The 144,179-nt window shown below is 45.7% G+C and overlaps 2 protein-coding genes across 3 annotated transcripts in view; both read right to left on the reverse strand.

Moving 5' to 3' along the window:
* LOC144599115 (leucine-rich repeat-containing protein 31-like) overlaps nucleotides 1–10,014 on the reverse strand; it is a 37,027-nt gene extending 27,013 nt beyond the window's left edge. The window contains exons 1-3 of one of the 2 annotated variants that reach the window (XM_078409834.1): nucleotides 9,967–10,014; nucleotides 5,998–6,059; nucleotides 2,522–2,752 (exon numbers count right to left, since the gene is read on the reverse strand). In XM_078409834.1, coding sequence (XP_078265960.1) covers nucleotides 2,522–2,752; nucleotides 5,998–6,010 — 244 coding nt within the window. In that variant the 5' untranslated portion in view covers nucleotides 6,011–6,059; nucleotides 9,967–10,014. Of the gene's footprint in view, nucleotides 1–2,521; nucleotides 2,753–5,997; nucleotides 6,060–8,765; nucleotides 8,814–9,966 lie in introns of those variants that run through there. The other variant, XM_078409833.1, reaches the window with a different exon arrangement.
* A 17,624-nt stretch (nucleotides 10,015–27,638) lies between these two features.
* Nucleotides 27,639–84,904, reverse strand: LOC144599345 (erythropoietin-like). Its single transcript, XM_078410137.1, has 5 exons — nucleotides 84,865–84,904; nucleotides 84,276–84,403; nucleotides 50,311–50,391; nucleotides 44,118–44,282; nucleotides 27,639–27,791 (listed from the first exon to the last, which is right to left on the reverse strand). Exons 1-5 carry the CDS (start codon nucleotides 84,902–84,904, stop codon nucleotides 27,639–27,641), a joined length of 567 nt encoding a protein of 188 aa, XP_078266263.1.
* Nucleotides 84,905–144,179: the final 59,275 nt, after the last annotated feature.

A 144,179-nucleotide genomic window follows, 5' to 3' on the forward strand; every position in this document is an offset into this window, starting at 1 on the left:
GATCAATGTACACGATAAATTAACAATCATTGAACAGGTACCTGTACAAACCAATCCAGGTGAATTTGCATCAACTTTTGCCCAGCCACCACCCCACCTCAGAGGCCATTAAACTTTAAAGAGAAACACCTGGGAGAAATCTGTGGTTATTGGGGCCTGGGAAAGTAGAGAGGGTGAGCATAGGATTAATATGAATGGGTGCCCACTAGTCAGTTGGGATATGGTGGGCCGAATGGCATGTTTCCATGCTGTATGAATCAGACTCAAAGGGGTTTCTGTACAAAAGTAGAGAAATCTTCCAACTTTCTTGGTGAGGAATCATTTTGAGTTGAGTTTTATTCCCTTACAATCACTGAACATAAACAGGCCCTTTGGCTCACAGAGTGTGACGTGCCCAGGGAATAGGGCATACATGAAACGTTGACAAATGAAGTGGTGAGGTGGGTACGATTATGATATTTAGAAGACACTTGGATAGGAAAGGCTCGGAGGGACAAGGGCCATGCGTCTACAAGCAGGGCTTAGTTAACATGGACAAGTTGGGCTAAAGGACCGGTTGTTATGTTGTATTAGCTCTATGCCTCTCCAAGTCCACATGAACTATTTACACCAATCCTACACTAGTTGCATTTTATTCATCCAAGATTCCCATCATCTTCCTGAAGATTCAATCGTATTTAATATTGGAGTGGGATTGTCTGCTCTTGTTATGGTCTCACCTGCCTTTGGTACTACCAGTTCTGGAACATATTGTCAGGGCTCATATTGTCAGGGTATGGGGAGAAGGCAGGAACGGGGTAATGATTGTGAATGATCAGCCATGATCACAGTGAATGGCGGTGCTGGCTCGAAGGGCCGAAAGGCCTCCTCCTGCACCTATTGTCTATTCCCTGTTGCACTGAAGACATTCCATTTGTTGAAAAGAACTGACCAAAGCCAGGCTTCTATGATGGCATGTATGCAGGGGAAGACTATCTAGAACAGCATTTTCCTGTTGTATTTATACTAAGGATTAGTGTCACTTCCTCATATCCATAATGGCCACCTCTGCTCACAACCAAATGTGACAACATTTGTAAACCCTTAATGTGACTTTGCTGTTTGTACATTATGTGATGCTGAACATACTTGAAGCACTTTATTGCAGCCTCATTAGATTGCACATCTTAACAATTTACGTTCACCCCCAAAATCTTCAAGTCAAATATGATTGTAAGACGAGGAAACTAACGTAGCAGGTCAGATAACAGAAATCCCATCTTAACAGAGTAATTGGTCTCTGAAGATTAAACTGTAGGGCCTAAATAAACAGAGTTAATAATGATGGTTTAAAAGTACCATTAGCAAATTTGCAGATGATACTAAGCTGGGGGGTAGTGTGAATTGTGAGGAAGATGCAATAAGGCTGCAGGGTGACTTGGACAGGTTGTGTGAGTGGGCGGATACATGGCAGATGCAGTTTAATGTAGATAAGTGTGAGGTTATTCACTTTGGAAGTAAGAATAGAAAGGCAGATTATTAACTGAATGGTGTCAAGTTAGGAGGAGGGGGAGTTCAACGAGATCTGGGTGTCCTAGTGCATCAGTCAATGAAAGGAAGCATGCAGGTACAGCAGGCAGTGAAGAAAGCCAATGGAATGTTGGCCTTCATAACAAGAGGAGTTGAGTATAGGAGCAAAGAGGTCCTTCTACAGTTGTACCGGGCCCTGGTGAGACCGCACCTGGAGTACTGTGTGCAGTTTTGGTCTCCAAATCTGAGGAAGGATATTCTTGCTATGGAGGGCGTGCAGCGTAGGTTCACTAGGTTAATTCCCGGAATGGCGGGACTGTCGTATGTTGAAAGGCTGGAGCGATTGGGCTTGTATACACTGGAATTTAGAAGGATGAGGGGGGATCTTATTGAAACATATAAGATAATTAGGGGATTGGACACATTAGAGGCAGGAAACATGTTCCCAATGTTGGGGGAGTCCAGAACAAGGGGCCACAGTTTAAGAATAAGGGGTAGGCCATTTAGAACGGAGATGAGGAAGAACTTTTTCAGTCAGAGTGGTGAAGGTGTGGAATTCTCTGCCTCAGAAGGCAGTGGAGGCCAGTTCGTTGGATGCTTTCAAGAGAGAGCTGGATAGAGCTCTTAAGGATAGCGGAGTGAGGGGGTATGGGGAGAAGGCAGGAACGGGGTACTGATTGAGAGTGATCAGCCATGATCGCATTGAATGGCGGTGCTGGCTCGAAGGGCTGAATGGCCTACTCCTGCACCTATTGTCTATTGTCTAAAACGCTGGAGTAACTCAGCGGGTCAGGCAGCATCTCTGGAGAGAAGGAATGGGTGACGTTTTGGGTCGAGACCCTTGTTCAGACTGATGTGAAATCTGAAGAAGGGTCTTGACCCGAAATGTCACCCATTCCTTCTCTCCAGAGATGATGCCTGACCCGCTGAGTTACTCCAGCATTTTGTGATACCTTCGATTTGTACCCGCATCTGCAGTTATTTTCCTACACGAGTTAATAATGATGCTTACCTGATGTTTGTTTATTCTTATCAGTTTCAGAATTGGGCGACATTTCTTCCAGTTCCTTCTTATTTGTAGAGTAGCCACTTTTAAGAGAATTCTCAGACTGTTTGAAGAATCGAGACACTGAGGATTGAGGCCATCTCTCTGTAAACGACTTACTGCTCCAGATCTGGTTGACAATCAGGTCAAAGGGGGACTTGGACTGCTTGGCATTTTCTTTCTTGTGATGTTTGGAATCTAAAATAAAATTCCCAAAAGCACAACATTGCAGATGCTGAAAAGAATGCAGAAATGGTTGAAGTGCAGAGCGAGATACAGAGAACAATGAAATATTAAATCTGTTTCATTCTCCAGACACTGCCAGACTTGAGCATTATTTTGCATGACATTGTGATACAATTGTTACAGCACAGGAGGTCACCACTTGATCCACTGAGTCTCTGCAAACTGCTCCGAGCAATCTATTTGCTTCAGTCATTCAACCTGCTCCACCCCAAACACAGCCTCAATAATTCACTCAGCGCAGTATTTAATTCTTTCTTGAAGATTCGATTATATTTCTACTATCCTTACAGGACATCCTCAGCCTCAGGTTTTTAATCTGTGGCTTCTGGTTCGTATAACAGGAACAGCTTTGCTCTATTTACCCTCTCTAAACCAGCCAAGTATATACACTTATCATCACCTCCCAACTTTGTTTAATCCAAGGAATGCAATCTCAGCTTCTCCCTTCCAATAGTGCAGTGGAAGTCTGATCAAAGAGTACAAAGAGTGAGGTTGCTGGCCCTACTCGTCTACACTGACCAAAGATGTCTATCTGAGCAAGTCCCATTTGCCTGTATTGGGCCCATATCCTTCTAAACCTTGTCCACCAATGTACCTGTTGAAATGTCTTTTAAACATTGTAACGTTGCCTGCCTCAACATCTGGCAGCTCGTTTCATATCCCTAATCACTCTTTGCGTAAATAAAGCTGCCCTTCAGGTCTCTTTTAAACCTTTTCCATTTCATCTTAAATCCGTGTGCTCTAATTGTAAACTTCACTACCTGGGAAAGATTATGACCTTGCACCTTATCCCTCTTTTCTTGTGTACCTGTACTTCGTCACACCTCAGGCACTTACACTCCTGGGTAAAAAAGTCCAATCTCTCCAACCTCTCCTTTTAACTCAAGCACTATCCTTGAGAATCTTTTCTGCACCTTTTCCAACTGAGGTACATGATTCCTATAGCTGGTTGACCAGAACTGCACCCAATACTCCAAGTATGGTCTCTCCTTGTGACCAGAAACTAACACATGAGATATTGGATGTTAGGCTTCAATTCTCTAGAATTTAGAAGATTATGGATATCATAGAAACATAAAATTATAAAAAGGACGTTGGGAGATTAGATACAGGAGGGATGCCCTGATGGCTGGAGAGTCCAAGGGCCAGAGGATGGGATAATGATAAGGGGTGAACCATTCCAGAGTCAGATAAGTGAGATTTCTTCTTCCAGAGAGTGGTGAACCCATGTAATTCTCGATCACGAAGGAAATCAGAAGGGCAAAAAGGGGCCAGGAGATAGCTCTGGCAGAAAGCTTTGAGGACAATCCCAAGAGATTTTATATACATAAGGGAGGAAAGGGCAACTAGAAAAGATATGGGATCCCACAGGAATCAAAGCGGTCAACTCCGTGTGGAGCCACAGGAGATGGGTAAGGTCCTCATGAGTATTACTCCTCTGTCTTGGGAAAGTGTCCTGAGAGCAGCCGGTGTTACGGTCTAAGATCTGTTGAAAGTACCATCGTGTATGAAGGTAGATAAATCTCCAGGGCCTGATCAGATATATCCGAGGACAATGCGGGAAACTAGAGAGGAAATTGCGGGAGCCCTGGTTAAAAGTTACGAGCCGTCCTTAAATACAGGAGAGGTGCCGGAAGACTGGAGCGTGGCAAATGTTGTGCCTCTTTTCAAGAAGGGCTGCAGGGAAAATGTTGGGAACTATAGGCCGGTGAGCTTAACATCTGTAGTTGGTAAGTTACTGGAGAGTATTGTAAGGGGTTGGATATACAGGCATTTGGATGGGCAAAGGCTGAATAGGGACAGTCAGCATGGTTTTGTACGTGGGAGGTCATGTCTCACAAATCTAAGTTTTTGAAGACGTGACCAAAAAGGTTGATGAGGGTAGAGCTGTAGATGTATATATGGACTTCAGCAAAGCATTCGACAAGGTTCCACATGGTTGGCTGCTCTGGAAGTTTAGATCGCATGGGATCCAAGAAGATAGCTGAATGGATGGAAAATTGGCTTCATGGAAGGAAGCAGAGGGTGATGGTGGAAGGTTGTTTCTTAGACTGGAGGCCTGTGACTAGTGGTGTGCCTCAGGGTTCGGTGCTGGGCCCGTTACTGTTTGTCATCTTATTTGAATGATTTGGATGAGAACACACATGGAAAAGATTAGCAAATTTGCAGATGATACAAAAGTGGGTGGTTTTCCAGATTGTGAAGATGGTGGTGATAAATTGCAGCAGGATCTTGATCGATTGGTCTGGTGGGCAGAGGAATGGTTGATGGAATTTAATACAGAGAAATGTGAGGTGTTGCTTTTTGTGAAGTCTATCATGGGTAGGACCAACACAGTAGGCCTCTGGGGAGTGTTGTAGAGCAGAGGGATCTAGGAATGCAAGGTTCCTTGAAGGTGGAGTCACAGGTAGATAGGGTGGTCAAAAAGGCTTTTGGCAAATTGGCCTTCATCAGTCAGTGTATTGAGTATAGAAGTTTGGAGATCATGTTGCAGTTGTACAAGACGTTGGTGAGGCGCATTTAATGTATTGTGTTCAGTTCTGGGCACCATGTTATAGGAAAGATGTTCTCAAGCTGAAATGGGTACAGAGTAGATTTACAAGGATGTTGTCACCACTAGATGGTCTGTAGACTCTTGCCCAGAGTAGGCAAATTGAGGTCCAGAGGACAGAAGTCAATGGTGAAGGGGAAAAGATTTAATAGGAATCTGAGGGATAATGTTTTCACACAAAGGGTGGTGGATTTATGGAACGAGCTGCCAGAGGTGGTTGTTTTGACTGGGACTATCCCAACATTTAAGATACTATTAAGATAGGTACATGGATAGGACAGGTTTGGAGGGATATGGGCCAAACGCGGGAAGGTGGGACTAGTGTAGCTAGGACACGTTGGCCGGTGTGGGCAAATTGGGCCGAAGGGCCTGTTTCCACACTGTATGACTAAACATATTCATGGAGGAGCTGAATATTTTTCTAAGAGCTAAAGGGATCAAAAGATATAGGGAGTAAACTAGAGTGCCCCTTTACCCATGATCATATAGAATGGTGGAACACTCAAAGGGCTGAATGGCCTTGACCTCTCCTATCTCTCCATGTTTTATTCTTGCATGACCTGCCTTGGAGATAGCGCTGCACAACAGGACGCAGGTTATTTCGTAAACGGTTGTTCACCTCATCCAACCCAATTAATAACCATACCTGTAGTCTCCATTTCTAGAACAAAACCAAAGATCTCAGGTTGACCTCTTTTTCAATGGCACCTTAAAAAAAATTTAAAAGAAATCAGTAAGTTTTATGGAGAAGTCCCAAAAAATTGCAGTATTTTATACAACAAACAGCCCAAAAGCTTTGCACAAATCAATCAAGTTCAGACCCCTTTGGCTGGGATAAACAGTGTCAGACAATTCAATTAATGCAAGGGAGTGACAGAAACAGCTGCACACGTTCATTTGGTTATTTATTCAGATTAGTCTAGTTTATTGTCACGTGTTCCGCAGTAATGAAAATCTTTTTTTGCATGCTAACCATTCAGCAGAAAGACAAAGCATGATTGCAATCGACCCATTTACAGCGTATAGATACATGATAAGGGAATAACGTTTAGTGCAAGGTAAAGCCAGCAAATTCCAATCAAGGATAGTCTGAGGGTCACCAATGAGGTAGATAGCAGTTCAGGATTGCTCTCAGGACTTCACAGGATGATTCAGCTGTGAAGAAACTATCCCTGAATCTGGAGGTGTGTGTTTTCACACTTCTGTAACTTTTGCCTGATGGGAGAGGGGAGACGAGGGAGTGGCCAAGGTGCGACTCGTCCTTGATTATGCTGCTGGCCTTGCCAAGGCAGCGTGAGGTGTAGATGGAGTCAATGGAAGGGAGGTTGGTTTGTGTGATGGTCTGGGCTGCTGGCCTTGCCAAGGCAGCATGAGGTGTAGATGGAGTCAATGGAAGGGAGGTTGGTTTATGTGATGGTCTGGGCTTGCTGGCCTTGCCAAGGCAGCGTGAGGTGTAGATGGAGTCAATGGAAGGGAGGTTGGTTTGTGTGATGGTCTGGGCTGCGTACACAATTCGCTGCAATTTTGTGCGGTCTTGGATGGAGACGTTCCCAAACCAAGCTGTGATGCATCCTGATAAAATGCTTTCTAGGGGACTTGCCAAACTTCCTAAACCTTCTAAGGAAGTGGAGGCATTAGTGGGCTCTCTTGGTCGTTGCTTCACTATGGGTGATCCAGGAGAGGTTGTAGGTGATATTGACTACTAGGAATTTGAAGTTTTCAACCTTCTCCACTTCGGCACCATCAGTGCAAACTGGGGTGTGTGTACTGCTTGCTTCCTGAAGTTGATCACTATCTCCTTTGTCTTGTTGACATTGAAAGGTTGTTGTCTCAACACCAGGACACGAGGTTCTCCATCTCCTCCCTGTACTCTGTCTCATCATTAATTGATATCCGGCCCACAATGGTGGTGTCGTCTGTGAATCTGTAAATTGAATGAGATTTGTACATGTCTGCACAACCGTGGGTGAACAAGGAGTAAAGAAGGGGGCTGAGAACGCATCCTTGTGGAGCACCAGTGTTGAGGACTATCATAGAGAATGATATGTCCCCTCTCCTCACTGATTGGGGTCTGTTGGTCAGGAAGTTGAGGATCCAGTTGCAGAGATGAGTGCTGACACCAAATCCCGTGAGTTTGGTGATGAGCTTGGATGGTATAATGGTGTTAAAGAGCTGTAGTCTATGAATGGGAGTCTGACAGACTCTAGGTGTCTCTGATCCAGGTGTTCCAGGGATGAGAGTGGGGCTAAGGTGGTGGCATCATCTGTAGACCTGTTGTGGCGGTAGGTGAACTGCAGTGGGTCAAGGCCACTGAGTAGACTGGATTTAATGCGTTCCATAACTAGCCTCTCAGAACATTTCATGATGGTGGATGTCAAGGCCACTGGATGATAGTCATTTAGGCACAAGGTCTTGCTTTCATCGGCGTTGGGATGATGCCAGTTGCTTTTCATGGGTTTACCCTCAGGAAGGGCGATCTAACCTCTGTTACAGTCACCCTGGGGAGAGGCACACTGGGGTCTGAAGGGCCAGGTGTCACCACCCTGTTGGCCTGCTCGAAGCAAACATAGAAAGCATTCAGTTCATCAGGTAGGGTCGCTCTATCAACAATGATGTTGCATGACCTCGCTTTGTAGCCAGTTATTTTATTCAGACCGTGCCACATTCCCCGTGTGTCCGTGTGATTGTACTAGGACTCAAGTTTGTCCCGGTATTGTCTCTTGCATCCTCGATGGATTTGCGGAGATCATAGCTGCACCGATCAGGATAGTTTGACTTGTATGCAGCAGACCTGGCTTTAACCTACTCCCCAATAACGTTCCGACCACAGAGGTTAGGCTCACTGGCCAGTTGTTCCCTGGCTTTTCCCTGCAGCCCTTCTTGAATAGAGGCACAACATTTGCCCCCTTCCGGCACCTCAACACCTCATCTGTATTTAAGTTGATACAGTTTGAGGGGGGACGACGACATTTATCTGACTATTATCAAGTGAGGCACCTTCACAATCCCAGCAAATTCTCCTTTCCCTCAAATCATAAAAACAGACAAACACATCCGGGAACAGACGTGTGTGTACACAGACAGCTGATCATCACAAGACCAGGTGATTAAAGGTTTAAAGTGATCATCAAAACCAGGAGGAATTTGAAGAAATCTAAGAAATAAAGTGGTTTTCAGGAAAGCACTGAACTTATAGCTGTTAACTCAATCATACCATATGAAATGAAATGTATAACAAATGCTTCACAGGACGATTGGGAGCAACAAAGACCAACATTCCTGTTACACGCCCACTACAGCAGACTGCTGGACAGGTTACAAGATGACACACGCAGTTCCCATATTACACACAATACGCTTGAACAGTGTTGACATTGTAATATTTGTTCAATCTTATAATCCCTTTTACCCCACCTGATCTGACAGGGCGACGGCATCTTCACACTTCCTACTAACTCCATCGTCCCAGAAGAAGTCTGCACCGTGAGTTTGACCCGACCACAGACACCCCGACGAGCCGAGCCGAGCCAGCCAGGCATCCGGGTGCGGCCACGATCGGTGCCGGCTCATTAACCCTTGCACCACCCCGGCCCGACACACGGCCTTCACATCCAAGTAGTTAGTGTTTCAGACATTGCCACACACTGACAGTGACAACACGGTCTGGCCCCACACGGGCAACAACAGGGTCCCACACAGCCTGGCCCCACACTGACACTGACAACAGGGTCTCACACAGCCTGGCCCCACACTGACACTGACAGTGACAACAACATGACCAGGTGCTGCCCCACTGCCCCATACATGACCAGGTGCCACACTGCCCCATACATGACCAGGTGCTGCCCCACTGCCCCATACATGACCAGGTGCTGCCACACTGCCCCATACATGACCAGGTGCCACACTGCCCCATACATGACCAGGTGCTGCCCCACTGCCCCATACATGACCAGCTCCCACACTGCCCCATACATGATCAGCTCCCACACTACCCCATACATGACCAGGTCCCACACTGCCCCATACATGACCAGGTGCTGCCACACTGCCCCATACATGACCAGCTCCCCCACTGCCCCATACATGACCAGGTGCTGCCCCACTGCCCCATACATGACCAGCTCCCCCACTGCCCCATACATGACCAGGTGCTGCCCCACTGCCCCATACATGACCAGCTCCCACACTGCCCCATACATGACCAGCTCCCACACTACCCCATACATGACCAGGTCCCACACTGCCCCATACATGACCAGGTGCTGCCACACTGCCCCATACATGACCAGCTCCCCCACTGCCCCATACATGACCAGGTGCTGCCCCACTGCCCCATACATGACCAGCTCCCACACTGCCCCATACATGACCAGCTCCCACACTACCCCATACATGACCAGGTCCCACACTGCCCCATACATGACCAGGTCCCACACTGCCCCATACATGACCAGGTGCTGCCCCACACATGACCAGGTGCTGCCCCACACATGACCAGGTGCTGCCCCACTGCCCCATACATGGCCGGCGCTGTGTTTCAGCCACACACCTGCACGTAACTCATTGGCCGACACAAAGCAACAAGGCGCCGTTGCGATTTGACAAACATTACCTGGAGAGTTGGCGCCGCAGAAACATTGGCGACTCTGGCCTCCCCCCCCCCCGGCCCCAAACTAAAGGGGAGTGAAGGAGAAAGTGCGACAGGTGAGCGCTGTCCCTCCCCTCCCCTCCCCTCCCCACGATGCTGCTCGGCCCAGACTCAGGATCCCTGAGAGGTTGATCACACCAGCGAGGCTGACACAGCGATCACACTAGCGAGGCGTTGCCACTTGTCAAGTCTCACATGGGCAGGGCCTGCACAGTGAATGGCAGGGCCTGCACAGTGAAGGGCAGGGCCTGCACAGTGAATGGCAGGGCCTGCACAGTGAAGGGCAGGGCCTGCACAGTGAATGGCAGGGCCTGCACAGTGAAGGGCAGGGCCTGCACAGTGAAGGGCAGGGCCTGCACAGTGAATGGCAGGGCTCTGGGGAGTGTTACACAGTAGTGCAGGTGCAAGGTGGCGTCACAGGTAGGTGGGGTGGTCAAAAAGGCGTTTGGCACATTGGCCTTCATCAGTCAGAGTATGGAGTAAAGAAGCTGGGAGATCATGTTGCAGTTGAAAAATACGTTGGTCAGACTGCATTTAGAGTGCAGACACAAAATGCTGGAGTAACTCAGCTGGTCAGGCAGCATCTCAGGAGAGAAGGAATGGGTCCAGTCACAAAACATCACCCATTCCTTCTCTTCCGAGATGCTGCCTGACCCGCTGTTACTCCAGCATTTTGTGTCTATCTTCCATTTTAATCAGCATCTGCGGTTATTTTTCCTATGCATTTAGAGTGTGTTCAGTCCTGGGCACCATGTTATAGGAAAAATGTCAAGCTGGAAAGGGTGCAGAGATTTATGAGGATGTTGCCAGGACTAAAGGGTCTGAGCTCTAGGGAGAGGTTGAGTAGGCTGGGACTCTATTCCCTGGAGTGCAGGAGGATGAGGGGTGATCTTAAAGAGGTGTATAAGATTATGAGTGAAATAAATTAGGTAGATGCACAGAAATCTCTTGCTCAGAGTAGGTGAATCGAGGACCAGAGGACACAGTTTCAAGGTGAAAGGGAAAAGATTTAATAGGAATCATAGGGGTAGCTTTTTCACACAAAGGGTGGTGGGTGTATGGAACAAGCTGCCAGAGGAGGTAGTTGAGACAGGGATTATCCCAACATTTAAGAAACAGTTGGACAGGTACATGGATAGGACAGGTTTGGAGGGATATGGACCAAATGCAGGCAGGTGGGACTAGTGTAGCTGGGACATGTTGGCCGGGATGGGCAAGTTGGGCTGAAGGACCTATTTCCACACTGTATCACTCACTCGATGACTCTATGAAGGGCCTGTTTCCACACTGTATGACTCTATGAAGGGCCTGTTTCCACACTGTATCACTCTATGAAGGGCCTGTTTCCACACTGTATCACTCTATGACTCTATGAAGGGCCTGTTTCCACACTGTATCACTCAATGACTCTATGAAGGGCCTGTTTCCACACTGTATCACTCAAAGGACTATGTTTTGGACAGGGTGGTCTGCAGCACTGGGGTTCCGCAGGGAACAGTGCTAGCTCCATTCTTGTTCACCCTGTACACTGCGGACTTCAGGCACAGCTCTGCAGACTCCTATCTACAGAGGTTCTCTGACGACTCTGCCATCGTCGGCCTCATCACGGGCGACGAGGACAGGGCGTACAGAGAACTGATCAAGGAGTTTGTGGACTGGTGCCAGCGGAACCACCTCCGGATCAAGGCGGGGAAAACCAGGGAGATGGTGGTAGATTTCCACAGGCGCAGCCAGGTCCCCCCGACACCGGTGAACATCCAGGGAATGGACATCGAGAGGGTGGATAAGTACCTGGGTGTCTACCTCAACAATAAACTGGACTGGACTGAAAACACCGATGCGCTATACAGAAAGGGCCAGAGCAGACTTTATCTGCTAAGGAGACCCAGGTCCTTTGGAGTGCAGAGGCCACTCCTAAGGACCTTCTGTGGTTGCATCAGCCATTTTCTACGGAGTGGTCTGCTGGAGCAGCAGCATCTCAGCGGCAGAGGGGAAGAGACTCGACAGGCTGGTCAGGAAGGCCAGCTCTGTCCTGGGTTGCCCTCTCGATTCAGTGCAGGTGGTGGGAGAGAGGAGGATGATGGCAAAGCTAACATCGCTGATGGACAATGACTCCCACCCCATGCAGGACACTGTCATTGCACTGAGTAGCTCCTTCAGTGACAGACTCCTTCACCCCAAGTGCGTGAAGGGGAGATATAGGAGGTCCTTCATTCCCGCTGCTGTGAGACTGCACAACCACTCTGAGAACAAGCTTCTGACTATCTACCCTCTCTATGCCTCTCAGTGGAAATGTCATGAACTGGATGGGCATAGGTCTAAGGTGAGAGGGGCAAAGTTGAAAGGAAATGTATGGGGAAAGTTTTTTTCCATAGAGGGTGTTGAGTGTTTGGAACACGCTACCAAGTTGGGTGATGGAGGCAGATACGATAGTGGTGTTTAAGGGGCTTTTGGATAAGCACATGAATAGAACATAGAAAACTACAGCGCAGAAACAGGCCCACAATATCTGTGCCAAACATGATGCATGAGACCACGTAAACTCAACTGCCTGCACATGATCCATATCCTTCCGTTTACTGAATATCTAGGTGCCTCACTGAACTGTTTCTCTCTTTGCAGATGCTGTCTGAACTGCTGACCATTCCAACCATTTTCTATTTATCTTCATTGGTGGCAGAATTTGAATCACAGGCACACACTCAACCTAGAGTCAAACAGTCATGCAGTGCAGAATCAGGCCCTTCAGCCCACCCGTTGTACCTGTCAAGATTAAACCAACCCAACAAACTGCTATCTGCCAAATCATTTCACCCACAGTGGCCAGATTTTTAAGCAATTATAAAATGAGCTGCAGCTGCCAGAGAGCTTGTAACCACAAATTAAATTAATAAAAGTTATTCTGATATTTATCTTGGTATTAATTATTACCGTGTGTCATAAGATCATATGATAGGAGCAGGACTGGGCCATTAGGAGCAGGACTGGGCCATTAGGAGCAGGACTGGGCGGCACGGTAGCGCAGCGGTAGAGTTGCTGCTTTACAGCGAATGCAGCGCCGGAGACTCGGGTTCGATCCTGACTACGGGTGCTGCACTGTAAGGAGTTTGTACGTTCTCCCCGTGACCTGCGTGGGTTTTCTCCGAGATCTTCGGTTTCCTCCCACACTCCAAAGACGTACAGGTATGTAGGTTAATTGGCTGGGTAAATGTAAAAATTGTCCCTAGTGGGTGTAGGATGGTGTTAATGTACGGGGATCGCTGGGCGGCACGGACTTGGTGGGCCGAAAAGGCCTGTTTCCGGCTGTATATATATGATATGATATGATGATTCGGCCCATCAAGTCTACTCTGCCATTCAATCACGGCTGATCTATCTCTCCCTCCTAACCCCGTTTTCCTGCCTTCTCCCCATAACCCCTGACACCTGTACAAATCAACAATCTATCTATCTCTGCATTAAAAATATCCATTGACTTGGCCTCCACAGCCTTCTGTGGCAATGAATTCCACAGATTCACCATCCTCTGACTAAAGAAATTCCTTCTCATCTCCTTCCTAAAGGAACGTCCTTTAATTCTCAGTCTATGACCTGGCTCTCCCACTAGTGGAAACATCCTCTCCACATCTACTCTATCCGAGCCTTTCACTTTCAGTATGTTTCAATGATGTCCCCCTCATTTTTCTAAACTCCAGTGAGTACAGGCCCAGTGCTGTCAAATGCTCATCACATGTTAACCCACTCGTTCCTGGGATCATTCTTGTAAACCTCAAATCTTCATATGCATGATTTGTAGATAAGGAACAAAGCAATTCAATGTCTGGCCTTTCTTGCTAAGGACAATGGTTGTACAATACTGTCATCTGGTGGACATCTACAATATATCTTTATTGTCATTGTACAGGGATACAACGAGATTGGGAATGCGCCTCCCACATAGGAGATTAGTGGGCAAAATTAGGGCACATGGTATTGGGAGTAGCGACATGGATAGAAAATTGGTTGACAGACAGAAAGCAAAGAGTGGGGATAAATGGGTCCCTTTCGGAATGGCAGGCAGTGACCAGTGGGGTACCGCAAGGTTCGGTGCTGGGACCCCAGCTATTTACGATATACATTAATGACTTAGACGAAGGGATTAAAAGTACCATTAGCAAATTTGCAGATGATACTAAGCTGGGGGGTAGTGTGAATTGTGAGGAAGATGCAATAAGGCTGCAGGGTGACTTGGACAGGTTGTGTGAGTGGGCGGATACATGGCAGATGCAGTTTAATGTAGATAAGTGTGAGGTTATTCACTTTGGAAGTAAGAATAGAAAGGCAGATTATTATCTGAATGGTGTCAAGTTAGGAGGAGGGGGAGTTCAACGAGATCTGGGTGTCCTAGTGCATCAGTCAATGAAAGGAAGCATGCAGGTACAGCAGGCAGTGAAGAAAGCCAATGGAATGTTGGCCTTCGTAACAAGAGGAGTTGAGTATAGGAGCAAAGAGGTCCTTCTACAGTTGTACCGGGCCCTGGTGAGACCACACCTGGAGTACTGTGTGCAGTTTTGGTCTCCAAATTTAAGGAAGGATATTCTTGCTATGGAGGGCGTGCAGCGTAGGTTCACTAGGTTAATTCCCGGAATGGCGGGACTGTCGTATGTTGAAAGGCTGGAGCGATTGGGCTTGTATACACTGGAATTTAGAAGGATGAGGGGGGATCTTATTGAAACATATAAGATAATTAGGGGATTGGACACATTAGAGGCAGGAAACATGTTCCCAATGTTGGGGGAGTCCAGAACAAGGGGCCACAGTTTAAGAATAAGGGGTAGGCCATTTAGAACGGAGATGAGGAAGAACTTTTTCAGTCAGAGAGTGGTGAAGGTGTGGAATTCTCTGCCTCAGAAGGCAGTGGAGGCCAGTTCGTTGGATGCTTTCAAGAGAGAGCTGGATAGAGCTCTTAAGGATAGCGGAGTGAGGGGGTATGGGGAGAAGGCAGGAACGGGGTACTGATTGAGAGTGATCAGCCATGATCGCATTGAATGGCGGTGCTGGCTCGAAGGGCTGAATGGCCTACTCCTGCACCTATTGTCTATTGTCTATTGTCATACGATGCAATAATTAGATAACCTCCAAATTTATTGAGTTCGAGTCATAGTTATACCTTGTGGAAACAGGGCCTTTACCCAAAATGGCCCACACCGACCAACATGTCCCATCTACATTAGTCCCACCTGCATGTGTTTGGCCAATATCCCTCTAAACCTGTCCTGTCCATATACCTGTTTTAATGTTTCTTAAACTTTGCGATAGTACTTGCCACAACTACCTGATCGCCAGAGAACCAAACACTTCAATTCCAAAATATCCAAATGACATTTTCCCCTTCAATCTGCACTGTTTGTCCTATTGTTCATGTAGTTCCCTTGGTCAAGGGGTTGTATTCCAAGCATAATTTACACAAGCATCCAGTTCACTGTTTTATTCCTCATTCCAAATAGTTCATTTGATATTAAATGTCATCTTATTGGAGTGCTCATGTTTTCCAGCCGGGTGCATACATATTACAATTCTGCAAAGGAACCAAAACAAACCCAGCCAATTGCTGGTAGTGTTAGTTATGTTTCTTCTGTATCGTGCTTCAACTGAGTCCAATGTTTCCATCAAGCAGTCCCTTCCATGCCCACTGGGGGGCCACATGTTTCTCCTGGCAATACATCAGCCCACCCACCAGGAATAGAGACCAGCCAATTCTGGGAGGATTTTAACCATTACCCGATCTCCGTCTTTCAGCATCTTAGCTTTGATACTCATAGAGTGATGCAGTGTGGAAACAGACCCTTCGGCCCAACCTGCCCACACCAGCCAACATGTCCCAGCTGCACGTCCCACTTGCCTGCGTTTGGTCCATATCCCTCCAAACCGGTCCTATCCATGTACCTGTCTAACTGTTTCTTAAAAGTTGGGATAGTCCCAGCCTCAACTACCTCCTCTGGCAGCTTATTCCCTACACCCACCACCCTTTGTGTGAAAATGTTACCCATCAGCTTCCTATTAAATCTTTTCCCCTTCACCTTAAACCTATGTCATCTGGTCCTCGATTCCCCTACTCTGGGCAAGAGACTCTGTGCAACTACCTGATCTATTCCTCTCATGATCTTATACACCTCAATATGATCACCCGTTACCCTCTTGCGCTCCATGGAATAGAGACCCAGTCTACTCAACCTCTCCCTGTAGCTCACATCCTCTAGTCCTGGCAACATCCTTGTAAATCTTATCTGCACCCTTTCCAGCTTGACAACATATTTCCTGTAACATGGTGCCCAGAACTGAACACAATGCTCTAAATGTGGCCTCACCAACATCTTATACAACTGCAACATTACCTCTCAACTTTACTTAATACTCTGGCTGATGAAGGCCAATGTGCCAAACATCTTTTTAACCACCTGTGACTCCACCTTCAACCATGCACCTGCACTCCTAGATCCCTCTGCTCTACCACTCCCCAGAGCCCTACCATTCACTGTGTAGGTCCTGCCCATGTTAGACTTCCCAAAATGCAAAACCTCACATTTCTCAGCCATTCCTCAGTCCACCAGGCCAATCGATCCAGATCCTGCTGCAATTTCTCATAACCATCTTCACTATCTGCAAACCACCCACTTTTCTATCATCAGCAAACTTGCTAATCTTATAGAGTGATACAATGACAGTATATTGTCATCCAAATCATAAATATAGATAACAAACAGTAACGGGCTCAGCACCCAACCCTGAGGCACACCAACAACCAGTCAAATTTAAACAGCCTCTTACACTGCCTTGAGGACATAAAATGTTGGATGGCACAGAACTTCCTCCAATTAAATGAGAGCAAGTCTGAGGTCATCCTATTCGGCCCCCCCGACTCCATCAAATTGATAACAGGCAGTCTTGGAAGTCTATCCTGCCTAGTCAAACCGCATGTCAAAAACCTTGGCATGATATTTAACTCTGCATTAAAATTTGATAAGCAAGTCAACGCTGTGGTAAAAGCCAGCTTCTTCCAACTTCGAACCATAGCTAAAATCAAACCTTTCCTCCAATTCGACGACACAGAAAAAATCATTCACGCTTTCATTTCCTCCCGCCTAGACTACTGCAACTCCCTATACACTGGGATCAGCCAATCTTCCCTGTCCTGCCTGCAACTGGTCCAAAACGCCGCAGCGAGACTCCTGACGGGTACCCGTAAAAGGGACCACATCACCCCGATTCTGGCCTCTCTCCACTGGCTCCCTGTACGGTACAGAATCAACTTCCAGCTATTCACGTATAAAGCCCTAAATGGACACTCCCCCCCCCTACATCAACAATCTTCTAACCCCCCTCTCTAACTCCAGGTCCCTCAGGTCGGCCGACTTGGGGCTACTCACTATCCCGCGGTCTAGGCTTAAGCTCAGGGGTGACCGCGCTTTTGCGGTTGCAGCTCCTAGACTGTGGAACAGCATCCCTCTCCCCATCAGAACTGCCCCCTCCATCGACTCCTTTAAGTCCAGGCTCAAAACCTATTTCTACTCCCTAGCGTTTGAGGCTCATTGAGGAGGCGCTGTGAACTGTTTGCGTGCTACTGTATGTTTCATTTTTTTTCCATTGGAACCTAATCAGATGTACAGCACTTTGGTCAACGTGGGTTGTTTTTAAATGTGCTATACAAATAAAATTGACTTGACTTGACTTGACTAGTCACAGGCCTCCAGTCCAAGAAGCAACCTTCCACCATCACCCTCTGCTTCTTTCCATTAAGCCAATTTTCCATCCATTTAGCGATCTCTCCTTGGATCCCATGCGATCCAGAGCTGCCTACCATGCGGAACCTTGTCGAATATTTGCTGAAATCCATGGATACAGCATCTACAGCTCTGCCCTCATCGACCTTTTTGGTCAAGTCTTCAAAAGACTCAATTAGATTTAGAAACATAGAGACATTGAAAATAGGTGCAGGAGGAGGCCATTTGGCCCTTCGAGCCAGCACCGCCATTCATTGTGATCATGGCTGATCATCCACAATAAGTAACCCGTGCCCAACTTCTCCCCATATCCCTTGATTCCACTAGCCCCGAGAGCTCTATCTAATTCTCTTTTAAATTCATCCAGTGAATTGGCCTCAACTGCCTTCTGTGGCAGAGAATTCCAAAAATTCACAACTCTCTGGGTGAAAAAGTTTATTCTCACCTCAGTTTTAAATGGCCTCCCCTTTATTCTTAGACTGTGACCCCTGGTTCTGGACTCCCCCAACATTGGGAACATTTTTTCTGCATCTAGCTTGACCAGTCCTTTTATAATTTTATATATCTCTATAAGATCCCCTCTCATCCTTCTAAACCAATGAATACAACCCCAGTCTTTCCAATCTTTCCTCATATGACAGTCCCACCATCCCAGGGATTAACCTCGTGAACCTACGCTGCACTGCCTCAATAGCAAGGATGTCCTTCCTCAAATTAGGAGATCAAAACTGCACACAATATTCCAGATGTGGTCTCACCAGGGCCCTGTACAACTGCAGAAGGTCCTCTTTATTCCTATACTCAAATCCTCTCGTTATGAAGGGCAACATGCCATTAGCTTTCTTCACTGCCTGCTGTTCCTGCTTGCTTTCAATGACTGGTGCACAAGGACACCAAGGTCTCATTGCACTTCCCTGGTGCTGTGAGGCAATGGCTCTACCTGCTGCACTATTAGGAGACGTGGGTTGCATCCTGCGTTGGGTGCTGCCTGTGTGGAGTTTGCATATTCTCCTTGGGACCATGTGGGTTTCCTCCCATATCCCAAAGACAGGAGGGTTTGTCAGTTAGTTGGGCTGTATGAATTACCCCCTAAGGTCTTCTTCTTTCGTACGTCAACTACAACAATCAGAAGTGGCAATTGGTGCTTCAGAGTACCATAGTTGAGGCTTTGCTGCAAATGTTGCCAGTTCCGTAGAACTATCCAGGGTGGATGACGAAGACGTAAAGCAGTGTCTGCTTAACGAGGGGAGACTTTTTTAAATACCGTTCTTGTTTGATTTAGCTAATATTTATAGGAGCTCGTCAAGATGTACGGTTGTCCATAAATTGGACATTCTTAACCTAGGAAGGACCTGCAGGTGCCTTTCCACAAGTCCAGGAAGCTAATCGAGCAGCACAAAATAGATATGTGCTTTGTAATTGAATTTCTGGGTCATTATGTGGAACTGAAATAGCAATACTGACGATTTAAGTTTAGAAAATGATCTGATGCTTTCAAGCCTCAATCCTCATATCTATACGGTACTAAAAAGTTGAGGAGTTGTGAATATTAGGCAGTTATCATTTTGGCTAAATATATTAAGATGACATTTTTTTGTAGTTCTGAAACGTGGAAGGTTGTAGATTTGATTCACCTTAAATTACAATTAAAACACACAGTACTGGTGCTGTAACGCCAGGATAAGCTCTCAACTAAGAAAACCAAGCCCAAATCCATAGTATTATCTAACTCAGTACACCAACTTGCAATAAATGACTCCATATGCAAAATAAAAACAGCTACCTACATATTAAAAAAAACCTGATCCTGCAGATGCCAGTATATCATTGGGGTTATAAAAGTGGACACCTCCCTTCATTGTTGTTTCGTTGATTTAGGCCCATGGCACCTCAGGAAGGGTCAACAGTGGCTTCTGGCAAACAACAACAACAACAACCCTCCCCCCCCTCCCCCGCTCCCTCCCCCCCTCCCCCCCTCTGCCTTTCCTCTCTTCTAATTAATACACTTTTTTTTAAATGATTCATTAATGAACAAGTCATGGATATTCTGATGTGCCTAGAGATGGAACAGGAGGAAATTGTTGGTGGGGATGGATGTTTTTAAGTGAGCAATAAGGTAGTCTGATAAGGTAGTCAACAGGCATCAGGCATCTGAGATATTGGTATATATTTTTAAATGGTGGAATAGTACAGAGGTACACACTACTCTGTCTGCTGCTTTATATAGATTCATCATTGCATCTTGACTTTTATATCCCATGGAATGATATACAGTAAGGTGCAACTTGAAAGGGATCTTTCCTACAATAAATGATATTTTAACATCCCAGGTATTTATTATTTTTCCTCTGCTTAATTCTCCATACCTACAAGTTTGAGTCTTGTTCAGAACTTAAACTGAAAGAAGAACGAGATATAATAGAATTGTTGGTGGCGTGGGTGAGATGGCAAGTGATAGGAAAAATAAAGAGGAAATTAGACCGGAAGAATTAGTGGAATGATTCGAGGAGATCATTTGGCTCATGGCTGAGATATTATTTGATTGAGATCATTTCCTGCAGAGAAATGTTTTATTAATGAAAGATATAACTCAAAACAATGTCTTAACTAATATCCCCAGGTATGTTGACTGAGGCATTGTGTGTTTGCAGCATTTTCTGCTGCATTTCACATGTTCAGCTTGAAAAATTTCTTTGTATTATTTGCTATATTATATTGTTCAGTATTATTGTTGGTTAACTTAATCTTAAAGACATATCTCTGTAACAAATGTGTTATAAGCTCTAATGATAGTGCTGATTTGTTGGATAAAATCTTGGAAGTATTGCTATATTATTCACAAAATTCAAGAAGTTAATAAAACCTCACAAACTAGTGTCTCTTCCAGAAGCTTTCCGGGTATTAGACAGGCGGCACGGTGGCGCAGCGGTAGAGTTGCTGCCTTACAGCAAATGCAGCGCCGGAGACCCGGGTTCCATCCTGACTACGGGTGCTGTCTGTACAGAGTTTGTACGTTCTCCCCGTGACCTGCGTGGGATTTCATATTTTATTTTCATATTTCAGATACAGCGTGGAAACAGGCCTTTTTGGCCCACCAAGTCCGCGCCGCCCAGCGATTAACACTATCCGCACATTAACACTATCCTACACACACTAGGGACAATTTTTACATTTACCCAGTCAATTAACCTACATACCTGTACCTGTACGTACCTGTACGTCTTTCTCAGAGATCTTCGGTTTCCTCCCACACTCCAAAGACGTACAGGTTTGTAGGTTAATTGGTTTGGTAAATGTAAAAATTGTCCCTAGTGGGTGTAGGATAGTGTTAGTGTGCGGGGATCGCTGGTCGGCGCGGACCCAGTGGGCCGAAGAGCCTGTTTCCGCGCTGTATCTCTAAACTAAACTAAACTAAACTAAAGGAACTTGCAACGTTCTGCAGGTAAAGAGACATGCGGCAAGTGGGACACTTTAAGTATGGGATATGGAGAGTTCTGAGCCAGCATATACCCGTTGGAGTGAATGACAAAGCTGTTACGATAGTGGAATCCTGGGAGATGAGGCATTCTTAAGGCATATTAAAGTAGATAAGTCCCTGAGGCCTGAGCAAGTGTATGGTAGAATATTGTGGGAAGCTGGGAGCTCTGACAGATATTTGTCTATTTTCTATGTTTCTATATTTCTATGTAAAGTCTTTGAAAAATTCTGAAAAGAACACAAAAGCAGATCTAATTAGCAAAACAAATTTACTCGTCTGCATTTCCAGCTTAATGCTGCTTCACGGCAGCAGATGCAATGTACTCGTCTGCATTTCCAGCTTAATGCTGCTTCACGGCAGCAGATGCAATTTACAGACTGTTCCGATAAAAACGTACGGCAGAAAAGTGGAAGTATTACACATGAAAATATAAATTCCATGGACACTTTCAAGACTGACCTATTGTGGTTCAGTTATGTGACACAGCAGTGGTAGCTTGAAACACAGGGGATGGCTCAATATTGATTTTCCAGAAAATAACTATGAACACATTTTCTTTGAATTTTTATTACACAAACTTTAAAAAGGAATATGTAATACCAGAAAGAACATTTCACATACTGAATTGCTTATTTTCCACTGTTCTGTATTTAAAATAATTTCCATTATTTTCAAAGGCATTGAAATTGAAGATTTTAGCTCGTAATTATATGAAGTTGTATGCAATGGAATCATGATTTGCAGTATGTAAATTAAACGCTCGATTAGCACCAATGGGTCTGAGTTTCAACACCACCTCTCTTTTCTGGGTGGGTTTTACTCCATGGATAAAAGCACTTTGGTGGAAGATTATTTCTTAACCAGAGCATAGCAAGTGGGCCACAAGACCACAGAAATGTTGGATCTCACTGCTTTGGCTCCCGGATTGTGCAAGACATGAGGAAGCCTGGGGGCGAGAGGGGTATTGTTATTCACATAAGCACTTTGATTGCCAGAATACTGGGTGAACAGTAGGAATCAGTTTATCCGTCCTTCCCGAGTACGTATAATCACAGTCATACAGCTGTACAGCACAGGAGTCAGCCCTGTGGCTCACCTTGTCCATACCAACCCAGTTGGCATCTTTGGCTAGTACCATTTGCCTGCATTTGGCCCATTGTCCTTTAAACACTTCCGATCTTTATATCTGTCCAAATGATTTTAAAAAAATCATAATTGTATCCACTTCTACAAGCTACCTCTGGCAACTCATTTCAGATACGGACTACTCTCTGAGTGAAACCGTGGCCCCTGAGGCCACAGAAACATAGAAAATAGGTGCAGGAGGAGGCCATTTGTCCCTTCGAGCCAGCACCGCCATTCACTGTGATCATGGCTGATCATCCACAATCAGTAACACATGCCTGCCTTCTCCCCATATCCCTTGATTCCACTAGTCCCTAGAGCTCTATCTAACTCTCTCTTAAATTCATCCAGTGATTTGGCCTCCACTGCCCTCTATCATCATATCATATCATATCATATATATACAGCCGGAAACAGGCCTTTTCGGCCCACCAAGTCCGTGCCGCCCAGCGATCCCCGTACATTAACACTATCCTACACCCACTAGGGACAATTTTTACATTTACCCAGCCAATTAACCTACATACCTGTACGTCTTTGGAGTGTGGGAGGAAACCGAAGAACTCGGAGAAAACCCACGCAGGTCACGGGGAGAACGTACAAACTCCTTACAGTGCAGCACCCGTAGTCAGGATCGAACCTGAGTCTCCGGCGCTGCATTCGCTGTAAAGCAGCAACTCTACCGCTGCGCTACCGTGCCGCGTGAGGCAGAGAATTCCACAAATTCACAACTCTCTGGGTGAAAAAGTTTATTCTCACCTCAGTTTTAAATGGCCTCCCCTTTATTCTTAGACTGTAGTTCTGGACTCCCCCAACATTGGGAACATTTTTCCTGCATCTAGTTTATCCAGTCCTTTCATAATTTTATACATCTCTATAACATCCCCTTTCATCCTTCTAAACTCCAGTGAATACAAGCCCAGTCTTTCCAATCTTTCCTCATATGACAGTCCCGCCATCCTGGGGATTAACCTCATGAACCTACGCTGCACTGCCTCAATAGCCTACTTCCTCCAAGTCACAAGCCCTTTCTAAATCTCTCCCCTCTCACCGTAGGCCTATTATCTCTCGATGCAGACTCAACCACCATGGGAAAAAGACTGTGAGCATTCACTTTGTCCATGCCACCTCACGATCTTGTACAGCTCAATCAGGGCACCTCTCTGGCTCTTACGTTCCAAAGAAAAAAGGCCCAGCCTAACATATAACTCAAAACTTCAACCCCACGTAACTTCTTTTGAACCCCCTCCAACTTAATGACATCCTTCCTACAGCTGGGTGATCAGAGTTGTACATGGATATCCAAGTGTGGTCTCACCAACAACTTGTACAGCTGCCAACGTTTGTATTCAATACCTTTCCATTGAAGGCAAGCATGCAAATGGCTTTTCCACTACACAGTCCACCTGACTCGCCACTCTTAGGGAATCATGCACCTGTACCCTAGATCACACTGTTCTGCAACACTCTCCTGGGCTCTCCCACTTATCCTATATGTCCTCTCCTGTTTTGACAAACCAGTGCAACACATCACACTGCTCAGAGTTAAATGACATTTGGCATTCCTAGGCCCACCTTCCCATCTGATCTCTATCTTGTTGTAAACTTAGATATCCTTCCTCTTTTATCCAAATCGCTAATGTAAACACTGTACAGCAGCAGACCCAGCATGTTTCCCCAGCACACTGCTGGTCACAGGCTTCCAATCAGAAAAACATTCCTCCACAACTACCCTTTGGTTCCTTCCTCCAAGTCAATTTTGAATCCAATTGGCTCACTCACCTTGGATTTCATGTGATCTCACCTTCAGACAGGCTACCCTGCTGGCCCTTGCCAAAGGTCTTGCGAAAGTCAATCTAGACAGTGTCCATTGTCCCGCCCTCATCAATCTTCTTGCCGATCTCTTCAAAAAACTCCCACAAATCAAATTTGTGCCCAAAGTGGTGTTGACCATCCCTAATGAAGTAGTGCCCATCTGAAGAACAAGTCAGTCTGAACAAGGGGCTCGACCCGAAACGTCACCCATTCCTTCCCTCCAGAGATGCTGCCTGACCCTCCAGCATTTTGTGTCTATCTTTGTGCACATCTGAATGCTGGCATATCCTGTCTCTAACAATCACCTTGGATGATATAACCTCCACTGATGGCAGGCTCACTGGGCTGATGTTCCCTGGCACGCCCAATTCACAACAAATATCATTTATTTCAAAATACAGTATACAATACAATTTCAATATTTAAAATCAATTTTATCCTTAACTTGAACATTTTTATTCACATTATTGGTTAAGGTCACATTCAAATAAAAAACTGATGTGAATGCATGCTGAATTTCAGCACATGTTTCTGATTGGAAGTTATATTACCTCTTCGCATTAAGAGACTGAGAAGAAGCACTTTTCTTTGGATTTCAATCTGGGATAGGAATCAGGTAGGTGGGGTTTGAGATGTGCAGTTAACCATCCTGAGCTTATTTGTGCTTGCCTGATTTTAACAGTGGCGCAGCGGTAGAGTTGCTGCCTTACAATGCCAGAGACCTGGGTTTGACCCCGACTATGGGTGCTGTCTGTACAGAGTTTGTAGAGCGCAAGCAAGCTGTACCACGTAAGTTTTCTCCGATATCTTCGGTTTCCTTCCACAATCCAAAGCAGTACAGGTTTGTAGGTATTTGGCTTGGTATAAATGTAACGTGTCCCTAGTGTGTGTAGGATAGTGTTAGTGTGCGGGGATCACTGGTCGGTGCAGACTTGGTGGGCCAAAGGGCCTGTTTCCACTCTGTATCTCTAAACTAAAAAACGAAACTCCTAAGTCAATTGACTAAAATCAATGGGCAAGGGATGGCCAAGACTGGACTGTAATAGCAGGCAACAGATTACTGTTCTTTGGATGTGAAGGAATGGTCTTTGACACAACAAAATGAGAGCGAGGAAGGAACTGGAAAGGGGGACACTACATTTTGCAATCCTATCTTTCTGGACCCACAAGGAAATTAAATAAATCTTTAAAATATTGACTACTTTGAGCCTCTTCTTGCTGCATTTACATTTCACGCATTCTTTACTTGGTGGAAAAGCCTCAGTTCTACCACAAATCAGTATACAAGTTGGACTCCCAATACTGTCACATAGGCTTTTATGAGTTTGCCCTGCCACCTATTTTGTTATTTAATTTCTTCTGCTTTCTCCCTTATCGTGAACTTTGCCTTTTGTTCTCTCCTCCCCAGTGTAATGCATCTAAAAATCTGTTTATTTCAAGCTATTATCAGTTCTGATGAAAGGCCATTAACCTGAAATGTTAATTCTATTTTTCTCTCCATAAATTCTGCCTGACACTAACTATCTAAGTCTGAAGATGGGTCTCGACCCAAAACGTCACCCATTCCTTCTCCCCAGAGATGCTGCCTGTCCCGCTGAGTTACTCCAGCATTTTGTGTCTATCTTCGGTTTAAACCAGCATCTGCAGTTCCTTCCTGCACTATTTCAAGATTTTTCTGTTTATAATCCAAATATAGTAGCTATAAAAATATACATGAAGATAGAACATCAGATAAGTGGTGCATTCCCCTGCCAATGTCTCGTTAATTTGAGGTGCTGCAAATGAGTTCGTAAAAAGACGCAAGTCGTAAATAGGCTTGTACTCGCTGGAATTTAGAAGACTGAGGGGGGATCTTATAGAAACATATAAAATTTTTAAGGGGTTGGAGAGGCTAGATGCGGGAAGATTGTTCCCGATGTTGGGGGAGTCCAGAACCAGAGGTCACAGCTTAAGGATAAGGGGGAAGTCTTTTAGGACCGAGATGAGAAAACATTTCTTCACACAGAGAGTGGTGAGTCTGTGGAATTCTCTGTCACAGAAGGTAGTTGAGGCCAGTTCATTGGCTATATTTAAGAGGGAGTTAGATGTGGCCCTTGTGGCTAAAGGGATCAGTGGGTATGGAGAGAAGGCAGGTACAGGTTACTGAGCTGGATGATCAGCCATGATCATATTGAATGGCGGTGCAGGCTTGAAGGGCCGACTGGCCTACTCCTGCACCTATTTTTTTTTTCTATGTCTAAGACGATAACTGCAGTCTTCTCTGGTGCAATCTGATGTTTCTAGATCTCGAACTGCTTTTCACTTACATTCACCAAAACATTTGCAATGACAAACTAAATATTGTGGATGTACTGAAATAATTATGTTCCTTCATAAATAGTGCAGGACCTCTTTACCATGCTTAATTTAAAAAAAAGTAATATTCTCAAAATACTAACAGAAATCTTCTTTAAATATACTTTAACGAGCACACCGTTGAAGTCAGAAGCAGATGTCACGAATGCTGGAAATAGAGACATCATAGAGTCATTGAGTCATACAGCACAGAAACAGATCCTTCTGTCAAACTTTGTCCATGTCAACCAGCATGCCCCATCTAAGCTGGCCCCATTTACAGACATTAGGGCCTTATCCTTCTGAACCTTTCCTATCCATGTATCTGTCCAGATGTCTTTAAAATCAGAAACAAAAACTGAAAATGCTGGGAATACTCAGGCAATTGGGCAATATCTACATAAAGAGAAACAGGGTTAGCATTTCAGGTTGATAGCTCCCATCAATTGTCCCTGTCAATCAGATGAAATATATTGACCTGAGATTATAATTTGACTACAAATTTAGAGGGGTGCTCAAAGTACAGAAGTCAGCTGTGATGGCTTCCAACCATTTTCTAACCAGTTAGGACACTTTATAATATTTTAATTAAATATGACCAATTTGAAAGCCGATATCTTAGTATACTTTGTTTATAAAATGTGCAGGCAATTCCATTGCAGCACCTCTGAATAATTCATTGTTGTCATAAAGTGTAGATATATCATTAATAACCCAACAGTTCTTTTTACCAATCAGTAATATTATTTTATGTAAAACATAATCGTTGATTGGACTCAACAAAGATTACTCTGATTGATAAATTGCAATTGTTACTTTGGTTGAGGTTAAAGCAAGTTCACTTATTTTGTAACAAAATACAATAACAAGCCTATTAAGGTTACGGATTATAAAAAATGAATAGAAAACTGCCAAAGTAAGTTGGGTGAGATATTCTCCATGTTGCAACCACATCCTTGTGCATCCACGTGACGTCTTGGAATTCGTTGGAATTGCAACAAGCATTTGGTAACTTTTCCTAAACTAAAAACTTGCATTTCCCTTCTCTTCCAATGCACACTATACTCCAAACATTCAGTGCTGAACTCCACAAAGTGCACCCACATGCAGGAAGCTGGTTGGTGTCACCTTTTTCTCATTTTGCAATATTCTTCTGCCATTTCCCGGTAAAATATATTGATCTTTCCACACATCAGGCGAGTGTATGTGTATAATACATTCTGTACAGTTCTTCCCATTAATGGCCTTGCAAGTTTATAAGTCCGATTTGATGTGTCCTGTAAAATACAACAGAAGTTCAGTAACTGGTTTGTTGAAATATCATCAGTATTCTCCAGCAGGTCCCTTGAAACTTAGCAAAATGTTTCAGGACTTGTAATGGTTTATGGACCTTTATTATGGACCATCATGGACCATTATTGTAATGGTTTATGGACAATGTCTCTCCAGAATTAAGTCTCCAGACTGAAAGTGAATTGATTCAATTGAAAATAAAAGAGTACAATTTCAACTAAAACAGTAAAAGTACTAACATTTTAGCCTCTTTATTTGGATAAAGAAAATTACCAATCAGGATGAGGCAGCTTATAGCTCAATATGGTTTTAATGGAAACCATCTGTTTCTGATCGTTTTCCTCCATAAATCTAAACCAAAAATGTATGAGAAAAAATCTAGATCTTTTCATGATGCTCTATCATGAACTGACCTTCATGGTAAAAAATCATTTACTATGGCAATAAATTACAAACAGTTGAAATGTCAACAACTTTTGCCTTGATATTCATTGCTGGCTCATTTTGCTAAGTGACCAATATAGTAACAGCTACTTTTGACCTCCTGAAATTGCTCCCAGTATGTTGGATGGGAAAGAAATAGAGTGAACAGGTGGTCGATGATCGGCCGGGGCTCAGTGGGCAGAAGGGCCTTTTTCCACACCGTACCTCTAAACTAAACTCCAATCTCACCCCCTCTGAACACCAAGCTCATTCTGCAACAATCCTAACATAGTTATTAAGGCCACCCACAAGGGAGGGGCTGTTGTTGTCTGGCCGGCCGACGTCTGAGGCCAGGTGCCAGCTCTTGGATGCCTCCTCAGACCTACCCATTGACCGTGACCCATAGACACGGTGAGCATTTCACCGAATGCTTGCACTTGGCCTGCCAAGGCCTACTGGATCTCCCGGTTTTTTCTCCCCTTCCCATTCCCATAGTGACCATTCTGTCCTGAGCCTTCCCCTCCCTTTTCCCTGTGCCCCACCTGCACTCACGCCCAATTCTACCCGCCCCCTCCCTCTCCACCCACATTCGTTCCTTTGGTTTTACAATTCGCAACTCTTCAATCCTTTTGTCTCATGGCTTTTGTCTTTCAACTCTGGCCTTTGTCCAACCTCTCCTCATCTGTGTCCACCCATTATCTGCCACACTTTGTCCTGTCCCTCCACTCTTCCAGCTTCCCATCCCCCTCCTGAAGAAGGGCCCTGACCTGAAACGTCACCTATCCATGTCCTTCAGTGATGTTGCCTGACCCGTTAAATTATTCCAGCACTTAGTGTTTTTTTTAGATTTCAGTGATAAATGAACCCCTGGGATGGTATTGCTGAAGCCCTATTCCCATGGTGCCTTGCCTGCCTTTGATAAGAGTTCTTGTAGACGGGCCTTCTGTATGTTACCTCTGACAACACTGTGTAGGTTTTGTCACAACTCTTACATTTCACAAATGGGCAGAAACATTTGAAGATGATTATGATTGCTCTGAATAATTAGGAAAAAATGAAAAGGTTATCGGCATGGTGGCAAGGCGGTAGAGCCTTACAGCGCTAGAGACCTGGGTTTGATCCTGACTATGGGTACTTGGCTGTCCGGAGTTTGTACGTTCTCCCCGTGACCAGCGTGGGTTTTCTCCGAGATCTTCGGTTTCCTCCCACACTCCAAAACGTTAATTGGCTGGGTATAAAATGTGAAATTGTCCCTAGTGTGTGTAGGGTAGTGTTAGTGTGCTGGGATCACTGGTCGTTGCTGACTCAGTGGGCCTGTTTCCGCGCTGAATCTCTAAACTGAACTAAACTAAAATTAAAATTAGAATTAAACGAAATACATTAAATTACTATGAAATAATGAAAAACAGTTAGCATAAAATTAAGCAGCCAATCAGGATGGGCGACCCCGTTCAAATGAGTGGAGATTCAATGCTATAATAATAATAATAATATAATAATAATATTCATTTATTGTCATTGCAACGAGTACAACGAAATTAAAAAATAGCCAATCCTGACGGTGCGTAAAAACATATATGCAATAAATGCACAAACAAAATAAATACAATTATATTAAGTACAAAAGTTTTAACAGTGTTGCCTAGTGCAGAAAGTAGTGTTCAGTTCTCGTATGGCCCTGGGGTAAAAACTGTTCTTAAGTCTGTTTGTTCGGGATTTGATCGACCTGAAACGTCGACCAGAGGGCAGATGAACAAACAGACGGTGGCCGGGGTGGGATGGATCTTTTATTATTTTGCCTGCTCTACTGAGGCAGCGTAGGCTGAACAGGTGCTCCAGGGAGGGCAGTGAGCAGCCGATGATCTTCTGGGCCGTCGTGATGACCCTCTGAAGGGTCTTCCTGTCCTTTTCTGAGCAGCTGGCATACCTATCAGAGCTGGCTAGTTTAGAGTAGGGCAGGTGGACTCCTCAGAATCCCCACATGATGTGTGTGCATTGTTGGACTTCACATGGGCTGCATTGGCAGAGCAAAATCATACTTGTACTGTTCTATTCAGCATGTTGCCCTGTTATGTGGCAGAAGGAACTGCAGATGCTGGACCTTCTGAAGGCCTGGAGAAGGGTCTCGACCAGAAACGTCACCCATTCCTTCTCTCCAGAGATGCTGCCTTTCCCGCTGAGTTACTACAGCATTTCATGTCTATCTTCGGTGTCTTACTGTTACGATGGGTCCATGTAAGTCTGGGATTTATCTGAGAACAGTTGACTAGATCCAATGCAGATCAACCCGTTTAATTGCATTAGGAATAACACAAGTTTGCAATCAATCTGGCACTCGGAAGGTCGCTCAAAAAATGAAAAATAATTTTAAATTATGAAATCATCTAAAAGCAAGAATTATTCTTGATGCTACTGATGGTATGATAGCATCAGTCAGTTATTCAAGCCTGTTCTGTGAGGGGTCATACATCCTGTAAACAACATTGAAGTAAACTTCAATGGAGAATCTCAGCACATACAGACTGAATGAATCAAATGACACATTTCAGTGCTTTAATAATTGTGAGGGTGGTGTAATGAAACACAGCCATCTGCACACAGAACGTTTCTCACCATTTCTCCAAGGATAGGCTGAAGTTACTGTTAACCTCCCACACAAAAGCAATGTAAGAGCCCCAGAATTGGGCCTCTTGTACAATCCCACCTCGTGGTGTTAACTGCATCAAATTTCACATCCTAGCCAAAGTGCTGCATGATTATTAACTTCCTCGTTGCCTGAGAGTGCAACCAACATTTTATCACTCAACTCTGTGGTAACCGTAAATATAGTGGTAAAAGTATCAGGAGAACATGGAACCATGCAAGCTAGTTTGTGTTCTTTTAGTTTATAATTATAAAACTCACTAAAGTTCAGCATTGTGATGAGCAATGCAGAATGCCATATTCCAATGCGGAAAAAAAAAATCACTTCTGGCATCTCAACTTTGACATTTCGCTTCTACACCTTGTTCTTACACAATTTCAAAATGTCCGATGAATACTTTGTCATGAGAATATGGAACCATGCAAGCTAGATTGTGTTAGAAACATACAAACAGAAAATAGGTGCAGGAAGAGGCCATTTGGCCCTTCGAGCCAGCACTGCCATTCATTGTGATCATGGCTGATCATCCACAATCAGTAACCCGTGCCTGCCTTCTCCCCATATCCCTTGATTCCGCTAGCTTCTAGGGCTCTACCTAACTCTCTTTTAAATTCATCAGTGAATTGGCCTCCACTGCCTTCTGTGGCAGAGAATTCCACAAATTCACAACTGTTCTTTTATTTTATAATTATAAAATTAACTAAAGTTCAACATTAGTTTCAAAGTCTACTTGGGCCTTTTGGAAGGGTGGGCTGAAAGATGGCAGATGGAGTTTAATGCTGATAAGTGTGAGGTGCTGCATTTTGGTAGGACAAATCAAAATAGGACGTACAGGGTAAATGGTAGGGAATTGAGGAATGCAGTGGAACAGAGGGATCTGGGAATAACTGTGCATTGTTCCCTGAAGGTGGAATCTCATGTGGATAGGGTGGTGAAGAAGGCGTTTGGTATGCTTGCCTTTATAAATCAGAGCATCGAGTATAGAAGTTGGGATGTAATGTTGAAATTGTACAGGGCATTGGTGAGGCCGAATCTGGAGTATGGTGTGCAGTTCTGGTCGCCAAATTATAGGAAGGATGTCGACAAAATGGAGAGGGTACAGAGGAGATTTACTAGAATGTTGCCTGGGTTTCAGCACTTAGGCTACAGAGAGAGGTTGAACAGGTTGGGTCTTTATTCTTTGGAGCGTAGAAGGTTGAGGGGGGACTTGATAGAGGTTTTTAAAATTTTGAGAGGGACGGACAGAGTTGACGTGGGTAGGCTTTTCCCTTTGAGAGTGGGGATGATTCCAACAAGGGGACATAGCTTCAGAATTGAGGGACAAAGGTTTAGGGGTAACATGAGGGGGAACTTCTTTACTCAGAGGGTTGTGGCTGTATGGAATGGGCTTCCGGTGGAAGTGGTGGAGGCTGGCTCGATTTTATTATTTAAGAGTAAATTGGATAGGTATATGGATAGGAGGGGATTGGAGGGTTATGGTCTGAGTGCAGGTAGATGAGACTAGGTCAGGGAGAATGGTCGGCGTGGACTGGTAGGGCCGGACAGGCCTGTTTCCATGCTGTAGTTGTTATATATGTTATATGTTATATGTTATTATGATAAGCAATGCAGAATGTGATATTCCAATGCGAAAAGAAAATTAATTCACTTCTGACATTTCTACTTTGACATTTCACTTCTATACCTTGCTCCATTCTTAAACATTTTCAAAATGTCCCATGAATACTTTGTCATGTTCATAAGACATAGGAGCAGAATTGGACCATTTGGCCCATTGAGTCTACTCTGTCATTCAATCATGGCTGATCTATAAAGATTGTTTTTTGGATTGGAGGCCTGTGACCAGTGGCCTGTGGCATCGCTGCTGGCCCCATTGTTTAGTTCAGTTTAGTTTAGTTTAGTTTAGTTTAGTTTAGTTTAGTTTAGTTTAGTTTAGTTTAGTTTAGTTTAGTTTAGTTTAGTTTAGTTTAGTTTTGTTTAGTTTTGTTTACTTTAGTTGAGTTTTGTTTAGAAATACAGTGCGGAAACAGGCCCTTTGGAGATTAAGAATGAGTTTCTACTCAGGACAATTGGAAAATATGTTAAGGATTTTATACATTGAACCCAGTACTGGACTAACGTAGAAAATAAGTGCAGGAGTAGGCCATTCAGCCCTTCGTGCCAGCACTGCCATTCAATATGATAATGGCTGATCATCCAAAATCAGTGCCCCGTTCCTGCTTTCTCCTCAGATCCCTTGATTCCGTTAGCCATTATCGAACTCTCTCTTAAATGCAAGAGTCTCTCTTGAAGACTGTTCTATTACTGTGAATTCACTTAAGGGACCAATTCACTTAAAGGACAAAAGTTTAGGGGTAACATGAGGGGTAACTTCTTTACTCAGAGGGTGGTGGCTGTGTGGAATGAGCTTCCGGTGGAAGTGGTGGAGGCAGGCTCGATTTTATTATTTAAGAGTAAATTGGATAAGTATATGGATGGGAGGGGATTGGATGGTTATGGCCTGAGAGCAGGTAGATGAGACTAGGTCAGAGAAAGTGTTCGGCATGGACTGGTAGGGCCGAACGGGCCTGTTTCCATGCTGTAATTGTTATATGGTTATATGGTTATATGGTGAACATTTAGTAGGATGTAGAAGGATTTAAATGTAGAAAATAGGCAAATCACAACTCTTGGTCATCCGTATTTTCACCCCTTTAAGCTTGATTTACTTTAATCATTTTCAAAAAAACGTGTTAATCACTGGAGAATATGGAGAATATGCTACAGATTAGAAGTTAAGAAGTATTTTGCAAAAGTATTTAACTTTGCTTTACATCCTGTGGAGGGTTATGGGTCCTCTTGGTTTTGAAGAAAGTCAGACAGATTGTTTGACTCTACACAGGAGACACAAGATGCTGGAATCTTGGAATCTTGGAAAAAACAAAGTGCTGGAGGAACTCAGCGGATCAGGCAACATCTGTGGAGGGTATGGAGAGGCAATATTTCTGGTCGGAACCCTTCTTCAGACAAAGATTGTTCAGCTACTCTTTGATCCTAAATTAGACTTTTGGTAATAAAGAAAATGTTTATATCTGATAACATTTAAATGTATTTATAACAGCTTGCAATCCTATAAGGCATTCTATACATAAACAATATGTGCAGGCTGGAGGCAATTGCAGTCATGAATCTTTGAACCCTTCAATGTGCAGTTGTATTGCTAACTGTGCTTTAATGCATTTGTCACTACTCTCTGATCAGTACACTGTACAAATTACATTCACCTCTTTAATCAATGAGTGCTCTATTTTCAACAAGAATAGATAAGCACAGATCAGGAACAGAATGAGAAGCTCGCCACGGGGACAAATGTCCTTCTTTGCACATTTTGCCTGTCGTTTACTAATTCTTTCTCTGTGGGTATAATTTTAGTTTTAGTTTGAGGTTATAGGTCTTGTGATGCCAATGTGCAGTATCCATGATGTTTATTTGAACCCTAGATAGAATCACAGTCATAGAGCTGTACAGTAGGAAACAGGCCCCTTGGCCCACCCTGCCCATGCTGACCGTTGGTACATTGGGCTAATCCCATTTACCAGCATTTGTCTCTCTAAAGCTTTCCCTTCTATGTGTCACTTAAAAGTTGTCATTATATCTATGGCTTCTTTTGGAAGCTCATTCCAGATACAGAATGAATGGAAAAGTTGCTGCTGAGGACCGTATTAAAGCTCTCTCCTCTCACCTTAAACCTTTGCCCTTTACTTTTTAGAATTCTCTACCGTGGGGAAAAGATTGTTGGCATTTATCGTTTCCATGCCACTCACGATTGTGCAGAACTCAATAAGGTCACCCTCAGCCCCCTAGGCTCCAATTAAAGAGATCCCAACCTACCCAACCTCCCCCTGTAACTCAAGCCTGAAAGCCCAGGTAACATCCTGAGTTGCTGCATCATAAAGACCTCACTCTGGCAACTTCAAATACTCCCCTTCCTGTCACACATTCATTGCTCCTAAGGCCCCATTAATGTCCTTCTTTTCTCTCAAAATTATAAAAGGACTGGACAAGCTAGATGCAGGAAAAATGTTCCCAATGTTGGGGGAGTCCAGAACCAGGGTCGCAGTCTAAGAATAAAGGGGAGGCCATTTAAAACTGAGGTGAGAAAAAAATTCTTCACCCAGAGAGTTGTGAATTTGTGGAATTCTCTGCCACAGAGGGCAGTGGAGGCCAAATCACTGGATGAATTTAAAAGAGGGTTAGATAGAGTTCTAGGGGCTGGTGGAATCAAGGGATATAGGGAGAAGGCAGGCACGGGTTACTGATTGTGGATGATTAGCCATGATCACAATGAATGGCGGTGCTGTCTCGAAGGGCCAAATGGCCTCATCCTGCACCTATTTTTTATGTTTTCTATGTTTTCAACTGGTCTAATGTACAGAGAACAGCGGATGCCCCTGCATATTGCTTCCATTGACCTCACCAAGGCATTTGACTTCGTCAGCAGAGATGGTCTATTCAAGGCTCTCCCGAAGATCGGCTGCCCACCAAAACTGCAGAGCATGATAGAATCCTTCCACATCAACACGAAGGGGACAGTGCAGTTCAATGACAGTTTCTCGGAGCCCTTCGACATCCGCAGTGGCGTCAAACAAAGCTGCGTCCTCGCTCCCACACTCTTTGGGATTTTCTTCGCTCTGCTCCTGAAACATCCCTTCAGCACCGGAACAGAGGGGATCTACCTGCGTACTAGATCAGACGGCAAGCTCTTCAACCTCACCCGCCTCCGAGCCAAAACAAAAGTACGTGAAGCTCTCATCAGAGACATGTTGTTCGCCGATGATGCAGCAGTTGTGTCCCACACCCAGCAGGAACTACAGTCATTGATGGACCGCTTCTATCGGGCTTGCAAGGACTTTGGGCTGACCATCAGCCTGAAGAAGACGAATGTCCTGGGACAGGATACAGAGGCACCGCCTGCAAGCACCATCAACGACTACGAACTCGATGCCGTCCATCAGTTCATGTACCTCGGCTCCACCATCACCGACAACCTCTCCTTGGACACAGAGATTGACAAGAGGATCGGGAAGGCAGCTACAACTCTCGCTCGCCTCACAACTCGAGTGTGGACCAATCCAAAGCTGACAGTGAAGACAAAGATAGCAGTCTACAACACCTGTGTCAACAGCATGCTGTTGTACTGCAGTGAGACATGGACTACATATGCCAGACTGGAGAGAAGACTCAACACCTTCCACCTTAGTAGCATCTGCCGTATCCTGGGTATATCCTGGCAAGACACAGTGTCCAACGCTGAGATTCTGTCTCACGCTGGCCTTCCCAGTATGTACACTCTACTCAGGCAGCGCATGGACGATGGCCGTATGCCAAAAGACATCCTCTATGGAGAGCTGACATCTGGGAGGAGAACCATCGGCCGCCCCCAGCTACGTTACAAGGATGTCTGCAAGAGAGATTTGAAGGCGCTCGACATCGATGTGGAGTCCTGGGAGAGCCTTGCAGCTGACTGTACGAGGTGGAGAAGAACCCTGAACCAACATCTCAAAACGGGGGAAGAGAAAGTGATGAACGCAGCGGCAGACAAGCGGGCACGCAGAAAGGAGCGCATCAACTTCAACAGACCAGAGACTACACACAAATGGGACCTTTGTGACAGAGACTGTCACTCCCACATTGGTCTCTTCAGCCACAAGCGACACTGCTCTAGCCGGTGTGGAGCAAGCAGCCAACTAGGATGCAGCACCCATGGTCAGCCATGACCGAGGGGGGCCTACAATGTAGCCTCAGCTGACCATCTTGTTCTAAAATTGGCTAATTTAAGATTATACTGCTGCCATCTCCAAATCCTATTTACTCCCAGTTTTGCAGTGTATCAACTTGATTATTTTTACTCTGGTTTTCAAATCCCTGGATGGCCCTGTTCCTCTCCATCTCTGTATCTCTTTCAAGTTTACAACCCTCTGAGATCTGACCTCTTCATCGTAGCTTCATTATTTTTGGCTAGCTTCAGCTTCCAAACCATTAAAGTTGGAAATTCCCACCCTGAAAGTCTGGTAAAAACTGAAAATGCTACAAACAGCAGCAGGTCAGGATGCCTACGTGGATAGTGAAACAAATAACATTTCAATGTGTAGGAAGGAACTGCAAATGCAGGTTTACACCAAAGATCGACACATAATGCTGGAGTAACTCAGCGGGACAGGCAACATCTTTCAATAGAAGGAATGGGTGACGTTTCACAGAGTGCTGGAGAAACTCAGCGGGACAGGCAATATCTTTCAATAGAAGGAATGGGTGAGACAGTTCATGTCGAGACCCTTCTTCAGACTGGGAGTCAGGGGAAAGGGAGACACAGAGATAAGGAAGGGTAAGGTGTGAAAATGAGACATCAAAGTGGGTGGGGGTCAAGGAAAATATCGAATAGATCATTGTTAGCTACGGGAAGATGACAATGAAGCATAGAGAGAAAGAAATCAGGTGGACAGTTAGACTGGTCGGAGAAGTAGGAAGGGAGGGATGGAGAGAGAGGGAGAGCAAGGGTTACTTGAAGTTAGAGAAGTCAATATTCATACCACTGGGGTGTAAGCTGCCCAAGCAAAATATGAGGTGTTGTTCCTCCAATTTGCACTTGGCCTCACTCTGACAATGGAGGAGGCCCAGGACAGAAGGGACAGTGTGGGAATGGGAGGGGGAGTTAAAGTGTTTAGCAGCTGGGAGATCAGGTAGGTTTAGGTGGACTGAGCGGAGGTTCATTTTAAGTCAGTTAGTTCAATCAGAAACCACTTTGCTATCTCTCCCAGCTGCGAGAAAAAGAAATGACAGATCTTTTGGCCACATGTCCTTGTAGCTTTGGTGAAATTCTGTTTTTCCTGTCCTGAGAAGCATTTCAACTCTGCAGAAAGAGCTTTCAAACATCAGCTTCGAACATTCGATTGAAATGAAAATGAAGCAACGTTGAAAAAATAGGCAAAAACTATCGTCGTAGAGTCATAGAGCCTTCCAGCAAGGAAACAGGCCCTTCGACCCAACTTGCACATACTGGCCAACATGTCCCATCTACACTAGTCTCACCTGCCCAGATTTAGCCCATATTCCTCCAAACCAGTCCTATCCATGTACCTTTCTAAATGTTTCTTAAACATTGCAATAGTACCTGCTGCAACTACCTCCTCTGGCAACTCATTCCAACTTTGTTTCACGCTCGATGTGTGAAAAACATTACCCCTCATGTTCCTATTAAATCTTTCCCCCCCTTATGGCGAGTCCGAAAACTTGTTGGTTGTAGAAGAAGTTTATTGCAGCCGCAATATTCGAATACAGAGTTAAACAACAAGGTAAAGGACAACCATCAAAAACTTACTGTCTTCTTCGAAGACTTCGCCGAACTGAACATTTCGGGCGCCAAAAGCGCACATGACCACGCTGGCCAATCAGCGATGTCGCTCCCTGGACCAATCCCCATGGTCGCGTTCACACGTGACCTCGCTGGCCAATCCGAGGGTTCGACGACCTGGACCATTCTCTATGGTCGCTACATGACCCCCCCAGAACCCGAGGTGCGGAACCTAGCAGGGAGCCGGATTTCGCGACCATAACGAGTACGGAGAGGGACAGCCTGAACCACAGGAGCCGGGGGTTCCGGACTTGGCGGGAGGTCCTGGAGGAACTGCCGGAACGAGGGGTCCTGGAGGAACTGCCGGAACGGGGGGTCCTGGACTGAGCGGAACTAACGGAGGTCGGCCTCTCCTAGGGGTTTGACCGACCAGGACTGGTTGATCCGGATCCAAATGTGCAGGTTTGAGCCGGGACACCGAGACGAGCTCACTCTTGCCGCACATGTCTAAGGTGAAGGTAGCCGTTCCCTTACGCAAAACCCGGAACGGCCCTTGATAGACCCTCTGCAACGGGGCGCGATGGGAATCTTTTCGCAGAAAAACAAACTCACAGTCCTTCAGGGAAGGCGGTTCATGTACCATGGGACACCCATGACGTGAAGTCGGAACTGGAGCCAGGGAGCCCACCCGTTCCCGGAGAGATGCTAACACTGATGGGACTGTAGGCAGCTGGTCTGAAGGGTCCGGAAACAAATCTCCGGGTACTCGAAGTGTCGAGCCATATACTAGCTCCGCGGACGACGCACCGAGATCTAGCTTAGGAGCAGTCCGGATGCCCAAAAGAACCCAGGGGAGCTGGTCTACCCAGTCCGGGCCTTCAAGCCTTGCACTGAGGGATGCCTTAAGTTGACGGTGGAACCTTTCTACGAGTCCATTTGCCTGGGGGTGATATGCAGTAGTGGGTTGTAACTTGGAACCGTACAGTTCTGCGAGCGCGGCCCAGAGGGACGAAGTGAACTGTGGCCCTCTGTCAGTGGTAATAACTGCCGGGACCCCGAAACGAGCTACCCAATGAAGGGCCAAAGTCCTAGCACAAGACGCTGACGAAATATCAGACAATGGGAAAGCCTCTGGCCACCGGGTGAACCGATCCACCACCGTGAGGAGGTGGGTGTAGCCCCGGGAGGAAGGCAAAGGCCCGACCAAATCCACGTGGATGTGGAAAAAACGAACTGCTGGGACCTCGAAATCCTGTACGGGGGGCTGGACATGGCGCTGGACTATAGCGGTCTGACAGGGAACGCAGGAACGCGCCCAACCCGCTACCTGTTTCCGTAGGCCATGCCAGACAAACCGAGCTGCTACCAAAGCAGAGGTGGAGCGGATGGACGGGTGTGCCAGCCCATGAATGGCATCGAAAACCCGGCGCTGAAGGGAGGGCGGTACTACCGGCCTGGGACGGGGAAGAGAAACATCGCACCAGACTTTTGTGCCTTCCTACCCACAAGCTACCTGGGCCAACTTCAATCCCGAAGTGGTGGACTGGTATGCCGAAGCGGTATCCGCTAGAAGCTGTGCCTCCGCAAGCTCCTGGGGATCCACTTCGCAGTCCACCGCCGAAATAAGGGAAAAAGCAGGTCTAGACAGGGCGTCAGCAACGGCATTGAGCTTACCCGCGACATGACGGACATCGGTGGTGAATTCGGAGATAGCAGTCAGGTGCCGCTGCTGGCGGGCCGACCATGGGTCAGACAATTTAAAAAATGCAAATGTTAATGGTTTGTGGTCCGTAAAGGCCACAAATGGGCGGCCCTCAAGGAAGTACCTGAAATGACGAACAGCTAAATAGAGGGCCAGAAGCTCTCGGTCAAATGCGCTATACTTCAGCTCAGCCGAATTTAGTTGCCGGCTGAAAAACGCTAAAGGCTGCCAACGGCCACCGACCTGCTGCTCCAGAACCCCGCCCACCGCCACGTCAGAGGCGTCAACCGTCAGGGCCGTGGGGGCGGAGGGGCTCGGGTGGACCAACATGGTGGCGTCTGCCAAGGCTGCCTTAGCTGCTGTAAAAGCCGACTCTGCGGCCGGGGACCATGTCAACTCTACCGGTTTTCCTGCAAGGCATTGGAAAAGCGGGCGCATGACCCGCACAGCTGCCGGAACGAACCTATGGTAGAAGTTAACCATGCCTACGAACTCCTGTAGTCCTTTTACTGTGGTGGGCCTGGGAAATGCCCGGATAGCCTCCACCTTCTCGGGCAAAGGGGAGGCGCCGGCAGGGGTAATTCTGTGCCCTAGAAAATCAAGAGAAGGGAGGCCGAATTGACACTTGGAGGGTTGGATAATGAGCCCGTGGTCTTGGAGCCGCTGGAACACAGTCCGCAAGTGGACCTGGTGTTCCTGTACTGAGGGGCTGGCGACCAGGATGTCGTCTAAATAAATAAACAAAAAGGGTAAACCCCGGCCCACACGGTCCATCAGTCGTTGGAAAGCCTGTGCCGCGTTCTTTAAACCGAAAGGCATACGCAACCATTCAAACAACCCGAACGGAGTAATCGTTGCAGTTTTCTGTATGTCCTCCGGTCGCACCGGAATCTGGTGGTATCCTCGCACCAAATCGATTTTGGAGAACACCACCGCTCCTTCCAGCCCAGACGAAAAGTCCTGTAGGTGCGGTATGGGGTAGCGATCAGCCGTGGTGACAGCATTGAGACGCCGATAATCGCCACATGGTCTCCACCCCCCAGATGCCTTGGAGACCATATGTAACGGCGAGGCCCACGGGCTGTCAGACTGACGGACAATTCCCATTTCCTCCATCTTCCTGAACTCCGCCCGTGCCACCACCAGTTTGTCTGGCGGTAGTCTCCTGGCCCGAGCGAAAACGGGAGGGCCTTCGGTGCGGATGTGATGGGCCACGCCGTGCTTGGCCGAAGACGTGTCAAAACGTTGAATGAGCAGCTCTGGAAACTCCGCCAGGATCTCAGCATACGAGTCAGGGGCCGCGACGACGGCCTGGACAGTAGGGCTGGGCGGGGAGGCGATTGTCGGAGCGACGGGCTCATCTCCGGCGGAGGGTCGGAGGTCGTTACCGCGGACATCAGGGACCAGTGAAAAAGCCCAGAGAAAATCTGCGCCCAGGATCGCTTGTCTGACGTCGGCTATGATGAATGGCCATTCGTACGTGCGGAGGCCTAACACAAGGGACATCTTCCGTATACCGAAAGTGCGAATGGGGCTGCCATTAACTGCGATGAGGGTGGGACCTGTCTTACCCGATCTGGTTTCGAGGTCGGTCGGCGGCACTATACTGACGATGGCTCCCGTGTCCACCAAAAATTCTGTGTCCGTGAATCGATCATGGACGTAGAGGCGTCGGTTCTGGCCAATTGTAACTGCCCCTATGTACGATCGGCCGAGGCATTTCCCGCGAAGGTACAAGGCGAGCGGCAGTTGCGGGATTCGCTACCCCATCGTAGGTGATAATAGCACCAGCCGCGCTTGTGCGGATCTTTTTGGCGGGCTTTCGGAGAATTGGCGGGAGACGCGGCGCCATCTTGATGTCGCTGTGGCGTGGTCACTGATGTCGAGACCTTGTTGATCGAACCGCTTGCCTTGTTTTTAGCCGCTATGAGCGCGTCCACTTTCGCTGCATATGCTTCGGGGTCCTTAAAAGAACAATCCGTGAGCAGCAGTCGGACATCCTCAGGAAGCTTCTCTCGGAATGCCTGTTCGAACATAGGGCAATCCGTATGCTCACCGGCTAGCATCATCATTTCGGACATGAGAACGGAAGGCTGTCGGTCTCCAAGATCCGGTAGGTGCAGAAGTCTTGCAGCGCAATCATGCTTATTAAACCCGAAGGTTCGCAGTAACACTTTCTTCATGGCCTCGTACTTGCTTTCCGCAGGTGGATTAACGATGAACCGCATCACGCGCGTGGTCGTCTCCGACGATAGAGCGCTGACGAGGTAGTAATACATCGTGGAGTCGTCCGATATCTTCTTTATATGAAATTGAGCTTCGGTGTGGATAAACCAAGATTGCGGTGCATGCGTCCAAAACAACGGAAGGTGAACGCTTACCGCGCTTAACTCCGGTGTGCCCGGCGCGGCCATCAACAACGAGGCGTCGTGTTCCTGCATAGTCGGTGATCGTCCAGATCACGTCGGGGTCACCAATATGGCGAGTCCGAAAACTTGTTGGTTGTAGAAGAAGTTTATTGCAGCCGCAATATTCGAATACAGAGTTAAACAACAAGGTAAAGGACAACCATCAAAAACTTACTGTCTTCTTCGAAGACTTCGCCGAACTGAACATTTCGGGCGCCAAAAGCGCACATGACCACGCTGGCCAATCAGCGATGTCGCTCCCTGGACCAATCCCCATGGTCGCGTTCACACGTGACCTCGCTGGCCAATCCGAGGGTTCGACGACCTGGACCATTCTCTATGGTCGCTACACCCTCACCTTAAACATATGTCCACTGGTTCTCGATTCCCCTACACTGGGCAAGAGACTCTGTGCATCTAACCGATCTATTCCTCTCATGATTTTATACACCTCTATAAGATCCCCCCTCATCATCCTGCCTAGCCTGCTCAACCTCTCCCTATAGCTCAGCTGCTCAAATCTTGGCAAGATCCTCGTAAGTCTTCTCTGTACCCCATTCCAGCTTGACAACTATATTTCCTATAACATGGTGCCCAAAACTAAAAACAATATTCTAAATGTGTCTCATCACATCTTGTAACTGCAACGTAACCTTGCAAACTCTATACTCAATACTCTGACCGATGAAGGCCAAGATACCAAAAGCCTTTTTGACCACCCTGTTCTACCTGTAAAGACACTGTCAACAAACTCTGTACCTGCACTCCTCGATCCCTCTGCTCCCCAGAGCAATACAACACTCCCCAGAGCCCTACTGCTCACTGTGTAGGTCCTGCCCATGTTAGACCTCACCTGAAAGCACTGTCGGGGTCCTTGGACAGAGCCGAGGGAGGAGATACAGGTGTTGCATCTCCTGCGGTTGCAGAGGAAAGGGGAAATAAAGGGATTTGGGTTAAAGGCAGGTAAATAGGATTAGCATAAATAGTTATCTCGTTTGGTCGGAATGGGTCAGCCTTTTTCCATGCTGTGTGACTCTTTGACTCTAAATCTATTTATTTATTTCCTGAATCACCTCGTGGTTCATTGCTCTCCAGCACCTCATTAAGATTCATGAACTTAAACGGCACAGTGACACCACTAGTCGAGCTGCTGCCTCACCAAGCCACACACCGTGGTTCAGTCCTGATCTCAGGTGCAGTCTGTGCGCAGTCAGAACATTCTCTCTGTGACTGCGTGCTTTTCCTCCTGATGCATGACTTTCCTCCCACATCCCAAAGGCGTGCGTGTCTGCGGGTTAATTGGCCTCTATAAACGTTTCCTTTAATGTTAGCACGTGGTGCAAAAATGGGAAAACATAGAACGAGTGGGAATGGGTATCGATGGTCGGCATGGACTTGATGAGCGAAAAGGGCCTGTTTCTACGCAGTATCGCCAAACTACAAACTAAACCAGTCTTCAGAGAAAATATTTAATGACGCACTCTTGCACTGTTCTCAGACAACTGAGAATGGTTCTGTGCTGACCCAATACCTTCAAATGTATTATCTAGCAAATGCAACAGAGCAGTGGTCTGGAATAGGAAACCGGGCTCACTTTTCTTCTTCCTAACCCAAGTTTCAAAGGTTCCAGTATCACTCTGGCTAAACTGCCTGTATAAAGTTAAACTTCTGGTTTGTCAGTTAGGCAGGCTTTTCCATGAGAGGCTGAATTTTAATCCAATAACATAAGCAAGAGAAAATAGTTTAACATTTTGCCAATGATTTGAACAAAGAGAACTATTAATTGCTCACTTAATATCTTACCGGCACATCCATCAGTTGTAATATGTGGATGAAAGTTCTAGTATTCCTGTAAATCTTATCTAAGAGAGGTTTTATTGAATCATTAGCAATAAAGTGTTTGGCGGTCTGTGTTGCATTAGATAGCATAATTAGGCCAGCCTTGATTTCTTCGTTTTTCATATGTTTCTGTAAGACAAAATAATATTAAAACAGTTTTAAAGTAACTTCTAGTCTCAAGTTAAAGATGCAGTTTATAGGTGCACAGTGTGATTATCTGCGCTCATTAAACACAATGCTGTTCCATTTACGAGTTGCTTTTGAGCTGGTTTTGGCAGTAATCAGGCTTTCACCAACGCACTGATGGGAATATATAACTATGAGTTTATTGCCCTGTTGATGCTAGATCGGTGTTCCCATGAACTGGTGTGTGTTTTAATATAGAATTATAGAATGATATCCTGAACCATAAATACAATACTATTTACAACTGTGACCTCCGCAAGACTGGGAGCTACTGGTGAAGTGCTATTTAGATTTCAACCACCTGAAATAAACTAACTAGGAAAAATAACATTTGCTAATAAGATCATGAGGATTCTACAATAACTTAGGGGTGAAAATGGGAAACAAGTCAGAGAATGCTGCAAGCACTCAGCAGAAATGTGACTTTGGTGGGGAACAGAGTCAACGTTTTGGGTCAAGGAACTGGAACGAATGAGAAAATAAGCTTGTTAAGTTGCAGAGAGAGGGGGGTGTAAAGTTACAGAGGAATTACTGCGATAGAGTGCACAACAAAGTTTAGTTTAGTGTAGTTTAGAGATACACCGTGAATACAGGCCCTTTGGCCCACAAAGTCTACACTGACTATCGATGACACAATCACACTAGTTCTATCCACTACATTAGGGGCAATATGCAGAGACCAATTAACCAACAAACCCGCAGGTCTTTAGAATGTGGGAGGAAACCATAGCACCCAGAGGAAACCTATTTGGCTACAGGAAGAACATGCAAACTTCACACAAACAGGATTAAACCTGAGTCTCTGGTGCTGAGTTCATAAAGGACCTGTCCCACTGCCGGCGACTGTCAAAGTCGTAGCAGATCGCCAACATTTTCTTTTACCCGACGACAATGACCACGACAATGCCGAGTCAGGTCGAGATTACACCGTCTTCGGAAACATCGCGAAATTCCCTCGCTGTCAATGCTTCTCCAGCGTCCTAATTTTCGCTGAAATCACTGACAAGTCGGTAAGTACTTGAGAGTTTGGAACTATAACATCTTGTACGGGTTACTTAAAAACCAAGCTTCACTGTAACAAGGCATAAACTGAATTTACTTCCAGTTTACTAATAGCTGTATTAAAAAACAAAAATTAAAAAGTGGTTCAGTGGATTTTTGTGAAAAGTGTGTGGGCATTCTTTGAAAATGTACGGGAGATGCATATCTGGTTTCTGGGTTGCATATCTGGGTTGGGAGCCCAATTTAAATGTAATGGCTGATGGCCATAAACATCGTGAAAATCCCCACGCTTACCTGACCGTCAAACTGTCGCCTCCAATCTACCTGTCAAATGTCCTGACGGTAAATAAATTGGTTAAACACAAGCATTTTATGGTATTTTGAAATGACTTTACTTATTTTAATATAATGTGCTTCTAAATGGATCTGCGACAACCTATTAAACCTGGGGACAGCATGCAACAGCGCCCACAATAAGAAACGATACCTGCCGACAAGCCAGCTGTCACCCAGAGATTTCACTCCGGATGATTTTTCAGCGACACGCTGAGATCAACTATGATTCTTGGAAGACTCCTCACGATCATGCCCGCGACACCACTGTGCCACCCACAAAGTTGTTGAAGTAACAATTATTTTAAAGATTAGCAATTGGAGACAGAAAGAAAAATTAAACAGATTGAAACAGAGACATATAGGGAAAGAAAACAAAGATGGTTACCTGAAATTGTTAAATTCAATGTTAAGTCCCGAGGGCTGCAATTGAAAGATGAGCCCAGCTTAAGTCCAAAGATAGACACAAAGTGCTGAATAACTCAGGGGGTAAGGCAGCATATCTGGAGAAAAAGATGGGTGATGTTTTGGGTTGGAACCCTTCTTCAGACTCAAATTGGAGGCAGTCTGGCTTTCAGTCCGAAGAGGGTCCCGATCTGAAAAGTCACCCATCCAGAGATGCTGCTTGACCTGCTAGGTTACTCCAGCACTTTGTGTCTAACTTCGGTATAAACCAGCATCTGAGGTTCCTTTCTACACCAGCTTATGCCCAATTGTGTGTTTCATTTCTGCAGTGTGGAGAATTTCATGGTCATTAAATACTAAACAATAAATTGCTAGAAGTTAAAGTTTCACCTGACAAGATTATGTGAACCCTTTGGTGGTAGAAAGGAATGAGGTAAAGGAGGAACTGGTCCATCTCCATCCAGTACCCTGTGAAATAGTCCCTTCGGAAAGCTGAAAGTGGAGGGAAGTTGGAGGTGAAAGATATGATGGACAATGGCTCATTGAATGCGGAGGTTGGTGGGATGAAAGGTGAGGTTAAAGGGAAGCCTAAAAATATCACTGCTGGAAGGTCAGGGGACGAGAGCAGAAGTGCAGAAAAAGACAAAAGCAGTTTGGTAAAAGGAAAGCCACTGGTTGCAGATTAATGCTACAATAGAATGTGTTATTTTGTTCCGTTCATAGTTAATGTGACATATTTCTTTTTTTATCAGGAAAAAGTAATTGAACAACTTTGGGGTGGCACAGTGGCAAGTGGTAGAGCTGCTGCCTTGCAGCACCAGAGACCCAGGTTCCATCCTGACCCTGGGTGCTGTCAAGATTCAAGATTCAAGATAGCTTTATTGTCATCCAAATTGGACGAAATTCAGTCACCCACAGTCCAACAACAAAAGCATCAAAATAGGCATTAAAATTACACAACCCCCAAAACACACAAAAGAAACATCCATCAAGAAAACATCCATCACAGTGAGTCTCCTCCAGTCCTCTCCTCACTGTGATGGAAGGCCACAATGTCTTTTCCCTTCTCCTGCTGTCCTCTCCCGCAGTCAGGTTGTTGTGGTTGCAGGCCGCGCCGGACGGTCCGCAGCGGGCCGAGCCTAAGGCGAGTCGCAGCCGCTCCCGCAGCCTCCGAAGACGGCCGGCTCTGCCGATGATAAGTCCGATCCAGGGCGGGCGAACACACTGCCGCTGTTGTTGCACGTCGGGGCGGTCTTGGCTCCCGACATTGAAGCCCCCGCCCAGCAGAGAAATATCCCGCGGCCTATCTTAGGCCGCGCCGGACGGTGAAATGTCCGCGACCCAAGCCCCGCGATCCGGGGCGGGCGAACACGCTGCCGCTGCCGGAGCTCCCGATGTCGGCATCCACGCGGCCCGAGCCTAAGGCGAGTCGCAGCTGCTCCCGCAGCCTCCGAAGACGGCCGGCTCCGGTGATGGTAAGTCCGATCCGCGGGTTCTGCGAACCGGAGCCCTGGAGGCCGCCAGCTCCAGGAGTTGGGCCGATGGTAGGCCGCAGCAGGAACGGAGACAACACCCAGAAAACAAAGGTCGGGTCTCCGTTCGGAAGGGACACCTATTTACAATTTTACAGTTCCCCCCCTCCCCCCCACATACACACATAGTACACAAACACAAAAACACCACATCACAACTAAAATTAAGACAAAAAAACAACAAAAACACAATGACAGATGGACCGCAGGTAAGCCGCAGCTGCTATGGCTGTACATAGTTTGTACCTTCTCCCTGTGACCACGTGGGTTTTGCCAAGGTGCTCTTTTTTTCTCCCACACTCCAAAGATGTACAGGTTTGTAGCCTAGAGTCATAGAGTCATACAGTGTGGAAACTGGTCTTTCGACCCAATTTGCCATATCGACCAACATGTCCCACCTACACTAAACCTCCCCTGCCTGTTTATGGCCCATATCCCACTAAACCTCCAAACCTGTCTTATCCACGTCTAAAAATGATGACAGTGCCTGCCTCAACTACCTCCTCCTGCTGGAAGCTGCAAAATGCTGCAGATGCTGGTTTAAATCGAAGGTAGACACAAGATGCTGGAGTACTCCAGTACTCCTGAGTTACTCCAGAGTTACTCCAGCATCTTCTGCCTACTTCCTCCTGCAGTTTGTTCCATACATCCACCACCCTTTGAGTAAAAAGTTATCCCTCAGGTTCTTATTAAATCTTTCCCTCCTCACCTTAAACATTTATGTTCTGGATCTCGATTCCCCTACCCTGGACAAGGGACTCTGTGCATCGACCCGATCTGTTCCTCTCACGATTTTCTACACCTCTATAAGATCACCCCTCATTCTCCAGCGCTCCAAAGAATAGTGTCCCAAGGAACATGGCACCCAAAACTAAACACAATAATGTAAATGTGGTTCACCAACGTCTTATATAACTGCAACATGGTCTCCCAACTCCTATACTCAATACTGACTGATGACGGTTAATGTGCCAAAATCCTTTTTGACCACCCTATCTAATTATGACGCCACTTTCAAGGAACTATGTACCTGCTCTCTCTTGATCTCTCTGCTCTACAATACTCCCCAGAGCCCAACCTTTAGTTGTGTAGGTCCTGACCAACTCAGCCCAACTACCCAACCGATCAAGATCCTGCCTCAATTTTTCACAACCATCTTCACTATCTATAATAACAACCAATTTAGTGTCATCTGCAAACTTGCTAATCATGCCATGTAGGTTCACATTGATATAGATGACAAACAGTAATGGGCCCAGCACCGAACCATGAGGCACACCACACCACCAGTCAAAGACCTACAGTCCTAAAAGCAACCTTCCACCATCACCCTCTGCTTTCTTCCATGAAATCAATTTTCTATCCATTCAGTTATCTCTCCTTGGATCCCATGCAAACTAACCTTCCAGAGCTACCTACCATGCGGAACCTTGCTGAAGGCCTTACTGAAATCCTTGTATACAATGTCTATAGCTGTGGCCTCATGAACCTTTTTGGTCACATCTTCAAAAAACTCGATCAGATTCGTAAGACATGACCTCCCATATACAAAACCGTGCTGACTATCCTTAAACAGCCTTTGTCCATTTAAATACATGTACACCTTATCTCTCAAAATGCTCCCTAGTAACTTTCTGACACATATGTCAGGCTCACTGGCCTATAGTTCCCAGGCTTTTACTTACCACCATTCTTGAATAGAGGCACAACATTTGCCACCCTCCAGTCTTCCACCACCTGACCTGTATTTAATGATGACTCATAAATCTCAGCCAGATTTTCTCCCCACTGTGTCCTCAGATATATCTGATCAGGCCCTGGAGATCTGTCTACCTTCATACCCGTCACGACCTTCAACACCTCTTCAACCGCAATACTGACTGCTCTCAACACACTTCCATTGACTGCCCCAAGTTCCCGAATCCTCATTCATGGTGAAAACAAAGGAGAAATATTTGTTGAGGACCTTGCCCATCTCCTGTGGCTCCACCAGAGTTGACCACTGATTCCTGAGCGGTCCCACTCTCTCCCTAGTTACCCTTTTTCCCTTTGTGTACATAAAATCTCTTGGGATTAGGCCTAATGAAATCGGCAAGATCTGTCTCCTCTCCCCTGTTTGCTTTCCTGATTTCCATTTTTAGCTTATTCCTTCATTCCCAAAAGCCCTCCATTGATACACTTGATCCCAGCTGCCTCTACCTGCCCCATGCTTCTTTCTTACTCTTGACCAGAGCTTCAATTTCCCTAGTCATCCAGGTTTCATTACACTCACTTGTCTTGCCCTTCACTCGAACAGGGACATGCATGTCCTGGCCTCTTGTCAGCACACATCACTTTATACAACCTGCTCCAATCAACTTGAGCGAGTTCCTTTCTCCTACCCTCAAAGTTGGCCTTGCCCCAGTTTGGAATTTTAACCCGTGGGCCCGCTCTGTCCCTATTCGTAACTATCTTCAACCTAACAGAACAGAGGTCACAGGTCCCAAAGACTCATCCATGAACACTTCATCCACTTGTCCCTCCCAATTTCCTAAGACTAGGTCAAGCATTACCTGTGTAGGGGCCTCTACATGTTGCTGGAGGAAACTTTCCTGAACACATTTGATAAATTCTACCTCCTTTTATTTAATATTATTTAACTTATTTAATTTTCTTACAAACACCAGATCCAGTGATATTTTTACTGGATGGGTACTTACACTTTTGGACCTCCACACACGTAGATTAAGACCAGTACTTGGAAGAGGGATTGCATTAGGAAATTGAAACGTCTGGTTACACTGCAAGAAAACACAAAACAGAGAAGGCTATAACATTTTCGAGAAGAATAACAGAGGGACAATTTTATTAAAGTGTACTTCTACCACTGAACTTTTAAGTGCAAATTTTATAAATTAACATTTTTCATTTTAATGCTCTGCCTTAATGACCTATCAGAGCTACAAAAATATTATCACGTTTTAGTGTTGCTTCTTATATTTCCATGGTTTGCCCAATATGTTGTCAACCAAGCAATCAAATGCCATCGTTGCCTTGGCACTCCTTGCCACCTCAATATTTTTTTCTATATTTTTGGTTACCACTAACTTGTTATCTAAATTGAAGGATGAATTTTAAAAAATGTAGCTGACTTGTGGACAAGGAGGCACAAGAAACTGCAGATGCTAGAATGTGTAGTATAAAACAGAAAGCAAACAGAGGAACACAAGGCATTAGGCAGCATCTGTGGAAGGAAATGGACAACAGGCATTTTGGGTTGAAGGGTCGAAGTTTCAAAGTCGTCTCGACCCGAGATGGCACCTATTTCTTTTCTCTAGAGATGCTGACTGACCTGCTGAGTTATTCCAGCTTTTTGTGTCTATCTTCAAAGTAAAATTTACTTTTATTAATTGTGGAAAGTTTTTTTAATCGGTCAGCATATTCATTTCCAGGGCTGGAAGGCACGACAATGTCTTAAACTGCATTAACATTGTAAATTGTTCTAAACATTTAATCATGCATTATCTGTGTGCAGTGGTTTATTGAAGGAAACTACTGATCCAGTTCATTGTTCCAAACCAGGGACATGACTGGTTTGTTTCCAGACACCTGCTGCAGAACAACAGGAAAAATGTTCCCAATGTTGGGGGAGTCCAGAACCAGGGGCCACAGTCTAAGAATAAAGGGGAGGGCATTTAAAACTGAGGTGAGAAGAAACTTTTTCACCCAGAGAGTTGTGAATTTGTGGAATTCTCTGCCACAGAAGGCAGTGGAGGCCATTTCACTGGATGAATTTAAAAGAGAGTTAGATAGAGCTCTAGGGGCTAGTGGAATCAAGGGATATGGGGAGAAGGCAGGCACGGGTTACTGATTGTGGATGATCAGCCATGATCACAATGAATGGCAAAGCTGGCTCGAAGGGCCGAATGGCCTCCTCCTGCACCTATGTTTCTATTGATGTTGGCATCTACAATTGAATGACTAGACGGCAAGCCCCAGTAGAAGCTGAGAAGGAGGAACAAAACTCCACGCCCAGAAAAAATGGGGCTACCAATCCTGGAATGGTTGAGAGGCAGAGCAGAAATCTTGGATGGGTGCGCTGATCAGAGAAAGGTGGAGATGTTGCAAGCTATGTCAGACTTTAGTTACTAGGCTCTCAGATAGAGCACACATATTTGTGTTTGTCCCCCCCACAGTTTAGAAGTGCTGAATGGAAGAGCCAGCAATGGCAAGCAGGCTATAAAAGGGTAATGCCACCTTTTGTTTTCCCAGTAAGAAAGCATTGAGGCCACGGGCAATCTGGATATGTTTGTGTCAAACAACCACACAATCCTGTGGATGGGGCTTTAATGTGTAATGGGTCCCTTCAGTTTGCAGCAATTTGGATTTGTGCTCGGTATCCAGTGGTGACCACATGGTAGATGGATATTCTGCATCCAGAGAATTTTGTGCAGATTGAATGATTTAGCAGTGCAAATACGGGTTGATTCAAGTCAAGTTAAATTGGTGGCTTTATAAATCCTATCTAAATGATCATGCATTTAAAGTAACTAGTGTAGTTTGCTTCAAAAATTAAATTTGCCAGAATGGCCTCGTAATTTGTTTTCTGTTCATTAATATTGACAATTCCTCACCAATTTTCAGGAATATAAGTATCATAATTAAAACTGTAACAATCTTCAATATTAATTTAATGACCAAAAGTTGTTTACTTAGAATCTATTGATGATGAAAGATCGTCGGTTCTTAAGATTATAGAAGTAATCTACCATTGGATTTATAATTTTACAGTGTGGTGAGTAGATTTTTTTCAGAAAAATATGAAAAGTATTTGTTGCATTGTCTTATATGAAGCGGAGATATGGTAGATGGCGTGTAATCCGAGCAAGTGTCAGGTACAGTTTAGTTCAGAGTTACAGTGTGGAAACAGGCCCTTCGGCCAACCGAGTCCGCATCGACCAGTGATCATCCATACATTCATTCTATCCTGGAAATTAGGGACAATTTGCTGAAGCTAATTCACTTACAAACCTGCACATCTTTGGAGTGTGGGAAGAAACCAGAGCACCTGGAGAAAACCCACTTGGTCAAAGGGAGAACGTACAAACTCTATGCAGACATCAAACCCGGGTCTCTGGCATTGTAAGGCAACAACTGTACCGCTAGGCCTCTGTGCTGCCCTTGTTTAATTTTTGGAGGTTAAATGTAAAGGGAAAATATACAACTAATGGCAAGACCCTTGTGCAGAGTGATTGTGGTGTCCAAATCCATAACTCCTTGAAAATGGCGACACAAGGAGATGGTTGTGAATGCTACCACAGTGGGCACAGTGGCGCAACGGTAGAGTTGCTGCCTTACGGTGGTTGCAGCACCGGAGACCCGGGTTCCATCCTGACTACCGGGTGCTGTCTGTACGGAGTTTGTACGTTCTCCCCGTGACCGCGTGGGTTTTCTCCGAGATCATCGGTTTCCTCCCACACTGCAAAGATGTACAGGTTTGTAGGTTAATTAGCTTGGTATCAGTGTAAATTGTCCCTCGTGTTAATGTGTGGGGATCACTGGTCGGAGCAGACTCGGTGGACCGAAGGGCCTGTTCTGTATTTCTAAACTAAACTAAACTAAGCTTGCCTTCATTTGTTGAGGCTTTGAGTATAATAGTCAGGGAGTCAGTAATATGGTTGAGGTGGTTCTGAACATCCCAAGGCCCATGAAGGTAGGTAACTCTCCAGAGCTGGTCAGATATATCCGAGGATGCTGTGGTGAAGGGAAAGAAGACACTGCAGGAGATATGTGAATCATCATTAGCCATACGTGAGGTGCCAGATGTCTTTTTGTTAGACTTTCAGAGATACAACGCAGAAACAGGCCCTTCAGCCCACCGAGTCCATGCCGACCAGTGATCACCTCCATACACTAACACTATACTACACACTCGGGACAATTTACAATTTACCAGAGCCAGTTAACCTACAAACCTGTACGTCTTTGGAGCGTGGTGGGAAACTGGCGCACCTGGAGAAAACCCATGTGGTCACAGGGAGAACATACAAACTCCATTTAGACAGCACCCATAGTCAGGATTGAACCCGGGTCTCTGGCGCTGAAAGGCAGCATCTCTACCGAGCACCACTGTGCCACCACCATGACTGTAGAGTGTCTATGGTTGTGTCTCTTTTTAAGGATGATTGTAAGGAAACGCCTTGGAACAATAGAGCAGTGTGCGTAACATCTGTGATCAGTCTGAAGAAGGGTCTCGACCCGAAACGTCACCCATTCCTTCTCTCCTGAGATGCTGCCTGACCTGCTGAGTTACTCCAGCATTCTGTGAATAAATAACATCTGTGGTAGGTAAGTAACTGGAGAGGATTCTGAGCTGTAACCTATATCATTATTTTCATAGACAGGGGCTGATTTGGGAGAGTCAGCATGTTTTGTAAATGGGAAATTGTGTTTTACAAATTTAATTGAGATTTTTGAAGGAGTAACCAAAAAGGATTCATGAGGGGAAGAGCATTGTCTGTTTGGATCTCCACAAGGCCTTTGATAAGGTTCTTTTGTTAAGGCTATAGTTGGAGTACTCGGTTCACTTTTTATCACCCTTCCATTGGAAGGAAGTCACTGAGCTGGAGAGAGAGCAGAGATTTATGAGGATGTTGCCTGGGTGAGCAGCTGAGCCATAGAGGAAGGTTTATGAAGGCCAGTACTTTATAGTTTGGAGTGTAGAAAGCCACTGAGGTGTATAACATCATGAGGGGAATAGATAGGGTTAAGAAACAGAGTCTTATACACAGGGTAGGGGAATTACGAACCAGAGGTCATATGTTGAAGGTGAGGTGCAAGATTTAACCAGAACATGAGGGGCAACGTGTTCACTCAGAGTATTGTGAATACATGATGCTGCTTTAGCGGACATTGGTTGGGCCGCATTTACGAGGATGTTGCCAGGACTAGAGGGTGTGAGCTATAGGGAGAGGTTGAGTAGACTGGGTCTCTATTCCATGGAGCGTAGGAGGATGAGGGGAGATCTTATAGAGGTGTACAAAATCATGAGAGGAATAGATCGGGTAGATGCAAAGTCTCTTGCCCAGAGTAGGGGAATCGAGGACCAGAGGACATAGGTTCAAGGTGAAAGGGAAAAGATTTAATAGGAATCTGAGGGGTAACTTTTTCACACAGAGGGTGGTGGGTGTATGGAACAAGCTGCCAAAGGAGGTAGTTGAGGCTGGGACTATCCCATTGTTTAAGAAACAGTTGGACAGGTACATGGATAGGACAGGTTTGGAGGGTTATGGACCAAGCGCAGGCAAGTGGGACTAGGGTAGCTGGGACATAGTTGGCCGGTGTGGGCGAGTTGGGCCGAAGGGACTGTTTCCACACCGTGTGACTCTGTGACTCTATGACTCTATTTAGTATTGCCTGGAGTTCTGGTCACCCCCAATACAGGAAGGATGTGAAGGCTTTGGAAAGGGTACAGCAGAGGATTGCCAGAATGAATTGTGAATCAGAGGGTATCAGCTGTAAGGAGAGATTGGCCAGATGTATTGTTGTTTTCTGGAAGGCTGGAGGTTGAGGGGCTGATAGAAACAAAAGAGAGTTCAGGATGGTGTGTAGCGGCCCGGAAACCAGGGTTCTGGATATCTCAGAGCGACTGCAGAATATTCTCAAGAGGGAGGGCGAGCAGTTGGAACTCATTGCGCATGTTGGCATAAATTACATTGGTAAGAAAAGTGATGAATTCCTGCAGAGCGGATACAGGGAGCTGGGCAAAAGATGAAAAAACACAATATCGAGGGTGGTAATCTCTGGATGGCTCCCAGGGTCATGTGCTAGTGGGAGTGAGGACATGAAGATAGGACAGATGAATTTATGGCTGACGATTTAGTGCAGGTGGCATGGATTTGGATTTTTTTTACTAATGGGATTCCTCTGGGGTAGAGGTGACCTGCACTAGAAGGTGGGGGTTACACTTGAATTGGAGGGGATCCAATATCCTGGCGGGCAGTTTTGCAAGTGCTACTCGGGAGGGTTTAAACTCGATTGGGAAAGAGACGGGATACAATGAAGGAATGCGGCAGGTGAGAGCTTAGAAGTCACTATGGAAGGTGATAAAAGCAAGTTAAGGATTAGGGCAGGGAGGGACAAAGAACTGTTGGATTAAATTACATTTATATCAATGCCAGAGGCCTGACGGGTAAGGCTGTGGAAATGTACGTGCTACTGGAACATTATAGCCATTACAGGAAACTGGCTGAGAGAGTCCAAAAACATGCAGGTTTGTAGGTTAATTGGTTTGGTGAATGTAAACATTGTCCCTAGTGGGTGTAGGATAGTGTTAATGTGCGGGGATCGCTGGGCGGCGCGGACCCAGTGGGCCGAAGGGCCTGTTTCCGCGCTGTATCTCTAAACTAAACTAAACTAAACTAAGACAGGGACAGGACTGGCAGTTGAATGCCCCAGGGTACAGGTGCAACATGTGAGACGGAGGTGGGGTAAAAGTTGAGGCATAATTGCTTTAATGATTCAAGAGAATGTCATGGCAGGAATTCAAGATTACATAACAAATGGTTCATCTTGTGAGGCCATAAGGGTGGAGATGAGAAATAAAAGCGATGATCACCCTTTTGAGAGTGTAATGTAGGCCCCCAAATAGTGAATGGACATTTGAACAAATATACCTGGAGATTGCAGGCAGCCGCGAGACTAGCAGTAGACCTCTCACAGTTGTCAAAGGAGGGGAACGTAACTTTCCCGATAAAGACCATGACTCCCATATTGCCAGGGGCTTAGCTAGGGTGGAACTTGTCAAATGTGTTTAGGAAAGTTTCCTCAGACAACATGTACAAGGCCCTACAAGGCAGAGGGTAAAGCTTGATATATTCTGAGGAAATTTGGAAGGACAAGTGACTGAGTATCAGTGGGCAAGCCTTTCCAGACCATCGACCACAGTGCTGTTAACTTTAAAATAGATATGGATAAGGATTGTGTGAGCCCACAAGTTACATTTCTGACATGGGCCAAGGCCTACTTTGATGCTATTAAACAGGAACTTGCTCATGTTTATTGGAGTAGGATATTTGCAGGCAAAGGGGGATATTTTCCAAAGAGTGATGGTGAGACTTCAAGGCATGCATGTTCCTCCTAGAGTGAAGGGCAAGGCAGCTGGGAGTGAGGAACCCTGAATGACGAGAGAAATTGAGATTCTGGTCAGGAAAAAGATGGAGGTATGAGCCAGGTATCAGCAGCTGAGACCAGGTGTATCACTGGAGTTTAGAGACCGAGGACCATAATTCAGAGAAAAATCAGGAGGGTAAAAAGTAGGGTTGCCAACTGTCCCGTATTAGCTGGGACATCCCGTATATTGGGCTAAATGGGTTTGTCCCATATGGGACCGCCCTTGTCCCATAATAGGCCCGGGGGGGCGCTGTAGCCCCGGACACTGTAGGTCCGGACACTGTAGGTCCGGACAGTGTAGGTACAGAAAGTGTAGGCGCCGACAGTGTAGGCCCGGAGGCCCGGGCGCTGGCTAATGGAGGTTGCGTAACAACCCGCCTCCTGGCCCGGGCAGCCGCCATTGGTGGAGCGGGAGCAAGTGGCCGCTGGCTGGGCGAGGTCACGTGGGGCGCGGGGCGGTGACGTCACCTTGTCCCTTATTTGGGAGTGAGATAGTTGGCAACCCTAGTAAAACGTGAGCAGGAAATAGCACTGGAAAATAAAATTACAGAGAATCCAAAGAACATGAAGTGAAAGAGGATAACTAGAGACTGAATAGAGGTCCTCAAAAACCAACGGTCATCTTTGTGTGGAGCCACAGGAGATGGGCAATGTACTCAATAAGCATTTCTCCTCTGTTTTTACCATGGAGAAAGACATGAAAACTGGGGAACTTGAGTCAGGTAATGGAGATTTCTTGAGGACAGTCTGTATTATGGTCGAGGAGAAACATGATGTCATATAAAGGTAGATAAATCTCCTAGGCCTCATCAGATATTTGTGAAAACGCTGTGGGAATCTAGAGAAAAGATTCTGGGAGTCCTGGCTCAAATATATAAATCAATGGGCAGCAGGGTGGCACAGTGGTAGAGTTGCTGCCTTACAGCGCCAGGGACCCGGGTTCCATCCTGACCACGGGTGCTGTTTGTACGGAATTTGTACATTCTCCGCATGATCACATGGGTTCTCTTGGTGCTCTGGTTTCCTCCCACACTCCAAAGATGTATAGGTTTGTCGGTTAATTGGCTTTGGTAAAATTGTAAATTGCCCCTAGTGTGTGTGTAGAATAGAGTTAGCATGTGGGGAACGCTGGTCAGGGTGTAGAGGGTGGTGGGGGAAGGGTGTAGAGGGTGGTGGGGGAAGGGTGTAGAGGGTGGTGGGGGAAGGGTGTAGAGGGTGGGGGGGGAAGGGTGTAGAGGGTGGTGGGGGAAGGGTGTAGTGGGTGGTGGGGGAAGGGTGTAGAGGGTGGTGGGGGAAGGGTGTAGAGGGTGGTGGGGGAAGGGTGTAGAGGGTGTTGGGGGAAGGGTGTAGAGGGTGGTGGGGAAGGGTGTTGTTCAGACTGGAGGCCTGTGATTGGTGCCGGGACTACTGCTGTTTGAGGTTTACATCAACGATTTGGATGAGAATGTAGAGGATGGGATCAGTAAATGTGCAGATGAAACTAAAGCCAGTGGGATCATAGATTGGGATGATGGTTATCAAAAATTACAGCAGGCTCTAGATCAGCTGGGCATGTGGTGGTACAGTGGTAGTCAAGTCAAGTCAATTTTATTTGTATAGCACATTTAAAAACAACCCACGTTAACCAAAGTGCTGTACATCTGATTAGGTACTAAGGAAAAAAATGAAACATACAGTAGCACGCAAACAGTTCACAGCGCCTCCTCAATGAGCCTCAAACGCTAGGGAGTAGAAATAGGTTTTGAGCCTGGACTTAAAGGAGTCGATGGAGGGGGCAGTTCTGATGGGGAGAGGGATGCTGTTCCACAGTCTAGGAGCTGCAACCGCAAAAGCGCGGTCACCCCTGAGCTTAAGCCTAGACCGCGGGATAGTGAGTAGCCCCAAGTCGGCCGACCTGAGGGACCTGGAGTTAGAGAGGGGGGTTAGAAGATTTTTGATGTAGGGGAGGGGAATGTCCATTTAGGGCTTTATACGTGAATAGGAGGAGTTTGAAGTTGATTCTGTACCGTACAGGGAGCCAGTGGAGAGAGGCCAGAATCGGGGTGATGTGGTCCCTTTTACAGTACCCGTCAGGAGTCTCGCTGCGGCGTTTTGGACCAGTTGCAGGCGGGACAGGGAAGATTGGCTGATCCCAGTGTATGGGGAGTTGCAGTAGTCTAGGCGGGAGGAAATGAAAGCGTGAATGATTTTTTCTGTGTCGTCGAATTGGAGGAAAGGTTTGATTTTAGCTATGGTTCGAAGTTGGAAGAAGCTGGCTTTTACCACAGCGTTGACTTGCTTATCAAATTTTAATGCAGAGTCAAATATCATGCCGAGGTTTTTGACATGCGGTTTGACTAGGCAGGATAGACTTCCAAGACTGCCTGTTATCAATTTGATGGAGTCGGGGGGGCCGAATAGGATGACCTCAGACTTGCTCTCATTTAATTGGAGGAAGTTCTGTGCCATCCAACATTTTATGTCCTCAAGGCAGTGTAAGAGGCTGTTTAAATTTGACTGGTTGTTGGGTTTCAGGGGGAGGTAAAGCTGAGTGTCATCGGCATAGCAGTGGAAAGAAATGCCTTGCCTTTGAATGATTTGGCCAAGGGGGAGCATGTATAGAGAGAAGAGAATGGGGCCTAGGATGGAGCCTTGTGGAACTCCGCAGGAGAGGCTAGCTGGAGCAGAGGAATAACTGCCTATGTTGATGGCGAAACTCCTATCTTTGAGGTACGAAGCGAACCAGCTCAGGGCAGTGCCATCAAAGACGTACCGGAGACGGTCAATAAGGATGGTGTGGTCCACTGTATCGAACGCTGCGCTGAGGTCGAGAAGGAGCAGGATTGCACAGTCGCCGGTGTCGATGGTGAGAAGCAGGTCGTTGTGTACCTTCAACAAGGCAGACTCTGTGCTGTGGTGGGCTCTGAAACCTGACTGGAAACTTTCCAGGATGGTGTTATGGTGCAGGTAGGGCAGGTAGAGCTGCTGCCTTACAGCAAATGCAGCGCCGGAGACCCGGGTTCCATCCTGACTACGGGCGCTGTCTGTACGGAGTTTGTACGTTCTCCCCGTGACCTGCGTGGGTTTTCTCCGAGATCTTTAGTTTCCTCCCACAGTCCAAAGACGTACAGGTTTGTAGGTTAATTGGCTTGGTAAATGCATAAAAAATGTCCCTAGTGTGTGTAGGATAGACAATAGACAATAGACAATAGACAATAGGCCATTCAGCCCTTCGAGCCAGCACCGCCATTCAATGCGATCATGGCTGATCACTCTCAATCAGTACCCCGTTCCTGCCTTCTCCCCATACCCCCTCACTCCGCTATCTTTAAGAGCTCTATCCAGCTCTCTCTTGAAAGCATCCAACGAACTGGCCTCCACTGCCTTCTGAGGCAGAGAATTCCACACCTTCACCACTCTCTGACTGGAAAAGTTCTTCCTCATCTCCGTTCTAAATGGCCTACCCCTTATTCTTAAACTGTGGCCCCTTGTTCTGGACTCCCCCAACATTGGGAACATGTTTCTTGCCTCTAATGTGTCCAATCCCCTAATTATCTTATATGTTTCAATAAGATCCCCCCTCATCCTTCTAAATTCCAGTGTATACAAGCCTAATTGCTCCAGCCTTTCAACATACGACAGTCCCGCCATTCTGGGAATTAACCTAGTGAACCTACGCTGCACGCCCTCAATAGCAAGAATATCCTTCCTCAAATTTGGAGACCAAAACTGCACACAGTACTCCAGGTGCAGTCTCACCAGGGCCCTGTACAACTGTAGAAGGACCTCTTTGCTCCTATACTCAACTCCTCTTGTTACGAAGGCCAACATTCCATTGGCTTTCTTCACTGCCTGCTGTACCTGCATGCTTCCTTTCAGTGACTGATGCACTAGGACACCCAGATCTCGTTGAACATCCCCTCCTCCTAACTTGACACCAAGTTAGTGTTCATAAGTGGGGATCGCTGGTCGGCGCGGACCCGGTGGGCCGAAGGGCCTGTTTCTGCGCTGTAGCTCTAAAACAAACTAAAAACTAAAAAACAAAAGTGGGCTGAAGAATGACTGAAATAAAGTTTCATGCAGATACATGTGAGATGTTGCATTTTGGGAAGTTGAACGAGGTAGGACCTTGACAATGAATGGTAAGCACTCGGGGAGTATTGTAAACTAGTGGGATCTGGGAGAACAGGTAGATAGTTCCCTGAATGTGGTGTCACAAGTAGATAGGGTGAAAAATAAAGGTCTTTGGTACTTTGGACTTCTTCAGTCAGGGTACATAGAACATAGAATTGTACAGCACAGGAATGGGCTCTTCAGACCACAATGTTTGTGCCGACCAGGATGTCAAGCTAAACTGATCTCACGATGTTCCATATCCCACAATTCCATGCATGTCTGTGTGCCTATCGAAAAGCCTCTCAAACACAGCTCTCCAATCACACCTGGCAATACATCCCAGGCCCCAACTCTCTGCATAAAACTCTTGCCCAGCACATCTCTATTAGAAGAATGGTCTGGACCTGAAACATCACCCATTGCTTCTCTCCAGAGATGCTGCCTGTCCCGCTGAGTTACTCCAGCACTGTGTCGTTCTTCTATTAAACTTCACCTCTCTCACATTGTAGCTACGCCCTCTAGTGCTGGACATTTTCAGACTGTGGAATAGGTTCTGACTGCACAGTGTCATGATTTTATATATTTCTATCAAGCTCCCCCTCAACCTCTGATGCTCCAGAGATACAATCCCTGTTTATCCAACCACTTCTTTGCAACTGAACCCCTCTAATCCAGGCCACAATCTGCGAGACCTCCTCTGCATCTGCTCCAAAGCCTCCACATCTCTCCCATAACAGGGCGTTCAGAACTGCACGCAATACCCCAACTACAGCCGAACCAAACTCTTATAGAGCTGCATCGTTACTTCCTGACTCTTGATACTATGCCCCAGATAATACTGTTAAGGGTCTTGTCATTAACTGTATATTCTCTCCTTATATTCAACCTCCCCCTCCACCCTCAAGCTCTGGGTGGTTTGTGGTTTGTTCCTCCTCGGATCACTGTCGGTAGGTACTCACCACTGCTGACCGGGAGCACCCCACAAGCCTTGCCGTATCCACCACCTCCAACGGGACCCCACCACTGGCCACATCTTCCCATCTCCACCCCTTTCTGCATTCCGCAGAGACCATTCCCTCCGTAACTCCCTGGTCCACTCGTCTCTTCCCACCCAAACCACCCCCTCCCCAGGTGCTTTCCCCTGCAACCGCAGGAGATGCAACACTTGCCCCAATACCTACCCCCTCGATTCCATCCAAGGACCCAAACAGTCTTTCCAGGTGAGGCAGAGGTTCACCTGCACCTCCTCCAACTTCATCTATTGTATCTGCTGTTCCAGGAGACCAAACGCAGGCTTGGCGATCGTTTCGCTCAACACCTTCGCTCAGTCCGCATTAACCAACCTGATCAAAGTGGCTCAGCACTTCAACTCCCCCTCCCACTCCCAGTCTGACCTTTCTGTCCTGGGCCTCCTCCACTGTCAGAGTGAGGCCCAGCGCAAATTGGATGAACAGCATTTCATATTTTGCTTGGGTAGTTTACACCCCAGTGGTATGAACATTGACTTTTCTAACTTCAGATAGTTCCTCTATCCCTCTCCTTCCCCTCCCCCTTCCCAGTTCTCCCACTGTCTTCCTGTCTCCTACTACATCCTATCTGTGTCCCAACCCCTCCCCTGACATCAGTCTGAAGAAGGGTCTCGACCCGAAACTTCACCCATTCCTTCTCTCCTGAGATGCTGCCTGACCCACTGAGTTACTCCAGCATTTTGTGTTTGCTGTTTCAGAGATGCTCTGACCCCGTCGTCTGGCCATAACAATTTGGCCCTTGTCAAAGTTACTCCTGCTCATTTCTCCTGCATCCAACACATCAACATCAAGAACTGACTGTTCACTTGCTGACTAATATATCCCACCCCTTGACAGGTGCCATTGTAACAAGATTATCAATGTTATTCACTTTGCCTGTCAGTGGTCCTCATGGTTTGGCTGATCGGTGTATATCAGACAGCAGGGGTCCCAGCATAGGTCCCTGTGGTACTCCACTGGTCACAGGCCTCCAGCCAGAATATCTTTCTTCCACCAGATTCCTCTGTCTATGAATAAGCCAGTTCTGAATCCATACTATCGAGTCACCATGAATCCCATGCATCTTAATCTATCATGAGGGACTTTATCAAAAGCCTTTCTAAAATCCATGAATACAACATCCACCTCGATCCACACGATGGTTGGTAAGCCATGGTCTGAGGCATACAAAGCCTTGCTGGCTATCCCTAGTTAGAGCATCTATTCCAAATGTGAGTAAATACTATCTCAAAGAATGTTCTCCATTAGTTTCCTTACCACTGACATGAGCCTCACCAGTATAGAAATTGGACGTTATGTTACAATTGTACAAGACATTGGTGAGGCCACATTTGGAGTACTGTGTTCAGTTTTGGTCACCCTTCGACAGGAAGGATGTCATTAAGCTGGAAAGAGTGCAGAGAAGATTTACAAGGATGTTGCCAGGACTTGAGAGGCTGAGCTATACGGAGAGGTTGAGCAGGCTGGGACTCTATTCCTTGGAGGCTGATGGGTGATCTTATAGAGATGTATAAAATCATGAGGGGAAGTGATTGGGTGAGTGTCCTGAGTCTTTTCCCCAGGGTAAGGGAATCAAAAACCACAGGGTATGGGTCAGGGTGAGAGGGGCAAGATTTAATAGGAACTTGAAGGGCAGCATTGTCACTCAGAGGGTGGTGGGTGTACGGCTGCCAGAGTAGATAGTTGAGGTAAGTACTGTAACGGCATTTAAAAAACTGGACAGGTACATGGATAGGAAATGTTTTAAGGGGAATGGGGCCTACATGGGGTATGGGGTGTCTTTAGGGTTGCCAACTGTCCCGTATTAGCCAGGATATCCCGTATTTTGGGCTAAATTGGCTTGTCCCGTGCGGGACCGCCCTTGTCCTGTATTAGTAGGGTTGCCAACTTCCTCACTCCCAAAGAAGGGACAAAGAGTGACGTCACTGCCCCGCCCAGCGCCCCACGTGACCTCACCCAGCCAGCGGCCACGTGCTCCCGCTCCGCCAATGGCGGCCACCCGGGCTGGGTGAGGTCACATGGGGCGCGGGGCGGTGACGTCACCTTGTCCCATATTTGGGAGTGAGGAAGTTGGCAACCCTAGGTATCTTTGTCGAATCGACAAATTGGACCAAAGGGCCTGATTCCGTGCTGCATAACCCTGTGACAGTCTGTCAAATTACAAGAGGCAGAGATAGAATAGACAGTTTTATCCAAGGATTTATCCAAGGATGGAAATATCAAATACTAGAAGACATTTGTTTTAAGGTGAGGGGGTAACGTTTAAAGGAAATGTACATGCAGAGGGTAGTTGGTGCCTGGAACACACTGCCAGGGGAGGTGGTGGAGTTTTCTTTATTACATAAACATAGAAACATAGAAAATAGGTGCAGGAGGAGGCCATTTGGCCCTTTGAGCCAGAGATGCTGCCTGACCCGCTGAGTTACTCCAGCATTTTGTGTCTATCTTTTATAATGCCAAGACAAACTCTCACATGTCTGTACATTATCGATATAACATCAAACCCTGTTTCTCCATGTGCCTATCCATTCATTGTGACTGACCATGGCTGATCATCCACAATCAGTAACCTGAGCCTGCCTTCTCCCCATATCCCTTGATTCCACTAACCCCTAGAGCTCTATTCAACTCTCTTTTAAATCCATCCAGTGATTTGGCCTCCACTGCCCTCTGTGGCAGAGAATTCCACAAATTCACAACTCCCTGGCTGAAAAAGTTTTTTCTCACCTCAGTTTTAAATGGCCTCCCCTTTATTCTTAGACTGTGTGGCCCCTGGTTCTGGACTCGCCCAACAATGGGAACATTTTTCCTGCATCCAGCTTGTCCAGTCCTTTTATAATTTTATACGTTTCTATAAGATTCTGTTATTCTGTAATGAGATGGCAAGGTTTAAGAGGGTTTTGGCTAGGCACATGGAAAAACAGGGAATGATGTTATATCGATAATGTGCAGACATGTGAGAGTTTGTCTTGGCATTATAAAAGATAGACAGAAAATGCTGGAGTAACTCAGCGGGTCAGGCAGCATCTCTGGAGAAAAGGAATGGGTGACGTTTCGGGTCGAGACTCTTCTTCAGACGGAGAGTCAGGGGCATTATGTTCAGCACAGACATTAGCGGGCCGCAGGGCCTGTTCTGGTGCTGTACTGTTCTATGTTCTAGGTCTTCTACATGTAAGATCTCGGGTTCAGAATTGTGTATCTGAAGACCAGGCTTTATTCTGTGACAGCTCTGTTTGTGAAAGGTTTATCAACTTATTTCAATAGACCAATTTCCCACTTGTATTCCTGCCTCATTATGCAACGGTCTAATTCTCTGTTGAAATTCAGAGAATAAATGAATGTCTTCAGCTATTTCACACACGGGTCATTGCTCATTTATGGACAACTGTCACAGTTATTCATTCAGCCAATCCCAAAATCTATACTCTCATTTAGTTTAGAGATACAGCATGGAAACAGGCCCTTCAGCCCACCGAGTCCGCGCCGACCAGCCATCCCCACACACCAACACTATCCTACACACACCAGGGACAATTTACATTTGTACCAAGCCAATTAACCTACAAACCTGTACGTCTTTGGGGTGTGGGAGGAAACTGAAGATCTCGGAGAAAACCCACGCGGTCAAGGGGAGAATGTGCAAACTCCGTACAGACAGCACCCGTAGTCGGGATGGAACCCGGGTCTCTGGTGCTGTAAGCACTGTAAGGCAGTAACACTACCACTGCGCCACCGTGCCACCCAACACCTTATACATTTACAGTTCCAGCAAGCCATGCTGTACAACAATCAGACATGGGCACATAAACTTTTCCTTCTGCCCTAACCACGCCAAATTCCCACCCAGATTGTATTGCATTACAGAATAGAAAAACATTCTCAAAAATGGCAGCCGGCCTATAATAGCCTCACAAGTGGAACAAATAACAGACTGCCACCTCATGATTTGTAATTGACTCCGTCAATGGCAGAGCAGCACAGCAGTGGGAAAGCTTTACAAAGAGTGGTTGGACTGGTTGATTGAGGGACAGCAGTGAAGGGTAGTGGGGTGGTCTATGAGGAGCAGCTGTGCATTGAGAGGGTGCTGTATGTTGATGGTAGGTGTTGAGGTTCAAGCTTGGGAGGCTGAGAGTAACACAAGATGAGGTCATGTCTTTCACAAGTCCCACTTGCACAGTGAAAATGCCAGTGAGAGCAGTGCTCTGTCCTCCGACAGGATGTGGGAAATCAGGGAGACTGCCAATGTCTTGAGAACGATACCTGTGTCAGGTGATTGACCACCTGTGGGAAGTGGAGCTGTGACTCGTGACAGCGTCACAGGTAGGAGTTAGAGTGAGGAGGTTACCCCTAAGGTGTTGGCAGGAGGTAGGTAGATGGGCAACTACCAGGAGCAGGCCGAGTGCAGGAACCTCCGTGGCCATTTGCCTTGAAAACATGTGTAACCTTTTGAAAACTGCTAGGATGTGAGAAGCAGCATGAGCAGTCAGGTGAGTGGCATCACGCCAGGGTCTGAGGCACTGAGGGAAGGGTGACGATGAGGGTTGCCAACTGTCCCGTATTAGCCGGGACATCCCATATATTGGGCTAAATTGGTTTGTCCCGTACGGGACAGCCCTTGTCCCGTGTTAGGCTCGGGGGGTGCTGTAGGCCCAGACACTGTAGGCCCGGACACTGTAGGACCGGGGGCCGCTGTAGGCCCAGACACTGTAGGCCCACAACGTAGGCCCGGAGGCCCGGGCGCCACCTAATGGAGGTTGCATAGCAACCCGCCTCCCAGCCCGGGCAGCCGCCATTGGTGGAGCGGGAGCACGTGGCCGCTGGCTGGGTGAGGTCACGTGGGGCGCCTGGCGGTGACGCCACCTTTTGTCCCTTATTTGGGAGTGAGGAAGTTGGCAACCCAAGTGAAGACAGACAAGGTGATACAAGACTTGTCGGTTATGGAGACAGACAGGAGGTCTACGTCATGAACAAAACTTCAGGATGAGTCTGAAGAAGGGTCTGGTCCCAAAACATCACCCATTCCTTTAATCTAGAGATGCTGTCTGTTCGGCTGAGATAATCCAGCATTTAGTGTCTATCTTCGGTGTAAACCAGCATCTGCAGTTCCTTCCTACACATGCCTTCAGGATGATAGGTTGCTTCCCTGGCGCCAGGGTCCAGGATGTCTTGGGGAAGCTGCAGAACATTGTCAAGAGGGAGATTGGCCAGGCATTGTTCTGCACGTTGGCACAATGGTATAGTTAGGAAAAGCGAGGAAGTCCTGCAGAGTGAATATAGGGAGTTAGGCTAAAAGTACAAAAGCAGGACTTTAAGTATTAATGTCTGAATTACTCCATGTGCCACGTGCGAGTGAGGGTAGGAATAACAGAGTGGTTGGAGAGTTGGTGCAGTGTGCAGGGATTCCTATTTTAGGACGACTGGGATCTCTTCTGGGGCAGAAGTGACCTGTACAAGGGGGATGTGTGACACCTGAACTGGAGGTGGACCAATAATCTTCCAGGGAGGGTTGTTAATGCTGTTCAGGAGTGGCAGCAGAGTGGGAAACAGAGCAGGTCATCAAATGAAAGAGACGATGGGAGGGGAGAGATTATGGGCAATAAATCTCAAAGGAAGGACAGGCAAAGAGAGTTTAAGGAATAAGGCCGCTCAGATGGACTGAGGTGTGCTTATTTCAATGCAAGGAGCTTGGTGGGTAAAGCAGATGGATGTAGCAGCTGGGTGGTGCATGGAACGATGATCTTGTGGGCATGAAGGAGACTTGGCTGTGTGAGGGACGGGGCTGGCAGCTCTGCATTCAAGGGTTCATTGTGTCAGATGAGATAGAGGTGGAGGACTTGCTTTACTCATCAGGGAGAATGTCATGGAGGCACTTAGAGAAGATACACTGGAGGGTTGGTCTATTGAGGCAATGTGGATAGAGCTCAAAAATAACAAAGGAGAAATCAATCTACTGGATTATACTGCAGGTCTCCCAATAGCCAGCGGGAGATAAAGCAATAGATGTTTGCACACATTACAGAAAGATGCAAAAGGAATAGGGTTGTCATAGTGGGCAATATAAACGACCCTGATATTCAAATGGTTTAGATGTAGCAGAATTTGTTGGGTGCAACCAAGAGGGTTTCCCAAAACAGATGTGGATAGTCCAACTTGAGGAGGAATGTTTCTGGACCTTGTATTGGAAATGAACTTGGTCACCAGTCTTTCAGTGGAAGAACATTTTGGGAACAGCTCCAGAGGTTTCAAGATAGATTTGAATAAGGATAAATCTGGATCTTGGGGGAAGGTACCAAATTGAGGTACGGCTGATTACAGCATTAGAGGACAGGAGCTAGGGAGGGTAAATTGTGAGCCGTTAATATTGGGTAAGTTCACATCTGATATGTGGGAATCCTTTAAAATCCTGCTGAGCAGAATTCAGGAAGAGTGATATATGTAGCAAGGTAAGGGGGCCTTGGATGATGAAAGACGTTGTAAATTTGTGCAGAAGGAAAAGGGAAGTGTGTGCAAGGTTTAGAAAGAGAATATCAGATAGGGTCTTTGAGGAACATAAAGCAAGTAGGATCCAACTCAAGCAGGCACTTAGAAAGGACAATCGGGGCCACGAGATGGCATTGGCAAATGAGATTAAAGAAAACCCCAATGCTTTTCATATATCCACGAAAGAGGGAAAAATGGACCACTCAAAGATAAAGGATGGAATTAATGCTTGGAGCCAGAGGATGCTAAAGAAAGATATGTACATGCAAGAAATGTAAAGAAAGAAGGGAATAAATTGTGGGCAATTAGAACGGCTAAACAGGGCCACAAAGTGGCTTTGACGAGTCAGATGAAAGAAAATCCCAAAGCTGTTATACCTATATTAAACACAAGAGGGTGACCAGGGAGCAGGTAGGAGCACTCAATGATTAAACAAGGAATTTATGCTTGGTGGGGTGTGGGGATGAAGGACAGATAATCAATGAGCACTTTGCAACTGTTTCCACCAAGGAGAAGGACCTGGAGAATACTAATATGCAATGGCAGTTTGAGATGAATAAGGAGGAGGTGTTGGTGTCGTGAGGAGCATTAAGCATATCATATCATATCATATATATACAGCCGGAAACAGGCCTTTTCGGCCCTCCAAGTCCGTGCCTCCCAGCGATCCCCGTACATTAACACTATCCTACACCCACTAGGGACAATTTTTACATTTACCCAGCCAATTAACCTACATACCTGTACGTCTTTGGAGTGTGGGAGGAAACCGAAGATCTCGGAGAAAACCCACGCAGGTCACGGGGAGAACGTACAAACTCCTTACAGTGCAGCACCCGTAGTCAGGATCGAACCTGAGTCTCCGGCGCTGCATTCGCTGTAAAGCAGCAACTCTACCGCTGCGATGGATAAATCCCCAGTACCTGATGGGATTTATCCCAGTTTATTCAGAAAGGTAAGAGGAGTTTGCGGAAGTCTTGACAAAGATTGTTGTATCTTCACTAGCCACAGGACTGGAGAGTAACCAATGTTTATCGAAGAAGAGAATCCAAGGATTCCAAGGTGGGTGAGCATCATGACAGTGGTAGGAAAGCTATTGGGGAAGCAACCTGCAAATGTGGAGGGCCAAAAGTGTAAGTACCCCTATCCAGTGAAAATATCACTTTATCTATGGTTTTAATCAAAATTAAATCGGTTTATAGGACTTTGGTTAGGCCGCATTTGGAATATTGCGTACAGTTCTGATCACCTCATACAGGAAGGATGAGAAGGCTTTGGAATTGCTGCAGAGGAGATTGACCAGGACGTGTCTAGATTAGGGGGTATTAGCTGGAGGGACATTGGTCAGGCTTGGATGTTTTCTCTGGAATGCCGAATGTGGGAAGATCTGGTAGAAGTATATAAAATTATGAGAAGGTTGGATAGGGGAGCCAGTTAGAATATTTCTCCTGGGATGGAAAAGTCAAATACTAGCCGCACAGAGTTAAGTTGAGAGGGCAACCTTTAAAGGAGAGGTGTAGGGCAACTGTTTTACACAGAGGGCGGTGAGTGCCTGAACACGTTGCCAAGGTTGGTGGTTGCTGCAGATATAACAGTGGTATTTCAGAGGTTGTTGGATAGACATATACACCGATCAGCCAAAACATTATGACCTGATGAGCCAAAACATTATGACCACCTGCCTAATATGCTGTTGGTCCTCCGTGTGCAGCCCCATACGCAGCAGGGTGCGATGCACTGTGTATTGTGACACATTCCTCCCGTGACCACCATTAACATTTTCTGTGACTTGTGCCTTTTGTGACAGCAGACCTTCTGTCGGTTCGGACCAGACGGGATAGCCTTCATTGCCCTCGCGCATCGATGAGCCTTGGACGCCCAACACCCTGTCTGTCGCCGGTTTGTGGTTTGTCCCTCCTCGGACCACTGTCGGTAGGTACTCACCACTGCTGACCGGGAGCACCCCACAAGTCTTGCTGTTTCAGAGATGCTCTGACCCAGTCGTCTGGCCATAACAATATGGCCCTTGTCAAAGTCGCTCAGGTCTTTACTCCTGCCCATTTCTCCTGCATCCAACACATCAACTTCAAGAACTGACTGTTCACTTGCTGCCTAATATATCCCACCCCTTGACAGGTGCCATTGTAATCAATGTTATTCACTTCGCCTGTCAGTGGTCATAACGCTTTGGCTGATCGGTGTATGTAGGAAATGAAGGGATATGGATTATGTGCAGGTAGATAGGAGATGTGACATAGTGGGCCAAAAGGCCTGTTCTGTGTTCAGTGCAGGGAAGGTACTAAATGAGTGCTTCACATGGATTTTCATCAAGGAGACAGAAGGCAGTGGAGTCCAATTCATTGGATGTTTTCAAGAGAGAGTTAGATTTAGCTCTTAGGGCTAAAGGAATCAAGGGATTTGGGGGAAAAGCAGGAACGGGGTGCTGATTTTAGATGATCACCCATGATCATATTGAATGACGGTGCTGGCTCAAAGGGCTGAATGGCCTACTCCTGCACCCATTTTTCTATGTTTCTAATATTGGGAATACCAATATGCTGGGGCTGTTTGAGATCAAAAAGGTGGTATTGGGGCTCTTGAACAGAATGAAACTGGGTAATTCCCCAGAGCCTGATGGGATCTATTAAAGGTTATTGAGTGAGACAAGAGAGAAGAATGCAGAGCAGGTTAGAGACAGTGAGTGTCACGTTACTGGTGGGGAAGGTACAGCAGAGGATTCTTCAGGATAGGATTCACTCACATTTGGAGGAGATTGGGCTGATTAGGTATAGTTAGCTTTGGCGTTGTGCCTTATAAACGTAATTGGGTTTTATGATGAGATGACAAAGATGATTGGTGAGGGTCGGGCAGTAGATGTTATCTTTCTGGATTTGAGAAGGCATTTGATAAAGTCTTTCATGGTAGCCTGAAGGTTAAGATGCACGGGATCTACAATGACTTAGAAGTTTGGATTCATAACTGGATTACTCAACAAAGGGTTGTGGTGGACGGTCACCATGGCTGGCAGTCCATGATCAGTGGAATTCCACAGGATTTCCTCTCTTGCTCCCCCTCCCCCCATTCGTAACAAGGACAGAGTCCCCCTTGTCCTCACCTTCCACCCCATCAGCCATCGCATACAACATATGATTCTCCAACATTTTCACCACCTCCAACGGGACCCCACCACTGGCCACATCTTCCCATCTCCACCCCTTTCTGCTTTCTGCAGAGACCGTTCCCTCCAAAACTCCCTGGTCCACTCGTCCCTTCCCACCCAAACCACCCCCTCCCCAGGTACTTCCCCTGCAACCACAGGAGATGCAACACCTGTCCCTTTACCTCCCCCCTCGACTCCATCCAAGGACCCAAACAGTCTTTCCAGGTGAGACAGAGGTTCACCTGCACCTCCTCCAACCTCATCTATTGTATCCGCTGTTCCAGGTGTCAACTTATCTACATCAGCGAGACCAAGCGCAGGCTCGGCGATCGTTTCGCTCAACACCTCCGCTCAGTCCGTCTTAACCTACCTGATTTCCCGGTGGCTCAGCACTTCAACTCCCCCTCCCACTCCCAATCTGACGTTTCTGTCATGGGCCTCCTCCATTGTCAGAGTGAGGCCCAGTGCAAATTGGAGGAACAGTACCTCATATTTCGCTTGGGTAGGTTACACCTCAGCGTTATGAACATTGACTTCTCTAGCTTCAGATAACCCCTGCTTTCCCTCACTTTTCCCTTCCCCCTTCCCAATTCTCCCACTAGTCTTCCTGTCTCCGACTACATTCTATCTTTGTCACGCCCCCTCCCCTGACATCAGTCTAAGAAAGGTCTCAATCTGAAAGGTCACCCATTCCTTCTCTCCAGAGAGGCTGCCTGGAGTTACGGACAGTGTGGGTGCGAAGTTTAAAGGCGATGTGCGGGGCAAGTTTTTAACATAGAAGGTGGTGGGTGTCTGGAACACACTGCCAAGGGTGGTGTGGGGGCAAACACCATCGCAGCTTTGGAGGTTTTTGCAGAGAATGGAGGGATATGGATCATGTGCAGGCAGAGCAGGTTATTTTAACAGCATCATGTTCGGCTAGGGCATTTTGGGCCGATGGGCCTGTTCCTTTGCTGTACTGTTCTACGTTCTATGTAAGAAGGGTAAATGCACAATCTGCAGAAGGGTCTCAACCCGAAGGGCGGCACGGTAGCGCAGCGGTAGAGTTGCTGCTTTACAGCAAATGCAGCGCCGGAGACTCAAGTTCGATCCTGACTACGGGTGCTGCACTGTAAGGAGTTTGTACGTTCTCCCCGTGACCTGCGTGGGTTTTCTCCGAGATCTTCGGTTTCCTCCCACACTCCAAAGACGTACAGGTATGTAGGTTAATTGGCTGGGTAAATGTAAAAATTGTCCCTAGTGGGTGTAGGATAGTGTTAATGTTACGGGGATCGCTGGGCGGCACGGACTTGGTGGGCCGAAAAGGCCTGTTTCCGGCTGTATATATATGATATGATATGATATGAAACATCACCCAATCCTTCTCTCCAGAGATGCTGCCTGACCCGCTGAGTTACTCCAGCATTTTGTGTCTACCTTTGATTTTAACCAGCATCTGCAGTTCTTTACCTGCACAATTTTTTAGCTGGATATGATCTTCCTCAATCATTTATCTTGTGATTAATATTTGCCTGCCCTACACTGCTGCACAATCCAGTCCACCGGTTATACTTTCAAATCTGCAGACTGGATAAACAGTTGCCAATGTTACCTCACAGGGAATACCCCACATATGCAGAAGGGATTAACTTAGCTTCCGTGTACACGATATCCTGAGTTCTGTTCCAGCTTAAATCCTAATGTGATTTATTTCAGTCATTTTCTACCAGCGTGATGGAACTTCTTAAATTTCAGCTTTGGCGAGGTTTGAGAGAAAGTATGAGTATTCTCATGCTGGGATTCACTTGGAAGAAATAAATCTCTTGCTTCTATGATCAGTTTATATGCTGCAGTCTCACAAGTTTGTTTAAAGTTGTAGTGCAAATAGCTACCACGTTATACCATTGGCAATATTAAATTATAGATCTTCCTTGCTGACATCTTCCCACACCAAAGACGTACAGGTTTGTAGGTTAATTGACTTGGTGTAAGTGTAAATTGTCCCTAGTGTGTAGAGGGTAATGTTAATGTACAGGGATCGCTGGTCGGTGCGGAATCGGTGGGCCGAAGGGCCTGCTTCCATGCTGTATCTCTAAACTAAACTAAACTAAACCTCTATTTTGGTTGAAATGAAGGAAGTGTCAGGAACAAAGTCACAACTTTAGGTCATAACACAGTTCTTGGACAAAACAAAGGGTTTTGCCATACCTATAGGCAGGAAACATGTTCCCAATGTTGGTGGAGTCCAGAACAAGGGGCCACAGTTTAAGAATAAGGGGTAGGCCATTTAGAACGGAGATGAGGAAAAACTTTTTCAGTCAGGAGGTTGTGAATCTGTGGAATTCTCTGCCTCAGAAGGCAGTGGAGACCAATTCTCTGAATGCATTCAAGAGAGAGCTAGATAGAGCTCTTAAGGATAACGGAGTCAGGGGGTATGGGGAGAAGGCAGGAACGGGGTACTGATTGAGAATGATCAGCCATGATCACATTGAATGGCGGTGCTGGGTCGAAGGGCCGAATGGCCTCCTCCTGCACCTATTGTCTATTGTCTACTTACATCACAATGGGGTTCTCTTGTATTTCATTATTGATCCCATTGCTCGCACGTTTTATCATAGATCATCATCACTTTGTCACTTGATCACCCCTGCCTTCCACTCCACTACATACATTTGTTTTCCTCCTTTTCATTGCCTTGGCTCTGTGCGTGATTAAATATTGTTTGGGCTCGAGGTTGTCTTTGGTTACATGCTGTCAGTAGAATGCGAATGTGGCTGAGCTTCTTGCTCTGTTTCCTCGGAATATAAGATTCAAGATTCAAGATTCAATTTATTGTCACATGTACCAATTAAGGTACAGTGAAATTTGAGTTACCATACGGCCATACTAAGTAAAGAGCAACAAGACACACAGCCACAGAAAATAAAAATTAGCATAAACATCCACCACTGCAAATTCCACATTCCTCACTGTGATGGAAGGTAAAAAGTTCAACCAACTTCCTCTTTGTTCACCCGCGGTCGGGGCTGTTGAACCGTCCGCGGTCGCCGCTGCCGACTGTCTGAGCCCTCGCGTCGGGATGATCGAAACTCCCGGCGTCGGGGCAGTTGACAAACTCTCATGCATGGAGCTCCCGAGTCGGCCTCTTCTTACCAGAGGCCGCGGGCTTCTGATATTAAAGTCCACAGGCCCCGCGGTTGGAGCTCTTCACAGACGATTCACGGCAAAGGATCGCAGCTCCGTGATGTTAAAGCTCGCGCTGTGCCCGCGGATTGAAGCACCGGGCCCGTCTCCAGGAAAGGCCGCCAACTCCTCGATGTTAGGCCGCAGTGGGGATAGAGATACTACACGGAGAAACATCGACACCCCAGCCACAGAAATTGTCCATCTGTCAAGGCCCCTTAAAATATTATATCGTTCAATGAAGATAGACACAAAAATGCTGGAGTAACTCAGCGGATCAGTTAGCATCTCTGGAGAGAAGGAATAGGTGACCCTTTTCTCCTGAGATGCTGTCTGACCTGTTGAGTTACTCAGAGATCTGCAACATCCTCTCTCGCTGCTCCCCTCTGTGATTCCTCTGGCTCTCTGACTCTGCAACCACGTTTTAACCCTGATTCACTACCACAGGCACGTGTGTTTTACCTATTCCTTCTCTCCAGAAATGCTGTCTGACCCGCTGTGTCACTCCAGCTCTTTGGGCCTATCTTTGGTTTATAGCACCATCTGCAGTTCCTGTACAGAGTCTGAAGAAGGTTCTCGGCGTGAAACGTCACCCATTCCTTCTCTCCAGCGATGCTGCCTGTCCCGCTGAGTTGCTCCATCCAGCATGTTGTGCCTATCTGCTGTACCTTCCTATATCTTTCCATGCGGTCACTTCTACATTCAAGAGGATATGGGCCAGTCAGCTTTAATCTCTTCTCACAGGACGCACCCTGTCCGCTGAAGGCAGCCATTGCTTCATGGTCCAGTTATCATGAACCTATCCTTCCCTGCATGCGGACATTATTATTGTGTCTTGCCACAGTCATATAACTGCTGTAAAATGTCTTCACTCCTGTACTCAAATCCTCCCGAAATAAAGGCCAACATATCATTTCACTTCCTGACTGTTGTTGCACCTGCGTGTTAACCTGCTGAATATTTCCATCATTTTCTGGTTTTATTTCAGATTTCCAGCATCCATAAGTTTAAGACAAAATGCCTGTTAACTGTTTGTGATTCATTTACATGGGAAGTTAAGGAAGCCAGCACCTCTTAACCTCGCATCATTTACAAATACACTACTTGCCCACTTGTTCTGCCAAAGTGGATGAGCTCAAATTGTCAACATTGTATTTCAGCTGCTGGATTCTCACCCTTTCACTTAGCCTGTCCATACCGCCCCCCCCCCCCTCCCCACCCCCCCCCCCCCTCTCCCCGAATCCTTTATGCATTTTTCTTACAACTCACACTTTCAATAAATAGCAAACATGGATATTTTACACTTGGCCCCGTTACCAAATCTTCAAATCTTGAATAGAAACATAGAAACATAGAAAATAAGTGCAGGAGGAGGCCATTTGGCCCTTCAAGCCAGCACCACCATTCATAGTGATCATGGCTGATCATCCACAATCAGTAACCCGTGCCTGCCTTCTCCCCATATCCCTTGATTCCGCTAGCCCCTAGAGCTCTATCTAACTCTCTTTTAAATTCATCCAGTGAATTGGCCTCCACTGCCGTCTGTGGCAGAGAATTCCACAAATTCACAACTCTCTGGGTGAAATAGTTTTTTCTCATCTCAGTTTTAAATGGCCCCCCCTTTATTCTTAGATTGTGGCCCCTGGTTCTGGACTCCCCCAACATTGGGAACATTTTTCCTGCAGATACAGATTGTGAACAGCTGGAGCCCAGAGCCAATCTTCACATACTCCACGAGTCAAAGCCTGCCAACCTTAAAGTGAATTGTTTATTCTGACTTGCTATTTTCTGCCCATTAACCCATCGTAACTGTACATTAGCCCTCCCCCCCTCCCCCAATTCCCATGTCCTTTCATTTTATTTAACAGTGTATTTGTGTGGCACCTCATACAGGTTATCTGAGTGCATTGTTGCCTATTCTGCTCATGACAGCATCAACATTTCTCCGGCATCCATGGAAGGTCTGCCTGATCCTATTTTTATTTTCTAAATATTCTGTTACCACGTTCCCTTAATCTTACACTTATAATGACACAGAGGAGAGTATTCAGCCCATCAGTCAATGCTGCCTCCTATCGTAACAGTTTCCATTAGACATAGGAGGCGTCAGGCCTTTCAGCCCATCTAGCCTGCTCCGCCGGTCGATCATGGCTGATCTCTTTTTCCCCTCACAACTCCTATTTCCTGCCTTCTCCCCATAACACCCTTTGACACCCTCACTAATCAAGAACCTATCTTAGAGTCATGAAGTCGTATACAGTGGAAACAGGCCCATTGCCCAACTACCCCACGCTGGCCAACATGCCCCATCTACTTTAGTCCCACCTGCTGTGCTTGACCCATGACCCTCTAAACCCATCCTATCCATGTCTCTTAAACGTATTGATAGTACCTGCCTCAACTACCTTATCGGGCAGGTCATTCCCTATACACACCACCCTTTGTATAAACAACTTACACCTTTGGTTTCCTATTATATTTCCCCCCCCTCACTTCAAACCCATGTTCTTGATTCCCGCTCTCTGGGCAAAATACAGTGCATTTGCCTATCCATCTCTGCTTTAGAAATACCCCCATGACTTGGCATTCAGAGTCATGACAATGAATTCCACAGATTCAACACCCTCTGGCTAAAGAAATTCTTCCTCAAATCCATTCTAAAGATATGTCCTTTTACTCTGAGGCTGTGCTTCTTGTCCTAGACTCTTCCTCTACTGGAAACATCCTCTCTACATCCACTCTATCTCGTCCCTTCATTATTTAGAGGTAGGATTCAATTAAATCCATCCTCATTCTTCTAAACACAGCGAGCCATCAAACATTCCTCCTACATTAGCCCAATCATCCTGGGGATCATTCTCGTAAACCTCCTCTGGACCCTCTCCAGTGCCTGTATAACATACCCCAGACATGCTGTCAAAACCTCCTCTGGATCCTCTCCAGTGCCTGTATAACCTACCCCAGACATGCTGTCAAAACCTCCTCTGGACCCTCTCCAGTGCCTGTATAACCTACCCCAGACATGCTGTCAAAACCTCCTCTGGACCCTGTCCAGTGCCTGTATAACCTACCCCAGACATGCTGTCTAAACCGCTCACAGTATTCCAAATGTGGTCTGACCGGCACCTTATAAAGCCCCAGCATTACATTCTTGCTTTTATATTCCAGTCCTCTCGAAATGAATGCTAACATTACATTTATTTTCCTTACCACAACCTGAATCAACCTGCAAATTAACCTTTGGGGATTCCTGCACCAGCACTCCCAATTCCCTTCCCACCTCCGATTTCTGAATCAGATTTACATTTAGAAAATAGCCTATACCTTTATTCCTTCTACCACTTTGCTATGCTATATTTCATCGGCCACTTCTGGGCCCACTCTCCCAACCTGTCCAGGTCCTTCTGCAGACTCCCTGTTACCTCAACACTACCAGCCCCTCCACCTACCTTGGTATAATCCGCAAACTTGGTCACCTCAAATCCATCGTTTAAGTCATTAACATACTGTATAAAGTGAAAACTCAACACCAACCCCTGCAGAACACCACTTATCACCAGCCGCTAACCAGAAAAGGCTCCTTTATTCTCACGCTTTGCCTTCTGCCTGGCAGGCAATCTTCCATCCACGCTGGTACCTTGCCTCTAATGCCATTGGCTCCTACCTTGTTCAGCAGCCTCACGTGTGGCACCTTATCTAAGGCTTTCTAAAAACCCAAGTGAACAATATCCACTGACTGTTCTTTCTTTAGCTTAATTTAGTTTAGTTTAGATATACAGCAAGGAAACAAGCCCTTTTGCCCACTGAGTCCAAGCCGTTCAGCGATCACCCATACACTAGTTCTATCCTATACACAAGGGACAATTCACAGATGCCAAATAACCTACAAACCTGCACGTTTCTGGAATGTGGAGGAAACCAGAGCACCCGGAGAAAGCCCACACAGTCACAGGGAAAACAAGCAAACTCCATACAGACAGTACCCGTAGTTAGGATGGACCCCGGGTCTCTGGCGATGCAAGGCAGCAACTCTACTGCTGCACACTGCCTGCTATCCTGTTTACCTTACTTGTCACTTCCACAAAAGATTCCAACAGATTTGCCAGGCAAGATCTCCCCTTAACAAAATCATGCTGCCTACAGCCTATTTTACCATGTAACCCGAAACCTCATCCTTATTATTAATGGACTCTAAAACCTTACCAACCACAGAAGTCAGGCTAACCGGCCTATAATCCTGCAGCTTTCCAAGCACCTTCCCCTCAGTAATAGTGACTGCACTCACTTCTGCCCCCGACTCTCATGCTGCTGGTGTTTTCCACTGTGAAGACTGATGCAAAAGACATTCAGTCATCTGCCATTTCTTTGTTCCCCATTAATACTTCTCCAGTCTCATTTTCCAGTGGTCCAATGTCCACTCTTGCCCCTCTTTTATTCTTTGTATAACTGAAAAATATTTAGGTATGGGCTTTTATATTGTTGGCTACCTTACCTTCATATTTCTTCTTTTCTTCCCTTATTGTGTTTTAGGTTGGCCTCTAGTGGGTTTTAAAGCTGCCCTATCCACTAGCTTCTTGCTAATCTTTGCCACATTATATGCCGTCTCCTTTGCTTTTATGCTGTGTTTGACTTCACAAGTTCAGGAGTAGAGTTAGGCCATTTGGCCCATTGAGTCTACTCCACCATGGCTGATCTCTGCCCACTGAGTCTACTCCACCATGGCTGATCTCTGCCCATTGAGTCTACTCCACCATGGCTGATCTCTGCCCATTGAGTCTACTCCACCATGGCTGATCTCTGCCCATTGAGTCTACTCCACCATGGCTGATCTCTGCCCATTGAGTCTACTCCACCATGGCTGATCTCTGCCCATTGAGTCTACTCCACCATGGCTGATCTCTGCCCATTGAGTCTACTCCACCATGGCTGATCTCTGCCCATTGAGTCTACTCCACCATGGCTGATCTCTGCCCATTGAGTCTACTCCACCATGGCTGATCTCTGCCTATTGAGTCTACTCCACCATGGCTGATCTCTGCCTATTGAGTCTACTCCACCATGGCTGATCTCTGCCCATTGAGTCTACTCCACCATGGCTGATCTCTGCCCATTGAGTCTACTCCACCATGGCTGATCTCTGCCCATTGAGTCTACTCCACCATGGCTGATCTCTGCCTCCTAATCCCATTCTCCTGCCTTTCCCCCCATAACCCTTTTCACCCGTTCTAATCAAGAATTTGTCTATCTCTGTCTTAAAAAAGGTATCTATCCACTATCTTGGCCTCCACAGCCCTCTGTGGCAATGAGTTCCACAGATTAACTACCCTCTGACTAAAGAAGTTCCTCCTCATCTCCTTTCTAAAAGAGCGCCCTTTAATTCTGAGGCTATGACCTCTGGTCCTAGACTCTCCCACCAGTGGAAACATCCTCTCCACATCCTCTCTATCTGTGCCTTTCATTATTCTGTAAGTTTCAATGAGGTCTCCCCTCAACCTTCTAAACTCAAGTGAGTACAGACCCAGTGCTGTTAAACACTCATCATTTGCTAACCCACTCATTCGTGGAATCATTCTTGTAAACCTGGACCCTCTCCAGAGCCAGCACATCCTACCTTCCAGACTTCCTTTGTCAGCCAGTCTCTTCATCCCACCCGTGGTATGTTTCTTCTTTTTTTGGAATGAAAAAACCCTGCGTCTTTCGGATTACGCCCAGAAACTCCTGCCTTTGCTGCTCCACTGTCATTCCTACCATGGCAGCCTTCTGATCAACTTTAGCCAGCTCCTCCCTCATGCCTCTGTAGTTACCTTTACTCAACAGTAATACCCATACATCTGATTTCAGCTACTCCCTCCAATACTACAGGTTGAATTTGATTATGTTATGATCACTGCCTCCTTCACCTTAACGACTCTGGTTCATTACTCAACACCAAATCCAGAATTAACCTTTCCCTCATGGACTTGACCACAAGCTGATCCAAGAAGCCATCTCATAGGGATCCTACCAATTCCTTCTCTTGGGATCCAGTACCAACCTGGTCTTCCCAGTCTACCTGCATATTGAAATCCCTCAAGACCGCTGTAACATTGCCTTCCTTACATGCCTTTTCTGTCTCCTGATGTAATTTGTACCCTTTACCTTGGCTACTCTTCAGAGGCCTGTATATAATTCCCATCAGAGTCTTTTTACCCTTGCAGTTTCTTAACTCAACCCACAAGGATGTTGCAATTTCTGATCCAATATGATTTCTTGCAAAGAATCTTTCCAAGTATTTCCCCTATTTGTGATAAATGTCAATTTCAAGAAGCCAATTTAACTCATACTTTTGTGACTTGTACAAATATGCAAAATTTTTGGATCGATATTTTTACAAAAATTCCCAAAGTTATCGATAACCAACTGGACTTAGATCCAAAATTAATAATATTAGGAGTATCAGATCACATTACAAACTTTACGATAAGTCAGAGACATTTTCTTGACTACAGTTTAATAACTGCGAAAAAATTAATACTTACATTTTGGAAAAAAACAGTAACCCCCACAATTAAAATGTGGATTACGGAAATGACCGAGACCTTGCATTTGGAAAAAATAAGGTTTGTCTTAATTGACAAACCAGATCTATTTTTAAAAATTTGTTCTCCATTTATTGAAATTTTAAAAAAGTTAATGGGTTTGACACAAAACTAAAATTTAAAACTAAAGTTAAAACTTGAGTTTAGGGTTGGATGTACAACTATACTCATCATCTCCTGGATCTATCCCCATAACCTTTATATTTGTAATTTTCTTTCTTCCTTGCTAATAAAAATACAAATAAAATATATATTTTAAAAAAAATTGGATTTCATTCCTTCCCAACACTTATCTGCAGTAAACCCACTAGCCAATCCTGAGCGCACTTGCCCAGCTGATCAAGATCCTGTCATCATTTGTGATAACCAACTTCACAATCCATGACACCATCTACTTTAATGTCATCTGCAAACTTACTAATCATGCCTTGCACATTCTCATCCAAGTCATCGACTATAAACCACAAACCGCAATGGTCCCAGCACTGATCCCTGACACACCACTAGTCACAGACCGTTAAACTGAAAAGCAACCTTCCACCATCACCCTCAGCTTCCTTCCATGAAGCCTATTCCCTATGCAGTTCACTCACTCCTCCAGGATCCTATGTGATCTAACCTTCCAGAGTTGACTACCATGCAGAACCTTATCAAAGGCTTTGCTGAAGTTCATATAGACAATGTCAATGGCTTTCCCCTCATTTACGTTTTTGTTTAATTCTTCAAATTGACGTGATCAAGGTGAAATTTCTGATTCACATCTGTAACCTTTACTAGTTCTAATCAAAGGACACTGAGGAAAACTCAGGAGTTTGGCTGGATTGGTGTATGGGAAGTAAGCAAAGAGATGGATGCTCATCTCACCTCAAGCAAATGGCTGTAAAATGAGAGTTTGGGGCACTCCTTTGCCCATTAATATTATGGAATGGGTGCTCAGAATTAAAGGACGTTCCTTTAGGAAGGAGATGAGAAGGAATTTCTTTAGTCAGAGGGTGGTGAATCTGTGGAATTCTTTGCCACAGAAGGCTGTGGAGGCCAAGACAATGGATATTTTTAGTACGGGTGTCAGCGGTTATGGGGAGAAGGCAGGAGAATGGGGTTAGGAGGGAGGGATAGATCAGCCACCATTGAACGATGGAGCAGACTTGATGGGCCGAATGGCCTAATTCTACTCCTATCACATGATCTTATGATGTAATGACCTCATCAAAAGTTTCAGATTTAAATCCCTGTGCAGGACCAAGTGAAACCTGTATTTTAACACCCTTTACTGTATTGTACACATCTGAGAACACTGAAAGTGTCACCAATGTAGTCATACAGCATGGAAACAGGCCCTTCAGCCCAACTTTCCCATGCCAGCCAGATGCCCCATCCACACTCATCCCACCTGCCTGGTCTCAGCCCGTACCCTTCTAAACCTTTCCTATCCAGGTACCTGTCCAAATGTCTTTTAAATGTTGTAATAGTCCCTGCCTCAACTACCTCCTCTGCCAGCTCGTTCCACACACCTACCATCCTCTGTGTGAAAAGGCTGCCCCTCTGGTTCCCACAAAATCATTCCCCTCTGCCCTTATGTCTTCTGCTTCTGAATCCCCATTCGTTAAAAAAAAATCTGTGCATCCACTCCATCTATCGCCCTGATGATTTTCTACATGGACACAATGTAAAACGTAGGAAGAAGATCTCATCAGCAGCAAAATTGGCCAAGTTATTTTCATTGATTTCATTGATGCCAGTTGAGGGAGAAGTCGGTATGTGTAGGAAGGAACTGCAGATACTGGTTTAAACCGAAGATAGACGCAAAAATGCTGGAGTAACTCAGCGGGACAGGCAGCATCTCTGGAGAGAAGGAATGGGTGACGTTTCGGGTCGAGACCCTTCTTCAATCTGAAGAAGGGTCTCGACCCGAAGAATCTGAAGACGGGGCTCGACCCGAAACGTCACCCATTCCTTCTCTCCAGAGATGCTGCCTGTCCCGCTGAGTTACTCCAGCTTTTTGTGTCTCTCTTCGATTTTAACCAGTATCTGCAGTTTTTTTCCTACACTAGCAAAACTTGTGCTATCTTTAACCACGCAAGCACAAAGAAGAGGGTTGCTGCTTCCACTCACACGGACAGAATCAACAACGACAAAGAACATGCGATGCCAAATGTAACTGACAACTGGAAAATGAGAACAAAGATAGAACGCAGACAATGTATTAACTTGAAATGGGAAGCTGCCATGAACTGGCAATGAAGTGGTTAAACTGCACAAAACTTGCTGAGTTAGCAGACATGCCTGATTCACTTCTGACTGATGCTTCCGCAACACGTTTAACTAAAGCGAGACCCGCAATACAAATGCAGGCGACACGCAAAGTGAAAGATTCAATTTGGGAGTGAAGTTGGGAAAGTGATTTAAAAGTGCTGAACCGATCTCTCTGTCTCCGTTTGTTTCCCCTGGCGCATCTTGAATTCCCTTCAATCTCAGACGTGTCTTATCCCACATACTTCTTGCTCGCCTCACCTGGTTCGCATTTTACCAGCTGGCCATTTCTAACATTTCATATATTTTACAGGCACTTAAAAAATCATATTTATTTTGGCCATTACGTCTGAGCAAAGGAATGTCGAACCCCTGAGCTTTTCCAACAATCACAGCGCTCCTGTTTATTTATCTAAGCTCTCGTTTGTTCAAATGCAAAGGCTTCAGACCCCGGAGTACCGACCATTTCCTTACGTTCCCCCGGAAAAATAAATCACCCCCCCCTCCCCCTTCCCGTTACTTCAAGCATCCGACGTTTCAATGTCACAGTCTGACTTAAATCATGAAATCTGCCTCATCAGCAAGTTCCCTGCAACTGCATCAAGTGACAGCTTGACTTAATTTCACATCCTTTCCAATATAATTGTTCGAGGTCCCTTTCTTTCAGAAGGTACGTGGCATATTGGAGTAGAGGTTCTGTCTCAGATGACATTAAACACAGCGGACAGTTCATGGCAGAAACTTGCAGTGCTCTCTCTTACCGGCGCCTTCAACAGGTCCTTAGCTTCCCTGATGTATCTGTCCATCACACGTCGATCACACAGGGGGCGCAGTGACACAGTCTTTGCCAGCCTGCTCTGTACCAGGCATGTTACGAGCAGCAAAAACCCTGCAAAGTAAATTACAATGGCCACTCAGCACCCTTACTGCCACGCAATGTTGCCTTTCAGTTGCTGGTTTCACGTGCAATCCACAATCACTGGGAGAGACCCAGAAGCAATGTTAAAGATCCAAATGAAATCCATGTGCTTCCTCTAGTTTAAGATGAGAAAGTGCTGGATTCGACGTACTAATTAACGAAATGCATTCTTCTGAATGTATCTCAATTAAGCAACAACAGCAAACAGAGAAATGGCACTTTCACCGTCAAACGTCTTCTATCTACTTACCATTTATATCCATAACCAACGAGTTCTACTTTCCTCTTCTCTTACATGCCTTGATCCCTCATGTCTCAATCTGTTTTCCATTTATATAAATTGAGAGAGAGCAAGAGTCCTAAATTTCACAGAATTGTGTCTTTACTTTCTCGTTGAAAATTATGAAAACGAATTGTATTTTATCACTTACAATAAGTTGTGAAACTTCCGGTTCTTAAATTGTTCTGCATATCTGAAACAGTGACATCTCGACAAACTCAGTGATCTCACTAAATCTCCGCAACGTCAAGCGAAGAGAACAGAGAGCAAAGGTTTATATGAAGCATGTACATCTCGAAGCTAAGTGGATCATTTTAACATTTCACAGACTGGAACAGATTTCTTTCGAAAACCTGAGAAATCGCCGGTTGATTTCAGCACTGTGGTGTGCTGCATGCCAGTCTCTGTGGGATTTAATAGCACAGTAAAGCACATTGCCGCATTTGTTCCACACAATAACCCATAGGTTTAAAATACTGGGGAATCTTGGAATGGGTGTAGGGATCCAAAACGTAGTCTGCCATAGTTATTCTGTTCTCCAAAATCCCACAGCAGCAGTTAGTGGTGTCTGTCTGTCTGTCTCATGCACGGTTCATTTCGCTGCATCTCATTAAAACCAATACTTGCCATTTCGTCCTACAAAAAACTGATACTTCTGTGTACGTATTAAACCCGTTTCAGTCAATACGTCTCTCCTATGGGACACGTTATATAGCGATCATATAGCACTAATTTTTCTACTTGCGTCTTACTGATATAAAACTATAAGTCCAGTTTTCAGGAGTTAGTTCAACCTGGATTTTTTTCCAGACGTGCAAGGTACAGTCTAAATCCCGCAAACATCTGCAGGGAACAAAATAAACTTGTCACTGCTCAGAGTTGCGAAACTATGGATTTCATTAGAGGTGGGTACACACATGGGATTGTTTTTACTGCTGCTTGCGTGGAGTATGTCAGCGAGGGCTGTATTTAGTTTTTATGTAATTCTGTGTATATGCATGTATATATATATATATATAAACCTTGCAAAACCTTCCTTTCTTGGAAAATAAAACTCGTGCTTTTTTTAATATAATTATCCTCAAATACATACAGACTCATATATAGTCATGTTGTGCGCACACACACACACACACACACACACACAAACAAACACCCCCCCCCCACACACACACACACACACACACACACACACACACACAAACACACACACAAACACACACAAACACAAACACACACACACAAACACAAACACACACACACACACACATATATATGAATGTATGTATGGGGATGTGTATAACCTATATGTACATGAGTATATATGAGCATATATACACATATATGTATGTATATATACGCACTGATCTTTTTTTCTCGTTTATTATATTGTTTACAGAGCACTACGTTTACATATTCTGTTGTGCTGCTGCAAGTAAGAAGTTCATTGTTCTATCTGGGACACATGACAATAAAACACTCTTGACTCTTGACTCTTGAAGTCACTTTTCAAACCAAAGACGTACAGGTTTGTAGGTTAATTGGCTTGGTAAATGTAAAAATTGTCCCGTGTGTGTAGGATAGTGCGGGGATCGCTGGTCGGTTCGGACCTGGTTGGCCAAAGGACCTGTTTCTGCGCTGTGTCTCTAAACTAAACTAAACCATGTGTATTGTCTGCAATCTGCCATTATGACCGCGAATTTTCAAACGTCTATGTTGATGACCACTTATGCAGAACAGAGAGCAATCTACAGTTTGGAATTGGAACCTAAATGCAGATTCACTTTATAAGTGTTAGATTTAATTCCATCTTTACAGGAGTTCTAAATTTGGTTTCAAATACTCCTTGAGATAATTAGTTGGTAAAATTGGGAAAGTTATATATTATGTCCAGGAATTACATAATCTGATCAACAAAGAAACCATCTTCTTTAATCTTTACGAGATTTTTATGCAAAATTAGAACATTGATATTCTAATCACTTTACACATGTACATTCCTGGGATTTGTTATCAAATGTGATGAAGATAGAAGTACAGCTTCCAGAACTAAATTGCAAGAGGTTTTGTTAATAAAAGGCAGCAAAGTGAAGAACAGATCATTTACTCATGAGATATACTGGTTGGAAATAATAGCCTAATTTTCCAAATATCACAATTTTATTTTTTTTAGCTGACATTCTCTTTGAAGGCAAGGCTTTGTGATATATTGGAATGTTAGATAACTTAGGTTACATCACAAAACCATATTGCATTTATCATTTAGTTTTAGTTTCAGTTTTAGAGACACAACATGGAAACAATGCTTTGTCCCACCGAGACCATGCCAACTCTATCTATGATAGAGTCATAGAGTCATAGAGTGATACAGCGTGCAAACAGACTCTTCAGCCCAACTTGCCAACAGGACTCAGCTACACTAGTCCCACCTGACCGCGTTTGCTCCATATCCCTCCAAACCTGTCCGATCCATTTACCTGTCTAACTGTTTCTTAAATGTTGGGATAGTCCCAGCCTCAACTACCTCCTTTGGCAGTTTGTTCCATACATCCATCACCCTCTGTGTGAAAAAGTTACCCCTCGGATTCCTACTAAATCTTTTCCCTTCCACCTTGAACCTATGTCTTCTGGTCCTCGATTCCTCTACTCTGGGCAAGAGACTCTGTGCATCTACCCGATCTATTCCTTTCACGATTTTATGTACCTCTATAAGATCACCCCTCATCCTCCTGTGATGAGGGCCTGTTTTCACACTGCGCTCCAGGGAATCGAGGCCCAGCCCACCCAGAGAGTTGTGAATCTGTGGAATTCTCTGCCACAAACGGCGGTGGAGGCCAATTCAATGGATGTATTCAAGAGAGAGTTAGATAGAGCTCTTAGGGCTAACAGAATCAAGGGATATGGGGAGAAGGCACGAACGGGGTACTGATTTTGGATGATCAGCCAAAATCATATTGAATGGCGGTGTTGGCTCGAAGGGCTGAATGGACTATTTTCCATGTTTTTCTGTTTCTATGTTTACTCAACCTCTCCCTATAGCTCAGAACCTCAAGTCCTGGCAACATCCTCATAAATCTTCTCTGTACCCTTTCCAGCTTGACAACATATTTCCTATAACATGGTGCCCAGAATTGAACACAATACTCTAAATACGGTCTCACCAACATCTAAAACAACTGCAACAAGACCTCCCAACTTCTGAAGTTCTGAACTTCAGTCTGAAGAAGGGTCTCGACCCAAAACGTCACCAGAACATTTGTTCTATACGAGTTTGTAACCCGTGTACAAAAGCACTCACTAAAGCAGATTTGCCTGTTACATAGAAACATAGAAAATAGGTGCAGGAGGAGGGCATTTGGCCCTTTGAGGCAGCACCGCCGTTCATTGTGATCATGGCTGATCATCTACAATCAGTAACCCGTGCCTGCCTTCTCCCCATATCCCTTGATTCCACTAACCCCTAGAGCTCAAGTTCATAGTTCTATTCCCCAATATTTTACAATGGTGTTCAAACATGATCAATGTAATCGCCAACATCCTTGCCATCATCGATCAGCGACCTTTATACAAGGTAGGGCAATCAAAAATAAGATAGCTTCTGTATCTCCGACATCTCCCTCCCATTTCTGAACCTCACCATCTCCATCACAGGAGACAGACTAGTGACTGACATCTACCACAAACCCACTGACTCACACAGCTATCTGGACTACACTTCTTCCCACCCAGTCCCCTGCAAAAAGTCTATCCCCTACTCCCAAGTCCTCCGTCTATGCCGCATCTGCGTCCGGGATGAGGTGTTTCACACTAGGGCATCAGAGATGTCCTCATTCTTCAGGAAACGGGGCTTCCCCTCTTCCATTATAGATGAGGCTCTCACTAGGGTCTCTTCTATATCCTGCAGCTCCGCTCTTGCTCCCCCTCCCCCCATTCGTAATAAGGACAGAATCCCCCTCGTTCTCACCTTCCACCCCATCAGCCAGCGTATCCAACAGATCATCCGCCAACATTTCCATCACCTCCAACGGGACCCCACCACTGGCCACATCTTCCCATCCCCTCCCCTCTCTGCGTTCCGCAGACACCGTTCCCTCCGTAACTCCCTGGTCCACTCGTCCCTTCCTACCCAAACCACCCCATCCCCGGGCACTTTCCCCAGCAACCACAGGAGATGCAACACCTGTCCCTTTACCTCCCCCCTCAACTCCATCCAAGGACCCAAACAGTCTTTCCAGGTGAGACAGAGGTTCACCTGCACCTCCTCCAATGTCATCTATTGTATCCGCTGCTCTAGATGTCAACTTATTTACATCGGCGAGACCAAACGCAGGCTCGGCGATCGTTTTGCTCAACACCTTCGCTCAGTCCACCTTAACCAACCTGATCTCCCGGTGTCTGAGCACTTCAACTCCCCCTCCCATTCCCAGTCTAACCTTTCTGTCATGGGCCTCCTCCAGTGCCACAGCTAACAATGGCCTGTTTCCTTTATCACTGTTACTTTTCTGCATATCTTTCATTCATTTGTTTTATATCTCTCCACATCACTGTCTATATCTCCAGTTTCCCCCTCCCCTGACTCTCAGTCTGAAGAAGGGTCTCAAACCGAAATGTCACCCATTCCTTCTCTCCAGAGATGCTGCCTGTCCCGCTGAGTTACTCCAGCATTTTGTGTCTAGCAAAGAATGAACTATCCAGCTGATTGATATTAAACCCTTAAGTGCATAAATTGTTTGTACTAAATCTCATTGGAATGCTACAGATTTCTGCTGTTGGATTTGAATGAAGCACTCATTGTGCAAGAGCAATGGCCAATTCCCATTGGAATGGAAGAGAAATGAAATACCAATGGAACACCAATGGAAGAGAAATGAAATACTGTCGTTGTTCGTCATGATGAGCTGTCCTAAACCTTTGGAATCTTGACCATGCAGACTAGCTTTTGCATTGATAACAATATTTCAGATCCAATAACAATGATGTATTTCCTTGAAAATTCAGTTTCAGGAATTTAGGAAGCTGCTCTTTAATAAATGGAAGGATATACAAGAGAATATTTTTCTTCCCTGACTCTCAGTCTGAGGAAGGGTCTCAATCTGAAACGTCTTTCCATCGATCCAGAGATGCTGCCTGTCTCACTGAGTTACTCCAGAATTCTGTGTCTATAGACAATACATGGATAGGATTTTTGAGGATGTGACAAGTAAAATGGATGAAGGGGAGCCAGTGGATGTAGTGTATCGAGACTTTCAGAAAGCCTTTGATAAAGTCCCACAAGGGAGATTGGTGAGCAAAATTAGAGCACATGGTATTGGGGGTAGAGTGTTGACATAGATAGAGAATTGGTTGGCAGACAGGAAGCAAAGAGTAGGAGTAAACGGGCCTTTTTCAGAATGGCAGGCAGTGGCGAGTGGAGTGCCGCAAGGCTCGGTGCTGGGGCTGCAACTATTCACCATATATATTAATGATTTGGATGAAGGAATTAGAAGTAACACTATCAAGTTTGCAGATGGCACAAAGCTGGGTGGCAGTGTGAACTGCGAAGAGGATGTTAGGAGGTTGCAGGGTGACCTGGACAGGTTGAGTGAGTGGGCAGATGCGTGGCAGTTGTAGTATAATGTAGATAAATGTGAGGTTATCCACTTTGGTGGCAAAAACAAGGAGGCAGATTATTATCTCAATGGAGTTAGGTTAGGTAAGGGGGAAGTGCAGCGAGACCTGGGTGTCCTTGTACACCAGTCACTGAAAGTTGGCATGCAGGTACAGCAGGCAGTGAAGAAAGCTAATGGAATGTTGGCCTTCATAACAAGAGGATTTCAGTATAGGAGTAAAGAGGTTCTTCTGCAGTTGTATAGGGCCCTGATAAGACCAAACTGCCTTGTGTACAGTTTTGGTCTCCTAATTTGAGGAAGGACATCCTTGTAATTGAGGCAGTGCAGCGTAGGTTCACGAGATTGATCCCTGGGATGGCGGGACTGTCATATGAGGAAAGATTGAAAAGACTAGGCTTGTATTCACTGGAGTTTAGAAGGATGAGAGGGGATCTTATAGAAACATATAAAATTATAAAAGGACTGGACAAGCTAGATGCAGGAAAAATGTTCCCAATGTTGGGCGAGTCCAGAACCAGGGGCCACAGTCTTAGAATAAAGGGGAGGCCATTTAAAACTGAGGTGAGAAGGTCAGAGAGTTGTGAATTTGTGGAATTCTCTGCCACAGATGGTAGTGGAGGCCAAAATCACTGGATGGATTTAAGAGAGAGTTAGATAGAGCTCTAGGGGCTAGTGGAATCAAGGGATATGGGGAGAAGGCAGGCACGGGTTAATGATTATGGATGATCAGCCATGATCACAATGAATGGGGTCGAAGGGCTAAATGGCCTCCTCTATGCACCTATTTGCTATGTTTCTATGTTTCTATGAAAGGTTTAAAGGGTATGAGCCAAACACGGCAAATGGGACTAGCTCAGATGGACGAGTTGGACCAAAGAACCTGTTTCTGTGCTGCGTGGTCTGTGACTCTACAACATTCAACACGATACTCCATGTACAGCCTCACCAACGCCTTGCACAACTGTAGCACATCAACTTTTGTATGTCACCTACCAATGTTCTCCAAAGACGCTGCCTGCCTCCAGCACTTTGTGTTTTTTTTTGTAAACCATCATCTGCAGTTCCATGTTTCTACCTTTGTACTCAATTCCCTGCCTGATGAAGGCCAGCAGGCCAAAAGTCTTCAGTGCCCTGTGATGCCACTTTGAGGGAAGGCTGTACCTGCACCCCTAGATCCCTCTATGATAACAATCCCCAGGGCCCTACCATTCACTGTGAAGGTCCTGCCTTGGTCTGACTTCCCAAAATGCAACGTCTTATCTAAATTAATTTCCATAAGCGTTTCCTCGGCCAACCCGCCCAGCTGATCAAGATCCCACTATAATTCTTCATAATCATCTTCACTGTCTAACATACCAGTCGAAGTCTGAAGAAGAGTGTACACCTGAAACATTGTTTGTCTATTTTCCTCCACCGATGCTGTCTTAATCTCTGAGTTCCTCCAGCAGTGTAGAGCCGTACAGTCATCGATTGTTCTAATATGTTTTAAACCTGGTGCATTCCATTACAGTGTAGATATACAAAGAAAGGGTGGCACAGTTGCTGCCTTATGCCACCAGGGACCTGGGTCTGATACTGTATGGAGGTCCAATACTGTTCAGTACTCCGTGCTGTTTGTTTGTTCTCCCCGTGACCTGCGTGGGTTTTCTCCGAGATCTTCGCTTTCCACCCACACTCCAAAGACGTGAACGTTTGTAGGTTAATTGGCTTGGTATAAATGTAAAGTTGTCCCGAGTGTGTGTAGGATAGTGTTAGTGTGCGAGGATCGCTGGTCGGTACGGACTCGGTGGGCCGAAGGGCCTGTTTCCGTGCTGTATCACTAAACTGAACTAAAATAGACTGGCATACCATTGAATGGAATGTTTTTGCTGCAATAAATGGAAGTTATTGTCATTTGAGTATGGAGATAAGTTAGTGCCTATTCCAATGAAGAACAAATTCTGACCATTCAGTATGAAAACTCTGACCATTCATGATGAAAACAGCATGCTACTCTTACCAACAAATGAATTCCTTTGGTAGCTTTAAGATGTTAATCCCATAGTAGGGGCATTTCCTTCTAATATAGCTCATGATTCATTTTTGCACCCCTTTTGCCTACCAAGAGTCACCAGTGCTCCAGTTATCAGGAAATCCTTGGTCTCAATTCATAAGTGTTTGCAACTGCTTCGCTATTTTTGCTGGTTTACTAAGATCAGCCCGGAAGACCACAAATATTTGATGTGGTTCTGTTCGTGTGTGCAATCGCAGTGCAGACTTTCCTATTTAAAAGTCAATCCACCAGATGGCACAAGACACAGAAAAATATTCTTTGTCCTTGGTCGAACTTTGACAACGAAAGTAAAAACTTGAGCTGGCATTCCAGACTTAACTGTGTGCAGCTGGGCGTCAAATATTTGCATTGTAGTTTAGTAGTTTATAGAGTTCTGAATGATATTACTGAGTAAGTGTTCGTTAAAAATGAAAAAAAAATTACACCTTGAAGCTTGCAAGAAATGGTTGTACTTAGGAAATCAGCTTGGAGGCTAAGGCAGACTGCATTTATGCAAACGTTAACATCTGGCTGTGCACTCAGGCTCAATGTTTCTGTTTTACAGTCGCTGTGTTTCAGAGTATTGGATTGATTAATTTCTGGCAGTTCATCATATGAGCTCAGCCAGAAGTCTCAAGCTTTGAGGAGATTTCCAGAAGCAAGGTCCTTAAAGATTCTAAGTGACATTATTAACTGAAGCAATGTGCCATCAGGGTAATGATAAAACCCGTGATGTTTAAAGCATGTCTAGAATAAGAATGTGTAGGAATAAGAATGCACAACTTAGTTTAGTTTAGTTTAGATTATTAGTTTAGAAATACAGCGTGGAAAGGGTCTTCGGCCCACCGGGCCCGTGCCAACCAACGATTCCCCTCACACTATCCTCCTACACACACTAGGGACAATTTTTACATTTGCCAAGCCAATTTACCTGCAAACCTGTACGTCTTTGGAGCGAACTGTCTCATTGTTCCAACAATCAATTTGTACAAAATCTTTGGCAGTTCTTGAATTGATCATCCAAGTCCAAAAATTAAATGTCATTCGGTTTGACATAAATCTCTATGAAAAGGCATTTGTTGAACTTAATTTTTCGTTTAATATTACAGTAAAACATTAAAAATGTCCATTGTAAATATTCTGTCCAGTTTTTCGGCATCGTTGGCAAGGGGACAGAGCAATTATCAATTAGATGCCAATATTATAACTGTACTGACCAACTTGCCAAGAACTTTGTCGATTCTGGAATGTAAGTGTTCAGCACAGTGGACATCACTGGCAATACCCATGCCGACCTTAATTAATAGTAATTATTCATTGATAATTAACAGACAATTTCAATTGCCCTTGGTAATGGTGAGCCATTTTAAATTGCAGCAATTCTTCTGGTGAAGATACTCCTAAAATGTTGTTGGGGAGGCAATTCCACGATTGAGACCGTGTGAGGATGAAGGGAGCAGCAATATTTCTCCAAAGTGTGATGGTGTGAGGTTGGAAAAGGGTTTTTATTTGCCAGAGCTGTGGGAGGCTAAGAGAGAGGGCCTGCTGGTGTTGGCTCACTGAAAGTAAGCATGCAGGTACGACAGGCAGTGAAGAAAGCTAATGATTTGTTAGAAACATAGAAACATAGAAAATAGGTGCAGGAGTAGGCCATTCGGCCCTTCGAGCCTGCACCACCATTCAATATGATCATGGCTGATCATCCAACTCAGTATCCCGTACCTGCCTTCTCTCCATACCCCCTGATCCCTTTATCCACAAGTGCCACATCTAACTCCCTCTTAAATATAGCCAATGAACTGGCCTCAACTACCTTCTGTGGCAGAGAATTCCACAGACTCACCACTCTCTGTGTGAAAAAAAAGTTATCATCTCGGTCCTAAAAGACTTCCCCCTTATCGTTAAACTGTGACCCTGTGTTCTGGACTTCCCCAACATCGGGAACAATCTTCCTGCATCTAGCCTGTCCAACCCCTTAAGAATTTTGTAAGTTTCTACAAGATCCCCCCTTAATCTTCTAAATTCCAGCGAGTATAAACCGAGTCTATCCAGTCTTTCTTCATATGAAAGTCCTGCCATCCCAGGAATCAATCTGGTGAACCTTCTCTGTACTCCCTCTATGGCAAGAATGTCTTTCCTCAGATTAGGAGACCAAAACTGTACGCAATACTCCATGTGTGGTTTCACCAATGCCCTGTACAACTGCAGCAGAACCTCCCTGCTCTTATACTCAAATCCCATCGCTATGAATGCCAACATACCATTCGCTTTCTTCACTGCCTGCTGCACCTGCATGCCTACTTTCAATGACTGGTGTACCATGACACCCAGGTCTCGTTGCATCTCCCCTTCTCCTATGAAGTTGACCTTCATAAAGAGAGGAGTTGAGTATAGGAGCAAAGAGGTCCTTCTGCAGTTGCACAAGGCACTAGTGAGACCACACCTGGAGTATTGTGCGCAGTTTTGGTCTCCTAATTTGAGGAAGGGCGTCCTTGCTATTGAGGGAGTGCAGCGTAGGTTCACAAGGTTAATTCCCGGGATGGCGGGACTATCATATGATGAAAGAATGGAGCGACTGGGCTTGTATTCACTGGAGTTTAGAAAGATGAGAGGGGATCTTATTGAAACATATAAAATCATTAAGGGATTGGACACGCTAGATGCAGGAAACATATTCCCGATGTTGGGGGAGTCCAGAACAAGGGGCCACAGTTTAAGAATAAGGGGTAGGCCATTTAGAACTGAGATGAGGAAAAGCTTTTTCACTCAGCCAGTTGTGAATTTGTGGAATTCTCTGCCTCAGAAGGCAGTGGAGGCCGATTCACTGGATGTTTTCAAGACAGAGTTAGATTTTACTCTAAGGGCTAGTAGAATCAAGGGGTATGGGCAGGAATGGGGAACTGATTGTGGACGATCTGCCATAATCACATTGAATGGCGGTGCTGGCTTGAAGGGCGAATGGCCCCCTCCTGCACCTATTGTCGATGTATCTATGTATCCAAGGGAATGCCTGTGATAAGGTAGAGACAGCGGGTAGAGCTGCTGCCTCTCAGTGCCCAAAACCAAGGTTTGAATCTAATCTGGGGGCTGCCTCATCTACAGTTTGCACATTCTCCCACGGCCACGTGGGTTTCCTGCAAAGGCTTCAGACTGCACCCACATACCAAAGATGTGCTGGTTTGTCGGTTAATTGGACTCAGTAAATTGACCCGTGCTTGTCGAGAGTGAATGTGAAAGTGGGATAAAATAGAACTAGTGTGATAGAGTCACAGAGTCAGTCAGAATCTTACAGCTTGCAAACAGGTTCTTCGGCCCAACATGCCCACACCGGCCAACATGTCCCATCTACACTAGTCCCACTTGCCTGCGTTTGGCCCATATCCCTCTGAACCTGCCTTTTCCATGTACCTGTCCAAATATTTCTTAAACATTGCAATAGTACCTGCCTCGACCACTTCCTCCGGCAGCTTGTTCCATACATCCACTACCTTTTGTGTGATAAAGTTACACCTCAGGTTCCTATTAAATCTTTCCCCCCTCACCATAAACCTATGTCCTCTGGTTCTCGATTTCCCTACTCTGGCTAAGGAGAATCTGTGCGCCTACCCGATGTATTCCTCTCATGATTTTGTTGATCTCTATAAGATCACCCCTCATCCTCCTGCACTCCAAGGAATAGAGTCCTAGCCTGCCCAACCTCTCCCTATAGCTCAGGCCTTCAAGTCCTGGCAACATCCACACAGCTTTTAGTTGATGAAGTGAAGCGGACGTGTATGGCAGAGAAGGAGGTGTAAACTGTGAAGCTTTTCACTGTACTGAGGTACACGTGACAATAAACTAAACTGTAACTGTAAATGGAAGGAGAACAGAGGAGAAAGAATTATACGAAAAAACAAGCTGGAGCTGGGATAGATAGGATCGAGCAGTTTAGTTTAGAGATACAGCGCGGGAACAGGCCCTTCGGCCCACCGGGTCCGCGCCGACCAGCGATCCCCGCACATTAACACGATCCTACACACACTAGGGACAATTTATACATTTACCAAGCCAATTAACCTACAAACCTGTACGTCTTTGGAGTGTGGGAGGAAACCGAAGATCTCGGAGAAAGCCCACGCAGGTCACGGGGAGAACGAACAAACTCCTTACAGACAGCGCCCGTAGTCGGGATGGAACCCTGGTCTCCGGCGCTGCATTCGCTGTAAGGCAGCAATTGTGCCACCTTATAATAATGTGAAAAAAAAGGAGAATGTTGGGACAGCTGTTGAGGTTAGGCAGCACCAGGGTAGCAAGAAAAACAGGCCAGCGGGTGAAAAACAAAAGAAAAGCTGCAGTTGCCGGGAACCTGAGGCAAAAACAGAAAATGCTGGAAATACTTATTCGGCCTTGCGCAGAGAGTGATATATATACAATGCCCCAGGTCCAACAATCCCCAGTTCATTCACCTGAGCAGCACAATCGTGCAGCAGTAGAGTTGCTGCCTTGTAATACCAGAGACCCTGGTGCTGCCTGTATAGAGCTGTACCTTCTCCCTGTGACAGACAGTGTGAGTTCTTTCCGGGTGCTCCGGTTTCATTCCACATTCCAAAGACGTGCAGGTTTGTAGGTTAATTGGCTTCCGTAAAAAGTATCCCGGCTGTACAGGATAGGGCGGTCACAGTGGTGCAGCGGTAGAGTTGCTGCCTTACAGCAAATGCAGCGCCGGAGACCCGGGTTCCATCCCGACTACGGGTGCTGTCCGTACGGAGTTTGTACGTTCTCCCCGTGACCTGCGTGGGTTTTCTCCGAGATCTTTGGTTTCCTCCCACACTCCAAAGATGTACAGGTATGTAGGTTAATTGGCTTGGTAAATGTAAAAATTGTTCCTAGTGGGTGTAGGATAGTGTTAATGTGTGGGGATCGCTGGTCGGCGCGGACCCGGTGGGCTGAAGGGCCTGTTTCCGCACTGTATCTCTAAACTAAACTATACTTTGGGTGGTTGACGTGGACTCGGTGGGCCACAAGGCCTGTTTCCATGTTGTATCTCTAAAATTAAAGTAAAACTAAAAACCCGATAGGCCAAATGGGTAGTGCCTGTTGTCAGTAAGGAAGGGTCAGAGGTGATAGCAAAACAAAATCTGACTTGCTGTGTATTTGTTTATGCTTTAGCTTCACATAATATTTCCCTTTCTTTCTTGCCACTTGTCCAATAGGACTTCTTGGTTGCCCCTTCAAAGCAGAAAGTTGGTGAAGTTGTCAACAAACATCCTGCTGGAGGCATTCCACAGATCGACCAGCACCTGGGAAGAGAAATGCATGAGCAAACTTATTAAACGGATCCCTTAATGACTATGACTATAATTTGGTGAGGAGATACTTCTTAAATAACAAATATGGCCTGTGTATTCCAATATTTTGTGGTTTGTCCCTCCTCGGACCACTGTCGGTAGGTACTCACCACTGCTGACCGGGAGCACCCCACAAGCCTTGCCATTTCAGAGATGCTCTGACCCAGTCGTCTGGCCATAACAATTTGGCCCTTGTCAAAGTGGCTCAGGTCTTTACTCCTGCCCATTTCTCCTGCATCCAACACATCAACTTCAAGAACTGACGGTTCACTTGCTGCCTAATATACCCCACCCCTTGACAGGTGCCATTGTAACAAGATCATCAATGTTATTCACTTCGCCTGTCAGTGGTCATAATGTTTTGGCTGATTGGTGTGTCTCTTGACCTTTTTTTATATCTATTGACGCTGCATCTTCTTTGTTTTTCAGTATCCTGTTTCCAAACGGAAAGGTGTTTAGCTTTCACTTCCATGTCCTGGATTGCAGACATTAGTTCCTCTCTACACTTGTCCGCTATGCTCTTTTACAAGTTCTAAGTGAGCAGTGGATCATCTTGCAATTTTCCTCGCAATTTTGGATTCCAAATTCCTGGACCCGAGCAGAGATAAATGAATGGAAAGAAAATTGGCTTCAAGGAAGGAAGCAAAGGGTGATGGTGGAAGGTTGCTTCTCAGACTGGAGGCCTGTGACTAGTGGTGTGCCTCAGGGTTCAGTGCTGGGCCCGTTACTGTTTGTCATCTACATCAATGGTTTGGATGAGAACATACAGGGCAAGATTAGCAAGTTTGCAGATGATACAAAAGTGGGTGGTTTTGCAGATAGTGAAGACTATTGTCAAAAATTGCAGCAGGATCTTGATCGATTGGCCAGGTGGGCTGAGGAATGGTTGATGGGATTTAATACAGAGAAATGTGAGGTGTTGCATTTTGGAAAGTCTAACATGGGCAGGACCTACACAGTGAATGGTAGGGCTCTGGGAAGTATTGTAGAGCAGAGGGATCTAGAAGTGCAGGTGCATGGTTCCTTGACGGTGCTGTCACAGGCAGATAGGGTGGTCATAAAGGCTTTTGGCACATTTGCCTTCATCAGTCAGAGTATTGAGTGTGGAATTTAGGAGATAGACACAAAAAGCTGGAGTAACTCAATGGGTCAGACAGCATCTCTGGAGAAAAGAAATAGGTGACCCTTTTCTCCTGAGATGCTGTCTGACCCATTGAGTTACTCCAGCCTTTTGTGTCTATCTTTGATTTAAACCAGCATCTGCAGTTCCTTCCTACATATGCAAGTTGGGAATTCATGTTGCAGTTATATAAAACATCGGTGAGGCCGCGCTTAGAGTATTGTGTTCAGTTCTGTGCACCATGTTATAGGAAAGATGTTGTAAGCTGGAGAGGGTGCAGAGAAGATTTATGAGCATGTTACCAGAACTCGAGGGTCTGAGCTAGGTTGAGGAGGCTAGGACTATTTCCTGGAGCGCAGGAGTGATCTTATAGAGGTGTACTCAGGTGGACTAGATCAGGTGGACAGACAGAGTCTCTTGCCCAGAGTAAGGGAATCAAGAACCAGAGGACATAGATTGTAGGTGAAGGGAGGAAGATTTTATAGGATTCTGAAGGATAATCTTTTCACGCAAAGAGCGGTGGATACGTGGGATGAGCTGCCGGAGGAGGCTGACGAGGCAGGGACTATCACGACAGTTAAGAAACAATTAGTGAGGTACAGGGATAGGATTGGTTTAGAGGGATATGGCCAAGCACAGGCAAGTTGAACCAGTGTAGTTAGGACATGTTGATCGGTCTTGGCATGTTGGGCTGAAGGTCCAATTTCCACAATGTATGACTCTGTGACTATGTCAAACATGGCTTATCTACCAAAATGACAAAAAAAATAGGACGTTAAGAATCAAATGCGAGAGAAATCTAGCACTCTGAAGCTGCAATAAGTTTAATAAAGTCACTCTTTGATTCTTCAAATAGTGAAACCAAATACCAACTTCTCTGACATAGCTCACCTCCGCCCTCATCCCAACTTACCTGGTGCTGAGAGAGTAGGAAAAAACTGCAGATGCTGGTTAAAATCGAAGATAGACACAAAATGCTGGTGTAACTCAGCGGGTTAGGCAGCATCTCGGGAGAGAAGGAATGGGTGACGTTTCGGGTCGAGGCCCTTCTTCAGACTTTGTGTCTACCTTCACCTGTTGTTGAAATGGTCATCCATATTGCAGTTACTTCCAGATGTAACAATTCCAAAGTTTACATAGATGTGTTGTCATTTTCTATCTTCCGTCAGCTTTTTATATCCTTGCTCATAACAGGTCTTATCATCCTTCCTGTGCCCTTTGGTTTACAATAGGACAATGCACCTCCTTTAAAATTCTTATCTGAACAAGATCTACCTTTCCAGCCTTGACTTCACTGAAACCCTCAGTTCTTGGATATTCTTTTTGTTCTGGTGTTTTGCCTCTAAAAACCATTTGACCATTTGTTGCTCTCACCCTCACTTGCTGTGGCTTTGCAATTGGAACACCCTTCCTAAAACAATTATCTTCTCCACCTCTTGCTTCTCACTTTAATTTGTCTCTTAGAATCTCTCTCTTTGACAAAATATGTTGTTAATTCCTGGTATGTGGGTTATTTCCAAATGACATTTGATTGTCCTATTGCATCATGCAGGGTCTTGGGATGCACTGTTGCAATATCAGAGCTATGTTGTTGATACATTATAGTTGTTTGTACAACAAAGTTTTAGTTGCGAGAGGACAGGTTGGGCATGGTGCAATTTTTAATCTATTTAAGAGTTCTACAAAAATGCATGACTATATAAAAATTCACAGCTAACATATTGCAATATTCCATTACAGTACTTAACATTACTTGTTTAACAGATTTTGGACGCTGGAAAGCACAATAATGCTTTATGCCCAACAGGCAGATTTATAATCTCTTAGAAAGGTCTCTTAGAAAGAAATTGGCATGTATATGCCTTATTATGACAAGAACAGTAAATTATCCACTGGAGGATATACAGTATTATCTAAAACATTGGGGTTGGTTCTATTGAGCCAGCTGGGATATGATAACAGACCAAATAGGGCCATACTTAACTCAAGTTGGAAATGATGGTCGAATGTTCATTAGATTCACTAAAACTGGGCAGCCACTTCAAACCTTGTGTCATCCTTTGATTTGGTATGTGTTTGATTTGGCACATCGAGACTCCAGAATAATATGTTGCCTCCCTGGTGCCAGGGTTCAGGATGTCTCAACTGCATGACATTCTCAAGGAGGAGGGTGACAGCAAGTAGTCGTTATGCACGTTGTCACAAATGACAACAGGTCAGAAATGGAATGAGGTCCTGCAAAATGAGTGTAGAGAGTTAGGCAAAAGGCTAAAAAGCAGGGTGCCCAGGCTAGTGATCTCCAGATTACCTCCAGAGCCACGTGCTAGTTAGAGGCCAGAAGATAAACGTGTGGCTGAGGAGTTGGTGCATGGGGCAGGGATTCAGATTTTTCTACCATTGGGTTCTTTTCTGGGGGAGAGGATGATGTTGAATGAAAGTTCAGAGGCAGAATAGGCAGGAGTATGGCAGGGACCGAGGAAGGACTATTGCATTGAATTGCACTGTTTAATGCAAGAGGCCTGATCGGTAAGGCGGATGAACTCTGGCCTTGGACAGGTAAGTGCAACTGCCATGTTGTAACCATTATAGAAACCTGATGAAGAGAGGGACAGGACTGGCAGTTAATGTTCCAGGGTACAGATGTAACAGGAGAGGTAGAGGTGAGGGTAAAAGAGGAGGGAGTGTTGCTTTATTGACCAAGGAGAATGTCAGGGCAATAGCCCGAGATGACATTGCTGATGGTTTGTCCATGAGGCTATGTGGGTGGAGCTAAGAAGCAAAAAAGGGATGATCACCTTGTTGGGAGTGGACTACACAACCCTAAATAGTCAACGGGAATTGGAAGAACAAATATGCCAGGAATTTGCAGGCAACGGCAAGACTAATAAGATTATCACAATAGGGGATTTTAACTTTTCCAATACAGACTGGCAATGTCATAGGGCAAAAGGGTTAGACGGGCAGAATTTATCAAAGATGTTCAGGAACGTTTCCTCAGGCAATATGCAGAGGGTCCTGCAGGGGATGGGGCAACGCTTGATGTAGTCTTTGGAAAATGGGATGGGTAAGTGGCTGAAGTGTTCATGGATGAGCCTTTTTGGAACCAGCGACCACTGCTCTACTAACGTTGAAATAGTTATGGAATAAAGTCAGGGCAGGCCCACGAGTTCAAATTCTGAACTTGGGCAAGGCCCACTTTGAAGGTATTAGACAGAAACTCTTCAAGTTGATTGGATCAGATTGTTTAAAGCTAAATGATCGTCCAGAAAGTGGAATGTTTTTAAATGTGTGTGACTGGAGTTCAGGGCATGTATGTTGTGTTAGAGTGAAGGGCAAGGCAGGTGGGTGTAAGGAAGCGAAGACTACTAGAGAAATTGAGTCCAGTCAAGAAAAAGAGGGAGCCATGGTGGCGCAGCGGTAGAGTTGCTGCCTTACAGGTGCCGTCTGTACGGAGTTTGTACGTTCTCCCCGTGACCTGCGTGGGTTTTCTCCGAGATCTTCGGTTTTCTCTCACACTCCAAAGACGTACAGGTTTGTAGGTTAATTGGCTTCGTAAGTGTAAAAAAAATTGTCCCTAGCGGGTGTAGGATAGTGTTAATGCGCGGACCCAGTGGGCCGAAGGGCCTGTTTCCACGCTGTGTCTCTAAACTAAACTAAACTGAATGTTTCTGCTGCTGGGATCGAGTGTATCCCTGGACGGGGTTTCAGGGACTAAGGAGCACGCTACAGGAGGAAATCAGGAGGGCAAGAAAGGGCAGGAGGTACACAGCTCTGGCACACAGCATTAAGGACAATCCATAGAGCTTTTATTAAGGGTAACATGAAGGAAAACATGGCCCCTCAGTCATCAAAGCGGTCATCTCCGTATGGAGCCACAGGAGATGGACAAAGCACGCAGTCTGAAGAAGGGTCTCGACCCGAAACGTCACCCATTCCTTCTCTCCCGAGATGCTGCCTGACCTGCTGAGTTACTCCAGCACTTTGTGATTTGTACCAGCATCTGCAGTTATTGTCTTATATGCAATGGATCTTTCCCCTTTGTTTTTACCGTGTAGAAAGTGATGAAGACAGGGATCATGGAGCAGTCAATGGAGAGGAGTCAGTATTATGGTCGAGGAGGTCCTAACACATATGAAGGTAGACAAATCTCCCAGGCCTATCAGATATAACCAAGGGCACTGTGGGAAGAAACTGTAGATATCTTGGCTTCGATATCTGAGTCATCGTTAAATACAGGTGAGATGCCAGAAGACTGGAGGGTGGCAAATGATGTGCCTCTATTCAAGAGGGTTGCAGGGATAAGTGTGGGAAATACTGGCCAGTGAGTCTAACAGCTGTGGTCGGAAAGTTACTAGAGAGTATTCTGAGGGAGAATATATACATGTATTTTGTTAGACTAGGTCTGTTTAGGGAAGGCCAAGATAGTTTTGTGCATGGGGGATCTTGTCTCATGAATCTGATATTAGACTTCAGCAAAGCATTTGGCAAGATTCCGCATGGTAGGCTGCTCTGGAAGGTTAGATCGCATGGGATCCTGTGAGAACTGGCCAACTGGATAGAAAATTAGCTTCAAGGAAGGATGCAGAGGTAATGGTGGAAGGTTGAATTTTGGACCGGAAACCTGTAACAAGTGGTGTGTCTCAAGAATTGGTGCTGGGCCCATTGTTGTTTGCGGTTTATATCAATGATTTTAATCAGAACATACAAGGCAGGATTAATATGTTTGCGGATGACATAAAGCTGGGAGGCAGTGTGAGCTGTGAGGAATATGCTATGAGGCTGCAGGATGACTTGGATAGATTGGGTGAGTGGGCAGGTGCATGGCAGATTATAATGTGAATAAATGTAAGGTTATCCACTTTGGTGGCGAGAAGAAGAAGATTATTATCTTAATGGTAGACACAAAAAGCTGGAGTAACTCAGCGGGATCAGTGCTGGGCCTTTGTTGTTTGTCTTGGATCATGTTGCAAATGAACTGTTTGTCTTGGAATGCCTGTAGTCAGATAAGTAAGTTTGCTGATGACACGAAGATTCCCAGAGTTCTATATTATGGGGATGCAGAGGGGCATAGATCAGTCGAAAATTTGGCCGAGTGGTGGCAGATGGAACATAGTACAGACAAGGCCCTGTCCCACTTAGGCCATTTTAAGGCGACTGCCCACCGGCATCTCGGCGGATATCGGCGCGTCGCAGAAACATTTACCTGCTAGAAATTTCTGGGCGACAGCTGGCTTGTCGCCAGGTATCGTAGCTTATTGCGGGCGCTGTCTGTCGCATGCTGTCCCCAGGTTTGCTAGGTTGTCACAGATGCATTTAGAAGCACGTAATATTAAATTAAGAAAAGGCATTTGAAGATACCAGAAGATAGTTTTGTTTAACCAATTTATTTACCGTCAGGACATTTGACGGGTAGATTGGAGGCCACAGTTTGACGGTCAGGTAAGTGTGGGAATTTTGCGATGTTTCTGAAGACGGTGTAATCTCTTAGCCAGGTGCTAGTTTCACAAACAAAGTAACCTGACTCGGCATTGTCGTGGTCATTGTCGTGGGGTAAAAGAAAAATTTGGCGATCTGCTACGACTTTGACAGTCGCCGGCAGTCGCCTTAAAAATCGCGTAACTGGGACAGGCCCTTAAAGATAGACACAAAATGAGTAACTCAGCGGGACAGGCAGCATCTCTGGTGAAGTTTCGGGTTGAAGAAGGGACTCGACCCGAAACGTCGCCCGAATCTTCTCTCCAGAGATGCTGTCTGTCCCAGTGAGTTACTCCAGCTTTTTGTGTCTATCTTTGGTTTAAACCACCTTCTACAGTTCCTTTTTACACATTATCTGAATGGTGTCAGATTAGGAAAAAGGGAGGTGCAACGAGACCTAGGGTGTCCTTGTACATGAGTCACTGAAAGTAAGCATGCAGGTACAGCAGGTAGTGAAGAAAGCAGTGTTGCAGTGCTAATGTTTAGGTGCGGGAGCTGTCACTGGTACCTGAGCGACTGCTGTTAAATCCCCGCTAGGCAAAGTTCCCCGCTGTTTATTTGGGCGTTTTTTTACAGAGGTGCCGGAGCGGTGCTCCAGTGAGCCCCAGCAACACTGCACCCCTGGAAGGAAGCTAATAGCATGTTGGCCTTCATACTGAGAGGAATTGAGAATAGGAGCATGGAGGTCCTTCCGCAGTTGTACAGAGCTCTGGTAAGACCGTACCTGGAGTATTGTGTGCAGTTTTGGTCTCCTAATTAGAGGAAGGACATTCTTCCTATTGAGGGAGTGCAACGTAGGTTCACCAGGTTAATTCCCAGGATGGCGGGACTTACATATGATGAAATAATTTAGTTTAGTTTCGTTTAGTTTAGAGATATAGTGGGGAAACAGGCCCTTCGGCCCTCCGGGTCCGCGCCAACCAGCGATCCCCACACATTAACACTATCCTACACCCACTAGGGACAATATTTACATTTGCCCAGCCAATTAACCAACATACTTGTACATCTTTGGAGTGTGGGAGGAAACTGAAGATCTCGGAGAAAACCCATGCAGGTCACGGGGAGAACGTACAAACTCCGTACAGACAGCATCCGTAGTCGGGATCAAACCTGGGTCTCCGGTGCTGCATTCACTGTAAAGCAGCAACTCTACCGCTGCGCCACCGTGCCGCCCGAGGCCCGAATGGATCGACTGGGTTTGTATTCACTGGAATTTTGAAGGATGAGAGGGGATCTTATAGAAACATTAAATTCTTAAGGGACTGGACAGGCTAGATGCAGGAAAAATGTTCCTCATTTTGGGGGAGTCCAGAACCAGGGGTCACAGTTTAAAAATAAGGGGTCGGGCATTTAGGGCTGAGATGAGGAAAATCTTTTTCAGCCAGAGAGTTGTGAATCTGTGGAATTCTCTGCCACAGAAGGCAGTGGAGGCCATTTCACTGGATGTTTTCATGAGAGAGTTAGATATACCTCTTAGTGCTAATGGAATCAAGGGATATGGGGAGAAGGCAGGAACAAGGTACTAATTCTGGATGAACAGCCATGATCATGTTGAATGGCGGTGCTGTCTCAAAGGGCCAAATGGCCTACTCCTGCGCCTATTTTCTATGTTTCTTTGTTTCTATGACACGAATATGGGTGGTATTGTAGATAGCGAAGATGGTTATCAAAAGTTATAGCAGGATCTTGATCAGTTGGGTGTGGGCAGAGGAGTTGGTAATAGAGTTTGATACAGATAAATGGGAGGTGTAGCAAGACCTTAACAGTAAATAGCAGGCTCTGTAGAGCTGAGGGATCCAGGTGTGCAGATAAAGTCTATCCCCTACTCCCAATTCCTCCGTCTACGCCGCATCTGCGCCCGGGATGAGGTGTTTCACACTAGGGCTTCCGAGATGTCCTCGTTCTTCAGAAAACGGGGCTTCCCCTCCTCCATTATAGATGAGGCTCTCACTAGGGTCTCTTTTACATCCCGCAGCTCCGCTCTTGCTCCCCCTCCCCCCACTCGCAACAAGGACAGAATCCCCCTCGTTCTCACCTTCCACCCCACCAGCCAGCGGATCCAACATATCATCCACCAACATTTCCGTCACCTACAACGGGACCCCACCACTGGCCATATCTTCCCATCCTCTCCCCTCTCTGCGTACCGCAGAGACCGTTCCCTCCGTAACTCCCTGGTCCACTCGTCCCTTCCTACCCAAACCACCCCAACCCCGGTCACTTTCCCCTGCAACCGCACGAGATGCAACACCTGTCCCTTTACCTCCCCCCTCAACTCCATCCAAGGACCCAAACAGTCTTTCCAGGTGAGACAAAGGTTCACCTGCACCTCCTCCAACCTCATCTATTGCATCCGCTGCTCTAGATGTCAACTTATTTACATCGGCGAAACCAAGCGCAGGCTCGGCGATCGCTTCGCTGAACACCTGCGCTCGGTCCGCATTAACCAAACTGATCTCCCGGTTGCCGAGCACTTCAACTCCCCCTCCCATTCCCAGTCTGACCTTTCTGTCAATGGCCTCCTCCAGTGCCATAGTGAGGCCCACCGGAAATTGGAGGAACAGCACCTCATATTTCGCCTGGGCAGTTTGCAGCCCGGTGGTATGAACATCGACTTCTCCAACTTTAGATAGTTCCTCTGTCCCTCCCTTCCCCTCCTCCTTCCCAGATCTCCCTCTATCTTCCTGTCTCCACCTATATCCTTCCTTTGTCCCGCCCCCCTGACATCAGTCTGAAGAAGGGTCTCGACCCAAAACGTCACCCATTCCTTCTCTCCCGAGATGCTGCCTGACCTGCTGAGTTACTCCAGCATTTTGTGAATAAATCGATTTGTACCAGCATCTGCAGTTATTTTCTTATACTCCTTGAAAGTGGTGTCACAGGTAGGTTAAGATAGCTTCGGTGCATTGGACTTCATCAGTCAAGGTATTGAGTTTAGAAGTTGGGATGTTACGTCAAAGCTGTGCAAAGCACTGGTGAGGCCACAGTTTGAGTACTCCATTCAGTTTTGGTCACCCTGCTATAAGAAAGATGTTGGTAAGCTGGAAAGAGTGCAAAGGAGATTTACAAGGATGTTGTCAGGACTTGAGGGCCTGAGCTATGGGGAGAGGTTGGGCAGGCTAGGACCTTATTCCTAGGAGCATAAGAAGATGACAGGCCATCTTATAGATTATGATGAGAATAGATAGGATAGATGCACAGAGTCTTTTACCCAGAGTATAGGAATCAAGAACCAGACAACATAGGTTTGAGGTGAGAGAAATCTGTGGGATTCATTTTCACACAAAGGGTGGTGGGTATATGGAATGAGCTGCCAGAACTATAACAACTTTTAAAAGACATTTGGACATATATGGATAGGAAAGGTTTTGAGGAATATTGGCTAAACGTGGGCAGGTTGGCATGGACAAGCTGGCTGAAAGGCCTGTTTCCAAGCTGTATGACACTATGATTCCATAACAGTCTGTTCCTGTGTACAGAGGTTAGGTCATTGAAAAATTGTTCTTATATTTCAACAGAAACTTTGTTCTTCAGAGAAAATTACCTGCTCATAATTTAGTGACAATCCGATAATGTAAATAGTAGCCTATTTTAGTTGACTCTAATTTGAATATAAATCCAAGTGAATTTTGAAAAAATTAAGGATGGAACTCAAGCCTCCTTAACTGACATTATGATCTTTAAAGTAAATCAGTTTCGGAAAAAAAGCACGGGTTTGTCAGTTAATTGGCTGCTGTAATTTGCACAAAGTGTGTAGGGAGTGGATTCAAAAGTAGGATAACATAGAACTACCGTGAGCAGGGACTTGGTGGGCCAAAAGGCCTGTTTTCTAACCTAAATGAAATAAATTTGATCTGACGTGATCAGCCAAGATCGTATTGAATGGCGGTGCTGGCTCGAAGGGCCGAATGGCCTACTCCTACACCTATTGTCTATGTTTCTATGTAACATTTACTTTATCAGTAATATATTTTTTATTTCTTCTGAAGAATGTTCTGAAGTTCAGAAGTATGTTTTATTTGCTTAGATAACCAGTAAATAGAAAATGTTGTTTCTGAGCAGAACCTTTGTCAATGAACGAATTTGGTGAATTAGTTGTTGAACTAATCATGTGTAGAGTGTATGTTTTTTTTTATTGTGGCTTTCTGAATGTCATCTATGAGGACTTGGTGTTTAATTTTAATTGAATAAACCCAGGGCAATTGATGTGGTTTCATTTAAATGTGGCTGGCAATTGTTCTTAATGAAATTAATATAACAATGAAAATAGCCACCCTTAAAACATCCAGATTTTGATTGAGATATTTCACAGATAAGCATTATGGCCTTGTGTATTCAGTTGAAATGTTTTAGAAAAGGAAGTGAAGATGATTTAATCCCTGTTTAAAAAGTGTATTTCTTCTGTATGTGAAACAATAGCCATCAGATAATCCCATGGTTTGTATCAATTGAACAGACAGTAAATGGGCGGCACGGTAGCGCAGCGGTAGAGTTGCTGCTTTACAGCGAATGCAGCGCCGGAGACTCAGGTTCGATCCTGACTACGGGTGCTGTACTGTAAGGAGTTTGTACGTTCTCCCCGTGACCTGCGTGGGTTTTCTCCGAGATCTTCGGTTTCCTCCCACACTCCAAAGACGTACAGGTTTGTAGATAATTGGCTGGGTAAATGTTAAAAAAAATTGTCCCTAGTGGGTGTAGGATAGTGTTAATGTACGGGGATCGCTGGGCGGCACGGACTTGGAGGGCCGAAAAGGCCTGTTTCCGGCTGTATATATATGATATGATATGATATGATATGATAAATATACAGGTAGGAAATTTGCAGTTCCAAGGCTCTAAGATAGTTAAGATATCCGTGATACTACGAATGTCATAAATATAGAGCTTGTTATTTTTGCCAGACCTCTTGGCTGTGTGTAAATTCTCGCAAGATGTTTGGAACCAAATTTCAACCACATGGTTTTATTCAGTCATGTTAAGACTTTCTTTTCCTTCCAAATTTCTGAATTAAAAAATGCTGTCTGGATTCTAACATATTGATACTAGAATATCATGGAAAAAGAAGTAGATATTACTGTCCGAAATAATACCTTGTTTTAATTGAAGATGTGAAGATGATATTAAAGTGGGTGGTATTGTAGATAGTAAAGCTGATTGTCAAAAATTGCAGCAGTATTGCCAGGTGGGCTGAGGAATGGTTGGTGGAGTTTGACACAGATAAATGTTAGATGTTACATTTTGGGAAGTTAATCAGGGCAGGACTTACACAGTGAATGGCCGGGCTCTGGAGCAGAGGGATCTTGGAGTGCAGGTATATACGTCCTTGGAAGTGGTGTCACAGATGGTCAAGGTGGCTTTTGGCACATTGGCCCTCAACAGTCAGAGTATTGAGTATAGGAGTTTGGAGGTCATGTTGCAGTTGTACAAGACATTGGTGAGGCCAAATTGACAGTATTGTGTTCAGTTTTGGTCGCCCTGTTACATGAAAGATTTTGTGAAGCTGGAAAGGGTGCAGAGTAGATTCACAAGGCTTCATAAATGATCACATTAGAACATTTTCAGTAACCGCTCACAGGGCTCGTCATGCTGTTTAATTCAATTATCTCAACTATATTTACATATTATATATCATATCCATTAAGATCCTTACCCAATAAATAAAATATATCCGCAAGATGCAGGAGAAATTCTCAGCAGGTCAGGCAGCATCAGTGGAAAGAGCAACAGTGAATATTTCAGGTCCAAGATTTTTCACTAGAACCAAGAAAGGTGTCGGCACGGTGGCGCAGCGGTAGAGTTGCCGCCTTACAGCGAATGTGGTGCCAGACCCGGGTTCCATCCTGACTACGGGTGCTGTCTGTACGGAGTTTGTACGTTCTCCCCGTGACCTGTGTGGGTTTTCTCTGAGATCTTCGGTTTCCTCCCACACTCCAAAGACGGTTAAGGTCAATTAGGTTAATTGGCTGGGCAAATGTAAAAATTGTCCCTAGTGGGTGTAGGATATGGTTCATGTGCGGGGATCGCTGGTCGGCGCGGACCCGGTGGGCCGAAGGGGCTGTTTCCGTGCTGTATCTCTAAACTAAACTAAACTAAAACTAAAGAGCAAAAACAGGTTAATTTCTAGTTGCAATGTGCAGGGAAGGTTGGGTTGAAAGAAAAGGTTGTCTCTGATAGAATGAAAGCAAACAAGTTAGAGCACCAATTAGAAAACGAGTATGCTTATTTGTCTGTTTATTGTGGTGATGCTAGTAAACTGTGGGACATGCCCAACTAGTCAGGTTATACCAATAGAAACAGAAAACTGAGCCAAAATGTTAACAGGCAGATATGGCCACTTCTGTTACAAACAGAAAAAAAGAGTGAGTTGTCGAAAATTAAAGAATTCAATATCGAGTCCAAAAGACTGCAACTTACCCTCAAGCTTGTATTGTACCTTGATGCAGCAGTGCAGTCTTAGGCAGGTACTGTCGGTCAGTGCATGAGTGGGAAGGTGAATTAAAGTGACTGGTAACCAGAAGGCTACCATCACTCCTGTGGACTGAACACAGGTATTCCACAAAACAATCGCCCAATCTACACTTGCTTTTTCCTTTGCAGATGAGAGCACATTATAAAAATGAATGCAGTATCCAAGATTGGAAGAAAGGAGAGTGATTTGTTGTGTCGCCTGGAAAGACAGTTTGGTCCCTGGATAGTGAGAAGGGACCAGTTAAAAAGAAAGGTGAATGAATGAATGAATGAATGAATGAATGAATGAATGAATGAATGAATGAATGAATGAATGAATGAATGATACTTTATTGTCACGTGACAAGTTCCAGTGATGTTCTTTGTTTTGCCTACCCAAGGTAAGCAAAGAGTCACCACATAGAGTTACAAACTGTCCCACGCCGGCTCCTCCTTTGAATTGAATTGAATTGAATTGAATTGAATTGAATACATTTATTAGCCAAGTATGTACACATACAAGTATGTGCCTTGGTGCTCCGCTCACAAGTAACAACACGACATACAGTAATCAATTAAGAATAAAACATTATAATTTAAACATGTGAAGAATGAAATAAAATCCCAGAGCAAAAGGAGGCTACAGACTATTGATTGTTGAGTAGAGCTACTGCTTGTGTAAAAAAGCTGTTTTTATGTCTGGCTGTGGCTGCTTTGACAGTCCGGAGTCGCCTTCCAGAGGGAAGTGCTTCAAAGAGTTTGTGGCCAGGGTGAGAGGGGTCAGAGATGATCTTGCCTGCTCGCTTCCTGGCCCTTGCAGTGTACAGTTCGTCAATGGGGGGAAGGTTGCTGCCAACAACCTTCTCAGCTGTGCGAACGATCCGTTGCAGCCTCCGGATGTCGTGCTTGTATCCCCCCCATGCTGGGTCCTCCCTTGTTCCCCCCCCTCCCCTCACGGTGATCCCCCCCATGCTGGGTCCTCCCTTGTTCCCCCCCTCACGGTTATTCCCCCCATGCTGGGTCCTCCTCTGTTCCCCCCTCCCCTCACGGTGATCCCCCCCATGCTGGGTCCTCCCTTGTTCGCCCCCCCCTCACGGTGATCCCCCTCATGCTGGGTCCTCCCTTGTTCCCCCCCTCACGGTGATCCCCCCCATGCTGGGTCCTCCCTTGTTCCCCCCCTCATGGTGATCCCCCTCATGCTGGGTCCTCCCTTGTTCCCCCCCCCCTCACGGTGATCCCCCCCATGCTGGGTCCTCCCTTGTTCGCCCCCCCCTCACGGTGATCCCCCCCATGCTGGGTCCTCCCTTGTTCCCCCCCTCACGGTGATCCCCCCATGCTGGGTCCTCCTCTGTTCCCCCCTCCCCTCACGGTGATTCCCCCATGCTGGGTCCTCCTCTGTTCCCCCCTCCCCTCATGGTGATTCCTCCATGCTGGGTCCTCCTCTGTTCCCCCCTCCCCTCACGGTGATCCCCCCATGTTGGGTCCTCCCTTGTTCTCCCCCCCCCCCACACCGATTCCCCCATGCTGTGTCCTCCTTTGTTCTCAGCGGCACGTCCTCCAATTTCCATGTGGCCCGTCCTCGACCGCTGACACCCTTAACAATGGCCACTCTCGACCACCGACGACCCTGACCAGTGCCCTCATCGACCTCCTCGACGACCATCGCCAGGTCCACTCCTGATGCCTCCTCGGCCTGAGACTGGTAACGTGGCCCCATCAGGGCAGTCATGGTGGCACAGCGGTAGAGTTGCTGCCTTACAGCGAATGCAGCGCCGGAGACCCGGGTTCAATCCCGACTACGGGTGCTGGCTGTACGGAGTTTGTACGTTCTCCCTGTGACCTGCGTGGGTTTTCTCCGAGATCTTCGGTTTCCTCCCACATTCCAAAAACGTGCAGGTTTGTAGGTTAATTGGCTTGGTAAATGTAAAAATTGTCCCTAGTGGGTGTAGGGTAGTGATAATGTGCGGGGATCGCTGGTTGGCGTGGATTCGGTGGGCCGAAGGGCCTGTTTCCGTGCTGTATCTCTAAACTAAACTAAAGTAAACCTAGCTTCTACGTGGCCTCCTGGGTGGTGTCTACTGTCCACTGTAAGGCTTTGCATCTACTGCTCATATACAGGGATTGTGTGCCAGGTAAAACATAATCAAATAGATAGATTTTAAGATGCTCCTACAGGGAGAAAAATGTGTTGAATTTTGAACGAGAATGAGAATAGTTTAGGACTTGGCAGCTGAAGCCACTGCTGCCAGTGATGGAGCAATTAAAGTCATTCAACTTGAACAGAATTTATAAATCTAAGAGTTTCATGCAGGAAATACCAACATATTTAAAGAAAATATGAAGCTTAATGTACAGAACATGTGTGCAAACCAAACGTACAAAACTCAACTGTTGAATGCAAAACTAATTTCTAAAATTTCGAGAGGACCATTCTAGTTATCCTAAAGAGTATTATTTAAAATAAGATCTGCATTTTGGGGTTATGTCAGCAAACATTTCTGCCATCATCTGGCTCAACCTCTGAGAGGATGAAACAGAAACTCAGCGATCAAATGAAACACAGACAATTACAGATCATGGATTGTGTGCTCTACACGCCTCTTCTCTCAGAGGCTGAAATCTGGTCAGACATGAAATGGACTTGTCTGAACCTGTTCACAGACTGGCTTTTTAAAGTTCCCACGCCTGCACTAACTTCAAATTCACCTGCTGTGAACAATCAATGGGCTTGCTGCTCAAAATGATGAAAAGAGGAGTTAAAATGAATAGCAATCAGGAGATCATTTCAGGTCGAGACCCTTCTTCAGACTCCGAGTCTGAAGAAGGGCCTTGACCTGAAATGTCACCCATTCCTTTTCTCCCAAAATATAACACCGATTTCAATGAAACTTCTTCCATGAGTATCAAAGGGACGACGGTCAGTAAGGTGGGCCTAAAATTGTCATGCTATCGTGTACCGTTTCGGCTGTTGTTCAGGACCAAACAAACAAACAAATGAGAGTATTAGTAAATAGATGTACACAAAAGAGTCACCACAAAGATGCCGTCAATGTTACAGAGTACTCATCCTTTCTGTGTTCACCCCCCCCCCCCCCCCCCCCGTGCTGGGTCACCCTTAGTTCTCGGTAGCCCCTGTTGTGTTCGATAAGTCACTGGATTCAGATAACAGTTTTGAGTCACTCATCTTTGATCCATGCCATGGTTGCCATCTTTGCCATCTGCAGTAGCTTCCTACACACAGCGATTAGGAGATCCTGCAAACCTTGGCGGACCTTGGCGAATCTCCCATTTACTAACCATTCTAACTCCTTTTCCCATTCCCATGCTGACCTTTTTGTCCTAGCCCCCCCTCCATTGCCAGAGTGAGGCCACTCACAAACTGGAGGAACAGCACCTCATATTCTGGTTGGGTAGCTTACAACCAATTGACATGAATATTGAATTTTCCAATTTGAGATAACTACATAACTCCCCTTCACCTCTTCCTTCTCCATCATATAACCCATCCCCTTATCCCCTCCCCCCTGTCCCCGTGACCCACCGGGACCTGCACCTATCTCTCACCCCTTCAACCTACAGTACGTTCGTTCCTCGACATTCAGAATTGGCATTATTCACTCCTTTTGTCTCTGACATTCTGCCTTTTCATCTCCTGTCTTTGTGCACCAGCCTCCCTTTATATAACCCTCTTCACTGTCGGCCAATACCCTACCATGCTCTGTCCTGCCCATCCTCTCTTCCAACTTTCCTCCCCAGCACTCCCACAATCAGTCTAAAGAAGGGTCCCGACCCAAAATGTCACCTATCCATGTTCTCCTGAGATGCTGCCTGACCCGCTGAGTTACTTCAGCACTCTGTGAAACGTCACCAATCCATGTTCTCCACAGATGCTGCCTGACCCGCTGAGTTACTCCAGCACTCTGTGAAACGTCACCTGTCCATGTTCTCCACAGATGCTGCCTGACCAGCTGAGTTACTCCAGCACTCTGTGGGTATTCTATTACAAGATATTGCCCAGCTGGGCGAAACACAATTCATAACACCTTATTAATTCAATGGCAAGCTTTATAGCCGAGAATGAAATGTACTGGAGAATGTTGAAACAATGAAAAATGTGAACAATGTGGCCTGAAAAAAGCACAAGTTCAGTGATGAAACATTTGATTCCATTGTGCTTGCTTTATGGGTACATGCTATGCCTATTTGCTGCACATTTTTGACAGTGTTAGTCATGCCATTCACTTTCTAGTTGTGGCGTTAATGGTGCAGCCCTGGAGGTCGCAGAATAGGTCGATTATGACAACAATTAAGTTGTAGTTAAGTTTAGATTAGAAATACAGTGTGGAAACAGGCCCTTCGGCCCATCGAGTCTGCGCCAACCAGCGATCACTAGTTCTATCCTCCACAAGAGGCAAGTTACAGAAACCAATCAACCTGCAAACTTGCACATCTTTGGAATGTGGAAGGAAATCGGAGCACTCGAGAAAACCTACAGGGAGAAAGTACAAACTCCGTACAGACAGCACCCGTAGTCAGGATTGAATGCAGGTCTCTGGTGCTGTGAGGCAGCAACTCTACCGCTGTGCCACTGTGCTCTACAAAGTGCGTACGGTTCATTCCCAAATCAGAGCTCATGTCTTCAGCTAATGCATCATTCTCAACTTGCATGGAGGATGCAGATTTAGAAGGAGGATCTTTTATGTTATTTTGCTAATTTTATAATTGCTTGTTAGTTCAGTCAGTTAGTTAAGACCTTTCCCTGATCCTATCACAGTTTTGGTAGACAAGGGCGACTGTTTTTGCAGGAGGAGATGTATTGACTGCTACCTTCAGCTATGATAGGCACCGCGCCATATGAGTGAGGAAGGCCACAGAGTATTACTGCCTTAGGAGGGAGGGAGGATGGGAGAAGACAAACTACACGTGTAGCAAAGGAACTGCAGATGCTGGTTTACACCAAAAATAAGCACAAAATGCTGGAGTAACACAGCGGGACAGGCAGCATCTCTGGATAGAAGGAATGGGTGATGTATCAGGTCGAGACCCTTCTTCATAAACACTGCCTGATGCCCTATTCACTGAGACCTAATGGAACAATTCTCTGCATTCTTCGATGTGAGAAGCAATGCTTTGGGAAAATACTTTGCTCAGTCCTCACCTTCTCCATCATGGTCTGGTTTGGCTCAGCCACCAAGCCCGACATCCGGAGGCTGCAACGCATCGTTCGATCAGCTGAGAAGGTTGTTGGCTGCAACCTTCCCCCATTGACGAACTGTACACTGCAAGGGCCAGGAAGCCAGCGGGCAAGATCATCTCTGACCCCTCTCACCCTGGCCACAAAATGTTTTGTAGCACTTCCCTCTGGAAGGCGACTCCGGACTGTCAAAGAAGCCACAGCCAAACATAAAAACAGCTTTTTTCCACAACTAGTAGCTCTACTCAATAACCAAAAGTCTGTAGCCTCCTTCTGCTCTGGTATTTTATTTCATTCACACATTTAAACTATAATGTTTTATTCTTAATGTTTTAATGTTTTATGTTTTATTTTTCATTGTTTACCGTATGTCGTGTTGTTACTTGTGAGCGGAGCACCAAGGCATATTCCTTGTATGTGTACATACTTGGCCAATAAACTTATTAATTCAATTCAAGAGGTTCGAATGGAGATATGTGGTATATACGGTCACTTCCAGAGACTGTCAACGTCAAGGCAGCCATGAGTTTTTCTGAAGAAGGGTCTCAACCCGATACGTCACCCATTCCTTCTCTTCTGAGATGCTGCCTGACCTGCTGAGTTACTCCAGCATTTTGTGAAATGAGTTTTTATGCAACATCCTTCAAGCCTCATGCAGTGGGCATAATTAACATTTCATAATTTAAAATCCCCTACCGTATTCATATCCATCTCCCTTAACAGAGAGCAGCTGCATCGTGAATGGACGTACCCACAGATAGTACAGGATGCCATTGACTGCAGTGGTGATAAGTACCTTTGAACACTGACATTTTCCACCTGCAAGCTTTCCGCTCCATCGATGTGCAGTTCATTTCCAATCATCCCCATGCTGCATTGGAAGCTGCAACATTGATCCTAGGTGGTTAGTATGGAACTGGATTTGGCCTGCCCTCCCTTGTGAGTTTGTACTCTCTGTAGAAAGCCCTGTGCTGCCCAGCTTAATATGATATTGGCTACTTTCAGAGGATTTTTATCAGATGAGAGCACTTGCTTCTCCAGGATGCTTGAAAGGTGAAATAATTCATAGCAGGCTTGGCTAACATTGCATCTTTTATCCAAATATAAAGGACTTAACGGTTTTTCTTGTATTTGCCATAACGCCCATGGAGAAACCATAAGTAACACTGTATGCTTTCAAGAGAGAGCTGGATAGAGCTCTTAAGGATAGCGGAGTGAGGGGGTATGGGGAGAAGGCAGGAACGGGGTACTGATTGATAGTGATCAGCCATGATCGCATTGAATGGCGGTGCTGGCTCGAAGGGCTGAATGGCCTACTCCTGCACCTATTGTCTATTGTCTATTGTCTATGACAAGGAATAGTTAATGTACAGTTGGCAGGTGGTCCCATATCAAACCTAGAAAACAGTCATGGCAATTTCCAGGCCAAAATACTGCAATTGCTAAAATCTTAAAATACCCCAGCAAATGGTAGAAATATTCAATAAGTCAGGCGGTATCTAAACAGGGTAAAAAAATAACATTTCTGGTCAATAACATTTTGTTTCTGCTGAAAAGCCATTAATCTGGAATGTTTTCCTCCAGAGATTCTGTCTGACTCGCTGAGTTACTCCAGCGTTTGGTGTCTAACTTCGGTTGAAACCAGCATCTGCAGTTCCTTCTGACACAATGTGAAATGTTAACTCTCTTTCTCTCTCCACACATGCAGTGACAATTGCTGACTATTTTATAACGCTCCAACTCCCATGCAATATTTGTTGAATATTTTCCGTGGTCTTTCCAGCAACTGAAGTATTTTGGCCTACAAATTAGATCTTGCTATGCCAGTTTTCAGATTCAAAGTGGGACAACCTATCAACAGTATATAATTACTTATATAAGGCTTAAAATAGGTTTCTGGCATCCGTCCATCTGCGGGAGATGATGTTGCGGCTTGGCGTTGTCCTGCTTGGAGAGGGGGACTTTTCATCTGTGGTTACATCTCACTGTTCCCAGCAAGGATGAAGTGTCCTCTCCATTTGATTTGGCCGCTGAGCCTGGGCAGGTAAATGGGAATACAAACTTGCCCAGCATCTGCGTTCCGCTCTCCACCTGACAGGCTAATTCCAGAGGAGCGGCATGGCTGCTACATCTGGGGCTACTCGGTTGCAGGAGTTGCTGGGAGGCGGACGCACGAGGGGTCTCTAGGGATTCCAGCTCCAGTGCCTTTGGCTCTCCTGTGCCTTTGGCGGGGTGCTATTTAACCCCTTGTTGGGACATGGTTGATGGACGTCAGGACGTGTCCACATGCCAGGTGGGCCTGCAGGCGGCATCTCTGGGGGCCAGAGTCCTCTGAGCTTTAAATAACAAAATACACAATACAAAGTGGACTTAAAATAAGCAGGACGTCCATCATTTTCAAATGTAAAGGACCCAACAATTTTTAAGCCCACTTTGTATATTTTATTTTGTCACAGGCAAGGTCCTGAAAGACTGGAGGGCGGCCAATGTTATTCCTTTCTTTGAGAAAGGAAGTAGAGAGAATCCTGGAAACTATAGGCTGGTGAGCCTCACGTCAGTGGTTTCGGAAACTACTGGAGAGAATTATTTGAGATAGGATTTACTCCCATTTGGAAGACAGCGGGCTAATATGGGATAGCCAACATGACTTTACATGTGTAGGAAGGAAGTACAGCTGCTGGTTTAAACCAAAGACAGACGCAAAATGTTGGAGTAACTCAGCGGGATCTCTGGAGAGAAGGAAAGGGTGACGAGAAGGTTCTCGACCCAAAACATTACCCATTTCTTCTCTTCAGAGAAGCTTCCTATCCCACTGAGTTACTCCAGCATTTTGTGTCTATCTATGACTTTCTACATGGCAAGTCGTGTCTTACTAACTTGATTGAGTGTTTTGAAGAGGTGACAAAGGAGCTTGGTGAAGGTAGGGGCAGTAGAGGCTTTGGGTCAGTACCAATCTTCAGTTGGTCACGTTTCAGGCCAGGACCTTGCTCATTGACATGCTCCTTCCCCACATGTAATCAGCTGTTTATTTACCTTTTCGTGCTCTGAAACTGTGACCTGACGTTTTGTGTCGGAAGGAACTGCAGATGATGGTTTATACTGAAGATAGAAACAAAACGCTGGAGTAACTCAGGCGGCATCTCTGAAGAGAAGGAACGGGTGACGTTTCAGGTCGAGACCCTTCTTCAGACTGAGAGTCAGGGGAGAGGGAGATATAGAAATATTGAAGAGTAAGTGTGAAAACGAGAGATCAAAGGGGACGAAGGTCAAGGAAAATGTAGAATTTTCTTTCTACTTTCATCTTTCTACTTTAATTTCTACTTCGTATATATTTTTTCCCTGTTAATTTTGTCAGTGGTTATGCAGCAGTGGTGGTACAGGTGGTGGGTAGGGTGCAGTAATGCATGGAATATTACTTTTAGATCCCTGCATTTGGTACTGTTTCTAGGGATTTTGTCTGGTCTTTCCTTGCTATTGAGGCAGTGCAGCGTAGGTTCACGAGATTGATCCCTGGGATGGCGGGACTGTCATATGAGGAAAGTTTGGAAAGACTAGGCTTGTGTTCACTGAAGTTTAGAAGGATGAGAGGGGATCTTATTGAAATACATAAAATTATAAAATGACTAGACAAGCTAGACGCAGGAAAAAAAATCCCAATGTTGTGGGAGTCCAGAACCAGGGGCCACAATCTTAGAATAAAGGGGAGGCCATTTAAAACTGAGATGAAAAAAAACTTTTTCACCCATAGTTGTGAATTTGTGGAATTCTCTGCCACAGAAGGCAGTGGAGGCCAATTCACTGGATGAATTTAAAAGAGAGTTAGATAGAGCTCTAGGGACTAGTGGAATCAAGGGATGTGGGGAGAAGGCAGGCACGGGTTACTGATTGTGAATGATCAGCCATGATCACAGTGAATGGCGGTGCTGGCTCGAAGGGCCAAATGGCCTCCTCCTGCACCTATTTTCTGTTTCTATGTTTCTAGGTTTCAAGCATCCTGCTAATGGGGACATTTATTGTGATGCTGTGTGGGCAAACTTGAGTGGGGTCTGGTAAATTGCTCAGCAGGCTGAAGGCAACTGCTCCAGACTATAATCCAGACAAGATGATAATTACAAGATGATCATCCATCTGAAGAATGGCCTCCACCCATTCCTTCTCTCCAGAGATGCTGCCTGTCCCGCTGAGTTACTCCAGCATTTTGTTTCTATCTTCGGTTGAAACTAGCATCTGCAGTGATAATTACTGTGTCCATTCAGCAATAACTGTGCTGGTCGTTGCCTGGAAACGCCAGTGTGGGGCCAAAATGGTGAATGACTTGCACCAGCCAAGGTTAATCTATCTTGTTTAAAGGTAACCTGCACCTTTGAGCATTGCAAATGGAGCAGGCACTGGCAAGCGTTTCACTTGTGAAGCTGACCAAGGAAACAATGAAATGATAGACATTGGGAGGAGTGCTGTCCACATTTCTGAATGCTGCAGTAAATGAGAAACCTCCTGTTAAAATAGAAGGCTTTCGAGGCATATCATCAGACAGAAGATTGAGCAGATAGCTGTGGACTGCAATCCGAGCAGTGGAGTTCAACGTCAGATTCCACACAAAAGATCAATGAACAGCCTATATTCACTGGAGATTAGATGAATGAGGGGGGGGACCTCATTGAAATGTACAGAATAGTGAAAGGCTTGGATAGGGTGGATGTGGAGAGGATGTTTCCACTAGTGGGAGAGTCTAGGACTAGAGGTCATAGCCTCACAATTAAAGGACGCTCTTTTAGGAAAGAGATGAGGAGGAGTTTCTTTAGTCAGAGGGTGGTGAATCTGTGGAATTCTTTGCCACAAAAGGTTATAGAGGCAAAGTCAGTGGATATATTAAAGGCAGAGATAGAGAGATTCTTGATTAGTACAGGTGTCTGGGGTTATGGGGAGAAGGCAGGAGAGTAGGGTTAGGAGGGAGAGATAGATCAGCCATGATTGAATGCCGGAGTAGACGTGATGGGCCGAATGGCCTAATTCTACTCCTATCATTTATGATCTTGTGATCTTATGATCTCCCAGGAGTGGTTGTGGTCAGTGAATGCATGCTCCGATGGTATGTCTATAAATTGTACAACCAGCTGCAGATATCGTTCTGTGCTCCGGTCATTCACAAACAAGCAATCTGGTGCGGACCTGATGGGCAAGATGGCCTTGTTCTGCATTGCAGCCATATAGTCATTGTATATGTCCACCTCCCACAACAGACTCACTCCACAGCCCTGTGCATTTCACCGCACAACTAAACATCCATGCACACTTCGTACATACTGCCGAGAGCCACTTTTTTCAAACACACAATTTCCATTACTGACCAAAACTAACATCATCATAATCATCATAATCATACTTTATTAGCCAAGTATGTTTTGCAACATACGAGGAATTTCGTTTGCCATACAGTCATACCAATAAAAAGCAACAGAACACACAAAATACATTTTACATCCCCCACAGTGACTCCTCCACATTCCTCACTGTGATGGAAGGCGAAAAAAGTTCAATCTCTTCCCTTCTTTGTTCTCCCGTGGTCGGGGGCCTCGACCCTTCCATTGATGGGATGATCTGATTCCCGTGGCCGGCGGTCAGGCCCTCCGTGTTGGGGCGATCAAGCTCCTGCATCGGGGAGAATCTTAGCTCTCCCACGCCGGGCGATCAGACCCCGGGTCGGGATTGGTCAAATCTTCGGCAACTTTGGAGCTTCCCGATATCGGCCTCTACCCGAGACTGTGAGCTCCTCGATGGTGAAGTCCGCAGGCTGTGGTTGGAGCGTCGATCCCAGGCAAGGGATCGCACGCTCCGATGGTAAGTCCACGTCCCCACGGTGGGGCTCAAAGTCAGTCCCGAGCAAGGCCGCCAGCTCCACGATGTTAGGCCGCAGAGCGACCGGAGATACGATCCGGAAAACAATCGCATCTCCGGCAAGGTAAGAGACTGAAAAAAAGTTTCCCCCGACCCCCCCCCCCCCCATCCCCCACATAAAACAAACCAGAGAACATTAACACAAACTTTTAATACACACTAAAAATAACAAAAAAGTCGAAAAGACTGACAGACCGTTGGCGAGACTGCCATTGCTGATGACAATGCTGACAAACATTATGCATGAAGAGAATGGATAAGAAATCTGTGGCCTGAACGCTTTGAACAGACTTAGATGATGATCTCCATTAAGCAGAAATAGATGGCAGACTTTGAGAATCGTAAGTATCTCTGGTCATCAATCTGAAACATCAAATTCCATTTCCAGAGTCACCTTGAATACTTCTGGCAATTCAGCCCGGGTTCTGCAGAAGATGCAATTGTAGTTGTAGCAGGTAGTAGACGTAATAAAAATATATGTGTCACATATATATGACAGATATGCACATGTGCAAAATAGTTTAACAGAGTGGAATAAGTAAGAAGCATGTGTTTTAGCAATTCTCTATCTTTCTCAGTAATTCATGATATCACTGGCACTAAAGGAAGATGAAGTTAGCAGAAGAACCCACAAAGATATTACACTCACTGAAGGAGAGCAACGCAGGAGGGCGGCACGGTGGCGCAGTGGTAGGGCTACTGCCTCACAGCGCCAGAGACACGGGTTTGATCCCAATTACTGTGTACGGAATTTGTATGTTCTTCTCGTGACCTGAGTGGGTTTTCTCTGAGGTCTTCAGTTTCATCCCACACTCCAAAGACGTACAGGTTTGCAGGTTAAATGGCTTGGTGTAAATGTCAATTATCCTTAGTGTGTGTAGGATAGTGTTCATGTGCGGGGATCGTTGGTAGACTCGGTGGGTCGAGGGGCATGTTTCCGTGCTGTATCTCTAAACTAAACTAAACTTGTTGCTACACCACTGCCTTCACCACCTCCCAACGCTTCCAAGTGAAGCAAACATTCATCAAAACAGAAGGTAGACTCAAAATGTTAGAGTAACTCAGCGGGTCAGGCAGCATCTCTGGAGAGAAGGAATGGGTGACGTTTCGGGTCGAGACCCTTCTTCAGACTGAGTTGGGTCTACCTTCGATTTAAACCAGCATCTGCAGTTTTCTGTCCCATTGATCGAAACATGTCCACAGCACTCATCGATCCTGATGTGGCCTCCTCCACATCAGTAAGACCACGTGCAGACCAGTTGAATGGTTTGCAGTGCACCTGTGCTGTCTGCTGTGACCACACTGAGCTCACACTTGCATGCCATTTCAATTCACGTTCCTAAGTCACACAAATGTGGCAGCCTTTCCTTGCTTCTCTCCACTGTCAGGGTGAGGCCCAAGACAAACTAGTGGAACAACACCACATATTCCACCTGGGGAGTCTCAAACCCAATAGTATGACCAGTGCATTCTCCATTTACAGGTAGTTTTTACCTCCTATGTTACACTCTCTCACTCCCACTGGTCAACATCCAGTCCTCCCATTTTTGTTCCCTTTACCATAATATTCCCCGGCCCCCATCATCTTTATTGTCCATCCTTCCATATTGTTTCCTTCCATCACTATCCACTCCGTTCATCTACCAGATCCTTTCCTGTTTCTGGTTCTATCTGCCTCCCCTTGTGTTCCTGCTTGTTACTCTGCAGCAGTGGTATCCATTGTTACCCCCTCCCTCCCTCCCTCCTCGCCCTGCATGTGGCTCCATCTGCCTTTTATTCTCTTTGTCTGCTCCCTATTGTCACCCACCTGCCTCTAAATCCCATACTTCCACTTCCCCACAGAATTAGGCCATTCGGCCCATCAAGTCTACTCTGCCATTCAATCATGGCTGATCTATCTCTCCCTCCTAACCCCATTCTCCTGCCTTCTCCCCATAACCCCTGACTAAAGAAATTCCTCCTCATCTGCTTCCTAAAGGAACGCCCTTTAATTCTGAGGCTGTGACCTCTGGTCCTAGACTCTCCCACTAGTGGAAACATCCTCTCCACATCCACTCTATCCAAGCCTTTGGTCTGTCTGGGAACATGGCTCCTTTATATCTCTGTACCATATTCTCCAACTTTACGTGACCTTCTCATTCTTTCTGATTGTCTACATCAGAGTAGCCCATTTCTCTTTGGTTCACTTGATTGGCGTCAAACCAACAGTCGCCGAAAAATTTCATGCCTTCACAAAATCCAGCGACAACCAGAAAAACGCTACGACTCTTTGGGGACGACTCACTGCCGTGTCCGCGACACCCCGGCGACAGCCTAGTCGCCTGTAGTCATCTAAAAAATCCCCAAACTGGGACAGGGCCTTTACTCTCTGGAAGTGGCAACACTTGTAGAGTGGTTAAGAGGGTTTGTGTAGGAAGGGACTGCAGATGCTGGTTCCTTTTCTCCAGAGATGCTGTCTGACCCGCTGAGTTACTCCAGCCTTTTGTGTCTATAAACAAGGTGTATGGTATGCTTGCCTTCATCAGTTGGGGCATTGAGTATAAGAGTCAGGAAACCATGTTGCAGCTCTTACTTATGCCACATTTGGAGTGCTGTGTGCAGTTCTGGTCTTCCATTGCCTAAAGAATGTGGAGGCTTTGGAGAGGGTGCAGAAGAGGTCTATCAGAATGTTGCCTGGATCCGGGTGTATTAACTAGATGGGAGTATGGAAAACTTGAGACTGTTTTCTTGGGAGTGTCGGAGGCGAGGGGAAACTTGACGTGTATAAAATTCTGAGTGATACGGATATGGAGGACAGTCAATACCTTATTCCCAGGATGTCAATAACCAGAGGGCACATCTTTAAAGGAAGCAGGGCAGGGTTTAAAGGAGATGTGTGGGGCAAGTATTTTACGCAGAAAGTGGTGAGTGCCTTAATTGTGCTGCCTGAGATGATGGTGGAGGCGAATATGATGTGGCATTTAAGAGGCACATCAATATGCAGCGAATGGAGGGATTTGGATCAAGTGTAGACAGGGGATTAGTTTAACGTTTGGCACATAGGCTAAAGGGCCTGCGCTGGACTAATCTACATTCTTTGTTCTAAATCCCAAACATGGTTATGTTTAGAGAACTTGAAGCAATCTTTAATAGTATCTAGTTTCCTTCATAATTTTCAACAGTATCTCATATGAACAATCAGGAAATATTGGAGAAATTAAGTGTAATCAATGTTAGTAGCAAAATATATTTATATTAAAAAATTGGTCCCTTTGTAGCATGGCAAAAATATAATCAACTGACTCTTAGTTACTTGTGAAGTAAGCTCTGAGGATGAACAGAATCAAGAGCTTTGGGGAGAAAGCAGAAAGCAGGGCACTGATTTAGGATGATCAGCCATGATCACAATGAATGGCGGTGCTGGCTCCAAGGGCCAAATAGCCTCCTCCTGCACCTATTTTCTATGTTTTTATGTTTCTAAGTGCACGCACCGTGCCAATGCAACTCTACAGAGTTCTCTGGAGTGTAAAACTGCCATAATAATAATAATAATAATAATACATTTAATACATTTATTTAAATAATAATAATAATAATAACCATTTATTTTATATAGCGCTTTTCAAGATACTCAAAGACGCTTTACAGAGCAAACAGGACATAAAAACAAACAAACAAACAAAAGATTTGTCCAGACGGAGAAGCGGCGAACAAACAGCGCCAGCGTCCTCCCTCTCACGTCAGGGTCCGGCAGTAGACAATAAAGAACACAAGACACACAATTACAATTTAACACAAACAGCCATCACAGTGATTGCTCCAGGCACACCCTCACTGTGATGGAAGGCAAAGAAAAGTCTTCTCCCGTGGTCAGGCAGTCAAACTGCTGCCTCGAGGCGATCGAGGCTCCCGACTTTTGAAGCCCCCGCCGGGGGATGGAAAGTCCCAGGGCCGAGCCGAGCAGGCCGATGAAGGTCCTAAGCCCCCACCGGGCGATGGAAAGTGCCGCGGCCGAGCCACGCAGGGCGATGAAGGCCCTGCGAGCGGGTCGATCGAACCTCGCGCTTCGGGGCGGTCGAAGCTGCTACGGGTGGAGTTCCCGAAAGCCGGTCGCCAGCCAGGGACCTGCGAGCTCCCGATGTTGCGGTCTACAGGGCCCACGGCCGAAGCCTCTGAGATGGTAAGTCCAGGCCCTGCGACCGGACTCTTCAAGGTCGATCCCAGCTGGAGGCCACCGACTCCACAGTGTTATGCCGTAGCGCGAACGGAGATACGACACGGTAAAGGTCGCATCTCCGTTGAGGAAGAGATTAGAAAAAAAGATTTCCCCCAACCCCCCCACCACCCCCCCCCCACAGAGCTAAAAATAAATCAAAACATACATTTGAACGATAACAAAGACAAAAAAGACAGAGAGGCTGCCGTCGATCCGCAGCTGCAGAACGCAGCCACGCCCCCTCGTTATGTGAACTAAAAAAAGACACAATGTGCTGGAATAACTCAACAGGTCAGGCAGCATCTCAGGAACACATAGATAGGCGGTGTTTTGAGTTGGGACCCTTCTTCAGATTGATCGAGGAGGGGGGAGAAAAGAATACTAGAAGAGAGTAGAGGCCGGACAAAGCTGGTCGGGTAAAGAGGGTAACAAGACACAAAATGCTGGAGTAACTCAGCGGGACAGGCAGCATCTCCGGAGAGAAGGAATGGGTGACGTTTCGGGTCGAGACCCTTCTTCAGACAATAGACAATAGGTGCAAGAGGAGGCCATTCAGCCCTTCCAGCCAGCACCGCCATTAACAGTGATCATGGCTAATCATGCACAATCAGTACCCCGTTCCTGCCTTCTCCCCATACCCCCTGACTCTGCTATCATTAAGAGCTCTATCTAGCTCTCTCTTGAAAGCCTCCAGAGAATTGGCCTCCACTGCTTTCTGAGGCAGAGAATTCCACAGCTTCACAACTCTCTGAGTGACAAAGTTCTTCCTCATCTCCGTTCTAAATGGCCTACCCCTTATTCTTAAACTGTGGCCCCTGGTTCGGGACTCCCCCAACATCGGGAACATGTTTCCTGCCTCTAGCATGTCCAATCCCTTAATGATCTTATATGTTTCAATAAGATTCCCTCTCATCCTTCTAAATTCCAGTGTATACAAGCCCAGTCGCTCCAGTCTTTCAATGTACGACAATCCCGCCATTCCGGGAATTAACCTCGTGAACCTATGCTGCACGCCGTCAATAGCAAGAATGTCCTTCCTCAAATTTGGAGACCAAAACTGCACACAGTACTCCAGGTGCGGTCTCACTAGGGCCCTGTACAACTGCAGAAGGACCTCTTTGCTCCTATACTCAACTCCTCTTGTTATGAAGGCCAACATTCTTCACTACCTGCTGTGGGTTGAGACCCATCTTCTGACTCAGAGTCGGGGGAAAGAGAAACGAGAGATAGAGAGATAGAGAACAAAGAAATGAAACATAAGCAAAACAAGTAACGATGATCAAGGAACCAGCATATTGTCAGCTGTGGGCTGGGTGAAAACAAGTTACACAGACAATGAAACGCACCATGACTAGGGTGGGGGAGGGACGGAGAGAGTGGGGAAGCAAGGGTTACTTCAAGTTAGAGAATCGATATTCATGCCGCTGGGTTGGAAGCTGAAATATGTGGTGCTAGTCCTCCAGTTTGCGTTTGGCCCCACTCTGACAATAGAAGAGGCCCAGGGCAGAAAGGTCAGTGTGGGAATGGGAAGGGGAATTAAAGTGTTTGGCAACTGGGAGATCAGGTTGGTTCAGGCGGACTGAGCGAAGGTGTTCAGCGAAATGATCGTCCCATCTACGTTTGGTCTCGCCCATGTATAAGAGTCCACACCTTGAACAATGGATACAGTAGATGAGGTTGGAGGAGGTGCACGTGAACCTCTGCCTAACTTGAAAGAACTGTCGGGATCCCTGGACAGAGTCGAGGGAGGAGGTACAGCGACAGGTGTTGCATCTCCTGCAGTTGCAGGGGAAGGTACCTGGGGACGGGGTGGTTTGGGTGGGAAGGGATGTTAAACAGAGAGTTGTCGAGGGAACGGTCTCTGCGGAAAGCGGAAAGGGGTGGAGATGGAAAGTTATGGCTAGTGGTGGGATCCAATTGGAGGTGGCGAAAATGTTGGAGGATTATGTGTAACGGCTGTCGGGGTGAAAGGTGAGGACTAGGGGGACTCTGTCCCTGTTGTGACTGGGAGTGAGAGTGAGTGAGGCCTAGAGCTGTGGGAGAGTCAGGGCGAGGGCCTGCTGGTGCCGGTGCATCACAACCAGCGTGGAACGCAGGGCACGCAATGATAACGGTTGTGAAAAGCCGTGGATCGACTGTTGGTATCCAAGTGGATAGCCGTGATGGATGGGGGAGGGGGGGTGACAGACAGATGGTTGGACCGTCCAGAGATGAAAAGACAGAAGGTGTGAGGCAAAAGGATAGAAGAGTTGCAAATTGTGAGGTTAGAGGAAGGAATGTGGGTGGAATGGGAGGGGGAGGGGAGAGATAGGTGTGAGTGCAGTTGGGTCATGTGGGGGAGGGAGGGGGTTGAAAGAAAGGAGGGGTGGAGGCAGAAAGCGGTGGTATTGTAATTTCCTAATACTGGGGATTCAGTGTTCACTCTGTTGGGTTTACGCTAAGCAAATGGAACAATTCACAACTCTTTCATTCTTTCATGGTTCACACCTTTCTATCTTTTCATCTCTGGCTTTTATCCAAGCATCTGCCTATCAAACCCCCCCCCCCCTCACCTTTATCCATTTATTAGCTGCCAGGCTTGGTCTGGCCCCTCTCATCCACCACGTTCCCCCCACCACCCACAGTCAGCATGACTGCGTCAGTCTGAAGATGGGTCCCAGCCCCAAAGGTCACCTATTCATGTTCTCCAGAGGTGCTGCCTGGCCCCTTGAGTTACTCCAGCACTTGGTGTTTTCTTTGTAAATCAGCATCTGCAGTTCCTTGTTTAGGCTTAGAATTTGAACGATATCACATTCTATTCTCTACGTGAAGTCACCAAGCTGGAGAAAGAGATTTATAGTTTAGGGAGTTTCTCATCTGCTAAAGGGATAAAAAAACATAATTACCATTTTAGACTTTAATGTGGCCAGGACAAGAACTAATGTTAATGCACATTTACAAGTAAAATATGCTTTTACTGGAAATCCTTTCTTTTAGACCCAACAATGTTTCATGGATTAAAAGTCATTAGAGAATGAAAGCCAATACTCATAATCTTAACGCAGTGATTTGCCAACTTTCCATATACTGTAGTAACTGAGTGAAGAATCTTACTTCCGTGAAAGTAAGGCTGCATTAATTAACTTCTTCATTATCTTTATTATCTTTATGATTCTTTATTATCATTTATGAAACAAGTGTCAGCATACATATATACGTTTTAGGACACTGCGTGTAGGAAGGAACTACAGATGCTGGTTTAAACCAAAGATAGATACAAAAAGCTGGAGTAACTTTGTGGGTCATTCAGCATCTCTGGAGAAAAGGACCAGGAGATGTTTCGGATCGAGACCCTTCTTCAGACTGACAGTCAGGGGAAAGGGAAAGGTGAGGTATAGACGGTGATGTAGAGAGATATAGAACAAATGAATGAAGGATATGCAAAAATGTAACGATGATGAAGGAAACGTCATTGTTAGCTGAGAACGAGTTGAGAACGAGTTACAGACCATGAAACTCAAGACGACTTTGAAGCTGGTACGACTTGGGTGGGGGAGAGACGGAGAGAGAGGGAATGCAGGGGTTACTCAAAGTTCGAGAAATTAATTTCATACCACAGGTTGAAAGCTGCCCAAGCAAAATATGAGATGATGTTCTTCCAATTTGTGCTTGGCCTCACTCTGATAATGGAGGAGATCTAGGACAGAAAGGTAAGTGTGGGAATGGGAAGGGAAATTAAAGTGTTTAGCAACTGCAAGATCAGATAGTTCTAACTTTAGGAGATTGTCTGCTTCCATTTTATCATCATATCATCATATCATATATATACAGCCGGAAACAGGCCTTTTCGGCCCTCCAAGTCCGTGCCGCCCAGCGATCCCCGTACATTAACACTATCCTACACCCACTAGGGACAATTTTTACATTTACCCAGCCAATTAACCTACATACCTGTACGTCTTTGGAGTGTGGGAGGAAACCGAAGATCTCGGAGAAAACCCACGCAGGTCACGGGGAGAACGTACAAACTCCTTACAGTGCAGCACCCGTAGTCAGGATTGAACCTGAGTCTCCGGCGCTGCATTCACTGTAAAGCAGCAACTCTACCGCTGCGCTACCGTGCGCTATCTTTCCTGTTTAATAAATCAAATGGAAAAATAGCATGTACTCCATCCCTGATTGTGTGTTTGGGATTTCTTTTCAAGTCCTGAAGATATCTTAAATAACTTTATATCATTTTTTTTTTTTAAATGAAAACATATATTTGTTGTTACTTGGCTCAACATTTTACTTCCTCTGCAGTTATGTATACTGCAAATATTTTATAGAAAGAGGAAGAGATGGTTTTGAGTGATAATTCACTGAGGAACCTTCAAAGGTTCATAGGTTCAAGGTCAGTTTATTGTCACATGTATCAATTAAGGTGCAGTGAAATTCGAATTGCCAGACCGCCATACTAAAAAAAAGCAACAAGCCACACAACTACATAAAAGTTAACATAAACATCGACCACAGCGGATTCCCCACATTCCTTACTATGATGGAAGGCAATAAAGTCTAATCCTCTTCTTCTTTATTCTTCGGGGCAATCGAACCATCCGCAGTCGGGGCGATCGAAGCTCCCGTGTTGGGGCGGTCGAAGCTCCTGCGTCTTGGAGCTCCAGAAGTCGGTCTCTAACCAGAGACTGCGAGCTCCACGATGTTAAAGTCCGCAGGCTCCCGTGGTTGGAGCTCCAAAGTCGATCGCCGACAGGGATCGCGGGCTCCACGATGTTAAGTCCCGCAGACTCCCGCGGCTGGAGTTCCCGAAGTCAATCTCCAACAGAGGCCGCCAGCTCCTCGATGTTAGGCCACAGTGCGGACGGAGATACGATACGGAAAAAAATTGCATCTCTGTCGAGGTAAGAGATTAAAAAAAGTTTTCCCCTCCCCCCCCCCATAAAACAAGCTAAAGAACACTAAAACAGACATTTAACACATACTAAACAAATAACAAAGAAGGAAGGGACAGGCAGACTGTTGGCGAGGCGGCCATTGATCATGCCACGTGGTACTTAATGCAACTAATTAGATTTCTGCTCCATGTACATATTATTATGAGAAATTATATCATAAATCCTATGGAAAATAAGATTAATAAGATGAATAATATTTATTTATTTCTAGACGGGTCCAAACCTCTCCTGTGGGCATGGCAACCCTCCTCCAACTGACGACACTAACCCATTCCATCCCCCCTCAAACTCCCTTCAAACTCCCCCGGGACTGGGGGCGGGTGAGGGGGGAGAGGAAAGGAGAGAGGGAACCACTCACCCCGGCCCTGGTCAGCCATCGCTGCGGCCATCGCGAGCCGTGGACCCGTTGGGTGGAAACCTTTCCTGCAATGGCAGCTTGACGGCGACGGCCATCTTCTTCGACCCCTGCTGCACCATGGTAGGAAGGTCAGGCGTGGGGCACACCAGTACGGACGCCGGTCCTCCCAGTGGGGCGGTGGGGGGGGGAGCGCATTTATAAAAAGTTTATTAAGTTAAATGTTTTTAAAATGTAACAAAACTTGATCAAATGAGACTGCAGGGGAATGTTGAGTAGGGTAGGCCTAAAATTGTGCTATCGTCTACCATTTTGGCTGTATTTAGGGTATGTACAATCAAACTAACAAAGCATCAAACAAAACAAACAAGATAAGAGTTTTAGTAATATATAGATATAATTTGTGCTTTTAACCTTGCATATGGTCTCAACATTTATTCAAGCCAATTAACGTACATTAAACAATTCAGAACAATTTTAATAAAATTTGAAATGTTTACATGAAACATGGCGACATTAAATGGACATGTTTTGGATACAATTTGCAGCAAGCAATAAAATATGAATTAAACATTTTATAACAAAATCTTGCAGGAACAAAGTAACATGGTCGTTTCATTGTCACTTAATTTAAGCCAGGAAAAAATAGCACAATCTAAACAATCTTTGCTCTTAAGCACCATAGCCCAAGTTGAAAAGAACGCTGGCAAGCAGAGAGGTTTGTTTCCTTAATATGATGCATGCCATTGGTTTTCTCTTGGCAAGAATAGTTTTATATCTTGGAGAGTGTCTGCTTGCTTTGGCGAATGTAATTGGAAGCTCAAAGTGGCGCAAAGGTCAAACTGTAAAGCAATGCCTGACAGGTCTACTAACAATCTATTACAAAGCATATTAAACATTAGTCTGCAGTCTGAAGAAGGGTCTCGACCCGAAACGTCACCCATTCCTTCTCTCCCGAGATGCTGCCTAACCTGCTGAGTTACTCCAGTATTTTGTGTCTTACCTGCATATTAAAAATTATGGGAAATGATTTATCATTTTGCAAGGGAAACATAGTAACATTTATTGTACTTTACATTGGGAGAATCCATGTCTGGTGTTATTTAGACTGAATAATCTAAAATCATGCAGGTTCACAAGGCAAATGGTAATGATTTTCTTGAAGCCCAAATTATGCTCAGATTATGCCTTTGTATTATACATGAAACGAATACTTTATGCCAATTTAGTTCTGTGGTTTGACAGAAATATGCATTATGAAACTTGAAGATCATAAGGGGTTCTATAATCCCATGAAGAAGGATCTAGAAGTCTTATGTGAAAAGCAAGAATAGATGCATGCAAAACAAAAGGCCAGGGAATGAAATCATGCTGCAATAATCCTGAAAGTGCAATCGTCTGTGCTGAACATCGTAATATCTGATTTCAATAGAGGTCAAAGCAAGATCAATATATTTCAATTAAAAAAAAAACATTGTCTGATGAATATCGATGCATATTAATGTTATAAAGGAGGAGGTGTTGAAATGTATAAAGGTTGGTAAATCCCCGAGGCCTGACCATGTTACCATCGTATGTTACAGGAAGCAAGAGAGAGATTGCTGGGGCCTTGGCAAACATTTTTGTATCTTTAGTTTAGAGATACAGCACGGAAACAGGCCCTTTCAGCCCACCGGGTCCGCGCCGGCCAGCGATCCCCGCACATTAACACTATCCTATACCCACTGGGGACAATTTTTACATTTACCAAGCCAATTTACCTATAAACCTGTACGTCTTTGGAGTGTGGGAGGAAACCGAAGATCTCGGAGAAACCCACTGCAGGTCACGGGGAGAACGTACAAACTCCGTACAGACAGTCGGGATCGAACCTGGGTCTCCGGCGCTGCATTCGCTGTAAGGCAGCAACTCTACCACTGCGCCACCGAGCTGCCCACGTTGTTAGCCACTGGTGAGATACCAGAAGACCAGAGGATAACTCAGGCTGTGTCTTTATTTGGGAAAAGCAGCGGGGATAAGCCTTGGTATGTTGGTATGGTGTGGTGATTTATTGGTCACATGTACTGAGGTACAGTGAAATTCATTATTGTGTACTGTTCAGTATACATAAGCACTTATATTAGATGAGCATGGCAGACACAGTGCAGGTGTATAGCAGTAGTACACTGAGACAGTATGGCGTCGCCAGTTTGGCCCATTTCCAAGGCCCAGTTTGTGTGAGTGCAGGACTCTTAACCTGACTGAGAAGGTTTGTTGGCATGGCGACGTTGCAGGGTTGGGCTGGCCAAGCATAGCCGCGGTGTCCTCCACCGCTGCTCCACCGCTGCTCCACCGCTGTTCCACCGCTGTAGGCCGCATGCAGTCCACGTGCTCGGCCTCGGAGTGGCGCTTGATGTAGCCCAGCCCCAGCCGGGGAACTACAGGCCAGTGAGCTTTATACCAGTGGTGGGAAAGTTACGAGGGGGGATTCTGGTGAACATGACCTATTTGCATTTCAAATGGCAAGAATTGATTAGGGATATTCAGCATGTCTTTGAAGGTGTGAAAACATGTTTCACAAATTTGATTGAGTTTTCTGATGAGGATTGACGAGGGCAGGGATTGTGTGCATGTCGATTAGCAAGGTCCTTGAGAAGATAGCAAGTGTGAAAGATTAGTACATATGGGATCCTGGGTGAGCCTGCCAATGGGATAGGACATTGGCTTGGTGGAAGAAGGCAAAGGGTGGAGTGAGGGTTGTGTTTCAGTTTGGAGGCTTGTGACCAGTCGAGTGCCACAGGGTTCAGTGCTGTTTCACTGGCCTTCATCATGATATGGGTGAGAATGCAAGTGGCAGGATTAGTACGTTTGCAAATTACACTAAAACCGGTGTAGTTTTGGTGCTGGCAAGACAGGGTGACCGATGTGGACGTCTGGCTTCACGAGCATTGAAGCAATGATCATAAAGGCCCAGCTTAGATGGACAGGCCATGTGATCCTGGTGGATGAATCTCACAGGCGGGCGGTCACGGTGGCGCAGCGGTAGAGTTGCTGCCTTACAGCGAATGCAACGCCGGAGACCCGGGATCGATCCCGACTACGGGTGCTGTCTGTACGAAGTTTTTACGTTCTCCCCATGACCTGCTTGGGTTTTCTCCGACATCTTCGGTTTCCTCCCACACTCCAAAGTCTACAGGTTTGTCGGTTAATTGGCTTGTTAAATGTAAAAAATCCCCCTTGCCGGTGTAGGATAATGTTAATTTGTGGGGATCTCTGGTCGGTGCGGACCCAGTGGGCAAAAAGGGCCTGTTTTCACGTTGTATCTCTAAACTGAACTAAATTAAAAAACTAAACTCCTGAACGGAGTTCTGTCACAGGGTCAAAGGAACCCAGGAAAACACCCAAAGAAACGGTTCACAGACTGCAGTCTTTGGCGTGCCCCAAAACAACTGGAAACCCGTGCCAGCGGCAGGACTGGCTGGCGTACAACCACTAGGAAGGCTGTCAACAGTTTTGAGGACAATTGCCAAAGCCTACTGGTTAGTGCCAGAGACCGAGGAAGGCTGCAGCCCCAAATCCCCCCACAGCGACCTTCATGTGCCCCCACTGCCCCTGCATGTGTGGCTCCCTGAGCATCGGACCCGTGAACCACACTCAAACCCACAAGATACGAGACTGCACAACCACGCTATCATCATCTACAACGGGCCACCACCAATGTGCACAATGAAGAAGCTTTCTAAGTTTACAACAGGACCAGAACCAGGGGCCACAGTCTAAGAATAAAGGGGAAGCCATTTAAAACTGAGATGAGAAAAAACATTTTCACCCAGAGAGTTGTGAATTTGTGGAATTCTCTGCCACAGACGGCAGTGGAGGCCAATTCACTGGATTAATTTAAAAGAGAGTTAGATAGAGCTCTAGGGGCTAGTGAAATCAGGGGATATGGGGAAATGGGGAGAAGGCAGGCACGGGTTACTGATTGTGGATGATCAGCCATGATTACAATGAATGGCGGTGCCGGCTCCTGCATCTATTTTCTATGTTTTTTTATGTTTTTATGATTATAGATCAACTGGGAAAGTGGGCAAGGGAATGGCAAGTGGAGTTTAACTTGGGCAAGTGCGTGGTGATGTACGTAGGGAAGTTAAATCAGTCGATGAAATGGCAGTGAATAGCAAGGCCCTGAGTGATGCTGTTTACCAGATAAACCTTGGGGTACAAATATATAGCTCACTGAAAATAGGAATACAGGTTAACAGGGTGGTGAGGAAGGCATTTGACACGATTGTCTTCATTATAATTAAGTAGAGCATATAGACGAGTGCCACATACTAATTTGTTGCTGTGTAGTTTTATGATGAAGCTGGTTGTGCATTGCACATAGAACATAGAACAGTGCAGCTCACGAATAGGCCCTTCGGCCCACAATGTCTGTGCCGTACATGATACCAAGACCATCACGTATCTAATTGCATACAGCCCGTTCCCTGCATATCCACATGCCTATCCAAAAGTCCTTTACATTTCACTGATGCATCTGCTTCAAACACCACCCCCAACAGTATGTTCCTGGCACTCACCACCTTCTGTGTAAACAAATACTTGCCCCACACTGCTTTCTGCCCAACCAATTGTTCAGGCGCTTTTGATTGCAACATGCGCCTTAATTTAGTTCAACAAAGAAACTGACAAGTGACTAAAGAACCTTTAGTAACAACGGGAACCAACACGGGATCCATGGGTTGTCTAGTCTCCTTTAAACTTTGCCCCTTTCACCTTAACGCTATGCACACCACTGTTTAAAGAATTGTAAATACTAGACAATTCTTAAGAGCTCATTCAATTTTCTTGTCACTGAACGCACTGGGATGGAAATCAAATAAGTTTCGACTAGACTGCCTCATTACTGCTCAGCTGGTAAAACTGGGTGTTGCCCATTATGTGTTCTCTGGCTGTGTGAATGTCATTTGATAAGAGCCACTGCCAGCACAATTAGTGATGAGAAAGCCATTGATGAGCTCGATGTGCCATTCTGGCAGAACGTATCAGCTCAGTGTAATTCATCAATATTTATTGCTTGCCATAATTTCATAATTAGCACACTCTTTATGTATTACTCTACACTGCAGACAAGTAAATAAGGTGGTAAAGAAGGACTATGGTATATTTATCTTCATTGCTAGGGGCATTGAGTAGAAGAATCAGGGAGTCATGAGGCAGCTCTATTGGACCTGTTGTGGCCATATTTGGAGTATTGCATAGATTTCAGCAAGGCATTTGACAAGATTCCCCATGGTCGGTTGCTCTGGAAGGTTTGATCGCATGTGATCCCAGGAGAGGTAACCGACAGGTTAGAAAATTGGCTTCATGGAAGAAAACAAAGGGTGATGGTGGAAGGTTGTTTTTCGGACTGGAGGCCTGTGACTAATGATGTGCCTCAGGGCTTGGTGCTGGGCCCATTGCTGTTCATGGTTTATGTCAATGAGAATGAGAACATACAAGACATGATTAGTAAATTTGCGAATTACACAAAAGTGAGTGGTTTTATACATAGTGAAGATGGTCGTCAAAAATTGCAACAGGATCTTGGTCAGTTGGGTAGGAGGGCTGAGGAATGGTTGATGGAGTTCAGTACAGAGCAGCGTAAGGTGTTGTATTGTGGGAAGTCTCACCTGGCAGGGTTCTGGAGTGTGTTGTAGAGCAAATGGATCTAGAGTGCAGATACATAAAGGGCCTGTCGCACTTAGACGTTTTTAGAGGATTACAGGTGACTAGACTGTTGCCACACGGTCGCCAGGGTGTCGCCTGTATGGCCCTGAGTCCTCTCCTCAGTCGCCCAGAGTCGTAGCGTTATTCTGGTCGCCGCTGGATTTTCAGAATGTTGAACAATTTTCGGCGACAGTGGGTTTGACGCCAATGAGCGTAGCTTGACGTCTCCTGATGTAGGTGCTGTCGTAGGTTGTCGCCTGTGTGGTCGTAGGTTGTTGTAGGTGCGGTCGTAGGTGGACGTCCTAAGTCAGGCCGATTGGGTCACCGGTTGTCGATAGCTTGCCGTAGCTTGACGTCGACTAGGTGGTAGGTTGTTGCAGCTTGTCGTAGACATTGTCGTAGGGGGGGTCCAGTCGCCGGTTTTTCGGCGACCTGCTACGACTGTGACAGACGCCGGCAGTCGCCTAAAAAATCGCCTAAGTGGGACAGGTCCTTAACCTCTTGAAAGTGGTGTCACAGGTAGAAAGGGTGGTCTAGAAGGCTTTCGGCACATTAGCCTTCATCAGTAGTGAATATAGAATTTGGGAGGTCATGTTACAGTTGTACAAGACATTGGTGAAGCCATATTTGGAGTATTGTGCTCAGTTTTGGTCACCTGTTATAGGAAAGATGTCAAGCTGGAAAGGGTGCAGAGAAGATTTATGAGGATGTAACCAGGACTCAAAGGCCTGAAACAGAGGGAGAGGTTGAGTAGGCTGGGACTTTATTCCCTGGAGAGCACGAGGATGAGGCGTGATCTTATAGAGGTTTACAAAATCATGAGAGGACTAGATTGGGTAAATGCTTCGAGTCTCTTTCCCATAGTAGGGGAATCAAGAACGAGAAGACATAGGTTTAAAATGAAGAGGAAATGATTTAATCAGAACCGGAGGGGCAATCTTTTTACATAAAAGGTGGTAGGTATATGGAAGGAGCTGCTGGAGGAGATAGTTGAGGCAGGTACTACCACAATGTTTAAAAAATACTTGCAGATACGTGGAAAGTGTAGATTTAGAGGGATATCGGCCAATTGCAGACAGGTGGGCCTAGTGTATATGGGGCATGTTGGTCAGCATGGGCAAGTTGGACCAAAGGGCATGTATTCATGCTGTGTAACTCTATGACTCTCTATGACTCTATGACCAGATTCGCTGCATATCCATATCCTCCATAGATGCTGCCTGACCCACTAAGTTGCTCTAGCACTTTGTGTTCATCCCCTCCCTGGATGCCACTAACACTTTAACATGGTACTATTATTACTTTGTAACTGAAATATATTCCAGGAAAACAAGAAAGCTCGCTGTGATCTTCATAAAGCCATCAAGATTGCAGAGAGACAATACCGGGACAATCCTGGTTGCCAGTTTAATCGATCAGACATCCGCGGGCTGTGGCAAGGGCTGAAGACTATAACTGGCCGTGAAGCAAAGTCGGACAACATCGCTCATGATAGTGTGGCCCCACTGAACCTGATGAATGTTGTGTATTCTATGCTCGCTTTGAGCAGAAGGCCAATAGGGTGATAACATCCATCACTCCAGTGAGCCTCTTCCCTGGGTCACTGTTACAGGTTAGATCAGCCTTCCTGAGGGTGAACCGAGGGAAAGCAACTGGCCCAGATAGAGTCCCAGGCCACGTTCTTGGGAACCACGCGGACCAATTAGCGGGAGTGTTCACGGACATCTTTAGTGTTCTGAGGTACCCGCCTGCTGGAAGAAGGCTGCTATATCCCAGTGTCGAAGAAAAACAAGATGCTGGTTATGGAACTTATTAAATCCAGCCTACCAAGCAACCTTGACCCACTGCAATTTACCTAGCACCATAACAGGTCCTGCTATATCCCTCACTACCTCGATAAGAAGGACACCTACGTCAGAATCCTATTTATGAACAACAGCTCTTCTTTCAAGACCATTATCCCATCCAAGTTCATCTCCAAACTCATAGAATGGAGTCAGGACTCACCTCTGCAACTGGGTCCTTAACGTACTGACCAACAGACCACAATAAGTGCTTATAGCCTTAGTTCTTTAGTGGACCAATACTTTAACAAACCTTGTTCAAAAAGTTAACTTTTAATTGCTCTATTCAGACTAAATAAAATGAAGTATATCCATAGTCTGGTACATGCTTGTTTAAGTGCACAATAACTTATTTTTTCAATGTGTGTACATATTCTCTGATTTAAAGATTGTATGAGATATCATTTTGAGCAGCTTGCAAGGATTGTGAAGCTAATGTATTTTTTTCAGAGTCCACGGGCCCAGTATTATAGACTGTGGAATATTCTGTTTAGTTTTATAGTTTTGTAATGAATATTTTGAGCTTGAATATTCAGCGCTGTTGTGCAATCTCCTCCAGTGATAACAATGGTCTTCTTGATCACATAAAAACCTCCAGCTCCTTCTTATACAAAAATGTCTTCTAATATCTTGTGGCAGGCAAATGGAAGGTATGCTCATTTTCTGCCAATTTGTTAGGTTTCCATATTTCAATGCTATAAGTCTATATTTTTAAAAGGCATCATTTTCAGCAGGGGTTAGTTATTTAAAATGACTGACTTAGATATGGAATACAGGATCTGACAGATAAATAAATGTGATGCCTTATGAAAATCAAGTATAGTCTTTCCACTGACTAGATGGCATGCAACAAAAGCTTTTCACTGTACCTCGGTACATGTGACAATAAACTAAACTAAACTAAATAGGATAATATGCAAAAAAAAGAAGGCATTGGCCACATTGTCTGAATCATGCCCCATTATTCAATGTGATCAAGGCTAATCTACCCCAAGCCTCAGATCTTCTTCAGTGCAAGTTCCCCATAGACCTCAATTCCTTCACCTTTTGGAATCTTTCAAAATATGTTGGAATGCACTTACATGGTTGTGATAATAATTGTCCTTTGAGATGATGATAAGTGAACTGTGTAGCTTCTCCGTGGATCGTCACCTTGTGGTGGTGGAGAAGCTTGTGTGGTCCTGAGATCCTGAGAGTGATGCTGTCTGGAGCTACGCTCCTGGTAGGGTCACCCATGGCGGTAAGGTCGAGGGGGAGGTCCCTGACAAAGAGCAATCCAACCAAGACCTCAACGGTGGAACAAGCGGAGGATGGCGGCTGACTTCAGTGGATCGTCACAACGGCTGGGAAGGCGGATGGATGAAGGCTGCAGCAGAAGATGGTCCCCGGTCGTCTTGGACTCCACGCCACTGGATCCTGACCCAGATCTGTCAAGGGCCGTGTGGTGGCTGTCTGTGCACCAGTCTCCCCAAGTTAAACAAAGTCACGCACAGGCGTCCTAAAGGACAGTCATACTCGCTTCCAGTGGCTGCCGATGGTGATGAACTGGGTGGGTTTTTCCAACAGTAGCTTCATGGAATCCTTTCACATTCAACTGAGGGAGCTTTGTTTGACCGGCCATTTAAAAGATCACACCTGTGATAGTCATGCACTGCTACAGTATTGGGGTGTCAGCTCGATTAGGTGCTGTTGCCTTTAGAATGTTTGTTTAACCACGACTCCCTAACTTGCTTCAGTAGTGCTTGCATGGAGCCAAAGCTGCAGGATGTCAGAATATATTTACCAGCACTGTCACTGTCTAGGACTAGTGGAAAGCCATGACTTCTCCCTTCAAGAATATATTCCAAAACAAATTATTTATCATGTTTATTTAGATATACCTGGCGGTAATGAAAACAATATTGCATTTGATGATCTTTAATGCAAGACTGTGTTTCTAATACATTTGTCACATCACTGGCAGGCGACTGAAACTTTATATAACCAATGATTTTTGGAATGCCAAGTGTATCAGTTACATTTATTCTGCTTTCTCTTGTGGTTTGCCACATGCAGTCAGTTAGTTACTTCAAAGTTTAGCAAGTAAGTCTCGCCATGTGTCATTGTCACAGAATCTGCAGGCCTACTTAAGTAACACTGATTGATTACAGGAAAGGAGGAATTTTACTCATCTACTGTAACAATTAATGAGTGTGCTCAAACTCAGTCTTGCTGAAGATACACTAAACAGGTTAAATTGAAAACAAGGGCTCACTTTACCCAGTTGTTATAAATGTAAGGCCTCAATTGACCAGTTCTACAATAACTGTCCGATTTACCTTTATCCTTTCTACAGTACATTATATCCATTAATGTTTACTAATCCTACAGTTTAACAACTCACGGGATCAAGCAGTTAAGACCTATGTTGTCTGCACCAGGTGGCACGGTGGCACAGATGGATGGCACGGTGGCACAGATGGATGGCACGGTGGCACAGATGGATGGCACGGTGGTGCAGCAGTAGAGTTGCTGCCTTACAGTGATGGAGACACGGGTTTGATCCTGACTATGGTTGCTTGTCTGCAAGAAGTTTGTACGTTCTCCCTGTGCCCTGCGTGGGTTTCTCCGGCTGCTCCGGTTTCCTCCCACACTTCAAAACGTATAGGTTTGCAGTTAATTGGCTTGGTATAATTGTAAACTGGCCCTAGTGTAGGATAGTGTTAGTGTGTGAGGATCACTGGTTGGTGTGGACTCGGTGGGCAGAAGGCCCTATTTCCATGCTATATCTTAAAAACGAAATAAACTTTCCATGTGTGAGTTGTGGCTTTTGCCTTCTGTACTTCTAAACTCAGCCGTGTAAATCTTATTTAATCATCCTAATCGCAAATGCTTGAATCACATCGCCCTGAGGTCTCTCCTTTTAAAAATAACCAATGAAATTCTTTTCAATCTCTGATCACAATTAATGCATATGAAAGAAATTGTTTGCCAATAATGCTTGCATATCTTTACTGTTGTACAATAAGCAGATTAGATACAGATATGACTGGACCAATGGACTATACAATCATGCTCCACTGGGTGGCGCCAGCAATGGCTGCCTCAGTCTGTCTGTCCCTTTCTTCTTTGTTTTTTTTAGTATGTGTTAAATGTATGTTTTAGTGTTCCTTAGCTTGTTTGATGTGGGGGGTAGGAGGGCTAGTTGGGGTAAACGTTTTCTAAATTCTTACCTTGACGGAGAAACAATTTTTTTCTGTATCGTATCTCCGTCCGCACTTCGGCCTATCATCGAGGAGTTGGCGGCCTTTGCTGGAGACCGACTTCGAGAGCTCCACCGCGGGAACCTGCGGGCTTAACATCGCGGAGCCTGCTATACCGCAGGAGCCTGCCAGGGATCGACCGCTGAGCTCCACTGCGGGAGCCTGTGGGCTTAACATCGCGGAGCCTGCTATACCTTTGCCAGGGATCGACCGCTGAGCTCCACCGCGGGAGCCTGTGGGCTTAACATCGCGGAGCCTGCTATACCTTTGCCAGGGATCGACCACTGAGCTCCACCGCGGGAGCCTGTGGGCTTAACATCGTGGAGTATTCGGGGACTCCAAGGCCACAGGAGCTTCGACCGCCCCAACACGGGGGCTTCGATGATCTGAATTGTTTCTCAAAACTTGGAGGGAATCTTTGATGGATGAAGAGAGTCTGTGGATCAAGGATCGCAGTGATCACCACAATCCAACCAAAGAAAGAAGCTCTTACTTGTGGCATTAAAGCTATTGACACCATCCATGAGAATGTCATGGCTTGCTTCACTGATTGACTCTCTGACAGACATTCTAAGAAGAATGGGATTTTGAGTTTAATTTACAAAATGTATAAATATGTGAAGTCCCACACTGAGGTATGGTAATCATGAAAGCACCATCCATGAGGAGAGACGGCTGTGTGAAGGAGATGGCTGAGGTTGTTGGCCTTCCAGCCATTGTCACAGCCTTCAAGATGTCAGGAAAGACTGTCTTCTTCCTGACAGCTGAGCAGGTGGTGCCCTCGGACCTGAGGAAGAGAATCACATGGGTTGGATTGTCTTGCTGGTGCAATGGCTCAAACATTCCAACATTCTGCCCTTCATACCCAATGGATTCCTCTTTCCCCACTTCACCCTCTGGGGGAGGTACAGTCAGATATTACCTTTGTCCCAGGGTCATTCAAAAACCCTATCTCCATGTATCACTTACCAGGCTTTGTAGTGCCCCTCCTCTCTTCCAGCTTTCTCTCCCCCCCCCCCCTTTCCCACACCGTAATATGTCTGAAGAAGGGTGACCACGAAATGTCACCAACGCATGCTCTGCAGCAGTGCTACTTGACTCCCCGTCGAGTTGCTCCAGCACTTTGTGGCTCCTTCTACTTGGTAGATATCTTACAAAATCTCACTCCTGACTCCAGCCTTCACCTGCTGGACTGGAGGGGATGGTTCTCGGATCAATGGCGTGTACATGGGTGGGGTGCACGTACGGGCACTTTAACAACGGGCTGCTGGAGGACCGCTGGATCCAGGATTCTTTCTGAAGGTTCTAGACCTTCTGAAGTCTGGAAGTGGTGGGATGCGGGCAAGGCACACATCATCTGTCAGGAGACCCAGGTTCGATCCCGACTACGGGTGCTGTCTGTACGGAGTTTGTACATTCTCCCCATGACCTGCGTGGGTTTTCTCCAAGATCTTTGGTTTCCTCCCACACTCCAAAGACGTACAGGTATGTAGGTTAATTGGCTTGGTAAATGTAAAAAATGTCCCTAGTAGGTGTAGGATAGTGTTAGTGTGTGGCGATCGCAGTCCGAAGGGCCTGTTTCCGTACTGTATCGCTAAACTAAAAAACTAAAAGGGCTCGAAACTCCAGTTTCTGACTGCTTGAGAGAGAGGTGCTTGACTTGGATGGTCGCCTGGAAAATTGATGCGGACCCAGCCTTGTGACAAGAGTATCAGGAGAGAAAGTGCACGCTGAGGGACCTGCAGCTCCAAGGTCCCATGGCACGTTCACATGGTCGAGACTCCAGGTGCACCAGGTGCTTGAAAACCTCAAATTCCTAGGAGGCAATATCACCAACAACCTCTCCTGGATCACCCATGTTAGACAATAGACAATAGACAATAGGTGCAGGAGTAGGCCATTCAGCCCTTCGAGCCAGCACCGCCATTCAATGCGATCATGGCTGATCATTCTCAATCAGTACCCCGTTCCTGCCTTCTCCCCATACCCCCTCACTCCGCTATCCTTAAGAGCTCTATCCAGCTCTCTCTTGAAAGGATCCAACGAACTGGCCTCCACTGCCAAAGGCAGAGAATTCCACACCTTCACCACTCTCTGACTGAA

Source organism: Rhinoraja longicauda, chromosome 13 (assembly GCF_053455715.1).
Source record: "Rhinoraja longicauda isolate Sanriku21f chromosome 13, sRhiLon1.1, whole genome shotgun sequence".
Taxonomy (NCBI): domain Eukaryota; kingdom Metazoa; phylum Chordata; class Chondrichthyes; order Rajiformes; family Arhynchobatidae; genus Rhinoraja; species Rhinoraja longicauda.

Bases quoted from the DNA above. Each gene is read 5' to 3' on its own strand.
- LOC144599345 (XM_078410137.1), bottom strand. From the start codon at position 84,904: ATGCAGAACAATTTAAGAACCGGAAGTTTCACAACTTATT. The intron at 50,392-84,275 runs GTAAGAGAGAGC...GTTTTCTTGCAG, and splicing joins AGGACCTGTTGAAGGCGCCG to TGTAACCAGACGTTTCAATT. The intron at 27,792-44,117 runs GTAAGATATTAA...TGTATTTTACAG, and splicing joins TACAACTGATGGATGTGCCG to GACACATCAAATCGGACTTA.